The 125,955-nt window shown below is 32.8% G+C and overlaps 3 protein-coding genes across 4 annotated transcripts; 2 read left to right on the forward strand and 1 right to left on the reverse strand.

Moving 5' to 3' along the window:
- The first annotated feature begins 1,118 nt into the window (after positions 1-1,118).
- Positions 1,119-16,726, forward strand: LOC129227737 (uncharacterized). Its single transcript, XM_054862342.1, has 5 exons — positions 1,119-2,616; positions 6,467-6,652; positions 8,189-8,365; positions 11,101-11,184; positions 16,500-16,726. The coding sequence occupies exons 1-5, from the start codon at positions 1,386-1,388 to the stop codon at positions 16,604-16,606; spliced, it is 1,785 nt and encodes a 594-aa protein (XP_054718317.1). The 5' UTR covers positions 1,119-1,385; the 3' UTR covers positions 16,607-16,726.
- Positions 16,727-29,883: 13,157 nt separating this feature from the next.
- Positions 29,884-58,433, forward strand: LOC129227386 (isovaleryl-CoA dehydrogenase, mitochondrial-like). Of its 2 annotated transcripts, XM_054861937.1 has the most exons (12): positions 29,884-30,083; positions 30,231-30,320; positions 32,498-32,549; positions 37,781-37,950; positions 41,320-41,413; positions 42,991-43,127; positions 46,315-46,411; positions 49,006-49,099; positions 52,483-52,564; positions 54,892-54,996; positions 55,583-55,655; positions 57,255-58,433. In XM_054861937.1, exons 1-12 carry the CDS (start codon positions 29,949-29,951, stop codon positions 57,386-57,388), a joined length of 1,263 nt encoding a protein of 420 aa, XP_054717912.1. In that variant the 5' UTR covers positions 29,884-29,948; the 3' UTR covers positions 57,389-58,433. The 2 variants fall into 2 exon arrangements, with proteins under 2 accessions (XP_054717912.1, XP_054717913.1); XM_054861938.1 differs by lacking the exons at positions 54,892-54,996; positions 55,583-55,655; positions 57,255-58,433 and adding an exon at positions 53,507-53,711.
- Positions 58,434-58,491: 58 nt separating this feature from the next.
- LOC129228298 (PDZ and LIM domain protein 3-like) lies at positions 58,492-121,000 on the reverse strand. The gene is made up of 6 exons (XM_054862975.1): positions 120,755-121,000; positions 74,629-74,777; positions 69,295-69,502; positions 64,087-64,227; positions 62,417-62,616; positions 58,492-60,400 (listed from the first exon to the last, which is right to left on the reverse strand). Exons 1-6 carry the CDS (start codon positions 120,863-120,865, stop codon positions 60,166-60,168), a joined length of 1,044 nt encoding a protein of 347 aa, XP_054718950.1. The 5' UTR covers positions 120,866-121,000; the 3' UTR covers positions 58,492-60,165.
- Positions 121,001-125,955: the final 4,955 nt, after the last annotated feature.

Below are 125,955 nucleotides of genomic sequence, written 5' to 3' on the forward strand. Positions count from 1 at the left end.
TAAGAAAACAAGTGTTCACAAATTTGGATTTTTTAAAGGCAGTATCTCCAATTCCTGAGGAACTGCTGCAAGAAGAGTTTTCTGAGAGGCCAACAAGTGTGAACAAAAATTTTGAGGAAAATAATCGTGAATCGGATTTTTTTAATCAACATCTTGCATCGTATAAAAGGGAAATTGAATCACAACATTTAGCAATTGCCAGTAATAGCTCAGTTAATGAAACTCCAAAAAGGCCCCAACTTTTACATCAACATTCAGAAGGTTTTAGTTTTGAGCAAGATGAGCCTTCTAAACACTCTCCACCAGATGGATCGACAGACCATTTGGGTTCTTTTGAAATTGACTCTAATCCGGATCAGCAAAATGAAGAACATCACAATGTTGTTGCTAAGCGGTTACCGAATGGACTTGTTGAGTTAAATTTCTCCATTTCAAATCCTTTGAACTTAGACATTTGTCCCGAAAGTTTAAGTGCCACATTGACGTATGGATCGTTTAGTAATGTGTCTGACATACCTCCTTTTAAAAAAATAGAGATGGATAAAGAACTTAGTAGTCAGTATCATGCAGTTGAATCAGACGTGCTCATAGAAAATTCTAATGAACAGCTTCCACGGTTAAGCCAAAATGACATAAATGTGGCATTAAACTCTCTTCATGAGTTTAATAAGGAACATGTAGTAGATAACAGCAGTAGAAAATGCAGAAGAAAAAAAGATAGGGTTCAGAAACATGATGAGTTGTTGAGTGATGAATTTCAACTTGTAAATCACTCTGAAAATACAAATAATTTCACCTCGAGAGTAAATGCAAGTACTGAGCAAACTGATGCATCTAAAGATGTCCAATCTTCATTAATGTCTGAAGGAGCAGTTGAGCCAAACAAAAGTAATAATAAAATTACTAGTTCAGATCAAGAAAAAACGGAACCTAATTTTTCCTTCAAACACAGTAGAGGCAAAATCCAATCGAAGAAATCCACTTCACTCGAAAAGGAAGAGACAAGTGCAAACTTCGATCACAATGACATTGTGAAAGATTCGGAATGGGAAAAAAGAGAATCTTTTACCGAAAATAATAGCATTTCTAATGAAATTGGAAAGGAGGAGGAAGGTGCCCATGAAGTAGATTCTCCTAAGAAATGTAAATTAGTTAAAGTAAATAAAAATTCTCGACTGAAATCGAAAAAATTCACTTCACCTGAAAAGGAAGAGATAAGTGCAACCTTGGATCACAATGACATTTTGAAAGATTCAGAATCGAAAAAAAGGAAATCTTTTACAGAAAGCAATAGTATTTCTAATGAATGTGGAAAGGAGGAGGAAGGTGCTCATGAATTAGATTCTGTTAAGAAATGTAAATTGGTTAAAGTAAGTAAACATTCTATGCGGAAGTCAAAAAAATCCACTTCACATGAAACTGACAAAACTACTGTAGCTTTAGATCACAATGACATTGTAAAAGATTCAAAACCAGAACAAAATAAATCTTCTAAAGAAGACGATAAAAAATATGCAAATTCTATTATTGATCTGTTTAATGATGGTAACCATAGCATTTCTAATGAGTGTGAAAAAGTGGAGAATACAGAAAGAGAAAATAGCAGACCAGAGTATATATCTGATTACTGCAACTCTATTGCTGAAGAAAAAAGTTCAAAATTTGTTGAAAGTAGTCAATTAATTGAAAGAAATAGAACAGTAAATAATGAAATAGATTTTCCCTCAATATTATGGGAACCAACTGTTGCGCTGGTATCTACTGATATTGAAAAGTTAGGTGGAAATGTTGAATTTCCAAGCTCTGCTTCTAAATCAAAAAATAAGCTTGAGAGTTTTGTGACAGAAGATAATTCAAATGAGTTTTTGTTTTCTGAACCAACAGATAGTTTGGATACACTTGAGAAAACAAATACTGATTCTTTGCAAACAAACAGGGACACAGATTCTGCTTTTTGCAGCAATGAATCAATTGTGGAAGCGCATAATATTGATAGAGAAAATTATAATGAACTAGCAAATGATGATTGTACTGAAGAATTTATGGAAGATACTTCGCTCGCAAGTCCTGTTGCGTACGAACAGGTTAGATCTAACCTACTCAAAGCATTCAAAAAAGCGGTTAAGGGAAGTGTACAACATCTTGAGAAAGGTTACAAGACTTTAGTCAAAGACTTGCTCAATTCAAAAAATGCTCCCTGTATTAACACTATTTTACTTGCCGCAATTGAACATTTAACGAAATCAAAAAAAATTCCGCTATTCTACTACTCTCTTGAAAATGAGGCATCAGATTTATTACCAGCTTTAGAAGAGTGTATCATCAATGCTTTTTACACAATACAATATAATGTTGGGGGAGCTTTTGATAGTTTATTACCAACCGCGATGAAATCTCTTTATTTCATAATACCATTTAAAGAACAGATTCAGGTCTGTGGATTAAGTGCCCTTTGTCGTGTCTTTACTAAAATTTGCAGAGTTTTAAATTGTTCCACAAATGCATTAATGTTGTGTAGTCGACTTCTGAAGATGAGGCACAAGTTTGCACCATACCTAATTGCCTCAATTGCTGGTGTATGGAAAGAGCTATTCCGGGGTATTTCTAAAATGCCAGGTAATAAGAATTTTTTATTGCTGAAAAAATTACTGTTATTGATTTTGCTTTGTTATGTTCTGAAATTTATAGAAATTTAATTTAGTGACTTTGGAAAACTTTTTTAAGCTCCGTTTACGCTACCATTTCAAAGTAGCAGCATTTACTTTGGCGCAAAATGAAGATTTCAATAAAATTCTCTATAAAACTTAAAGTAACAATTTGATGCAACAATAGTTTAGTGTGATAAATTAGTGTTATGTTCCCCTATTTTCAACTTTTTAAAATTTTTGATAATTTAAAAACCTGAATTATTTTGCATTCTCAATATAGCCAAGTCCCAATGTTCCGAATTGTTTTAGATCCACGCCCACTCTGATTACTGAAAATTTGAGAAATGGGTAGAGGTCAGTTGGGGTATGTTGGTGCACTTTTCTACTTTTTATTTATTATAAAAAAATTAAAAGAGCAGTTTGGATTTCCACCATAAGTTCTATCAAATATTTCTGATGATCTCAGATGTTTTTGAAAATGCTCAATTCAACTTTTTTTGGATTAATTTTTTTTTTCAGAACCTTATAATGTACACTATTGTGCTTCATGCCCAGGGTATGTCAGTCTGCATTGCTCAAAGAACTTCTGTTACAATTTTAATGTTAAATATTGTCCAATATTGACAACAAACTTATTTTCTTTTGTGTTTAGAAGGGCAGTTCTCAAAAGGTGGGAGCAAATACAGACCTCAACTTTGAAGCTTCAACACCAAATAACTTTCATTTTAATTGACTCAAAAAGTTTTGAGTTAAATAATAATACTGTATAGAGACAAGAATTGACATAAATTATAGAAAAAATGCTCTTCAAATACCCTTTAAAAAATATTTTCTTTGCTAAAAGGCACAATTTTGGACTTTCAAAACATTAACTGAGCAAAAGTACCATCACAAAAATTTTTTTTTTAAATTATTTCCAAGCGTTTCAAAACAAAATTAAGGGTATGAATCTCAAACTGAATATTTTTTTGATAATATTTTCTACAAATTAAAAAAATCAAGACAGATTATTGAGTAAAAAATTTAAGAAAAAAAGGAAGTTGGAAGTTTCATGTATGTCCAAAAGTTACGATCTTGACAATGCTATTATTTGACTACCAAATATATGATTTATATGTTCTAAAGTTATTTTTTTATCCTCAAAATCAATTGTTAATCATTTTAAAGTGTTTTCATATGTTTTTATGCAGTATCTTTGAAACAAAATCATTTTTTTTAAACATATATGTGAGATGTCCAAATTGTGTTATGATCTAGACGCCGATAATTCTGTCCATTTATTCAATATTATAATATGATCTTCAGTCTTGTGACCTTAATAAAAAAGGCTATTATAATGTAAATTTCTTTAATCTATTGCTATTTTGCACAATTAATACGTTATGCATTAAACATTACATAAATAATAGTAGAAACTCAACTTATGATTGTAACGAATAGTAAAAATAGGCGGCAAAAATCGCCAAGCAAACCCCGATTGGCGACAACTCACAGCGTACGATAAGCAAAGGGATACCAGAGAGGAATTCAGGTTTTCGCCAACAGCGTCGGTTTTGACGACTTTATCACCTACTCTGGCAAAATAGTTTTTTTTCTGGATTCTACAAAACCATAACAAAATTTTATTATTTTTAGACCAGTATATAAGGTCATTCATGTGCTTCATAAATCCTGTATTTTTCATTGCAGAAAATTTTCATTGGAAAAGTTCAAAAACTGAAATTTTCATTATGTTGCTGTCCAAAATCTGTTACCTAATGGACAACTGTATGTCCAAAATCTGTTACCTAATGGACAACTGTATGTCCAAAATCTGTTACCTACAGACCGATCATTAAATTTGCTATTTATTAATTTTTATAAATACCTACTGTCTTTTTATGTTCGTGTTTGATGTTCTAGGTGTACATGTTATGCAATAAAAGCAAAATTGATTTCAAATTCCAAAATTTTTAAAATGACTCAAAAGCAACGTTTTTGTTCCCACCTTTTGAGAACTACCCAAAACAAATAGCATCAAATTTAAATATCAATATAACCTTTTAAATTACAGTAATATTTAAATTAACCAACTTTTTCTTTGTCCCTATTTATGCTAGAATCATCTACAATTTTGCAACAATCAGCTCAATTTGGGCCGTCATCAATTGCACTGCTGCTGTTACTGGAATATATTTTTTGTAAAAGCTTTTTGTGTGTATGTGTGTTCTTCTAAAAGTGGATCAATGTACCTCTAAAAGTGGGTCTGAAGAAATGCCATTATATATATATATATATATATACACACACACAGTGAAACCTCAATAAGTAGTCGACCGGTTAAGTGGTCACTCCGTTTAAGTGGTCGTTTTTCTTTGGTCCCGACAAGGTCTCATTCATAGTAATGTAAAATGATCCTCCTTTACTGGTCACCAAATTTAATTTTACCCTGTTAACTAGTCACTCAAAAATTGTTTTCTAAAATTCCTTTTCTTTATTGGATCTTAGAAGATAGTGTCGGACTTAGTTGAAAGGCAATGATAGTCATTTTTCCTTGAAATCTCGATCCTCGGTTCTGGTCATTCAAAGCATACTTCTTACTGTGACTCTGCCGAGTGCCGAGAATATGAATCAAACTCTTTCCAACAAGACAGACAAAATCTAATACCTGGAGAAAGTTAGTCAGTATTTAACATCCGTTCAAGGAACTGCAACACAGAATTTAAAGCTTGATGTATGTTAGAAGAGATAGTTCTTTTCCGAAAGCAACAACTTCACCAGTTAACATTGAAGGATTGCATTAATGTACCGTAACTACATTAAAATAAGTTGTTGCTATCAAATAATGTATAAAGTAAGCGAAAATAAAACAAAGATTTATAAACCAAAAATTTATAGACATTGATGACATAAGGTATTGTTTTTCTCACAGAATTCTACAGCTATTCATTAATATTTGTAAGACTTCTTTGTTCTTCCTTAATTTCCTACTCCACATAAGTAGTCAAAAATTTTTGATCCCTTGAGGGACAACTTAACGAGGTTTATATATATATATATATATATATATATATATATATATATATATATATATATTATGATTTTTTCCTTTGGGCAAGAAATAGAAACTACAAATAATTGTGACAAAAAGAACTTTCTTTTGGAGACAAATTTAATTAACTTCTCCAATCATTTCCTGAAACAATATTTGTTCAATATAACTACTATGTGATTTTATTGCAGGATTTGTAGGACTAGAAGTGTTATTTGTAGGTTATAAATTAAAATTAAAAATATGAATACTATATCTTCTATTTAACGATACCCAATTTAAGGGTTTCCTCAATTTAATGATATATTTCACTGACTCGGATTTGACTGAAGTCAATATCTATGCTCCTCGATTTAACGATAACTTTTTCTAGTCGTTTGACAATCGTGAAATTGAGGAAATACTGTATTGAAATAATTGTGACTGATCCAAAATACCCCTTAGTCCCACAAACCTTGACTTTCCATACTACATAATTAAATCAGAAATTTTCAGTTTTATGCACAACTGAAAAATAGATTAAATAGTGAAAAAATATCAAATACACAAATTTTTAAATATAAAAGTGCATTTTAAATGACCCTGTACTTGCTTGATTTAATGCATAAAAATGAAATAGCTTGCTTTTGGACAGAAATTCTTTCTTCCTGCGTTTTCTCTGGAGTGTATCAAAAAGACTTCAAGTTCAAATTTTAACTATACTACATGTGCATTTACAAAATTATAGGCTTTAACTTTTCTTTACTTATTTTTATGGTTTATTTATTTATTTATATTTTCTTTCCAGATATTGAAGATTTATTTCTTCAGTGTCTTGCTTACGGAGCTGCTCAAAGACCGAAAGATCTGAATGACGCTCAGTGGAACAGTTGCATCGATTTCTTGTCCAAAAATTTGAAAGCCCCTCCAAGGTTTGATGTTCTTGAAACATGTACTACTGTTAAGCACAATATTTTAAAACTAGTTCAAGAAGGTAGGTTTAGTTTTTCTCCCCTCAACGTGTAATCTTATCTGCTTTCACTAAATAAATTTCTTAAGTGGTCTTGAAATTGTGCTTTGTGAAGCCTTGGAACAGACCTGTCATTTCAAAAAAATTCTGGGGGGAGGGGGGGTTTGTCTATAATACATTTTGTTGGGAAAAAACAACAAAATAGGTTAAAAAAATGCCTAATTTCATTATGTGTCTAAGTTCTGAAGGGAGTCAATTCCAGATTTTGCCCGAATGATGGGATTTCCTTGGAGCAATATTTGTTTGTGTGTATTCCGTGAGTAAAATTAAAAATTATAGAAAAAAATGTATGCAATAGAACCTTATCATACTGTGACTTGGTGACTCCATCAGAGTGGAAGAGAATAGTTCCACGAGTTGGTTAGGTTAGTTTTAGATTTCGTGTATAAATGAACAAGAGCTAACACTGTTTTCCTATATGACTCGCCGGGCCCATGAGAAAACGAGCATTAGTGAAAAACGCCTATAACATAGGTCCCATATAAGAGAGAGATCACTATATTATTAAATATGAAAATGCATTTTTTAGTTTTTTTTAAATTAATTATGGGCCTAATTACATTATGTTTAAAGAATTGACATTTTCTATTTAATGAGAACAGCTTTCTGTTATTTTATATTTTCCTGTGCGTTAATTAGAGACAAAATATAGTATGTATGGCAGCTGCTGTCACTGATCTGATTCATACAAAAACTGAGAAAGATCCACCAAAAAAGAACTTCCGAAATCTAAGACACTCAAATTGTCACCCTTAAAATGGTCAAACTCAATTTATCATCCTTAAAAATTTTTTCAACAAGTTATTGTGTATTAAAGTAAAACTTTTACAGATAGTACTCCTAAGTGACACCTTGAATTTCTAAAAAAAATTCTGCTAAGTCTTTTTAAAAGTACAAGTAAGTCTGCAATCATTGTGAGTCATTATTGTTGAAAATACTTCTCTTACAATCCCGTGCTAACTAAATTAAAGCAATAAAACTAACAATGTTAAACTATGTTTTCAGAAAATAAAAATTCCAGCAGCTTGTAAATTTTCAAGTAAATTCGTGGATTTATAATAAAAATGTTTTGAAAATTTGTCAAACAAAATTGAAATATAGGTCTTTAAATCAAATAAAAAAGGGAAAGAACTTTATTTTGATTAACATTTCATTTATGTTCTCTGTTTAACGACTCTGTTTTTACGCCTCTGGTCTACACTCAATCCCCCTTACAGCACTTTTGAGGTTAGGCTCGTGTAATTTGTGTTGTAACTTACCTTTCTCAGCAATTTGAAATTTCCAAATCTTTATCTGTTTAACGACTTTCTCTATTTAAAGAAGACTTTTCGCGGTCTCAGATGCTCCACTGTACTTATAAAAGCATTCTACTTAAGGACGCATTCTACTTAAGGACGATTTTTTGTGTTCCCATGAAAGTCGTTAAATAGAGAGCCAACTGTATATTTTAAAATAAAGTTGAATAGATAATTTATTTTGTCATTGCCTTTTTATTTTCAGGGTCATTTAGTGAATTTGACTTCATGGTTGGTTCTCCCTTGGTGATTTTATCTGCCTTCCAAAGTTGGACATGGACGAAGACAACGGTTTTAGATTCCTTTGTGTTACCTTACTTGAAAAATTACTCAACTCAAGTCTCCTATGAAAAGGCATTTAAGTTCTTTTGCCATATTTATAGTAAGTGATTTTTGATAACACTGAAATTCTCTCTCTCTCCTTTTCAAAGACCTCATTTTTTGAATTTTATTTCCTCTCTAAAATACTAAATTAGCAAAAAATGTTCTTTCATCAGTGTCAGTAATTCTATCTGGGGAGATTTTTTTTACATTAATTTAATCGTTTGTGCAAGATGCAGAAGCACTTTTTTAAATTTTGTGTGTATATATATATATATTTATATATATATATATATATATATATATATATATATATATATATGGATTTTATATATAAGTATATAAGTAAAACATAAATTTATAAATGAAAACAGATTTAAAAAGTAATGTATTTAGTCAAGATGGCAGCAGAGCACTTTCAAAATCATGCAATATCAAATTTTTGTGCAATCAAGGAACATTTAAATATACAAATCATCATTCTTTTACGCCTCTGGTCTACACTCAATCCCCCTTACAGCACTTCTGAGGTTAGGCTCATGTAATTTGAGTTGTAAGTTACCTTTCTCAGCAATTTGAATTTTCCAAATCTTTATACATTAATAGACAAGCAGATTTCTTTTGGTACCGATTTCTCCTCTGTTTGTGAACCAATTTCCTTCATTCTTTTTGTATTTGATAGCTATTGCCAAGTTTTAGTGTCATCATTAAAAATTTTTGAAATCAAACGCTTGATTAACAGATATTAATTTTTTAAAAAAAAGCATTTATGTCCTAAATGGCTCTTTCTACACAAACGGACGGTCGAATTTTTCAAATTTGATATAGTTAGAAAGGTCTTAAAAAAATACTCTTAACAAAAAAATTATCAGGGCGCCCAAGGTTCAATAATCTAAATGCAATAGAAAAAATGTTATAAGCGTTTTTTAGTTAGCGAAACTCAAAATTTTTAATTTTATCTCTTTTCCATTGTTGAAATTCATTGTTGGAAACGTGAAACATTAAGTTTTTATTTATTTTTTAAACCACTTTTTCTCCAGGAAAAATGCATTTTAGTGCTTTGAGTTTGGTATGATTGGAAAGATCGTGAAAAATACCTCTCAAAACGTTAAACCTTGTTTCACGGCTCAAAAACAGAAATTCGCTAAGATGACTAGAAAAGGAGCTAGAAGCAATAATAAGTTAGCGAAAATTCATTTTTATTTGATTTTTCACGCGACTTAGTTAGCGTGGAGAAATTGCTGGATAATATGTGTTGCCATTTCTCGCTTGAGCGTAAAGAAATGAAATTCTTGCATTTGTTTTTATTACTAAGGCTTCCTAGGTAATTACAGACAGTTAAAATCATCCCTTTTGATTGTTTTTGCGACTTTAATACTTAATTTTATTTATACGCTGTCGCAAGTCGAGTTTGTTCATTTTATAGATGAAAATTTTATATTACTAACAGAAAAGGACATGCCTCCTTAGGTACTCAATAATATTGAATAATTTGGCATGATTAAGTGATCTTTTTACAAAGAATATTGTTTATACAGAAGTTTTACGTATTAACTGAATTTTGCGGTATCATTTCATTCTGGAAGTTTTCAATGTTTCTAGGACATTGGCAATCTTTATCCATTGGCGTCAAATTTTTGGCACCAACGCCGCGCAAGAATTGTTTTTGCATTGCATACGTAAACAAATAGTAAGAAAATATCTACTTGCACTGGGTTATCACAAAGCAGCTTGCTGTTCAGGAATAAAGTCTTGCTTTAAGGTGGGGTTAATGAAATTGTAACACTTAGTGACAAGGGGGAGAAAAGAAATGATAAAAGAAACATACAATGGAGAGAATGTGACATTGCAAGTTTTCTTTTATATATATAAGAATGTTTATGAAAAACAGTGACATATGCCAAAGAGAGAAGGGGTATGGTGAAGAGTGAAACTTTGACAGAGGGTGGAGGGGTTCAAATATGTTGAAAACTCATCAAAACTCAAACGCTTTCATTTTCAGACAGTAAAGTTACATTGTAATAAAGGGGAAATCATACTTATTTTTCTTTCAAACAATGCTATTCATGTTTGAAATACAAAAATTACAATTATTTCAAGTTTCAAGGCAATCTAAAAATGTCATTGTTATGATTAGACACTCCTTATCCAATATTATTGGTTGAACGACAACTTGACTTATTTCTGACCAAGAAAGCTCTCAGTTATAATACTTTATTTTTTCTAATTAAACTTATTTTTATGTGTATTTCTGTCAAGCAGAAAAAGATGTGTGGATTGCATACATTTTTTATTGCTTAACTCTTTATATGTTCCAAGAAACACAGAACTATTAAGAAACCCTATTTTTATTCATAAAAAAGTCATTTGTTCCAATTTTTCCCGAAGAAAAACATTTTTTTTTCCACCACTTCAAAATTTCCTTAAATTTTACATCCCTAACTGTAATTAAAGCTTTTAATTCGCAGGTGAATAATATATTATTGCGTCAGAATGTGTCGGTATCTATTTCTTTATTTTTTTTGTTTAAAAAGTTGGGCTACAATTGGGGCAATAAAAAGAAAAGTCGATTGTAAATGTCGCAGTGTTTCATCCAGAAATTACTGTAACATAATTAAAAACAGTTGTAGGTTAAGCTTTTTTTTTTTTAAAGTTTATGATGCATTTATTTTTATGAACCTCTTTTTAAACATATCCTATAATTTTCAAAATAATTAAAAGTGACTTAAAAAATCAAATCAGTCTTCATTTTCTTTAAATGTTGTAATAAAAAAGTTATGCTTTTCTCTTTTTCAGCTGACATATTAATGCTTTGTCCAGATGAAGATAGTGATCATTCTTTTTTGATGAGTCTTTTCTTGCATTCTGATGCAGATAAAGGTACTTATTTGTGCATATTTTTATTGTATTTTGTTATTACAAGTCACTTTACTGTTCTGTTTTTTTTTCCTGAAAGTTTATTTTTTCAAATTCTGGTCGATCTACTTTTCTCCTTCTTCATTGTTGAGTCAAGAATGCTTTCTGTTCTCACTCTGACCTGAAATATTGTAAGGGGTCAAACTATTTTACTTTTGATTGGTCATATGATCCTTTTCTTAATGGGTCATTCCATGTCAGTTCAACCACACCCCAACACCCACCATCTCAGATTTCAATGAAACTTTGTATACTTCTACTTTTCATAGTCCTAAGTAACCTCCTAAAGAATTTCTTCTCTATTAAAAATTGGTTTTTATTTTTTGACCCTTCAAAGTTTTGCGATTTTGTGTTAGTTGTCATAGTTTTCTCGGAATGAACAGCAGCTGTAAGATAAAAAAATTTTGAAAATTTTTATATTATATATTAAGATTTCAAGTATTTCAGAAAAAAATATGTCAAAAATCTAAATTTATATTCAGCAATTTTAAAAAATTAACAAACTGAAAAATTTAAAATTTTTTCAATAAAAAAATGATTGTCAAAATTTTAATTTTTTGGCATGAGGGTCTAAATTAAAATGATTTATATATATTTTTTAATGATCATTAACATGTGTGCTAACATATAAAATGAAAATCTTTAGGGGACTTTGAGGGATTCTGCCCCCCCCCTGCCCCCTTTTTTGATAAATGAAAAAAAGTTGATCACAATATTACAAACTAAGTTACTAATTGCATTAAAGTAAATTTAAATATTGAAATACATTGGTGTTTGAATTTAAATGTAAACATTTAAATACTCAAGATTTTTTTTGAATTGAAAATAATTAACTTAATTAATAATAAACAATAAAAATAAGATATCGCGAAATTCGAACTTTCCTACAATTTATGCTTACTAAAAACTATTGTTGAACTTAGGGCAACATAGAACTTAAAACTTTTCATCTAATTCTAATTTATAATTAGGCAATTTATACAAAGTATTAAAAATCCTTCAAATACCAGCTCATAGTTCTTAAATTCCTTTTATTTTATGTCTGTTTTTCATCCTTTCTACTAAGAAAATTAGAAAAAATGTATGTCATTCTAGTTGTGTGTGGTGGTTCTACAGTACATCATCAGATCTAGGCCAAATACAAGTAAAAATTCATTATCTGTTCAGTAATGATTTCTCTAAGCAACTGGGCAAAGAACAGACTAAAAAACAAATTCAAAGCTAGATGCTACTAGTTTGCAAAGCTTTTGACTTGTTTTATTAACCTAATGCAATAATGAAACTGAAACTTTGATTTGTTTATCTATCATCCAATGGAATAACCCAGAAAAGTTTTGGTTTAACTTAGCAATTTATTGGGTATGAATTGAAAAGGGTTACCATTGCCCAAAATGTTTACAATTAAGGCTTTGCAACAATCTCATTTGACCCTAAAAGTGTGTTTTGTTATCTTGAGTGTTTCGATGATCATAAATGGATCCTAATAACCTGGCATTTGTACAAATGACAAGTATTTTTATTTTACACTTCACTAGTAATTTTTTTAGATATTTTGTTTTCTTTCTAATATATTTGTCTGTCACCTCCCTAACTTTATTGTTACTTTACTAGCTCCCAAAAAGGAACAGCTGGTATTACTTGACAGCTGATCAGCAAGCTGTATGGTTTACATTTATAGTTGTTTATATTATGACTGTGAGATTGGTAACTACTTTTTATTTAAAAGACACTTTCTTTTTATTGATTCCTTTTTTAACTGCTACATTAGTTTTATCAAGGGCAGTATGTTCTTTTATAAGCCACTTTTAATTTTGTACAAATGATTTATAAACATTATATTCTAAATATTCCTGTTCAAATATAGTGAAGCTTCAGTAACTGGACTCACTGATAATCCAGGTAACTCGACATTTATTTTTCTTAGGGTCTGCCCAATGCTAACTTCATTGGCAGAAACCCTTTCTAACTTGACACACATTTGCTACAACCCCTATCAGTCGACATCCAATTGCTATTCTAGTTCAATTCCTTCTTTCATATTAACCTTTTCTCAAAATTTTAGAAAAGCTCTTTTAGAGAATTCTTATCTTTTATCCAGGGGAGTAAGCAACCACTTTGTGCAGGGTAGGATAAAATGTATCCTATGGGATGCTTGTAGAGAAAGAAGGCACCATTACTTGTTTTCTAAACTAGTGTGAGCAGGACTTGTTACCTTTATCAGACCTGACTAACAAGAAGCTTTTATCTCTTTTCAACAAATATGTATTTATTCCTTACACAATATTCAAATCTATTACTGATTTTATGATGAATTTTTCAAAGAAAGAAAACAAAAGTAATAGAAAATTCATTTACTGGAATTAATTTTCATAATGTGAATGTTAAGCATTAATAAGTATAAGTGATACACACAGAAAATATTTAGGAATTAAAATTTTGGAACCCCAGGTAAGTTGAGGAAAAGCTGCGAGTTAGTTATGTCATTAATCTGTGTGTGGGGGGGGAGGGGATCTGGGCAAAAAATTTTTTTTCCAAATTTGCTTTCCAATTGTCATTAGAAAAATATAAAAATCCATTGAATACGAGAGGTGCGTAAATACTAATTTATTTCTTCATTTGCTATGATGGGAGGGGGGAAAGGTAATTTACTTTATTTAGGACATATTATTACTAAACAATCAGGCCATTAATTTTTAAGGGTTGTTAAATGTACTTTCAAACAATTAAAAGGATGAATTTGTCGTTGTACAGCAGTAAAACTAGAATGGAAAAACAGTTCCACGATAACAATTTTTTTCAAACGTAGGGGGGGGGGGGGATCTTGAAAGTACTAGAAACTGCATGATTATGAATTGGTATTAAGACTTTACTTTTGTTTTAAGTTGTCTGTACTAAAATGCAGCAATCCGTATGCAAATATTGTTGTCTGCAACTTTTGAATCTCATGATATCTTATTTTCAGAATATCTATATTTTAAACAATTTTTAACTATTTCAAAATTTTAAAAAAGCTTGAATATTAAATTTATATGTTTGAGTTCAATATTTAACACATATTTAAATTTTTAAAATTATTGCTGGGAACTCTTGTTTCAAAGACATGGAAGAACTTTTCTCTATGTTGCTTTCATTGTTTCTAGGGAGAAGGGGACAGAATCCCTAAAAGATCCATAACTTTTTTTATAGGAAAAGGTAGCGCACATACTCATGATCATTTTTTCTTTAAATCATGATTTTTAAAACTGACCCTGATGTTACATATTTAGAATTTTGACAATATAGTTTTTTTAACAAAAAAAAATCGTAATGTTTAACTTTCTGATTTTTTAAAAATTCTTTGTATAAACTAAGATTATTATAATATTTTTTATAAAAATACTCAGTCTTAACATTTTTTACAAAAATTTTAAAAATGGTAATGTCATTAGTTGCTGAGAAACATTTTTTTTCCCAATTTAAAAACAGCTCAGTTAGTGTCTTTGAAAATGACAAAAAAATGCAAAATCGAAAAATTTCAGAAGTCTATGAAATTAAAATACATTGAGATTGAAACAAAAGAAACTAAGGGGTGACCCTCTTGTTGAAATTCAGATTTTTGCCAACACCTTTTTTTGAAAAAAAAAAATTCAAAATTTTCAATTTTCTAATTTTTTAAAAACAATTTGTGCAAACTAAGATTATTAAGATATTTTTTATCAACATGTTCAAAGTCTTTCTATTTTGTGTAAAAATGTTCAAAAAGATTATAGCATTAGTTACCAAGAAATAATTTTTTTCATAAACAACAACATCTCAGTTTGAGTGTCTCGAAAATGACGAAAAATGTAAAATCGCCAAATTTCAAAAGGCTATAAAATCAAAACGCATTGATACTGAAAAGAAAAAAAAATAGGGGGTTGCTTGTAAGCATACAGGGATGAAGTATACCAAGTTTGATCAAATTCCGAGACGGTGGGTGTTAAAATCCCATTTTTGTGGTTGATTTGACGTGGAATGACACTAAAACTACTCCAAAATCAATCATACAAACTTGATTTTTATGTCATCGGAAATTTGGCCCTATTTGTTTGAACAATGGTGTCCCCCCCCCCCCCCCCACACACACATGTTGTCAAGAACAATGATTTTGAAAAATTAACAGATTGACATTGAGACAAGAAAATATGTTTTGACATTAAACAAAACCATTGAACAACACCATTGAAACAAAATGGTAATCCTCATTTATATAATAGCGAATGATCGAGTAATACTCCTGAGGTTATTAACCATGAATGTCGCAACAAGACATGATAATTTGATAATACATTTTCGTAACGTTTGTAGGGAAATGCTTTATTTTGATGAGGCTGAACTGAAACCCGTAATTTAACTGTTTTACTGGTAATACTGTCATTTTAGGAGAATGAAGAAACAAAAAAAAGTGGTCAACTACAAATGCTATCTGCTGGAGTTTAAGGTTAATCCACTGGAGTGAGGGTTGAAATTCCAACTATCAAAATATCACCAAACAGGCAATTGCTTCGTTCAAATGTAAAAGCGATTTTCATCCGTCATACCTTGACAGGCGAATTTTCTAGTTTTTTAATATTGTATACCACCCAAGAATACATGATTTTAAAAAATTTCAAAATTTTAATCTATCATCATATTCAAGTTTTAAGCAAATGTCTCTTTTTGTTCTCTATACTTGGGGCAAGCCTAACCTGGCAGCGTCGTAAGGCTGTGATTAGAATTTACGAAGCGTTCCCAATACTGACAGTTTAGGTTTGCCACAACCATTGTAAATCAATAATTTAGATAATGTGAAACATCACAATTTTCAACCCTTAAATTTTGAGAAAAAGAAAAAAAAAGTGTTTTTTTTTTTAGTTATAGCTATAGGGAAAAGTTTCAGTTCTTCTGTATTGCTACTTCAAACTCTTTTAATTATTTTGAAAATGTTATTATTTAAACTTAATTTGGAATGAAGCGAGTAACCTGGAATTTTCTAAAAAAAACAATCTGAAAAACCTGGAAAAGTTGGGTTTTTTTTTTTAACCCTAAGTTTATGAACCCTGTGAATATAACATTTGTTTGTATTGGATAAAGGTGAATAGAAAAATAGAACTCACAGTTCTGGTGTTTGCAAAACTCTGAAGAACACAAGTTGGTTGTTTTTTTTTTTTTTTTAATCATTGAGGGCTTTTAAATTTTCTAGCATAAAATTGACTTTCTTAAAATATTTTGTTCTTTTTTACTGTAAAATATTTTTAAAACTCGTTCTTTTTTTCCTCCAGAATTTTCCTACGTCCAGTTAGTAACAGCGTATTCTTTAATGAAATTGTGTGTATTAAAGAAGTCCCCCCCTTCCAAAATGTTTGAAAGACTGGATGCAAAAGTATGAAGATGATACAGAGGTTTATGAACTCGACTATTTACGTGAAGTGGGATATAGCATTCAAGAAAATGATTTATCTTCTGATAACATTATCTTAAACTTCTCAGGACCAATACAAGATATATAATGGTGAAACATAATTGTATTTTATGTTTTGTATCATTCATCATTCAACCCTGTCTTCATTTTTTTTATTGCTACTTTCACAGTGCAAATATATGTGTGAATAAGTTACAATTTCTTCAGAATGTTAGGAAATTTTTTTATGTTTAAAAAAAGAAAACTATAACTTTCTCATTTCTACGTAACTGGGATATTACCCGTTCAGGGCCAACTCCTGGATTTATTCTTGTTTTTTGAAAATCTATATTATGTTTAGTTTTTTGCATGTGTTACTTCTAAATGTTCCTATTTGTGCGTTTGTTTTTCTTTTAGATGGTTTCATCTGTAATAAAAGTTGTATTGTTAAATTGCTTAAGTGTTAAATTGTATAAGAATGTTACATAGTTGCAATTTTATGCAAGCACATTTATTGAATCTCCAGTTTATTTTGCTAATAAGAATTTTGAAGCATATACTGTAAACTTTAAAAGTTTGTTGAATTCCTATTTTTGTATACATCTTTATCTAACAATGCAGTTAGATACTTTGAAAAAAAGTATCATAGATATGCAGTCAAACTGAAAAGCAATGTCACCTTCCGATGCTTATGTAACTTGACATTATAGTGAGTTTGGTGGAATATTAAATTACAAAACATACAAATACACTTAATTGTAGGATAGTATTACAGTCAAACCCTGCTATAATGAACCCTCTGTGGACTGACTTAAATGATCACTATAACTGAGGATTAGCTACATCCAATTTTTCAACAAAATAAAAAGTCTGAGTTTCATAAGAGACTTCTTTAATGAGCATCTTAATCACACGATATGTTCATTCGTAATTAGGGCAATAAAGTGAAATATTAGTACTAACTATATTGTACTCAATAATAAGCAAACTATAAAATACGTATTTTTTTTTTTCTTATGCAGAGATGATAGAATAAAGATTCTTCCAGAAAGTGGCTACCGTAGAAAGGAAAAATTCCTAGCAAATTGAGGAATGGCTTTCACCACTTTCTAATTTGAAAATAAGTTGAACTTTTTCCTCTAGAAAAGGCTTTTTGCTTACCCATGCTAATCATAATTACATCTCGGAAGTTAACAGGATTATCAGCAATAAATTTTAAAATTGGCAGAAAACGCATGATTGACCTCATTGTTTAACGAAAACCAGTTGAAAATTTAAGGATTTGAAAATTGGGTCCGTTCTCCCTTTGGACAAATACAAATAGCTGTATATTAATGGTGTAATTGGTGAGGAATGTGGTTTGAGACGGGTTATTTCAGGGAAAGGTATAAGCATGGTAGAAGGTAATGTTTACTTTGGAAACAATTGATAAGGAACGTTGCTGAGGAGAAGTGCTAAGAAAAACATCAAATTTAAGGATTCAAATCGCTATAGCCAATTATCTAGTATTTGTGGGTTCTTCCAAAAGTATGAACTTGCAATAATGACATAGGGAATCTATTTTTGCCCATTTAGACGGTTCGCTACAACCGAAGGATTTTTATATTGTGGGATCGCTATAGGGGGTTGGACTGTATCAAGAAATTCATTGAACTAAAATATGTAGGAGGTAAACAATGATATCAAAAGCAATTGCATTTATTAACATTTGAAAACTTAATGACTTGAACATTCTATGGTTGATTTCATTCTAATTCGTTCTAAGAAAATAATTAGGGGCTAAAATTCAAATTCCTTAGTGGAAGAGAGATTTGAAGCTTTATATCAAAATCGGGATCATACATTTTTACGATTAATACAAGTCTCCATCTTATTTCAGCATTTTGTATTCAAAATGTAGCCCCCCCCCCCTCCCCAAACTTGATTCAATTTTTTTCTTTTGCTTTTTTTTTTGCTTTTATTCCTCTAATAACTCACAAATATTCCAAAAACAAATAAATTTGGCTTCATAAATAAAGCTTATTAGCATTTCTGTGCAAATAGTGTTATGTACTCGGTTTGTATGAGCTTTGTCAAATCTTCCTCAAGCAGGAGTTTCCCACCCGGGCTACTTTCAAGAAGGAGATCTGAGAAATTTCGGCTGGATGTCCTCTTGAAAAAAATAATTTTTATTTTTTTAGCTGCCAGATTTTTCGCTAGAAATCTTAGCCTAAGAATGCAATCTGATATCATCAGATTTTATGCCTACTTCTTCCTTTTCAGACTCTTCGTTACATGATTTGTAATCTGGAACATCATTTACTTGCTCAATTTTTTCTTGTGCTATAATCTTGAAAAGCGGAAATTGATTTGCATGCAATCTGTTGTCTGTGCATTCAATTGCTGTAAGAGGATGTTTCAAAAGTTAAGTAAGTCTGACCTATTCTGTGTCTCTAATATATTGTCTGCTGTTCTTTGGCACTAGAAATCTTTTTAACCACTAACAAAACTCATAAATATTTTTTTTTAAATCAGAACATGTGTTTAAAACACAAGGAAGAATAGCGCACTGTCTTTTTTTATCTGTTTTCTACTGCTCCGTTTAAGTTCCTGCATAACAGATTTTTAAATAGTCACCAATGAATCATTTTAGAGGTTTGAGGCTTTATCAGGTGGATGCTAAACCAGAGTTTTGTGCATTGAATAATAGTTTTTGGGTAGCTTCCTTTGATCTTTAAACTTGATAGCTTTGGCAAACCTTGGGTTTTTCAAAAAATGTTCAGAATATTGTAAAAGTTGAAAGGATGAAATTATGTATAGTTGCATGCAAATGCCAAACATCACATCTCCATTACAGCACCTAGAGAAAGCAGTTTCGCCCTTGTTTTGGGCTCATCAGATTGCAATGGCTATTACCAAGCTGCAGGCAAATAGCTTCATAAAGAAGCTGAGCTTCACACTGGTAGCCAAAAATAATTTAGCGTATCACCAAGAGGTTCACAAACATGGTTGTGCCTATATTCAGTTTTGATCTTGATAAATTTAAATTTCTGTTATGCTTAAGGTGTATTTATTTTGCATCTTTATTAATTTACATTACAAGACCATTTATAAATGTGTATTACTAAATAATTAAAAGTTTTCGAAACATAAAAATGTCTTGTCCCAAGACAGAGGAGAGGCTACTTGTTTAGCAGCTACACTTTCAGAAATAAATTAAAGCTTTTTTGCCTTTTGTATATATTATTTTTCTTCGTTTGCTTATCTGCAAATTGCCATTTGTCAAAAAGTTCCTAAAATGTTCACTAATATATTAAATCATCAGTAATTTTCAGAACTGGTATTCAGTAAATATATCAGCTTAATCTATTTAGATCATATGGTAAAGCCTGAGTATATGAGGCAGTGAGAAGAAAAGGGATGTAAGTGGACATTTGACGTTTTCAAGTTTTGAGTAAAACGCTTTTAAGGTTGGTCTAGGTAGGCTTTCATTGAAAAGTTTTTTTAAATAATGCTGTATAGCAGCTCCTACCAAAGCTACTAGTACTATCTCTTGTCCCAAAACAGAGGAGAGGTTCACAAACCATTTGTTCTGGTTATCTCCAAATTTTTCATTTTAGCACTTGCATCTCTTAGCTTCTCACTGCCTCATATTATGTGTGAAATATTTATGTATTGAGAACTTATTTTTGATATGACTATATGTTATGTGTTCTTCGTTTCATGTTGTAAATATTGCATGTATTTATACATTTGTTGTTGTTTTGTATTTTAATAAAAAAAACCTGTTTCAACTTTTGTTCTTAGTTTAATTTAAGTTACTAGTACAAAGCCTTACTGAACCTAAATGTCAGTGATCATAATCTAAATCTAAAAGTCTCCTTACTAGTCTAGTTACCCTTCTTTGAAACCCTTCCAAAACAGAAATATCTTTCCTCAGATAAGGCGACCAAAACTGAACAGCTTACTCCAAATGGGGTCTTACTAAACTCCTATATAAAATCAGAAGAACCTTCTTAGATTTGTTTGAAATAGATCTATTGATTTCTAGCATTCTGTTGGCTTTGTTACTTGCAATGCTGCACTGTTGACAAAACTTGAAGTCCTGGTTTATTAAAATACCCAGATCAATAATATTTTCTGCCGGACTAATGATTGAACCCTGTAAACGATAACTTGTACGCTTATTTTCATGACCTTAGTGAAGCACTTGACATTTCCCTACATTAACTGCCATACCCTAAGTGCTTATCCGCCCACTTAGTTATATGATCTAAATCCTCTTAAAGCTGTTTTACTTGTTCATTTTCTACAATACCTATAACTATTAACATCAGCAAAGCAAATCATGCTTCCAGAAATATTTTCATTGATGTCATTCATGAAAATAATAAAATAGAGAGGCCTAAAACTGAACCCTGAGGAACCCGCTTAAAACATCACTCCATTTACAACATCCACTCCATTAGAATTTTTCTAACGTTTAGTTTCTCATTTCTTTCTACATGGCCAGAATATCCACAAGACTTAAAATATTAATTACATAAAGAATAAAACAAAAAAATGCATTCAAACAAAAATTATTAGACTTTTTAGCGTTTTAGACACTGTGGCATGCATTTGTTTTACCTTTTTCATCCACCATTAGACGCTGTCTGCAATGTCCCCATAGTTTATTGAAGTTGTGAATTGTATTTTCTTCAAGCCTCTTTGTTCCTTCATGAAATTGTTAAAAACTTGCTTTCTTTTCAGTTATTACTTTTCTCCCTCCTCTTTGTACAATTATTGGTTAGTATAAGCACTATGCATGTTCTGATGTATGGAAAGTCCAGTGATGATTAACCCGAGAAAGATTGCACTCCTAACAGTTGACAAATGAGATTGCACGGGGTGACTGAGTTACCCCAATTAGTTTTATCCAGTGGCGGCTCATGCCTTGAAAAAGTGAAGGAGCCAAATCATGGGTCACTTGTCCGACCCCCTCCCCCGGTGTTTGAAAAAAAAAATTTAAACTTTTGTAAATTTTTTTTTTTTTTGTGTTAAATTAATAAAACTAAATTTATTTTAAGCACAGGACAAGTTACAAAATACTTAAACTACTATGAGTAAATCACGAAAGACTTTAATCTCATGTTTATGTCCATAATTGCCGGTAGAGTGGTGCATTTTCACACCGTAACTTATACAAATAAAATTTAATTAATCAGTTAAAGAAAAGCTACAAAATACATCATGAAAATTATCAATCTCACGTTTATATCCAGTACGCTTTCCTTGCAGCACCTGTAAGGGGCTTCAAGAGAGGTATTTTCACCTCCCTGGCTTTTCAAAATAAATTTTAAAGAACAACATTAATTCATAGCTACCAACTTGAAGCCTTACATTGTAAGATTTTTAGAGGTACTGTAAGTTGTAAGATCTTATGGCATAATTGTAAGATAATTAGGTTTTAGATCTCTGGGTATTGCTTTTTTTTTTAATGAGTTTCCTGTTATGTTGCTCTAGAAGAATAGAGAAACTGCAGATGAAGAGCCTAAGATATGCTCTAAAGTGAATTTTGCTCTGTACAAATACAGTCGAAAACTTCCCTCAAGTTTATTTCAAATCTTAGCTGTAACCATTAACACTGTAATTATCCCTTTTGTTTGTTGATTATCATTTCTAGTCTTCTTAGCTTCAGTAAAAGTCATTCAAGTTAAGTAGATTGATTTTTTACATTTCTCTTGATCACATTGTTAAAACGAAGATACCCTAATGTTGCGATCAAGTTGAATTGCCCAAGAATATAAAGATGTATGATTGGCGTAAAAATGTAATTTCTGTTAATTTTTTAATAATTTACTTTCATTTAATCCGATACTCGTATAAATTATAAATTGGGCTTCATACACAAAAATTAGCTTTTATTTTAATGTTTTAGGATACTTTTATGATAAAATAATCCATATTTCGAAATTTCTAGATATCGAATTTTTTCCCGACAATTTGCAACTATATGGAGGTCCGACTGTAGATGATTTGCCCAATGTTGTGTGAAAAAGAGAGGATCGATAAAAAATAGTCTGCTTTGAAGAAATTAGTTCATGTCAATGGTTCATTGAAATATGAAAGTCTCTCCTTTTCTGTGCTTTCTATTCTAGCCATACCTCATAGCAATGCAGAGTGCAAAAGAATAAATAGTAGTGTCAGAAAGGAGAGGACAGAGCTGTGCAGTTGCTCTGTCTCTGCTCTGTCTGATAATAACCTGGATAACATTTTAATCATTAAGAACTTACAAAAAAAAAAACTTTTGTTTTGAATAAGTTATTGAAATAAAATTTTTGAATGTTGCTAAGTCAGCAACTTAAGAAAGCTTAAGTTCCAGTTAAAGTAGTTTCAGCAAAAGCAGCTGACTGCATCAATTTACGAAAGAAAACAATACAGCAAGTTAATAGTTTCTTCCAAAAGAATATTTTTAAAGATGGATATTAAATGATTGCATCTTACAGAAAAATATTAGACAATATTTTAAAAGTGCACACTTGTATTCTTAAATTTTTAAATGCACAGGCCTGCCTTTTTGAAATTAACTGCTTGTTGTAATCCTATGTTTCTCTTTTGTGAACCCAGTTTTTTTTTTTTTTTTTTTTTTTTTTTTTAAGTTGATATGTTGGCAGCTATGTTAATCTAATATTTTTAATAGTAATAAAAAGTTTTAATCTTTTAAAAACAAAACAAAAAAAATAAATAAATGAGTAAAATTAATTTTATTTTAAGCAAGATCAAATTTACAAAAGTCAGAAAATACTGTGATCAGAAAAGTATAAAAATTATGAATTCATTAACTTTATCAAAGATGAAAATGAATCTCAGTATTCGGTTTAAAATAAATAAAATGAAAATAGATCAACTAAATTTCAAAAAAAAAAAAAAAAAAAAAATTAAAAATAAGTTTATAAACTTGTAAAAAAAAATTCTCAGTGATTTCCATGCAGGTGTACCCATCTGAATATGAATCTGCCGGCGCCCATGAGCCAGATTCAGAATTTTTATGCAGACAAAAAAAAATCGAACTTTTTTATTTTCTTCAAATGATTAATAACTTGTCACATTTTCTTTAAAACTGCATGAGCAGTAGTACTTAAAAAGAAATAATGATTTCTGTGTAACAATGGGAAGACATTTTTTGAATTAAAAAAAATAATCTTGTAACGATATATGCACATAACGTACATCCTACAACGCAACTAACACACAACAATGGCGCAACTAGAAAATAATTTTTAAGGGTGGGGGGTGGGGCACAATAGGAAAAAAGCTCATCAATTTGATTGATTTGATTTGCTCATCAAATCTCTCAATTTTGAAACTTGTTGTTTTAAAAACAGAATTTTAGGCGGTCATCGGTGATAAATATAAATCATTTCCTCCTCCCCCTTCCAATTTCTCGAAATTGCAGTTTCAAAAACGATGTTGATTTTTACGGGAAGGGGTTCTGGATGAAGCTTTCCCCTGGAATTTTTTTCAAAATTGAAGAACTATAAACTTAAGCACAATAGTCTATGATATTATAAGGAGGGGTTCAGAGACTATCCCTCTTAAATATTTTTAAATCGGCTGTTTAAAAAACCTATTTTTTCATGATATTAAAGGAATGCGGTTCGGGGACATTTGCCCGAATATTTTCTGAAAATTAAGTCTTAAAAATGCGATTGTAGAACCATATTTGGTAACATTTGGGACAGTAATCTTTCAAAATTGAAGCTCCGAAAACGCGATTCTAAGTTTTTGCGAAATTAAAGATGTTTCGTAATGTTTTCGGCGGGAGGCGGGGGGATTCGGACAGGGGCGGATCCAGAATTTTTTGAAAGGGGGTCAAGTTTCAATGGTCAGCGTGTTATACCGTATAAAAAATCAGTTAAACAGGGGTGCCACCCCCCCCCCAAGGGTGATGGCATGCCCCCTCATAGATTACGACCCCCCCCCCACACAAAAAATTTAAATCAAAACCCTTTCAAATTACCCCCTGCCCCTAAATTTTTCAATGGCGTAACCTGTGCCATGGATCATATTCCCCAAATTTTCACTAAAAATCATATTTCTTTGGCAGACAGGCTGGTCACGTTACCATAGTAAATAGATGGACACATTTGCTTAGATATTTTATAGCACACAAAACGTTGTGGTTTGAAGTGGAAGAGTGCTCTGAAAAAACTTTAAGCTCATTATAGGTGATTTTTCTTTTGAAAATGAACAAAAAACTCATAATAGCAGCAGCCCAGTAAACAAATTCAGTCATATCCTTTGGATTACGACGTATTGATAAGAAAAACCTTACAGAACGAAGCAAAAAAGGGAAAACATTAACTCCAGATACTATTTTTTTTCGGATCTAAAAATTTTAAGTTTGAATAATAATCATTAAAATATCTTGTCACAGGGGGGTCAGCTGACCCTTTGACCCTCCCCTGAATCTGCCCCTGGATTCGGAAAAGAAACACTTTTATTTTCAGACGAACTTGGAAAAAGAAGGCAGAAATAGGACGGGGGCGGGGGGAAGGGTAACTAGCTGACCAATTTAGCTGTAACTATTGAAAATTTTTAACTCAAAGACTTCATTTTAAAAGAAAAGTCAAGAAAAGAACAAACGGTCTACTCGTGTGCAAATCAAGGCATCTTCCTTTACTGCGTGTTGTTTATTTTACATAGCCTGCTTCATGTAAGCAGAACATTCAAGCTATGTAAAATAAACAACATGCAGGGGTAACAGTCTCGGCGAATCCTGCTGTAAATATTCAGGTGTTGCGGAGAAAAAAAAACACAATCCACGGCAACGTGTCTAATCCGCACCTCATTAATTTTACTTTTTTAACAAATAATCCGCGGAATAAAGGCAAGAAAATACGGAACAATTCTTTTTTTATTTTTTTTTGAAACATTTCAAGCACGTACGCACAAAAAGAAAGAGAAAAAATAAATAAATAAAAAGTTATAAATTATTGTCTGAATAAATGAGAGGGCCCGGGCCTCCTCTGGCCCCTCCCACGAGCCGCCACTTGTTTTATCTAAAATTTTCTAAAATTTGTCATTTTCTATCTTTTCATAATCTGCAAGTTTACGTTTGCACGCCAATATTCAGAGCGCAAAGCAATATAAATGCAAAAAGAGAGCTAGAGAACGCAGGGGGGGGGGATGCAGAAATAACTTTTTGAGGGGGCCCGGAAATTGAATAGTGAAGCTTTTCCTCCCCCCCCCCCCTGCATACACTGTTTCATACCAAACTTTTCATGACTTTATTTTGAAATGTTTTTTTTTTTTTCAGGATCACTTAAGACCAATTAATCTACTGTTCGGTACATAAATATTTTGCACTAATATGCTTTGAATGTGGATGTAAAATAACATTTCAAACAAATTAAATATCACCAAGATGCTATAAAATGAACGGCTTTAATTTAATTAGGAACATTGTCATTTTGATTATAACACAAGGTCAAGGTTATAAAATAAACCCATACCTCATTTGAGCTTTTATAAATTAATTTAAATTTTAATTATAAAATACACTGGTGTGCAAAAATTAAGGACGAAGTCGAAAAATTAGCATATCAGCTGAACGAAGAGGCAGAGCGGACAGAAAGACCAATCAGGAGATTAAGTAAGGTGATGTACGGTCATGTACGGTAGCACATGCGCAGATATGCAGGCAGACGTAATGGGGGAGTGTCTGAGTAGTATAAAGCATGTTGTCAGTGTAAGATCAGTATTTCTGGCAAAGAGATTGCACGCCGTATAGCAGTTAAAATCACACCGAGTTGCTGCCTCAGCGAGAAATGGCGAATAATCAATCTGTTAGACGACATCTGGATGCTTTTAACCGAGGTCGAATCATTGGGAAGTTGGAGGAAGGCCGCAGTGTGACAAGTGTGGCTACAGAGTTCGGAATTGCTCACAGCATCGTTTCACGACTTTGGAGACAATTTCAAACTACAGGAACAGCTATCTAGGGGGGTTCAGTAGTGGTCGTCCACGAGGAACCACACCTGCAGATGACCGGTATATTGTCTTACAGATCAGAAGAAACAGGCGGCAGACAGCGGGAGAAATCGCTAGACACACGACACAGGCGACTGGACGACCGAAATCGCGTTTTACCGTGGCCAGAAGACTGCACCGTGGTGGTCTGTTTGCACGACGCCCTATATGGTGTGTACCTCTAACGGCCGCCCATCGGAAAAGGCGTTCTCTGTGGTGCCGGGAACACCGGAATTGGAGAGACAATGAATGGGGACGAGTACTCTTTACAGATGAGAGCAGATTCAATCTGAGTAGCGATTCTCATCGCATACTTGTTTGGGGAGGCATCATGCTTGGTAGTCGTACAGACCTTCACATCTTCGACGCAGGTTCAGTCAACGGGTTCCATTATTGTAACGAGATTCTTTTTCCATATGTGCGTCGTTTTAGAGGCGCTATGGGTCCGCAGTTCCTCTTCATGGACGACAATGCACCATGTCATCGCACAGTAGCTGCCGAACAGCTCTTAGAGAGTGAGGATATTGAACGTATGGATTGACCGGCACGATCTCCGGATCTCAATCCCATTGAGCATGTATGGGATTTTCTAGGCAGACGCTTGGCAGCTTGTACCTTACCACCAGTAACGATTCGGGAGCTTCGATTGGCGCTGCAAGACGAATGGGCAGCAATGCCTCAACAACTTATTGACACCCTCATTCTCAGCATGGGCAGACGCTGTGAAACGTGCCTAGCAGTCGGGGGAGATCATATCCCCTACTACGGAGAGGATGTTTCTTGCTGGACACCCATCACAGGGATGTTTCGACCTTCAGTCGCATTGCGCTCCTACTTTTTCAATAAAGCTTTTCCTTCCCTCTGATTTCTCTTTTAGTAAGTGTTACTTACATTACACATGTCCTTACGTATTGGGGATCTTACGGTATTAAATGTATTGATTTGGAAAGCTTTTGTATAAAGTTATATTGAAAAAACCGTCTCCTCCTTAATTTTTGCACACCAGTGTAGTATGTAATTTAGAAAATCATAGCTTCATAACACAAGTTTTATTGATTCAGATGGTATTTCTTCGCGAATTTCAAAGCAGTAAATGATTTGTTCTTAAAGCCATGATACAGTGCCGTTTCCATTAATATCATGGCTTTGCTAAGAAACCACCATGTGATTTTTTTCATTTTGCGTTTTTTATTAGCTGAAAAAGAAATCTTATTTCGCAAATGGCTTTTTGGATTGAAATGACTCTTTTTGGCACGTCTACACACTTTTTTAAAACTTAATTATTGATTCCATTAAAGAAGAATTAATGGACGAATCGCGATATTTCGTTCCCTTGAATTCGAAAACAATTCGCAACTCCAACGAACTGTAGGGGGCACTGAAGTCACTGTCTAATGGCGGAATTGAAAACTAAAACAAACGCACATGGTAACGAAGAAAATGCTAAAAGTGTTGTGATTTTTGTTCGTACGTATGCTTTTTTCGCTTTATTCTTTTTAAATTAATTTTCAAAGTCTTGTGGATATTCTGGCCCACGTAGAAAGAAATGAGAATTCAAGAAGCATTACTAAACGTCAAAGATTAATGCAAACTACGTAGTTTGTAGTTCTAAGCAGCTATTTCCATGATGTTGAATTCGATATTTATCAATTCTTGATAAAACTAAATAATAATTGTGGCCTGACAAGAACAACAATTAATGCTAGAAAATTCAATATGACATTACAAATTATTATCGAAAGAAGATGATACTTCTTTGCCTTGCTTGGCTAGCGCTTATTTTTTTTCCATTTGTAGCTGAGTTATTTCTCTCGAATTCCCGAATCGGTTCATTTAAAAATTTTCTGTTTCGATTTTTCTAATTTCTGAGTTACGATTTAATTGTGTCATGTTATGCAAATCATCAACAAAATTCTCACGGATATATGGTGGTAGTTTTCCTTTCAGTTGATTGACCATTATTTCTTTTCACTTATCGAATTCTGTAATCTTACTACCATTTTATTCCACTCATGATAAAAATTAAAAATGGTTTAACTAAAAACGCGAAATCTCGCCAAGGCTACTTTGCTCGCACAATACCAAAATTATAACCCTAAACAAATTTGGCGAAACCTTTCAGCTGAGAATAAAAGGAATAAAGTAAATTCTTTCTAGGTTAAACATTTTTCATTTTGTTCTACGATAATAAATCCAAGAAAATATTTTGCATACTGTCCATTCCAACTAAATGCTGCTGTAAAATATGATTAGTTAAATTAATTTAAGATTAAAAAAAACTCATATTCTAACAAATTCATACAATAAAAAATTTTACCTGGTATAACGTTATCCAATTTTGTTAATCCAGAGTTTTCTTGTTTACGCGTCCACCATTTAATACTTTTTTGAAAGAAATAAGGAAAACTGACATTATTTTGAGAAGCTCGAGAATACTCTTAGGAGACGAATTAATTTATGTAGCTGAAAGCAAAGTAAGACACATCGATTGCGTTAATAAATACTCAGAACAAACTGCCTGTGTTTACGTCAACAGACACACATGGAACTAAAACGTGGCAATGTTTTAGTTCCATCGGCAGTTTTGTAAATCACCGCAAGGTAGCGTATTCGAGCGCTGGAGTTCCGAATGAATTAAATGTAGTTTTGAACAAAAATGCTTTTGCTCAAAATAGCAAATGTTTTGTGTTCTTTTTGAACAACTTAAGAAAAAATAGTTGTAGAGAAGTCAATTAAAAGTAATAAATGAAATACTAAATTAATTTCTCCTTTTGGATAAGAATGGTGAAGGATGAGGTGACTGTGTGCCACGCGCGATCTCTCCAGCAGGTCAAGTAAAACGCGTTTTTTTTAACGCTACAAAGCAGTCGTTATCACCAGATTAGAATTATAAGTATAAATGAAATAAAAAAGAGAGTGGAGGGAGGGGGGGGTGTCTTGTTTCACTTTAGTTTTTTTTGTTTCCTAACTAGAGAAATAAATGTAGAAACAGTTACTGGTGCATTCAAAATTTCTTTTAATGTTGGTCTGTTAGATCACTTTTGATGAAAGTTTGAGAATCTCGGTATTCCTTCTCCAGTCGTATTTTCTAGATTTTATTAGGAAAGATTTACAACAGAAGAGAAGGGAATAACAACCAGAGCACAGATATCACAGAGACACGGAGGTCCCAAATTATCATATCTACTGAGATTTTCAAGGATAGTTGGATAATTATTGAAGCAGAGGGACTATCGGTCTAAATCTCTCAGTAATATTTTTCCCTCCATCGCCTAATGTAATGTTATGTAATTGAACGGTATTGAATAGACGTGCGCCTAAAAAATTGTGTAAAAAAATGAGGAATTTACGTCAAATAAATTCTCTTTTCAGAGCGCGTTCTTTTCATATTAAAAATAATGTTACAGTGAGATATTTATCTCACTATCCTGTTGATGACAACATCAGTGGTCTTAATGCGGAGCAGAGACAGGTACCTAAGAGTATATTACAAACCTAATTTTTTCATATTATAATTTCATCTTTTCCTAAAGTCGACTGTGATATAGGAAGAGTTTTGATGGTTTAATTTGATATTTCTTTTAAGTTTTTGGAGTTTTAATTTCTTTTCATTATTTAGATGCGTGAAAGTATTTTCCAGTTTGCACAAAAAGAGCTTGCACCTTTTGCACAAGACATTGATAAAAACAATATTTTCCCTCAGATTAAGGTAAATATACAATATTTTATTCATTTGTAACCTTTAGCTTAATTTCCTGTAATGAACATGCTGTCTTAAGCTCAAATAGATACAGCAGATCATATCTTATGCAATAATGACATGGTTCAGTTTTTTTAATCTGTAGTTCATTCGTTTCATTGAATGCTAACAAGCATGTACAGTAGAACTCCAAGTATCCTAACTCTAACTATCTGAATCACTGATTATCCAAATACTTTTAGAATTTGATGTGATTAGCAAATTGAATGTGTCCTTGACACATAACTTGCAAGTCCAGTGTTGGGGGAGGGGGCTTGAAGATCACATCCCCCCAAAGGTAAAAAAAAAAAATCCAGTCTTGTCAGTACAATTATATCAGATAAGAAATGGTAACATAAAAGATGTTTTTTTGAAAACATGATTCAAAATAAGTGTCTCTAGATCACAAGGGACAAAATTTTAATAACCATTTCATTGGTCATAAATATTTTTATATATCTAAATTGTATTCTGTTACACTTGATAACACTCAGATCTCAATTCAGGCAATTGGGGGGGGGGGAGGCATTTTTTTAGGTTAATTTAAATATTTTGTTTTCCAATTTTGGCGCCAAAACTTAATATAACCCCCCCCCCCCCCAAATGTCAAATTTTTCAGAACAAAATTAGTTGTTTTACTTTCTATATCTGTTTACAAAACATTATTTAGCACAAGCAATAACTTTTCACTTATGTATTCATTGTTTTCATATTAATAAATCAATTGTTTAACTTAAAAAAGCCATACTTGTCTAATAAAATTATCACCAAGTGTTTGTGACACCTCAAAATACTTCAGGATAAATAATGTATCTTTAATTCATGTCTAAGTGCATCTTCAAGGAGAGTTATTGTGTTCAAAATTCATTAAAATCTTTAAAAAAACTTGAGTTAAGTTGTTAGATTTGAATTAATTTCTACTTATCTGCTTCAATATTCTCAAAACTTTCCCAAACAAAATTTTGTAATTCTTTTTTTTTACATTTTTTGCTGCCGCTAAAATACCATGGCTTTTAGCCCCCCCCCTACTTATAAGCCCCCCAATCGCTGCCACTGCTGACTTGTACTCTTTTACCACAAAATCAGCCCAACTCAGACTCTTACTCTACAGCCTGATGAAGTTAAGGACTCGGAGGGAAAATATGTGACCCTCTGACTCTCGGAATTTTAAAGCTTGCTACGCCGGACTCTGACTTCTTTACCACAAAATCAATTCAACTTCATGACTCCGACTCTTCAGCCCTGGCCAGGGTGACAATAGGGAAAATAGTCATTTATTAGCTTCAATTCTTCAATTAAATAAATAAATACATGAACCCAAAAGCTTTGTTCCATGTAAATGTCACAGTTTGTACGTAACTCTGGCCATGTAGCTAAAGCGTCAACTGATTATAATTGGTTTTCATTTATTTCAAAGTGGCTAATTGTAAAACTTTAACTTGTTTTCATTATTCTAATCTTGCCCCTCTCCTTCAGGAATATCCATTGAGTAAAAAAAAAAATAAGAAACACAAAATATGTTTTATCCAGAGGATCTAAATTCCCTGCTGGTGCTGGCTAACAAAATTTATGTATGATTGAATTAATACTAACTGAAGAACTATAAATTTTTCTATAATGGCTGTGATGCTGGATAGTCATTTAAGTCATTTTCGTAAAAGTTAGAAATCATTTCTTTAATAAATAAAAGGCTTCTAAAAAGCTAATTAGTTGGTTTTTTAACACAAATTGGTTTAAACATATTTAGAATAAAATTTTTGCCTAGCTCATTTAAGAGTAAACGATTATAAAGAAATATTTCATCTTATCGGTTGCTATAACACTTTTTTTTAAAAGCATACAGCTGTATCTATTTGATGCTACTGAATTTTTGCACCTTTTTAAAAGTAATTTCTGGCTGGATAAAATTAATGAAATTTTTTCTGATAATTCTCTTTATATATATATATATATATATATATATATATATATATATATATATATATATATATATATATAACAGGAAATAATTGGATTTTGGTATTTCTTAAATCCAATCCTTAGTTTTCATCTATTAGTGAATTTGTTTGCGTGTGAAATTTCACTTTGTTTCATTAAATTACTTTTTAACTTTCTTAATGTAACAATTTAATCCTTTGTTTTTAAAGGAATTTTATAAAAAATTAGGAGGACTTGGACTTTTAGGGCTAACTGTTCCTGGTAAGTATATTCATTATTTTACTTATTTGCAAATTCCTTTTCTTTTTTCTTTTGCACAAATTTTTCAACTTTTTCTTTTGTGTAACATTGAAAAAAATGTTTCAAAGTGTGAAAAACAAATTAAGATTTTTCCTTTTAAATCTTCAATTTGAAGTTACTTGCTTTTAAAAGTTATTTTGAGGATGAATTAAACATGGTTTTTACTCTTTTAAATGAAGGAAGTTGTTGAGTTTTGTAATCATGTGTGATGTGAATTTGGTTCTTAAAAACAATTATTTTTTTTGAAAGCCATTGACTTAAATCATTCTTCAACTCAAACCCTTAAAATCTCCTTGAAAATTTTAAAATTTATTAGTTCTGTCTTTCTTTTATTTAGTACAGTGAACTTCACAAAAACTCTGTTCAAAATTCTAAAACATAATATAAGTTCTAGTGTGAGAACGAAGGAGAATGTTTCTAAAGAAAATAGGTTGATATTAATAACAGTTTGGCAAATACTGTAAGTATAATTATCGAAAGAATGTAACATACCTATTTACCATTTATTTCCTTTCATAATTCTCCATAGTTGAGGCAGTGAGAAGCAAAGGGATTTAAGTGCCAAAATTAAAAATTTGGAGATAACAAGTACAAATGGTTTGTGAACCTCTCTTCTGTCTTGGGGCAAGATATGGTACTAGTAGCCCTGCTAAGTGTTGCTATACAGCATGATTTAGGAAAACTTTTCAATGAAAGCCTTCCTAGGATCTGAACTTTAAACCCTCTTTACTCAAAACTTGAAAATGTCCACTTACATCCCTTTGCTTCTCACTGCCTCAATTGTTTGTTGATCAAACTTTTTATATTTACATTTTCTTGTTTTTCACAGCGCTTACTTACTATACTAATTTGATATTTTTATCCCAAAAACTCAACTACAAAACGCAGCCCTTATTTCTGCAGGTTTAGATCATGTTTTGTGATCTCAATCTCAAATTTTATCTGATGACCCAACTAAGATGTTTATAAGAATTGCTATTTGTTAAGAGATTGTGATTCCAAACCCGTCCCACCATTGTTTTAAAAATGGTGGGTTATTTATTTAGTTTTAAATTACAAATGAGGGAAAAGGATTACTTTTAATGTAAAAGTCTATCTGGAGTATTTGATTCTGGAAAACAATGTTAAGGCTGGGATATGTCAGGATTTTATTTCTTTGTTTATTACCGATTTGTATTTGAATAGCTTACTTTTGAAAGAGCAATGAAGGCAAGGAAGGGGGGGGAGGGGTTCAATGTTCCCTAAGGCGGCAAAACTACTAGAGCTGGCCCTGATAAGATACAATTTGTCATCATTGAAATCTGTTCCAAAACCTTTCTTTTTGATAATTTGGTCACTACATTCATTTTGGTCAACTTCAATAGAAAATAAAAATCCTTTTTGAAGCAATTCCTTAACGTAAATTCACCAATACTTCTAAATTTAAGAAAAAAAAAAAAAATGCAGTTGCTGAATTGCCAGTTTCTAATTCAGCAAGATATTGACGAAACAAGTTTTCTTGTAGTGCACTTTTAAGGAAGATATTATGATCAAATCCAATGGTTGTAGCTTACTCGTACAGTTTGCAAGAAAACACACTACTAGAGATAGGTGATCAAAATATGACACAGCTTGTGGTTGAGCAAGGCAATATATGTATTGAATTTTAAAAAATAATTATGTTGTTTTTCCCATTTTCTTTAGAGCTATTTATCTTTTGACTAGAATCAACTATGTGTTTTGATTAGTTAAGATATTGTTAGAAATGTTGCTCTAAAATTTTACCATTCCACTTTGCCCCACCTTTCTCTACATGAAAATAGTGTTTTAGCCGTATAATAATAGGAGACATCTTACTAAACTTCAGGGTCCCCCATACCTACCACTGTTTGTGGTTTAACCGGTTGGATGAAACCCTGAAAACAGCTCTGTTTTGTTTTTTTTTAAATCCAGATCAGAAGCCGAACAGTCCCCGGTTCAGCTCCCCCAGAGTTATTGATTCATTTGGAGGACTTCGTAACCTCGACATATTAACTTCAGGGGTGATTGTGTTCCCGTATTTTACCGGATTTCCGGTATTTTCATCTTGAATTCTGGTATCTTCATCTTCAAAAATATCGGAACTTCTATATTTTCAGAAAAACCCACTTTAGTAAAATTTAGGGCGATGTTTAATGAAACGAAAAAATTCAAATTGAAGACATTTGGTATAGCTATAAAGCGTAAGCTACGGTCATGTTTTGTAAACTGGGGGAAGGTAGGAAGAGAAAAGTGATAAGAGCTTCGACTCCTGTCTTTGTTCTTTATGGCAGTTGGAGGAATTGATCGTATGCAAATATTTTCTTTATTTTATATTCTGGTTTATAATCTTTATCTGTGTGCGTTCTGTTTTTATTGAACTAATTCTAATTATACTTTATCGTTATTAAAAAGCTCCTTGTAAATATAAATTAGTTTAATTAAATTTTACTAGTTAACTCTTACTTTTCATTTCGCTACTTTTTTGTTTGATAAATTTATTCATTTAAACTTTGCATGTTCTCATTTAAAAAATGAGGTAGCGGGATAAATATGAAGATATTGTCTCCATCGATGCAGGAAAGAAGAAAAAAAATTAATTGGGAATGGTTAAACAGAGTGGATTCCTACAATGAAAAGATGTAAATATAGTGTAAAAAAATTGATAGGGCTGGTTTGGTTTTGTGTTTCTTGCAGCAAGCCCTTTACATATGCTAATGATGGTGTGAAGGCATTATTGCAATGCAACATTCTTCTACAAATACTCATAAAAGAAACCGGGAATCATTAAAAAATGCTGGTGTATTAGGCTTTAGTGTATTAGTAAATGAATGTAATTAATGGTTAAGGATTCAGATACAAAGGAGGAAAATAAAACATTCTTTGAAAAATTTTAAGAAATGAGAAAAATTAAAAGAATTTAATTCCCACCATGCACATGGACGTATGAAATCCAATTAAAACTTTGAGTTTTAGCCCCAACGAATAATTATGTATCTGAATTATTTATATACATAATATGATGTGTGCATACACGTAATGTGTATATATATGCCCATCAAAACACTTTTTCTTCTTGGGAAAAAAGTTCAGGGTACAGATGTGATATACCCCCCATCTGGCAACCCAGCCGTAGGTGGGGTCTGGTCTTTAGGGGCCAGGCCCGTCCCTATGCCGGTCCCAAGCCCGGGTAAATGGGGAGGGTTTTACGATGGTGTAGCATCCACGTATGTAAAACGACCACTCTTTACTTGCGTGTGAGCAGATTTGTATCTGCCCAACGGCTATCGAGTGGGACAGTGAGTAGGCAATGGGCACCACCGGAGTCAGGTCCGTACCTGGGTCCACGGTGTCTAGAGTCGTAAGTGGTTTAGATCTCGTTCCCTTGCGGGTAAGGGGGCCCCGGCCGAAAGGTCCGTTCTCTGGAAGCCCCAGATGGCATAGCAGAGCGGGGTTCCCTGTTTCGTACCCCCCATCTGGCGACATCCAAATTTTTGTACAAAATTGAAATATTTTTCTCGCCAATGAGGCGATAATTTTTTAAACATGGCATCCCTGGCAAAATTAACCTGTGTTTGGTAACCCGAAGGCAAGCTAGTTACATCTGTTCAAACTTGTTTACTTGGTTTCACGCAGGAGAGATACGTGTTGTTTCGTGCAATATACCTTACAGGAAAGCTTACTTTGTTGTTAGTTTAAATTCAGTAGTTGTGTTTTGAAGTAAAAAGATAGAAAATGCCAGTTTCTTCAAACTTGAACGTTAATTAAAAGTTAACTCCAACGTGGTGTGTATCTGTAAAGTGCCATTGTCATATGATGTATTGTTTTAGACTGAGTGTGAGGATTTATACCATAAAAAGATAAGTTCTTCATTTTAGAATTATAAGGAAAAACCTCTCACTTCCGAAATTCTTTGCTTTTACAAATCCTTGAGGGGTTCTTGTAGTTTTTGACTTTATTTTTACTGTTTGTAAATTAATTTTTCAAAAATAGTACGGTTATTTTGTTCTAAAAGTTAATTTTTATCGATGCCACGAATTATTTAGACATTCTCTTAACGTGCTTCCTTTAGGTACTAAATTTCTGAAAATAAGTTGATTCCAGCATTTTATAAAAATATGAAGGTGTTATTTTATGTAAAACATAATAGGTACTTTGAAAGCATGTCTGGATAGCAAATAAATGTATGGTATTTTTGTACTGTTTATGTTAAGGATGTTTTGTTAAAACATTTCTACTTTTCATGCATCCAAATTTGAGTAACTAAGCACTTTTTTGGCTGAAATAGTCATTGATTTTGGGGGTGTTTTCCGCTTTAAACATCGCAATTTGAATCGCTTTGCTCTTTTTTAGCTGAGTATGAGAAAAGTTTTTGTTCAATGAGATGCATGATGGAAAATAGCTTTTATTTCTATTGGTACATATTTCATTGGTGAGCTGTTATAGTAATTTGTCAATTTAAGCATTTTAAATACTTTCTAGTAATTGTTCTTTGTGTACAAAAACTTTCTAGTTTCTGGTATTTTTGAAGCGTATATTTGTGGTGTTTTTGGTTGTGGTTTTATGTTGTTTTTATACATATTGTGTTCTGAAGTGCTTTGATCATATTTTTTATCTGATTTTTTCCTGTTGGCGCTAAAAAAGCATCGCTAAAAACGATGTATGACATATGTCGTCATACATCGTTTTCTTGGCGACGCTTTCTTGGCGCCAACAGGAAAAAGTCGTCAAGGGTGGGGTATATCTCATCAGTTCCAAGTTCAGGTACTTTTTCATAGAGTTAAAATCACCGCTGTAACTTTCACCAGTCACCATTAAGGAACACAGAGGAACTTCAACTGACAAGATCGAACTCTGAACTCTTTGGTTACAAGTCCAACAATGCCTTACCAATCAGGCCATAACAGTCAATAACAGTAGTATGCTATCAGATGTTAATGTTTTGCGAGTTGACACCAAAAAAAAAAGTATGCTTTTATCTTTAGATTTAATTCAGTAGTGTGGGAAATTAGTACAAAAGTTTTTGAAAAAAGTTGATTTTTTTTTTCAAAATCAACAAAACAAATTTTGATTTTGCTATCATTTTGCATTGTATTTTGTAACTAAAATTGCATTTTCAAAGACTCACTATTAATGCATGAAATGTTACATTAATTTAGTAGCATTTTTTCAGATTTCTATTGCATAATTTTTAGCAAAAGATGGAGGCTCTGAAGTTGGTTTCTTAGAACATTGCATTGCTATGGAGGAACTATCTCGTGCTTCTGCCAGTATTGCACTGAGCTATGGAGCCCACTCTAATTTATGTGTAAACCAGCTGGCTAGGCACGGAAATGAAAAGCAAAAAGAGAAATATTTGCCAAAAGTAATTATGTCCGTTTGAATCACAATGGTTGCATTTCATTATGTTCTTTCTTCTCTTCTTTTTTTACTTACATAAGGTTTAGTTATTAGCTGGGATCAGGACCGGATTTGGAAGTGTGGAAGTCCTGGGGCAACGAAGGAGTGGAGGTCCCTAATCCGGGTTCGAAAAGATCATCATATTTTCGAAAATATCCGATACTTTGATATATATTCGAATATTTTGATATATATGTATATATCTGATATTTTCGACCCATGAAAGTTAGGATATTTTGTAAAATTTTTATTGTGGGGGCCCCTTTGTTGTGGAGGCCTCGGGGCAGTAGCGCCACCTGCCCTCCCCTAAATCCGGCCCTGGCTGGGATTCACGTTTAGCATTCACTTTTATCTTTATTTGTTAATTGTTTAGTAGTCTGTTATGAGAAGTCATTGCATTCAGTTTTCTCTTTTTAACAAACTTTTTTTTTCTTTGATGAGGGGAGAGGGATAGTGGTGCATTATAAATTAATGCCTATATAAAAGCATTAATTCTTCTTCCCCAAAAATATTATAAATATTTTGTGAAAACAAAGGTACATTTTTAATAAAGGCTCAGAGAAATGAAATTCTGATCATTGCCGAGATTTTTTATCCATGCAATCTGAGCCTCCCCCCCCATCCCCATTTCATTGTCATAAAAGTAATAATTGAGCTTTAAACTTTAGTTGAGGGTTGCTGTATAGCAAAAACTGATATCGGAACAAATCTGATATACCCCCCTCTTGGCGACTTTTTCCTGTTGGCGCCAAAAAAGCGTCGCCAAGAAAACTATGTATGACGTCATATGTCATACATCGTTCTTAGCGATGCTTTTTTAGCGCCAACAGGAAAAATTCAAATTATGTCATTAATTATTTAATGAAATTAATGCATTAATTTTTTTCCGTTGTTTCTCCGGGATACGAGCCCTCGGTCTCATAGTACTTTCGTAATGAGACCCCTGCCTCGGTCTCATTACGAAAGTACTATGAGACCTCGGGCTCGCCAGGACCTCGGTCCGTTATCCCTCCGACTTTTAATATACATCACAGTCGGATATAAGTCACAGATCTCCTCCGTTCAGTATACAATAAAGTCACAGATTTTATGTGAAATTAACACCATTTTTGTGCTACAAAAATGCCAACCAGACCAAAATACAAACTACCAGAAACACACTAAAAACACAATAATTCAAAATATGTTCACTTACCTTTTTTACTTTTCTTTTACTTCCTCACGTGAGGCAGTGCACATATGTTCCGCTCTTAGGGAAATTATCCCATTTTTTATTATCATTACTTTACAAAAATATTTAAATTATGTTTGTTTTGACAAAAAAAATTCCAAAAAAAACAACCTTATTTTACTTGTATTTTGTACTCCACCCAATTAATTTCGCGAATTATTTCCAAAAACTTTACAAACATATCCTCATTTTTGTATTCACAATTTTTTTTGTATAAATAATAAGCTAAATAAAATTTAAAATCCCCTAATCTATTATATGTTGGTAGAGTACTTTTAACGTGTCTCCATGTGGATTCAATTGTGTTAGTGTGACATTTAGTTTCTGGATCTACAAAATTAAGTTTATGGTTGACTGTTAAATGCTCATACCCCTCCTCCCCCAATGTATCATATGCCCTCCAACAATCGGAGTGCACCGTCGTGCCTGGTAGTATCCACTGCTTAATTGCCAAAAATAGAGTTTCCCTACCCCTATCCCCAACAGCAACCAAAAAAGTTTTCCCCGAACCCCGTTCAACCCCCCCAAAAACCCATTGTCCCTCAACTGCATGTCCCCAATTATATTTTCTTTTCCCAAATTTAGATTCATCAACTTCAATAACTTTCCCAACCCCCCCTATTTGTTCGGATTTTAATTCAATGTAATTTAATATTTCTTCATTAATATAATTTCGCCAATCGGCTAAAGTTTGTGATGAAAAAAAATATTGACTTTCAATATCAGCAGTTTTGGTCCCAATTAAAATCTCATATGTTATCAAAAAAATCTCCTCTATTTTCAACTTGCTAGAACTAAACCATGACCCACTCCTGATCGTTGCTTCTTTTCCACAAACAACACCCCCAATAACCTTTCTACAAAAAAAAATTAACCCATCTGAACATTTTTTAGTTTTTTTAATTTTCATAACAGAATTACATCTAGAACATAACATTTCATTCTTAAGTAAACCAATTTCCCTTAAAAATTCTAAAAAAACCTCTTTATTTTCAATTAGTTTAAATATAAAAAATCTATTTAGGACTCCGGTACGTCCAAACGTTGGACGACCTGACGAAAAAGAAAAAGAAGATTCATTCAAAAATTTCAATTGATACATTTGGACAACATCACAAACCGAACTCATAATTAAAATAGAAAATTCAACTAAATTAACATTAAAAAACAACAAGAAAAAGAATACTCTAAAATAAAGTTTGAATTGAAACTTTATTTTAGAGTATTCAACTTAAAATCTCCCTAAGAGCGGAACATATGAGCACCTACCTCCTACCACACAGACACGTGCAAAAAGACAGACTTCGAGAAACTACTTTCCAGCGTTCAAGTTGCAAAACCAGGGTTGCCAAGTTATCGCCTTATTGGCGATTTTCGTATCGAGCGAAAAATTAAAATCTCGCCAAGAGGGGGGCATATCAGAGGAGAGCCCTGATATCTTCTTTTAAAAAATCGTAAGCAATAAAAAGTGGAATGTGATATATTTTTTTGAGGAGTTAAAATACTTATACCTTTTAAAATTTGAAAAATGATGCCTGTCAGGAATGAACAATTATACAAATGAGTATGAAAATTCCTGAACTTGCAGCAAAGTATCAATTTTTCTTTGTTTAATAGCTTTGAAAGTCATATTCTACGTATTCAGCTTGCAAAACATCTTTTGTTCTATTCTGCTAGAGAGAAATTATGAAATTATGCTTAATTGACAGGGAAACACTCCAAAATATGTGTTAAATGCGTGTTGAATTACAAAAAGCGCACACATTGAACATTTGTGAGTGAAAAAAAAAAACTTTGACAGTTTATTTTTATGTATCATTTATAGTGCTAAGTGTAATAGTTTATGAAATATAAATTTTTAAAACTGGAATATTCTTTTATGCTAACCCTGTATTGCTGTCTACAGACATTGCTTAGCGTTAATGCAGTAACCTTGTGTTTCTTAAATTTTAATGTCCTTAATTTTGATTTTTTTTGCTAGCATAATTTTATTTTTCAAATTTTAGTTTTAAAGCCTTTTAAAATTAAGTGTATATTTATTCAATAAAAACTTCTCTGTTCAGTATTTAACCTTTTTAATGTTTTTAATTGTTTGTATTGCAGTTATTAAGTGGAGAGCACATTGGTGCATTGGCTATGAGTGAATCTGGTGCAGGATCAGATGTAGTATCCATGAAATTAAAAGCTGAAAAGAAAGGTATTAATATTGTTAATTTGTTACCTTATGTGGCATGGTTTTTTTCTCCATTAAACAATGTAATTTGACATATTATACTGCCAATACAAATTTAATTAAGAGATGTATTTGAGATGTCCGTAGTGCTACTATGTTCAGCTTTGCTATTTGTCTATTCTGAATAATTGCATTCAAAATTCTGATTCATAATTAATGGAATGCACAAAAAAAAAAAAAAAAAAGATAAGTTTTATTATTAGATGTATATGTTTGTTTCTCGTATGCTTAACATAGTCAGTTTTAGATAAATTGTAATTGAATTTATTATGAAAAGTAATGTTTTGATTTATTTCATCACTAAGTGTTTACCATAGTTAGTTTAACACATGAAGCTTATTAAAATTCAAATATTTTTTACATACAGTCGGACCTCCATATATCGAACTTCCACATATCGAAATTTTCTATATATCAAAATTCCAGCACGTTTCCATGTTCATTACATAGAAAAATTGTTTCTATATATCGAAATTTTTTCTCGAGACATTCGTACATTTTTTTTTTCACTTTAGACTGTTTGTCTCATGAAAAATAAAGGTTAGGGGAGAATATTATGTTCACTAAAGGTTGCTATGAAACTCATATGGAATCTGGGGCTGAGAGGTGTGTAGATATGTCGTTGTTCCGTTCTGGAGTTCTTAAATTCCGTCAAGTTCATTTCAAATCTCATTACCAGTAACACTGTAAAATCAGTTTCTAGTTATCCCTTTTGTCTGTTGATTATCATTTTTAGTCTTTTAACTTCAGTAAAAATCATTCAGCTTAAGTAGATTGTGGTTTTTTTTCTTTTTCTCTCGATCGCATAGCCAAAACGAAAATACCCTAATATTGCGGATCAAGTTGAATTGACGAAAAATGAAGATGTGTGAAGACGCAAAAGTGTAATTTCTGTTAATTTTTCAATTCTTAACTTTTAATTTGATGCTCGTATAAATTAGAAATTGGGTTTCATACACGAAAATGAGCTTTAATTTTAATGTTTTAGAAAATTTTATGATAAAAACAGATTGTTTCTATATATCGAATTTTTTCCGGCAATTTGCTACTTCGATATATGGAGGTCCGACTGTATTTATAAATGATGGCGTGCCTTTTTCTCTCTATACCAGTGCTCTGGAGCCTTTCCTTCCTCTTAGAAAATCTTTTCAAGTATACTGTGGTTAAATTGCAAGCAATCTGTCTCAACAGTTTCTTCCTCTGGTGGAAGTGTGTTTTAGAACCAAGTGTTTTAACCATGGCTGTGAAATCGCAGTAGGGCTGATTTTGGGGTAGAAGAGTCAGAGTCGAAGGTTTAAAACTTCAAGAGTTGGAGTCCGTCATTTTCCCCCAAAGTCTGCAACTCTGGTAGTGCTTGCAGAGTCGGGTTGATTCTGAGGTGTCAGGGTCTAATTCTCTAAAATTCCCAGAGTCAATCATTTTTCCTCCGACCCCGCAGCCTTGGTTGGCTGCGGCACCATTTGGCAAACTATTTCACAATAGATCTGTAGGTTTTTATAAGAGGTACATATCTTTTCAATTTTCATATCTTTTATTTCTAGGTGATTATTATGTTTTAAATGGTACCAAGTTTTGGATTACTAACTCAACAGTTGCTGATGTGCTTTTGGTCTATGCAAAAACAAATCCTAGTGCGGAAAAGGCCCAGCATGGCATCAGTACATTTATTGTTGAAAAGGTATTTAACTTATTTGGTATAACACTATTATATAAGCTAAATAATAATATAATTTCTTTTATAAATGAAAACTAAATCAGAAAGAATTTTTAACCTAAAATCTAATTTGAGTTACTAGCCTTTAAAATTTTGCTTGGTAAAATTTTCTTAATTTTACCCTCAGCAATTGTTTTAAAGTAAGAAATAAATGGTTAAATTAAAGTACAAAAAATTAGAAAGTTTGATTTTTATACAATGTTTTAAATTTGCTCTTTCAAGGAGTTGAGTACTTTTAAAAAGTAATAATGTAGTCATTTATGTAGTTGTAATGTCACAATATATCTTTCGAATCTTATTCAATATTTCACTATCTAATTTGTTTGTGCAGCTTCGTCAAACTGGGCAGATCAGTCTTCCTATCCCCCTTCTACATTCAACTAAATCTAACCCTGATAAAAAATAAAATTAAAAAAACAATATTAAAAATATGATTGAATAACATAAAATATATGTTCAATAAATATGTCATCTTGCTCTTTACTTCACAATTTCAAGCTTTATTATGTTGATTAAAAAAATCTTCTAAGGTTACATAGAGTTTACACTGAAAGTTTTTTGAAAATGTCTTAAAATTTTTATTTTGCTACTTCTAGCCCTATAAATATTCATGTTCAAAATTGTAAAGGAGTCTTTTCAAAAGCCCAAAGCTATTTGGATAAAAGTCAGTTAAAAGGGATAATCCCCCTTTTGTTTTTGATTTCTTAAAAAATTGCTTTTGGTCACCTTTTAGTTACTTTTTGTCACCTTTGTTTTCTAATTTGTCACCTTTCTCACTTTTTTCAAAGGCCATCAGCACTCCTCAGTCTGATTTCTTTAGAAAACTCCTCCCTCAAAAAGGTTTATTTGCCAAAGCTGGAAAGAACTTTAAAAAATGTCCCAGCAGAAATGAATGCTTTATTTACAGGGGATGTAACTATTAACTTTACTGTATTTTTTAATTAAATATTGTGGTTGAAAAGCATTAAAATTCATGTTTTATGTACCTTTTAAAGATTTAGTTGCTGGGAATTAATAAAATAATTATAATTTCTTCACAAGAATATTTTACTGTTAAAATATACAGGGTGTCGGAAAGCCCTTGGCACATTTTAAAAAATTATAGAAATGTAACAAATTTGTCGTATCAATATGCACTTTGTGCAATGATACTTCACAGGCTTCAGAATTTTTTAGGACATTGTAAAAAAAGGGAGGGGGGGAGTAATTATAAGTATTTACATTGACAATTCTATCATCACTGTAAGAAAAACAAATTTTTACTGTGACGATGCAGCCATCAATGTAAATTACTTATAGTTATAATTTTTTTCTTTTCTTCCCTTTCTTTTTACAATATAGTAGAGTACCTTCATAACGCCGACCTATATAACGCAATTCGCTATAAACCGCACAACTTTTCAGAAGTAAACAATAGGTTTTAAAGTTTAAAAAATCCCATTGTTTTGCCTTGCTAACATAAAAATTGTTAGAAAAATTAAATTTTGAAACAGTTTTTCATCTTTCCAGCTTAATTCAAAGCTTTAAAATGAAAATTAATATTCACAGTAAAGAGAAAATATCAGATGACTCTTGAAAATGCAGCTGTTATGCAAACTATGAAGCTGGCAGAAGTGCAGGATAATTCACTTTATTTTAATTGTAAAGCATATTTCTTTGTGAATGATTAGTTGTATAATTAGTATTTTAATACTCATTGCAGATAGAACTTATTCTGAAGTGCTAATATATATATATATATATATATATATATATATATATATATATTCTGAATATTAGTTTCAAAATTTGTGAAATGACCTATATAACGCCAAAACCTGTATAACGCTAAAGCTTTGGTCCCAAGGTGTGTGTTATAATAGTCTTCTACTGTATAATGAAAATTCTTAAATCTATGAAGTATTATGGCGCAAGCCGCATGTTGATATGACAATGTGATAATTTCTATGAATTTTTAAAATGCTCGATAATAGATTTAAGCTATTATAGTTAATAGTCTAGTCACTATATTAATTTATTTCTAAAAATAAGAAAACTTACCTACTATTTTAAGAGTGCTGTGAGCATTATAATTAGTTGGACAGAGAAGTAAGTCCTGGTGTTGGGTCCTGGAAAGTACTAAAATGTGCTTGCTTTTTTGTCTGCAAATAGTGTACGCACCCTGTTAAGTGTGATTTTTCTGAATATGTTTTTCTCTGGAAAAAAATGAAGGTTCAAGCTGCTAGTGTTTGTCATAGCCTATTGTGTTAGGTAAAATGATGTTAGATGGCAATAGCACTTTTCAATAATAAATAAAAAGATGTCTGCCCATTTACATAGGCTCATGTTTCAATTAGATTTGTTCTTTTTAAAAAATTCTTTGTGAAATCAAAACTTTATTGACGAATCTTTTTTTTTTTAATTTCTTTATGAGACCAACAGTTCAAGTTTCAAGGAATATTTACAGCTTAATTCTTTTTCTGTTCTTTTTTTTTTTTTTTTTTTTTTTTGGTCAAATTGAAAAATTATGTGAACTAAAGTCATATTTCATAGAATTAATCTTTGCCTTTATTACTGTTTAATATCACAAAATTAACTTCATATTAGATAGTGACTATTTACAATTTACATATTTATAGCAGAGGTGATTTCGTACCGGAACACTGGTCTGATACTTTCCCTTTCACATCAAATCGAAAGCGACTCATTATTCAAAGGGCATTCCGGTTCTGGAACATTTACAAATTTAACCTTGATACATACATATATATTTATAAAGCATTCTAGACATTTTTTATTGCTATTTACTTATTGCTATAAACATATTTCATGCCTAATCTAAATTTTATTTCTTTCAACTATATTAACTTTAAAAACCAAACCCTGTGGCCCGACAGCCCATGGGGACCAATGCCCAACTCGATTTTCCTGACCAGGGGTTCTGGGGTGCAAGGCAGATGTTCCAGTTAGGTGGTCAGCCTAATGCAGAACCCTCAGTGTTTGGTTTCCAAGTACGCTTGGTACTCATTTTATCGACCCACTTAAGGGATGAACGGCTGAGTCAACCATGCCTGACCCAGGAATAGAACCCGGTCTTGTAGAGTAGGAGTGCAAAGCATTACTGAGCCACTGGGCTTCATATTAACGTTACTTTTTGTTTTTAATCTTACAGGGAATGCCTGGTTTTAGTGTTGGCAAAGCTCTTGACAAATTAGGTATGAGAGGATCTCCAACTGCAGAATTAATATTTGAAGATTGCAAAGTTCCTGGTATGTTACAAAGTATTTGAATATGTTATTTGCTATTAGTTTTGGTTGTTTAAAAAAAATATTGCTCAAGTGTTTGCAGGGGGAATATAAGAGGACAGTTATTGGGGGTCATGACCCCCCCCCCCCCAACTGTCTACAATATTATCCATCCACATTGTGCTCTAAATTTTTTGTGATTAAAAAGTAAAAAATTGCAGTAATCCTTTCAAGTCGTTAATATTTTCAAAGTAAATATTTGTAATATTATTTCCTTTTATTACTTATGTAATTAATTAGTAACGTTTACTTTATGCCCTTATAGGGGCCCATATTCCTGACTGATTTGGGGATTTTATTGACCCCCAAGGAGTTTCCGAAATTTTTCATATCCAGAACCCTATATTCTTCAGCGTAACCTCTTTATTTAAAATGGTAGCATGTGTCTGCTCCTGAGTGTTTTTTGCATTAAAAATACAGGGTTGCCACTGGCTTCTTTAATGCAACTTTTTGCTATCTTTTTGACTTAAGAAAAATTTGAAGATTTTTTCAACAAAACCAGGCCAAAACAAAGCAACTCATTTTCACTAAGGCTACTTTTTTGGAGACTTGTCTTTCTGAAGCAAGTTTTCATTTGAAAATACTCAAGGTTCTTTTCACCTCTGTTTGTTTTTTTTGAAATCTATTTTTCATTATTAGGATTACAAAAATCTAAATTTCTTTGTATTTCAAAGTATCAACTACTGTATTGTCCAAAATAGCACCTATTCGGAATATGAAATCAAAAGATTAAAACAGAGATGTTAATAAAAATGTAGAAGTTTAGTTTTGAAGTGAATTATATCTGAAGTATTGCATTTAATTTTTAAAAGGTCCAGACAAAACACACAAACATACACATCTTTATAATCTGCTATTATAGCAAATAAAATCTCTTTAATACTTTGGATTCCTGGGTAAAAAAGCTCTCAAAAGCTGATGTTCGATTGAATGTCATTTGTTTTTAGTTTATACCATTTGTGTGTTCAAATATCTGTGTTATTCCCTTATTTTTACATTTATTTGTAAGTAATGCCCACTTGTGACAATATTGGTGCATCTCAAGCAAAATAAAAGAAGGAGGGGGGGGGGGGACTACTAGAGAAAATCAAGGTTTTGTGTAATACTACTTTTAACTGGTTTATTCTGAAATACACTCAAACCGGTGTTTATTCAGTAGATAGCGATTGCATAATAATCGCAAACAAAAAAAAAAAAGAGAAATCATTTGAAACTTCATGAGTAGCTATAAAAGTTGTTTTTGCACCACAGTTAAAAAAAATATTTTTTTAATGCGATGGATAGGGACCGCATAAAAAAAGTCTTATGTATAAAGTAACCCAAAAACTTACGAAATACAGTCGACTCTCGCTACAACAGGATTCAACTCACGGGAAATGGCTATAACGCGATTTTTTCCCTAGTAAAGAATTTTTGACCTAACACAAATTAATCGCCAGCAATACGAAAATTTTGGGAGGGAATCATGGTGCATAAATATCGACTTTGTTATTGGCTACTAAAAATATTTTTTTTTTGCAAATGAACCTTCATTCCTTTAGCATCACTTACAACTGAAGTTCCCACAGCATACTAGTCTGAACATCGCTTTGTTAGTGCATACAAATAACTACTCATTTTCCATTATTTTTTTCATTCTAAATGTGAAAGTTTATAAAATGTAATGATACCAGAAACCACTGTATTATCTAAAGTAAGGTAACACGAGAATTGGGTATGAGTGACTCTTCCATACCCACAATTAAAGGTCAAGAAAAGGAAATCCGTAAAAGTTCGCGGAGTAGTGTAAGCTGCTCTTGTATTGTAAATTAAAAACACCTGGAAGAGGGGTGTTGCCACAGATGGAAACATTATAAACGAATTAGTGATGCAACTGTATTTAAAATATGTATTGGAATAACGGTTTGATCATGCAGCATAAATCATCATCATCTTAATTTTTTTAAGTTACAAACATCATTAATGGATCTACTGTACAGTACAATATAGTGCATTATTTTGTTAGTATACTGTACGTGCCGTACTAGTTTATTTTATGTCCTCCTTTCCCATTGATCATTGATTTTGTATTGTAACAGTATTTTATGTCGAATAAAATGGCTTTTTTAAACAAATACAAATACAAATTCTGTGCTTGATGTAAGAAATGGTAATGCATAGTTAAGGAATGGTTTAAAACAGTTTGAGGTGCTGTTTACAAGTGTGTTAAATAATGGGGTATGTTTATAAAAGTTTTTACGTATACCTTTTTCCACAACGCGACATTTAGACTTACGTGAGGGGTCTTGGAACGCATCTCTTGCGTAAGTGGGGACTCGACTGTAGCTGGGATTTGCTTCTTTAATAGAAGTAAAAATAAACCAAGTGATGGTAATTTTAGTATTGTTATCCTTTTTTCAAATTTTTAAATGCACTGCTAGTTTTACTGATAAGCAGTACATAACATAAGTGCCTGCACGACATTTGTTATATTTTTTGCAGATTTTTTATTATTTTTCTGAACTTATGAATTCTCTTTTTCAAAAAGTAAATGTAGTTTTATATTTTTTTTTCCTCAGCGGAAAATTTAGTTTCAAAGGAAAATAAAGGAGTATATGTATTGATGAGTGGATTGGACTATGAGAGACTAGTTTTAGCTGCTGGCCCTGTTGGGTAATTTCTTTTTTAAGATATTTTTCAGTTTTTAAAAAATTGTAGTTATTGCAGACAATTTTTATAATTTAACATAAATTGATGTGCTAAATTTGAAACTCAATTGTATTATTTATGCATTTGATGCATTTCATAATAACTAAATTAGAATACTTCATGGGGAAAAATATCAAGGTAGCTATTACAATAAAAATAAAAAAAAATCATGGGATTTAGAGCAGCAAATTTAGATGTTGCCAATAAATATTTCTTTCAGTGCATTTATTTTTTAAATAAACATTTGTAATTGTTTTCACCTTATTTTGTTGTTTACTGTACTTAAATTACTATCTTATTGTATTACTTTTTGAAGATGAGAGTTGAATACTCTGATTTTTGGTTTGTTTGAGAGAAGAGTTAAATTTTTAGAGCCAGCCATGTGTTAGTTTTCCTTTAATCAATGGAATTTGAAAACATTTAATAGGAGTTCATAAAACAACTGAGAGAAATGTCACACATTTTAAAATGTAGTTTTATATGTGTATAGGTTGAGAAAGTGTTCTTTGTAGGTTAGAGAAAAAGTGGTAAATTTCAAGTTAGTTTTTCAAAAATTCTGTGGACAAAAAACTTTCAGGAATTTTTTCATAAATCTATATAAATAAAACAAAGAAACACTATCATATACTGTATTTGTAACCTGGACAATTCAATCAGTTTGAACATCACAACTCAGTTCAATAGGCGCCACAGGCAGCTCTATGATACTCGTATACAATAAAATTAATAGCAATATAAAATTGAATAAGAAAGAACGAAAATTTGAAAAAATCCCAAAATACCCTGGGGCCTCATCAGGGGGTTACTCCCCTCATTGAGTAACCCCCCTGATGAGGCCCCAGGGTGTTTTGGGATTTTTTCAAATTTTCGTTCTTTCTTGTTCAATTTTATATTGCTATTAAAATTAAAACAGAATATATATAAGTGTGTGTAAGGGTTATTCTCCAAACACCTGACATTTTACGATCAATTTTTTTACAAAATAAAATTGTTGAAAAAAATCTGAAAAATGTAATTATACTTTTTTGTTAGGAACTTATTAAGAGAAAAACAGAGGGAACTCACTTTAATTATGTCACACCCTTAAAAGAGGGGGTCAAATTTTCATACAGCAAGAGACTGACAAGCAGCACCAGGAGAGTTACAAAATGAATTTATTCATGGGTTATCTAAAATGTAACTATAGTGATAAAGAAATAAGACTATAGACTAGAGTAAGACTAGAAATAAGTAACTATAGTAATAAAGAACAAAGAAATATTATTTAAAGAATGCTATTTTACACCTTTAAGTATGCTTAATTTTTTACTACAAATTGTATTTGTGGAATGTTGATTCAAAATTTTTAAATAATTTAAGTCCAAGGGACTGGCCAAAAGTGTTGACTTTCTGGTTATTTAAAAATGTTTGTAAAAAAAAAACTAAATGAATTAATGTTTTAATAAGGGCAAAATAACATCAGATGAGTTATTTCTAACTATTAAATGAAACACTTTCTGAGTTGAACAATTTTTGTGTTAGGCTACTGAGACGTAATATTGTTAGGATTTTGGAGAAAAAAAGGAAGGTACTGTTCAAGTCCTTAGTATATTTGTTACAGTATTGGTATTTCAAGAATCAATTCAGTAATAGTCCAAGTATTTTAAGATTGAATTTATGCTAAAAATATTAAAGAATTTGAAAATTCAAAAATTTCATGTGTGATATAATCCTATACACATAATGTATGTTCCCTATACAAATCCAAAGTTTACATCTGATCTCGACCATATTTGGCAGGGAGGAACTCGGGCACCCAAGAAGGAACATTAGGGGGTTTTCAAATGTCAAAAGAGAACTGAACTGTTTGAAGTTTAATTTTAGGGCTCGAAAATGGCATTAAATTGCTCTTTCTACCCCAAATAACTGTTTGATCAGTTCAAATTTTGTGCCGTTCGAAAGCCCATGAAAAATACCCCTAAGATTGATTTAATTCCTTCAAATTAAAAAAAAAAAACAAAACAAAACAAGGCTGTAAAATCACTGGAAAAAAATTTAAAAGGATTTTTAAGCCTAATGGAACACTTGCCTGATCTCATTTTAAATCAGCGTGAATAAACCATTCAGAAGGTTGCACTTTTTTCCTTACTGTGACTAAATAAATTTTTTCTTTGTTTTGAGATAAATATTTCCCCCTTTTGATTATTATTTGGCAATTTATCTTCTTTCTTTTTTTTCCTTTTTCTTTCTTTTTGTGCTGGCATCAGAAGATAATAAAGGATTTTAGTTATATTTATGGAGGGTTGCGTTTCATTTATTCGGGAATTTTTTGTTTGTCGTTTTCTTTCTTTAAAAATGATTATTTTGATGGAAAACTTTAGATTTTTTTTCTTTAGTTGAAGCCTGATTGTTGAACAAGGGTCACTTGACATAACTTTTATTCTTGTAGTAGATCGTGCAAAGCCGGACAATGCAGCTACTGTAAAATAAGTTTGAAAGTGGAGAAGAAAAATGTCTGGAGTTAGCAGAAATGCCAACGTAATGCAAAATGCAGCATGTAGTAAATTTTGTTGCTGAGGAGCAAAAACTTGCTGCATGGATTGATATGTTGCAAATGAATGGTTTTATTTAATCCTTCACTGCACTGTTCAAATTAGGCAGAGCAGTGCTCATGCTTTTTACAATAATCTATGCATAAAACTCCCTGAATTTCACTTAGGAAAAACAAATGGAAATGCATGGCATGGTCTTTTTTGAACATATGCCAAGAAAATTATGTTCGCAGCCTCTTACAAATCCAGGCATGCATGAAATTTGAACTTATCAAGGGCGTCCATATAGGGGGGCAAGTGGGTTCTCAAGCCCCCCCCCCCCCTAGAAATTGGAACTTTCTTGCTTTTACTACTTTTTTTCTTTGTAAAAATGTAAAAACACTTCTTCTCCAGCTGTTGATGAATACGTTGTTAAAAATGTCAAACTTGACTAACTCTAACCTGTACTGAAATCTGTTTCTGTGGAAAAAATATCCTGCTAAGCCATGGGGAAAATATCTGAGCCCCCCCCCCTTAAAATTTTGCATATGGGCATCCTTGACACTTATAGATAAGTAGCAGGAGCTGCAGATCACACAGTTATGCATCAGTTAAAGGAAGGTACTGTTCAAGTCCTTAGTATGTCTGTTACAGTATTGGTATTTCAAGAATCAATTCAGTAATAGTCCACGCATTTAGGATTGAATTTCTATTAAAAATGTTATGGGAAGAGTTTGCAAATTCAAAAATTTCATGTGTGATATAATGTTTTAAACAATACAACTAAATTTAAATATATATTACCATGCTTGAAAAACGTCTTTTTGGTATTTTTAGCATAATGCAAGCTTGTTGCGATGTTACTTTTGATTATGTTCATCAACGCAAACAATTTGGACAAAGAATTGGAGAATTTCAGGTCTGAAATTTTTTATTAAAAACGTTTTTATCCCATTAATTTCTCTCTATCTGCATTTCTTTTAATCTCTATCTACATATCAAACCATTCCATATTATGTATTATCCCCCATCAGCTGGAATACTAGAAATTAGCAGTCCACTAGGTTTTCAATCACCTTTGGGTGGCTCTTTATGGCATGCCGGAAATAATGAGGTTAAAAAAAACATATTTAATTTAACGTAATAAACATAAGTTAAACTTAGTTAATCCCCTAGTTAATAATGAAATAATGTGATAATATTTTATTATTAACTAGAGGGCAGTGCCCCCTGCATGCTACCTGCGGTGACTCATGAAGTTTATGGTAGTTGACAATGGCTAATTTTAATGCTTTTCCCCCTGAATGTCTTGTAGACATATTAGATGTTCTGTAGATTGTTTTTATCAACTCATATCTCCAGCTCCTTAAGGTTTAGAGGGGTGAGACCGGGCGGATGGCTTCCCCTGGATAAAATTTCTATGCAGTGAAAACTGAATGAATTTATTATTAAATGTGTTATAAAATATTAATTTACATCAAACAAAATGAAATTGCATTGCATTTCCTTACTAATTTCAAGTTACTTATTTTTGGCATAAAGATATCCTAAAGTTAGATATAGTTTTTAAAAAAGATAGTTGTTTATAGATGCATAAATAAAAAAACCTTTCACAGTAAATTATATCTTCTAGAAAATATTAGAAAATGAAATAATAATTACACATATGACAAAAATCAGAAAGACCCATTAAGCTATAAAAAAAAAATTGGGTTGTTTCTCATTTTTCAAAAATATTTCTTTTTTTTGAAAGAGCATGGCTGAAAGCATGGGGTGAGTTAGGTTTTTTCTGAATTTTGACTTATTTTCTTTCTTGAAAGATGTTCAGTTGCTATTTTCATTTTCTCTGCTGACTTCACAGGTCACTAAAGTTACCCGAACAAAGTTTCAGGACATTTTCAAACTTCGCCAAATGAATATTTTATTCAACTAACAGTACTTCCCTCTGCTAATAATTGCTTGCAGTGGAAAATCACCAAAAGAGGATGTCTTGCCAGAATAGGCAGCAGCTCGCTCAGATTCAAGATGTCTTGTTTTCACTTGTAATGTCATACAATGAAGCATTTTGTTTTAGAAATCTGACATTTAAAAAAATTAATTAAAAATGAAATGCTGGGAAAATAAAAGTATTTTTTGACTCCATGTTATTATTGTTATTTGCTTATTCTATCACTTCCAGTGACTAAAAGTAGCACTTTTGACTGAAGGAAACACCACCATTGTACTGAAATGTGTTTCCTTTTCTAAACAAAAATAGGACACACGAGTTAAAATTATATTTTAACTGCTTGTAATTATTTAGTTAATGTGGTAGTTACTCTCCATTATGCCTCTTTTGCATGGGCGCCCATATATGAGTAGGGGCTCGAGCCTCCCCCCCCCCCCCTAGAAATTAGAACTTCCTTGCTTTTAGTACCGTTTTCTTTGCAGAAATGTAAAAATGTTTTTTCTCCAGTCATTAATGAATAACTTATTAATAATGTCAAATTTTGATGACTCTAATCTGTCCTGAAATTGGTTTCAATGGGGAAAATATCCTGCTATGCCACAGGGAAAATATCTGAGCCCTCCTTACAATTTTGCATATAAGTTATCAATTAGGGTGGTTCAAAAATTTATGTAAAAAGAAAGTTTCTTCTATATAACAGGACACCCCTAAATATTTTTTAGACTTGTGGATAGTAATATACTGGAAGAATTTCAGCTTCCTATTTCAACTGAAAGAGGGTACTCAATCCCCTCCCCCTAACTTCATTAGTATGGGAAGGGGGGTTAAAAAATACATTGAACTGAAAAAAACAATGCCACATATTATAATATACACTAGTAATACACATATACATTGTAATAAAATAATTATTTACAAAAAACAGCTGAGGAAATTAAATGTTTCTACATTTGTGGCTTTTTTTATGCTACGGCTAATGTTAAATTAAGGGGTCATTGAGCACCCTCTTAAAGCTTGAGTAAGAAGCTAGAACTTTTACAGCACAATACTATTAGTAAGTCTAAGAAAAATAGTTTGTTCTGGACTCTAGCTGAACAAAAGTTTTTTTTTTTTTTGAACCACCTTAGTGCCTATGCTCTTTTAAGGCAGCCTATAAAATAAAGTTAGGGTTAAAACTCTGGTTTATGTTTACTTTGTGATGCTGATATAGTACCATTTTTATTTTATTTTTGTATCTCATTTTTTGCTTAAGAAACGAAAACTTCAAGCGCTTTATTTTTCTTTTTCATAATTTTTAGCTGATTCAAGGAAAGTTAGCCGATATGTACACAACAATGAATGCCTGCAGGTCTTATTTGTACAATACTGCTAGATCTGTGGATAGTGGACATGTCAGCTCAAAGGTAATATTTTCATGCCTTATTTTCTTGTAATGAGAAAAAATATTCATTTAGCTCTCAAAATACCAAAAAAAAAAAAGCCCTGAGTTTTTTACACATAATTTTAATTGAATTAATTTTTGTCATTACTTTTCTGTCATTAGTAAGGAATCAATTTGTCAGCATTTAGGTTTTAGTGTTTGCATAACAAGGATACATTCTCTACAGTTATATGTTTGGACTGGTTTCAAGGTTAGTCAATGGTGCTGAAACTGGTATGGTAGGTTTCTCATACATGGGGAAAAAATACATTTACTGTCAGTATTTTTCTCTAGTTTGGTATTAATATTACAATTTTAACTTGCTATCCAAGTCAAAGCAATTTCTGGTGCTTCTGTTGTGTACATTAAAAGTTTGCTAAAATTGTGTCTAAAAAACTTGTTTTTGGAAAAAGTTTATTCTTATACAGCAGACAGATATTTTAGAAAACTAATTGGTTTTAGATTCTTAAATTAAGTTGAGGAAATTATTTTTGTCGTGAATTTATATAATTAACAGCAATTAGTATGCATTTGAAAATAATAAGAATAAGAATATATTTTCTTCCTAGGATTGTGCTGGAGTGATCTTGTATTGTGCAGAGAAAGCTACTCAAATGGCTCTAGATGCAATTCAATGTTTAGGTAATTTTTTTTCCAATTTTTTAATTTTATTGAAGATTTGAGAAACTAATACTTTTGGCACCGCTTAATTGAATATCGTCGGTTCCAAGAATGTTATTCGATAAAGCGGGGTATTTGATTAAGTGGGTAACTTTTATTTACCTTTCTAAATTGACAACATTTATCTTAAAACGTAATACTAATAATAAATCGATAGTTATATAAAGGAAATAGTTCATGTTATTGTTAAAAAGTTTTTGAAATAAGCTAAATAAACAACAAAATCGTTCAATAATTAGTAATACATTACAAGTACATATGGAAATTATAAAAAGTAACCTACAACTTGAGTTATGAAATCTTTGTTTTGGCATCTTTTTTTAGTACACTATTTTTTGAAAAATTCCATAATAGGGAACTGCTTGCTCAAGGTCTTTTGGGAACACTTTTCTGACTCCCTTTTCCCCCTCCTCGTCTACTGTATCTTACATTTAATATTTATCAATTTCTCAGCGTCTAAAATGCGTATATTTATTCATGTTATTTAATTTACCGACTACACTTTTTTTTGTAATGACAAAGGTAAAAGAAATTTAAAAGGACAGTAGAAACATTTTGATGAAATATGAATGTTTTTTTTTCCTTGCCTTCAACAGCAATGATTGTTCTTACTTAATTTTTTTCTAATTTATCCAAATATTTTTCTTTAAAAAAATATTTGCTTAAGCTGATTAATATTATTCGATTGTCCGGGAAAATTATTCAATTAAACGGGGATCTTTAATATTGAGTCTATGGGGAAATATTCGGTTCCAGAAGGTTTTATTCGTATAAGTGGGGTATTTGTGTATACGTTACCCGATTAAGAAGGGCTGACAGTATGTCGGTACTGTTAAGATATTATCATTTAAAAAAATTCAAGTTGTGCATCTGAAAATTGTACAAAAATTGTCTATCTTTATTTCTTCAAATGCGTCTTCTTTTATTAAAACATAAAAAGATGTGTAGTTACATTTGTTTGTGTAACAGTTAATTATACGAAATGAATTTTTTAAAATATCCAAATTCATTTGATGTTAGTCCCATGCAGTCTACAGGGGTGACCACCCCTCTGAGACCAAGAGCAAGGGCTCACCCCCTCCAAATATCGTGAAGACCCCTCCCCCCAAAAGAACCCCCCATAGGAAAAATACCCCTTCGAAACACTCCCCCCTAAAAGTTTCAATGCCACAGTCTGTGCCATGACCCCTAGGTGGGCACCCCTATAGTCTAGGAGTTAGAGCTGCTATCTTTCACTGAAATAACCTGGCATAGGTCATGGGAAGGACACGCTACTTCTCCTGTGCTTCCTGCGAATCCTGAGGCATGACCAAAGGTTGGAAATTGCTGGAGAAAAGTAAGTATGTTGTATCCCACATGGCATACCTCCGTGTTTTACCCAGATGACTTGGACAGAAATATATCAATTATCCTGCACATTGTGGCTACACATAGAATAACCCTAAGGTTTTATTCTGAAAGATAGGACGTTTGTTAGCTGTTAATATGCTCTAGAGCTGATGTCAATCTGTAATATAAAAATGCTTTTTGTTTAGTTCACCAGACTTTTTTCCCTATCAGGTGGGAATGGATACATAAATGATTATCCAGCTGGGCGCTTACTACGTGATGCAAAATTATATGAAATTGGAGCTGGAACAAGTGAAATTCGAAGATTAATTATTGGACGAAGTTTGAACAAGGAATATGAATGATTTTTAAAGATCTGCTTTGTGATACTGTTTGTTAAAGTTATATAATAATCTACAGGGTTCCCATGGGTCTGAAGTCCTTATAAACTCTAATTTTTATTTAAAAGTTTTTTACATTTATTAAGAATAAATTTTAATTACTTAATTTCTGCTTTTGCTAGCTTATTCTGGCAATTTTATTGAAATGTATGCATACAGATATACAGGCTGTAAAGATTGATAATATTAATAATCATAAATAACAAAAGGGAGATATATTTGCCTCTTCTCTTAACATTACTTTCAGATTTTTATTTTTGGATCTTTTTTTCTCTTGACAAAGCTTTCGTTCATTCTTTCATTAATTTTCTTCTCACTTTTATGAAAAAGTAAGGTAAAAATACAAGCAAATATGCTATTAAGGTTTAGTCCTAAAATTCTTTAAAATGTTTTATTTTTTAAACTGTTCAAACTTTTCTAATAATTGTTGAAGTTGAAAAATAAAATATGGAAATAAGGTTCCTTCCTGTCTACAAATTGGATTATTAAAAGGTATTTGAATTACAGACATACAGACAAATTTCCCCGATCTCGTTACCCTGCTATAATAAAAAACAGGAACTGCTGTAAAATGTTGGTCATTAAAAGTGACCCCAAGAGGTTTGACTGATTATCAAACAGATGATTTTAGGTACGAAATATCATGCATGATCTCTAATTTTGAATCCCTGAATTATATATTATGTATTACTGGGAAAATTGGTTTAAAGACCTTAACTTATGAAGCTAGTTATTAATTTTTTCGCTTTTTGCTGTATTTTGCTTATTCTTTCTTTACATTTCATTGATAAATTTTTAAACATCTTAACTAATCACAATACTTCATTTTATTACAAATTATTATTTTTCCAGCCTTTTTTTAAAATCCTTAAATATCTTTAAAGTTTTTAACTTCAGTTTTTGAGAAAAGAGTGGGAACCCTGCGTCGAAAATAAGTATATATTTGTTTGTTATGTATTACTCGTATTTGTAAAATTATTTTTGCAATAAATAGTCAATGAATGATGCAGTTTTTGTCTGTGTAATTAATAAAAATAGTTAAAATTTCCAAGAAATTCAAGCTCAGCAATAGTTTTCTTTGATTTATTGAAATAAATTACTGTACAGAAATATGAATTCATACAAAACAACCCTTTCACAACAATACTTACATGGCTATACAAAAGTCACTCATGATTTTGAAGTGACAAAAATTTTTCATGAAAAGAATTATTAATGAAAATGATGTGAATGTTCTCTATATTGATATAGCATTTATATTTACGACACTAATAATATACATAATAGTTATTTCTTCTCTATTCTTGTTATACTTTGGTTCTTACCATTCTAGTGGTTATGATATCATTCAAGCAGAAAGGGGGGTACCTTTTTAAAAACTATTATGAAAAGGCAATTATCAGCAATTATTTTTTAGTATTTAATTTTGTGCTTGAAAACTTTTAAAAACAAAATAACATTGAATTTTCAATAGCTAGTACGACAACCTTTCATAAAACATAAAAAAAAATAATAAAATAAGAATGACTTAAAGATGTAAAGGTTATTTTTGAAATGCTTGTGTACTTTGTGTACTCAAACTAGTAACAAAGTAAGTCAATGATAAAGAATTGTCTCATATTCAAGAATGAACAAAAACTTAATTGTGTTGCCTGTTTATATTAATTACGGGAATCTCGTTAATATTGTAAAATGTTCTGTCTGAATTTTAAAATGATTGCCTGTCAGATATTTCACAAAAACGTTATAGATACATTTTTATACATTATTTGACCTATTATAAGTTATGCTAAAGTTACTTGATTAATTGCTAATTTTCCACTCTATAATTTCCATCTTTTAATAAACTAATTCCTTAAACGATAATAAAATGTACACCATTGCCGTATGATAAATATTGCACTATTATAAAATGATAGTTTCTAATGTATTTGTAATAATTATTCCATACAATTGACCTTGTTGACGGGAACACTCTTTTTACAGTTTCGTTCTATGAGTAAAATAAATTCCAAGCTGTTTACATGATCCACCTTGGCGAGAAATTTTTCTTTTGATCATGGATAAGTAAAAAAATGTACATAAACCACAATTTATCATAGAATCGGTATTAAAGAATTTTAAAAGAAAATGGATAACGCATGGGTGTCACTTTTCAGTATTTAGGACGGAATCATGTTTTTTAAAAAAATTGGTAGACGGATTTATGTTCTTCAAGTGAAAGATTTCAAAATCTTTCAGTTGAAGGATAGAAATCCGTCTGCTGTTTTTTTTCTGAACACAGAATTCTGTCCTCACCAGGAAACCACAAGAATAATGTAATGGGAAAAAAAGCTGAAATAGATAGCAATCGAAAGAGCATATTGAGACATTTTTTGACGCAAACATTATTTGCCCTTGTGTCCCCGTTATCGAGAATAAGGTCTCATAGTCCGCTGAAATTTTAAGAAAGTCAAATTTAAAGACTTGGCTGGAAATTGAAGGTACCCCGTGATTTCGCTGTGCAAAGGGCGTGAAAAATATCTTTTCTCACTCACTGTAACTCACTAAATTTGGCGACTTTTCTTAAAATTTTGGCTCACTTAAGACCTTATGTTACGATAACGGGGACAAGAGGGCAAATAATTAATGTATTTAAATTTATTTCATTATTACACTATCATATGGTTTCCGACAGTGCTGAAAAATGCTTCGCATGTGTTATGTCAATAACGTTCATTGGCTTAAAATGCAAGTAATTTTTAATGTTCTGGCATTCTTTGCAAGTTATGCATTATGGTTTTAAAGCTATCGGATTGGTGAATATCAGATTTGTAGTTTTCACTGCCAGGAATTACATTGTATATGTGTTCCTGAAGTGGTTGATATTCTTCCACCTTTCCTTTCTTCCACTCTTCATCGTGTATTAGTTGATACGTCGGAGAATCCTTTATGTTATTCAGCTTTTTTGTTTCCAGCAGCTCAGCCTGATCAGGCCTGAGAAATAAATTTCGGATTAGATTTTTTTGTCTTATAAATAAAAACATTTTCACGAAAATTTTATTGTGCATTTCTCATTCATTTCAATGTTAAAATTAAAGCAATTTTCTCCTCAAAAGTTTACTAAATTCAGGAGAGAAAAACCCTTGGTGGTTGCCTAAATAAATTCGGCGTGGTATAAAAACTATATGAATCTATATTCCTGCACATTTATCTATTTATGGACAACTGCCGTGGTTGCATGAAAAATGTTCTTTCACTAGAAGAGTTGACGAGCAGGAAAACTCTGTAAAATAGTTTTTCAAGATGTCAAGAATACAAAATAAATAAATAAGTGTATATATATATATATATATATATATATATATATATATACATATATATGCAAATTTGTTTCCCATCAGGTTTAAAATAAATTTTCGACACTCACATAAAAAATAGTTCTCTGAAGCACATTAGTTTGTGGACTGGTGGGATTAAAAGTGCTTAGAATCATATAAAACACTTGACAATTTCTAATTTATCAAACATCAGGCGAAGAGGTTCGTAACTTCGGTAAAAACTGTACATGTGTACCGCGAATTTCATGTTGCTAAGCCTTATTATTTTCTTAAGAAATGCGCTAAATACCGTCCGTCCATCATGAGAAAAGCCCCCTCCCTCCCCCCCCCCCCCCCGAAATGTCTGCGCCTGTCTATTGCTATAGCAACGAGGCTTGTCCAAGGGTGCCCATATGCAAAAGTGTAAGGGTGGAGCTCAGATATTTTCCCCATGGTTTAGCAGGATATTTTCCCCAAGGAAACCGATTTCAGGACAGATTAGAGTCTTTAAAATTTGACATTTTTAATAAATCATCCATTAATGGCTGGAGAAGAAATGTTTTTACATTTTTGCAAAGAAGAAAGTACTAAAAGTAAGGAAGTTCTAATTTCAAAGGTGGGGGGCACGAGCCCCCACTTGCCCCCCTATATATATGGGCGCCCATGGGCTTGTCTCATTTTTCCAGGGGAAGCTTAAGGTTGGAAAAACCCGTACGACTGCACAAAGGCAAGAAGACAAGTGGCGAAATGGCACCAAAAAGAAAAAAAAAACTTTCTGCTAACCCTTGCAGAAAATGAACGAAGTCTGTTTCTATGGCAGCAGACGGGCTCATACTCTATGGCGGGATCTTTTCTCGTGAAGGGGAGACAGGACACACAAGTTCCTTTTTATTGTTTACATCTAGCTTATCTATGTAATTAGATCTATGTAGCCTACCTTATCTCTACAATTCTTCATAACCATCATTTTATTTACATCTACCTCTATCTGAATGCTGTGAAATGCCTTGACTTTAACTTTTTGCTCTTGGTATAAGTAGGGGTAAGTACCTGGTAAAATGGCCAACACCCAAATTTACCTTACATTAATGGATTTTCAAATATATAATGAGCAATGGAGATTTCCGTGACAATAATATACCGTGATGCACCTCCACTCTGAAAATATAGTGTGTCCCTCTCCCCCTCTTACTACTTGATCTTCCCAAGAGGAAATATATTCGTTTGAGATCAGGCTTTGTTTTGTAGTTGACTGTTCCAAAACGAACTTTTATGTCCAAGGAGCATGGCTGAAAGAAAGGAGAATTTTTTGATCAATTTCAGCATATTTACGGTTTGTACCTGCCCACTAGTGTGTTATCATATTCTGCAATTTTCAAAGAAGATTCAAACGTTAATTAGAATGAATAATAAGGAGCTTAATGTAAATGCTTAGGAATACAAAAGCTTTGACCACACGTGTCATAGTATGGCTCTGATAACAAGGTGCTTGACCTTGGACTAGTTTGTTAATGTTTGTCTCCAATGATCATTTTAGGCGAAGAACACCACCCGTATTTTAACAAATAAGCCTACCCACTCCTTTTCAACAAATGGCATTGTTTAATTGTTTATCCATCGGAAATCATCTTTTCAGAGAGCAACTTTTTTTTTTTTTTCTTAGCAGGATATGAAGGGACGTTGACAAACTTACACAGGTTTTTTCAGGCCGACTGTTTGAGCAGCTAGGGCTTCGACGATGGCTTGGTTGCAATACATGTTGATGGGCGAGTTGTACTGTTTGAGCGCGATTTGTGGACCATTCTGATACCCCATGTCAGGAGTTGGTGTCCTGCCCGGGCTTGAAAATCCTGAAGAGGATGACTGAGCAGCTTCTAAGATTGCTTCTTGAACCTGAAAATCAGCAACAGTAATTTACAATAGAAGAGAATAATTAGTTTAAAGATTATCACTTAAAGAATCCAGCCCTCGTCACGGATGTAACTTCCCTCACGGTGATGTATTGTAGAATAAAAATCATAATGTAATTTCTTCTGGACTCTGGACTTAGATTGAAAAAAGTTAGAGATAAACTGATTGCATCAAAACAAAGTAAATTTAAGCAGCGAAAAACTGCAAACGATTTTATTTTTGACATAAATGATTGCTAATGTGCAAAACCTTTATATTCACAAAAATTTTATGATTTTTCATTTTTGCTTTTGGCAAGTATTGAAAAATAATAATAGCAGAACTCCCCCCCCCCTTTTTGGAATAAAATATTTTAATTTTAATAATGTGTTTTGATTTTGGCAACAGTTAAAAAAAAAAAAAAAGAAAGGAAGAAAGAAAAAAAAAAACAATAAAATAAAAAAAATTACCTGGATTAAACTATAGTTCAAGCAAAACCTAACTTGGCAGTTGGCAGCATTAGGAAGGATACGCAGATCCAAATCACAGCATTAGGACGCGGCGAGGTTAGGTTTGCTCGAACTATAGTTTAAACCAGGCAGTATTTCTTTTTTGAATTCTTTTTTCCTGAAGATTCTTTTTTAACTGTTGCCAAAATCAAAGCACATTTTTTCGTTGCCCAACTATAATTTCTTTCGTGACATAGAAAACAGAAAGTGTTCTTACTTGATTATAGTTGAGGCAAACCTAACGTGGCAGCGTCGCAGTGCTGTGATCTGCATAGCCTTCACAATGCTGCCAGGTTAAGTTTGCCTCAACCATAGTTTTTTTTTCTTTTTTTAACTTAGACAAATTGAAAATTTTAGTTTGAAATAATTTTTTGTTCTAATTTATTTTATAGCTTCTTTCTTTTATTTTTGTCTACTTGCATTCTGAAAAAACTTTCTAATAATAAAAATACTAGAATTTAAAGTACTCCTGTTGAAAAAATAATAGTTGTAATTTATTGAAATTTCATGCTTAACTATATGACAGAATGAATTTGCTATCGTGTTCATTTTAACTTTCTTGCTTTCATTTCACAAGTACGTACAATTATTTTTCTCTCCTTCTCTTAAAGAAAAAAAAAGGATATTTGAAGTACTTGGGAGCCTAAGACAATCGAGAGTAAAATACGGTAGTTGTTTGAAAATCGGTGTGAGAAATTACGCTCGTTCAGTTCTGGGCGAACTAGCTTGGTGATTTCTCGCCAACCCCAGAGACTTCTATGTTGAAGAATGTGCTAAACTGGAAAATACTGGTAAGTGATGCGATTCAAATTCGATCAAATTGCTTCCAAACGTGAGGTAATTTTGAGCAAAAATTAATGTAATACACGACAAATTTTGCGTGCTTGAAAAAAATAAGTATATACATTAGAAAAAGTACATAAAAACATAAAAATTACATGTATCTGAAAATTTGCAACTTTACCTTCGTGAGCATGAACGGGTCGCGTTGTACCAGAGGTGGAGTGGTTGTTCTTGTTAAAGGGTCATATCTTAAATAGGAACCGATTGGAGTGTCTTTGGCAGGTTTTGCAGAAGGTAGAATCAAGGGAGTTGATCGATACGGCTGAAAAATAAATTTTATTTTAGTGAATTAAGAAGTGAAAATCAGCCTGGATACATTTTAATATAACTGTATATGAAATATGAGTTTTAATGATGTGTCAAATATATTTTTAAAAATGAAAGGTGTGCACTCATACATACAGAGATGCAGTTAGGGACCCCCCCCCCCCCCCACACAGCCTAAAAAAACGCCAACTAGTAAAAATACTAGTTGCCTTTTTTTAGAGGAGTAAATTTTATTTTCTGTTAGAGAACTATACAAAATAGACTTCCCTCCTCCTAACTGATCGATTATTCCACAAAAAATGACTTTTTTAAAGACAGTGAAAGAAGAGATATGCACCATATTAACTTTTCATCTTAAAGTAACTTTGTTGAACTAAAAAAGGGGGTTATTGAAACCCCTTTTTTGAAAGATATGTTATAGTTAAACTGTTCTATTACATCCAATAGTTCCCAACGTTTTTGGGCCCATCGTCCCCCTTTAGAGGTTGACTGACTCTGACACCTACAACGAACCTCCCCCCCCCCCCCTTTCTTAACTGAATGAACCATAAGTTGGCGCTTGTAAACATTGGTATTATTGAAAACATAAATACTTAATTTAATTTGAAGTAAAATGTCTTTAAAAAAAAAAAAGAGTTCCTTTTTTTTTCTACGGTCCCCCCTCCCCCAAAGGAACTGATAGGTATTTGAAGGGAAATGCTTAGCTAAGATCATTGTTGTCCTTTTCTAAAGCAGACGTATTTTTCATGAAACTATTTTCTTTTTTCAATTGGAATCTGGGAGAATTAAAAGCACTGACACTTAAAATGTAGAAAACAAAACAAAAGGACTTGAAACTTTTTAAATTTATTACCTTTGAGATGAAGGATGAAACAATTCCTTTCGGTTCATCTGAGCTGGGAGGAGGAAGCTCCCGATTTTTAATTTGTTTGCATTTTACGTGATTCCTTGTTTGGTGTGTGCTATATGTTGTTTCAACAGTATTTATGACATCATTTCGGCGGGAGGGGGGGGGGGGGAGCAAAAGGTGTATCCTTGGGCCTGGCGATATACTGATATACCTTCATGTATCGATATATATATACTACCACGATAACGATATTTAGATTTCTATCCATCCGATATATCGTTTGAAATGAAAATATGGGATTTAATTACGGAGTAATCAAAATACTGACTCAAAAATACATAATCTTTCATAGCTCTGTGTGATGGGTGAACGTTTGAAATTTCAAGACATCATCTGCATTCTTCAAACAGTTGTTTAATATTTAATTTTGAATTATAGTCAAAGAAAAAAATTAAAAGTCCGCTGTAGGTAAATGTGGGCCCCTTTGTCAGTTTGTGGTCTCCGGATCCCCTCCCTCTATAAAGTTTTCAAAACTTATACTACTACGATTCAGAGCGGAGCCCTTCCAAGGACCGCGCCCCTAGTTTCTGATAAAGCTGACATGGCCTCTCGTGGGTCCTTAAAAGTTAATGTGTGTTGGTTAAGAAAGCATCTTAATGCACCAATTAAAAACTGAACAATTGAGGTATCAACACGATTAATAGTTCAAATTAAACATAAACCATTGATATTGCGTTGAATAAAATGTTAAAGAAAAATACTGAACAGAAATATTTTTATTTAAAAAAATGAAAAACGAAGAAAAATTCTAATGAGATTATTTTTGTCGCACATTTATCTCGCTAGAGGGAGCGCAACTCATCTCTTTCATCAGACTGCATGTTCTGAATGAATATAACTTTAACTCCGAAATTAAGAGGAAAAATATTAACTCCCTTCATAACACAACGGCACCGATGATAAGTTATCATCGTAAGCAATCGCTGGCAGTCCCGAACAAAACTGAAACTTCCGTTTCTCTTGTCGCCAGACAAGCGTCATATTCGGAGTTGTAAGATATTTTGCATGCGCGAAAATAGAGTTTTTATGTAAGTTCTACACATTTACGAAGTTGAAGCCATAATGATTATAACAATGCGAATCCGAGCATACTTACGGTTTTACGTTATTTCGGTAGTTCATTGCAGCTTGCAGTTCTTTTGTTTGATATTTTTTTGACTTCAGTTTAAGAGTTGTCATCAAATACCGGGATTGAAAAAGTGAAGAAATTTTCGTTTTCGTTTTTCGGTTAAATTGCTTGTGAAATAATGACATTGATGAAATAATTAATTTACCTAATAATATGGATTGGATCTAATGAAGAAAAATTAATTGCATTTTTAAAATCAATGTTAAGAAATGTGTGTATCGTTAAAAAACAATCAGGAAAGCAATATTTTTAAATGTATATGATTAACCAAATAACGATTTTATTAATGAAAATTCCCAGTTTACGTCAGATTTTTGACAAATATGGCAGAGAGGTTCTTTGAGGCTCAAGAATTCACATAGGGCAGTTTTCGTTCGTAATTGGAACCCCTCCCGCCGGGGTTTTCCTTTTACGAATCCAGTTTTCGTCGGATCTTTGCCAAATTTGGCACAGCGGTTCTTTGATGCTTAGGAATTTTCACAGGGAGTTTTTCGCCTACCTATGAGGGGGAAGGGGTGCGAAAACACCCCATGGCGGCTTTTCTTATGCAAATCCAGTTTACGTCGGATTTTTTCAAAATTTTGCAAAGATGTCCTTTGATGCTCTAGAATTCTCATGGGGTACTTTTCGTTCGCAATGGGGGCAACCCTCCCTCCCACAAGGGATTTCCTTATACAAGTCCATAATCTTTCTCGGATCCAAATTTGGCACAGCGGTTCTTTGATGGTTAGGACTTGTAATTGGGTTTTTCACCTACCTATGAGGAAAAGGGGGGGGGGGGTAAAGGGTGCGAATACACCCCACGGGAGTTTTCCTTATGCAAATCCAGATTTCGTCGGATTTTTTCCAAACATACAGCGGTCCTTTGATGCTTAGGAATTCACATAAGTTTTTTTCATCCCAATGAGGTGTGTGGGGACCACCTAGGGGGGTTTCGCCAGAAAATCTGTGAAACGCGATGATTACAAAAAAATCCAATTATGTCTAAATTTTAATTTTGAGTCATAAAATTGTTCTTTCTACACATTGACGGGAATGTTCATGCTATTTTTTTTTCTTCTTTTCTAAACCTGATTGTTAAACATATGTCACTAGATGAAACTTTTATTTTCGAAGTAAACTGTGCAATGCCGAGGTAATACAACTAGTGACATATAAATTAGTAAAGGTATCTTTCATAGTTCTGTGTGCTTAATGGGTGTATGGTGTCATAGTTTCCAAAAGTTATAGCTGCATTCCTTAAAGATTCATTATTGGTACCGCTCCTCTTAAACACTTATTAATAATATTTTATGCAAAAGTTCTTGTTGCTGTATGAGCTTTAAGTTAAACTGTACGTGAAAAATTAACTATCATAAAAACATAATAAAAAATAACCTGATTCAGATTTTTTTTTTGACTAAGTACTATGAATAAGAAAAAAATTCCACGAAACCCAAATTTGTGCAAAACCAATCACTATGATGAAATTTAACATGATCAGTGCTAAAAAGTTATAAAACTTTATCCATATTTCAGTTTTAGGGGGGTGACCCACTTACCCCAGTGACCCACTTCCCCTAACTACCCCTATTTGAAAGTGTTTTTTGTTGTTTTCCGATATAACATGCACTAAACTATAACCTTTGCATCCCTCCCCCCCCCCAAAAAAAAGGCAAATTTTGAACTCTTCCGGGAACATATCGATATATCGAAAATATCGATATTTGGAGAGTGATATATCGCGGTATCAGAATTCTGATATCGCCCAGTCCTAGTGTACACTCATTTGGCAAATTTAATGGAAAAACAACATATAAACCATGCCTTTTGCAAAACATTAATTTTTCAAATTTCATGCTCGTCCTTTTAGACCCCCCAAAATGACGGTCATGACTGTATTACTGTAATTATAAAGAAGTTAGTGCCATAAAAGTCAGAAAACGCAATCAATATAAAATTTGTAAGACATACTATCTTGAATAGTTGAACGTTAATAACAATAATACAGTAAATTACACTTTCGTATTTGCTTTCGAATTTAATGGCATTTTAAAAATTAGAACTCCAAAAATTACCAGTGATTTAAAAAAATACAACACAGAAGTGATAGAAATGCAAGGATAATTTGGTGTTTGCATTTGAAATGATTGAATTTGAAAATCTTGAAATGATACTACTTTCTTTCTAAAAGTAAACAAATGAAAACCAAAATAAAATTTCAACAAAACGACGCGACGCCGAGCCGGTTAAACGAGGGTCCGGTTAAGATAGTTTCGGATACACTGTAAAAACGATTCAGAAACGTTCCTGGAAAATAATAGGCAGCTGCTATGCCCAAATTCTTCCAGTAACATATCTTGCAAAAACCAGGAACTCTTGCCCCTAAAATTCAGTAACCTTCCTGAAAATTCCAGAAATGTTCCCGTTTAAAGCCAGTCGTTTCTCTGGAACTTCAGAGTAATCTTAAGTAGGGATAATGTAACAGCTTGGCACCTTCCTGATTTATCAAGACAGTTAAAAAATAGTTTGGCAAACATGGACAAAGCTAAGCTAGAATTACAAGCAAGTACCAAGTATCTCACTTCATTGCAACTCTTGCAAAGCTACGTAGTCCATACTTATTTGCTCCATTTGGGAGATTAATCAGCATGGACGTGCCGTAATCGAACTAAAACCGATACTCCTTATAAATGCTTGCATTTAATCTTTAAACTGGGAGCTAAAAATATTTTTTGCATCAGAGAGAAACTACATTTGAACAACTTGTAGCAATTCAGGAAACTTTTTGACAGTAGTACTTGATATTTCCAGGAAGTGGATAAAAACCACTGAAATTCCGAAACGTTACATAAAAATACCCAGTAACGTTTCGGAATTTTTTTTCAGTGTAACCAAACTTCTACTGAATTACCAAAAGTGTTAATTTACTGCATTGTCTTGTCAATTGCTTTAAAAATGAATGCAAGCGGTATCTAGTAGGCTACAGAAAGGAAATTACGAAACTTTGAATCGACTAAGTTGAACACAAAACTAAATTTTACTTGATTAACAATTGCTTCTTTTTCTGTTTCGCTACACGTGCTAGTGTAGGATTCGGTAGACATCCTTCTTTGTTGTGGAGATCCGAAATTTGTGGTTGGCAATGGCTTGAAGAGACTTTGGTCAGAGGGCGCTGGCGTTAGCAATGGTCTTAAAGGAGTTCCTACATAATTAGGAACAGGAACTCCTCCAGGAATATTTGATACATGCCTAAAATGGAAATGAAAAGATTTAAAAGTTAAACGTAATAAACTTTATTTTCGTTGAAAAAAAAAATCAATGTTTCGTAATTAAATAGTATCAAAATTTCCATAGTCAATATAGTTATATAAATGTTGCAGTCACTTGATTTGTTTCAAATAGTTAAAATTATAATTGAAGTGATGCATATGAAAGTTTAAAAAAAAGGTCTATTATGCTTTTCTCAAATAATAGTAATAAGAGGAAGAATATATAAAAAATAATTAATTATTATAATTGAAAATACATAAAATTAAATTAAAAAAAATCGGAATAAAGTAAATAAAAAACAAAATGAATAGACCTTCAAAATATATATACATATTTTTTTTGAAATAATAGAAGCAGAAATTGTAAAAATAACAAGATTGAAAAGAAATAACTACACAACTTGAAAGCAGCATAAATTATTAAGTTTTGACGAAAAACTAAATAAAATAGCTAATTGATGGATAAAAAATGTAAATGCTGGATTTAAAAAAATCTTTTTTTTATTGAGGGGGGGGGGAGATAGGAGCGTAGGAGTACGTTAAAAACAATATGGGAAGCGAAATGGTACCACATAATAGCTTGCGTTGAAGTTCGTAATAATATCGATACGAAGAAACATAATGTGTTTGCTATACATTATTAGTTAAATAATCCACTTTTATTTCGAAATTTGAGCAAATGAGTGTTGTTTATACTGTTTTAAATCATTGTTGTACGTTCCGTTTTTACTATAAGAACACCAGCATCGTTTGTCCCTAATTGAAACTGCATTTTTATTTTGCAACATACAATGCAGCTGGGAACGCTTGTTTTCTTTGCATTTGCACTCTGCTGGCAGAAAAAGTACTTTTACAGAGAATTTCTTTTCTGTTCTTTTTATTTTAATGAAAATTAAAGGAGGATTATCAAAGCGTGGAATATGCCAAACTGGCTAGAAAAAAAATCCTTTTGCTGAAATTGCTGTCCCCCTTTTGCTCCTTATACTTAAATTTTACATTTTAATGGAACTTTTACTGTTTTTTAATGAATTTATATACAAATACAGTGTAACCTTAGAAATCCGAACTGTGCAGTTCAGCCCTGTTCGGATTTAAGATTTACCGGATGATCTAGTTAAATTTTTTTTTAATGAAAAGATCCCCTCCTCACGCCCCCGTAAAACGTAATAACGTAAGTTAACGTTCACCGGTGATCTGAAATTCTTTGTTTTAAGTTGTAATAATGCAATTTCACGCCTGATTAAGTGGTTTTAATGCGGCTCAAACGTTATACTGCCGCGGGCGGGTAAAGGGCAATAACTACATTTTTTAAAAAATTTTTATCATCTTTTGTACGTTAGTTATATTGTACAAGCTTTCTTATTTTTTTCCGAGTCAAACTCCAACATTTTACTATCGTTAGTATTGGATCCAAAACGCATTTCTGGAAATATCGCAAAAACACATTTCTTCAGATACTGCCATTTACTTGCCACGGAAGTATAGCAGCAGAAGTATCGTTGAAAGTACGTACATTACAGTAGAAAAAATGGGTAGCTAGCAGGCCCGGATCTATAATTGTTGCCCCCCCCCTGCAACAAAATATATAGGGCCTCTCCCCAGAGGCCAGCAGTGTATATTTGTAGTAGTACTAGTAAGTCAGTGTTTTTTTTTACCCGACTGCGCGTGCGCGACGCAAAGGAGGGTAATGTGTTTATCAGCCTATGTATGTAAGTCCGTTTCTATGTGGCGTTCTACAGGCTAAACGCCTTGGCCAATTTTGGTAATTCTTACGTCAATCGATTTGTCTTAACCTTGGGAGTGTCACTAAACACATAACAGAAATCAAAACTCACCATATCGACAACTAGTTGCTATATTTTGTCAGTTCGGGATCGGCGCACGTTTGGTGTTGCATACTGTGTCGCACGCTACCTGAGTGCGACAAATGCAGGTAGTTTGCGCTGCCTGATTTGTTTTGTGTACTAAGTCTACAAATTGGGATCTCAGTGGCCGAGTGGTCTAAGCGATTGCTTCTCCCACTTGATGCGGTGGGTCAAGACACCCTCGCTCCGGATGTACTTTCCCCTCTTTCCGATGTGAAATCTTTCATGTGTTCTTTATTTGTATTCTGTACTGTAATAAAAAGTATATTATGCGTAACGAAGGCAAGACACTCCGATTGTAGTCCTCATCAAAATAAACCCGTGCAATAAGCACCAAAAGAAAGAAAGTCTACTAATTCGATATTCATCTTTAACATGTTGCATTTGTTTTTGCCTTGATTCAAGGGATTGAGTTTCGCGACGTGTACTTTCTCGACAGGCTTTTTTAGTTTTGCGAGAAAGATTTGACTGACGGAACGTTTCCGATTTCGCGTCATCATGAGTTATACAGGCTGTTTATATAGCTGTGCTGTGGTTGACTTAAGTTCGCGCATTTTTGCCGAAGGTTAAGCACATGTAGCTTTAAGCGGAGTTAGGTCCCTAGAGGGACTAATTATCAGTAGTTTAGACCACCGCAAGTTGCTTAATAGACCTCAAACAATCTCTCTCAATGAAATGACAAGATTGCGAAATGTACCGTATCATAATCATAATAACTAAATCAATGAAAATTAACTAAAAAGTGTCAAATAAAAAATTATTAAATAAAAAAAAAAAAAAAAACCGACCGCGTAAAAACCAAGAAAACTAAAAAGAAAAATGTAAAAGAACAGTAGTTTAGAATGTTATTAAGTATCACTGAATAACTACATCGTTGAAATAGTTTTATAATCGTACACAGATAAGACAAATCATATATTCAAAAGCAGAATAGAAGGATCAACAGTCGGGGTCCATTCAAATTTTACGGGGTTCCTTGAATCAGAAAGGAATGGACCCCGACTGTTGATCCTTCTATTCTGCTTTTGAATATATGATTTGTCTTATCTGTGTACGGTTATAAAACTACTTCAACGGTGTAGTTATTCAGTGGTACTTAATAACATTCTAAACTACTGGGCTTATACATTTTTCTTTTTAGTTTTCTTGGTTTTTGCGCAGTCGGTTTTTTTTGTTTTTTTTCATTTTTTCTTCAATTTTTTGGGCTATTGGGCCTCTTAAGGATGTGAGCCCCCGCACTGCGGTGTCTTCTGGTACGCAGATCCGGGCTTGTTAGCGAGTGTATATGATCACGGTAGTATTTTTACGAGAGTCTGCTCTGTTCAGTGAAGTGTGTCGATTGTGTTGTGTAGAAGTTGATCAATATCTCACTGTTACGTCTGTTTTAAGCTTTCTATTAACTACTCATAAGAGATCAGTAGTGTAGTAAAATTACTCCCAACCCCCGTTAGAACCTAAGGAAAATTTGAAATGCTCAAACTGGTTGTTGAACTTGGTATCGGTATGGTTAATGATCAATTGGAAGAAAAATCAGCCTAAAATTGAACTTTTTTGTGCTGCGACAATTGATAGGACAACTGAAAAACGGTACGGTTAAACAGTTTCAGTTCATCTAATTATAGGCCTCCACTTTATAAGCTGTTCGGATGAACCGGGATTTCAAATCTCTGGGGTTCAGATTTTTGAGTTGTTACTGTAATTATTTGGTATAATATTTCCGTTTTAACCCTAATGGTAATGGGTCAAAACTTCGTTGGACAAAACTTCGCGGCCAAAACTTCACGTGGTCAAAACTTTGCGTGGACAAAACTTCGCACGGTCAAAACCTCGCGTAGTCCAAACATCGCCTGAACTTTGATTTTAGTATCAGAAAAAATGTCCAGAGGGAAACAGTGCTTACATTTCCATGCGGTAAACTTCGCCTGAGCAAAACTTCGCGTAGTCAAAATTTTGTGCGTACAAAACTTTGCACAAACACAACTTCGTGCGCGTGTTACTTTTCACATCCAAAATAAAACTTCCTAAAATTAAATTATTTTAGTTTAGTGTGAAAAAAAATCTTTAAATTACATTATGTAATTTTCAACTTTACGGTTCCAATTTAAAAAATAAACATTATAATGGTAAATTAAATGTTTAGGAAATTCAATGCATCATGCATGAAAGTTGAAATGAGAAGAAAGATAAAAGTAGTTTTTATTTCGGTTTTATATTGTTACCTATCATTTATATTATCATCTATTAATTATTTTTTCAAGAATCTGTATATCATAGAACATCTTTCCCGCACAGGTAGGGCTTAAAATTTCGAAAAAAAAAAAAAATCGATCCACCCTACTGTAGAGGTTTATCAATTTTTCGCTGGAATGGAGAGACGAGCGAATTATGAGTGACACCGCGGAAACCAAGAGGAGGGGACGAGGGGGGGGGGTCGCTTCTGAATTTTGCTGACAAATTTTGAAAACTAGGTTTAAAATAGGATTAGGAACAAATGATGCAAAAAATAAAATGAAATACAAAATTTTTATTCATCAAAATGCTTTCAGTTATTTACTAATAGAACATTAAATTACGTACTGTTATAAAACCAATAACTTTCTACATCCTTTTATCTTTTTTGGAAAAGCGATCATTTAATCTTAATTTTATCTTCAAATTTACATCAATTTATTATTTCATTAACTTATTTTACACAATTAACTTGCAATCAAATAATTCATTATAAAAAACTACGTAGTTGTTTATCAAGTAGTGTGGTTCTGATGCGTTCCTGGAAATCATTGAACAATACCCCCCTTCCCCAAAAAGGCACATTTTTACTTGTTTGCTAAGTTTATATGATATGTTTATAGAATTTTGCTGTTATGAATACGCGAAGTTCTGAATAAGCGATGTTTTAGAGACGCGAAGTTATGGATCGGCGAAGTTTCAGACACGCGAAGTTGTGGATTGGCAAAGTTTTGTAAAGGCGGAGTTTTGACAACACGAAGTTTTGTTCAAGCGAAGTTTTGACCTCGTGAAGTTTTGTCCAAGCGAAGTTTTGACAGCGAAAAGTTTTGGATCGGCGAAGTTTTGGCCGCGAAGTTTTGACCCCAAATCACTCTAATTACTAAACAGTATTTTATTTTTAAACTTGGTAAAATTGAAAATCCTAAATACAATAATTAAATGATACATTTGGAACAAATTAATACGTTTTGTAACTTCAATAATGAGTGAGAAGAAATAAATTCTTGATCACCTCGCTACAATCAACTTGAGCGTGCTTCCAGTTTTGAGTATGAGGTCCGTGGCGGCTTGATGTGACAGCCGAGATGCATCGGTGTCTCTTATTCTCAAAATGATGTCGCCTTTTTGAAGCTCTCCTTCCGAAGGGCTACCAAATGTAATCTGCAATATAAACAAATAATGGTGAAAAAAGGTTTTTAAAAACGCTTTTAAACTGATGTGTTAAGCAGGACTTAAAATCAACAAAAAGAAGTGCGGGAGCACTGCAGTTTTCAGAACGTATTCGCCTACTTAAATAGCCTGAAACTTGTCTATATTACCAGGAAGAAACATAGGCTATAATTTATTTCTAAAAAACTAACTAGTAACTTTTAAAAAGTTATTATGGAAAACAGTAAATTTCATGTAATCTCCCCATTGAATGATTAAATATAAAACCCATTGTTACAAAAGCTCGTTGCCTTACAGCAACAACAATAGTAATCGTAACCATAATGAACATTTTGAATCCAGTCTTCTCTGGAGCAAGCATGAAATTTATTCGCCATCATTGCTTTCTTAGGGTTTTTATCCTCATCTGTGCCAATCTTAGAGCAGGAATAAATGAAGAGAGCAACTCCAATCATCGGCTTAGCAAAAGCTGACCCAAACATCCCAAGTCACGTGACTCATCAACGACGTATGGTTGGCATCTCTACCTGAAACATGCGAAAGAAATCTGATTTCTTCCAATGCTTTGCTTTAAAATCTGTCACGTGACTTGGGGTCTGGGCTTCACAAATAAGTCTTCACTCCCTACATTATAACTTTTCTCAATGGTGCCAATAATCGATAACTGGGCTAAATAAAAATACAATTGATTTTGGCAACACTCTTCAACAAAAACAGTGATTTTTTTTTTTTTTTTTTTTGCAAAGGCTACTCCTTGCACACCTACGGGGAGCATACGAGAGTGATTTAAAATCTTTGCTTTTGTTAGGGAATAGGCGGTTAGGTTAAATAAATAGAGATGGAACAGAAAATTTTGAAATAGGTCGTATAAGTAGATAGAAGCCGTCGCAGGCGGCATTCTTGGCATAAAAAAAATGAATGGCACAAAACAGAACTGGAGAGATATAGAAAATATTTTATTCATATTCGTGTTAATAAAGATAGATATAGATTCATTAATACCGCAGCCAACTTTATTTAAACAGTCGCCAAGGGCGGCAGTCTTGGAGTAAAAAGGTGAATCTATAATAATAATATAAATCTGAAGAGTTTATTTATTTGAACACGCTAATCTCAGGAACTACTGGTTCGAATTGAAAAATTCTTTTTGTGTTGAATAGTCCATTTATTGAGGAAAGCTATAGGCTATTTTTTAAAAAAATCAGATTGACCAAAATATTTGTAATTGCAAAATAAATATTTAATTAATTGTTTAGTTTTATGGATTCCTAATAGATGGTGGGGTAAGTCAACTCTTCGAGAGGGCGCTGGCCGATAGTGTCGATAGCTGCGAGGAACCATGCTCATGCTACGCTGTTTTATTGACAACATACATATCGAGTTCGTGTACTTGGCTACACAGGGCCCGTTTATGAACTCACGATCAATATGACAGATATCACAATACAAGCACATAGTGAAGAACAGAATTAACAGCACAGAGAAGGGAGTTACAACTAGGGCAGCGGGCGGGAATCGAACCCATCACCTCGGGATTACTACAATGACGCGCCAACCAACTGCTCTACCGAGCCCTCCCCCCTCTACGCTGTTGTGATCAGTGAACAGATTTTTGAATGCGTTTTTTTATGTTCAAGTACACAATTTGATTTTGTAGGATGTTTCTATTGGGTTTTGTTTTCCTTTTTTTTCAACGTTTGTTTTTGTTCTTATAGTTGAAGATAGTTACTTATCTAAGTAAATAATTTGATTTGTCGAATTATTCAATCGTGATTGTTCTTTATAACGTTTTTATTATAGCATTGTTTATTTTTCGAAGCACTTTAAAATTGCAGGGAAATAAACCCGCCTCAGTTGCTAAAGGGTAGGGTTACGGTAGCGTGGTTGCTTGGCGCGTTAAACGATGAACTGTGTAGTTGAAGGATTATGTTGAGTTTAAAAGCTACTGTTAATATTTTTATGTGTTTTGGCGAATAGTTTTAAATTCCGAATAGACTTTAATAGATCTTTTAAAAAGGTGTGTACGCATTTTAGTGGAAGAAAAAAGATCATTTCACATCAGGTGTGTGTGTGGGGGGGGGGGGGGGGGCTTGGATTTTTTTTGTTCAACGGACTTCCTTTAACTTAGCACGAGCATTGCCGTGCGGTTATTGTTAGTGACAAATAAGCTAAACAGCGGCCGTAGGCGGCTGCTTGCAATAAAGGGTAATGGCGTAAAAAGGCGAACCAGCTGGTCGCCGTACACTGTAAGAACGATTCAGAAACGTTCCTGGAAAATAATGGGCAGCTGATGTGCCCAATTTCTTCCAGTAACATATCTTGGAAACATCAGGAACGCTTTCTTCTAAAAGTCAGTAACCTTTCTGAAATTAACCTTGAAACTTTATGAAGACGTGCGAAAAGCACCGCACTGTCAAAGCCAGTCATATCTCTAGATCCTTCAATAAAAATTAAGTAGGTTTAGTGTAATTGATTAGAACCTTCCTAATTTACCAAGAAGGCTCCATAAAACTCAGAGCGACCACGGCCAAAGCTATGCAAGAAGGAACCAAGCATGTCTCTTGCCTGCAATTCCTGCCTTGCAAAGCTGTAGCTATCCATTGACATTTTTGCTCTCATAGGGAGTTCAGTCAATCTGGACAGGCCGTAAGCAAGCTTAGGCCGATATACTTAATAAACGGGCTCATTCAATCTTTAAATTGGTTGCTAAAAATATTTTCCACAACAGTGAAACGTCTGCACGCATGCAACTTGTAGCGATTCAGGAAACTTTTTTGTGAAGATACTTGTTTTTACGGGGAAATAGGTGAAAACGTGTGAAATCCCGAGATGTTCCACGAAAAATACCAGTAACGTTTCGGAATTTTTTTTATAGTGTAGGCGGCTAGTTAATTATATAATGATCTCTCTAGATAAGGAAATGCGGAAAATCAATTTATTTGAAATCTGATAAACAAGAAACCAAAACTGTGGAATACCATGAAGTTAAAAAAAAATCACCCAAACAACATCTACTATTTAAATTTATTAATCTAGTAAATGACTGAATCACACATTTCGTTCCTCGCCATTTTTGTCTGCTTAGATAAAGAAAGTACGTTGAATCTTTTACGTTATCCTAAAAATTCAACTCTAACTAATCTCTTCCTTTAACAACGTATACCCAAGAAGGTTCGTGTTGTGATTTTTCTATTATCATTTTTCCAAATCCATTCTTTAATTACGAGACAAGGAAAAAAAAAAACTTCATCAATTTTCCTGCAGTTAGAACAGCCTTGATGAAATTGTATCTGATTAACTCGCAAAATTAAAACGAAAGAGAATGAATACAGCTGCATAATACAAAGAAACAAAGAGCTCTTTGAGAAAACATCTTCATTTTTGTTGAACATTATCGTGCTTGATGGAACTTTTTCTGGATGGTGCTCTTGTTCGTTTGATTATTATTACTACAAAATGGCTACAAGGTTCAAGCTTCCTAGTTTTTGGAAGAGGCAATGATGGAAGTGGCCTTCTAATTTCATTCGAGATGCGTGAAAGATATAAGTGTCATGTTTGTTGTTATTGGCAAAAGATGGATGATAAAAAGTAGAGCAGTGCTTGTAATATAAAGGTTTTAAAAGTGATGTTTATCATTTGCACATTCAACAGAGCATGGTCTCACTAGATGTCGCTGACGCTTAACGGGCCTTGACAATTTCTGACTTTTCTGTGCTTAACCGATGCAACTATGATCCGCTCACGCATCCACCAATCAATGTCAACGTTTCAAAGTTTGTTTATTTTTGATTGGACGTCGCCCATTTTGACCGCAAGAGGCGCTAATAGGAACCCCTGCATCCACCAATCAATGGCAACGTAATGGAAGCAGGGGTTCCATGTAGCGCCCTCTTTGTTGCCACGAGTTTCAGCGATTGTTACGGCTTATTAGAAAAGTGGGGCCATGAACAGAGCAATCATCTTTCTGAGCTTTATAAGAAAACTAGCAGTACCCGCACGGTGATGCCCGTGCTAAAACGTTGAAGGAATGCCGTTGAACAAAAAAAAAAAAAAAAAAACTCCATGTCCCCGCCCCCCTTCTGATGTGAAATGATCATTTTTCTTCAATCAAAACTCGTACACAACTTTTAAAAAGACCTGTTAAAGTATCTTTGAAATTTAAAACTATTCGCCAAAACACATAAAAATATTAACATAATAGCCTTAAAACTCAAAATAATCCTCCAGAAAGCTACATAGTTCATCACTTAACGCTCCAAGCACACAGTAACCCTGCCCTTTAGCGAGTGAAGCGTTTCCCCCCCCCCCCCCCTGCAATTTAAAGTGTTTCGCCAAATAAACAATGCTATAATAAAAACGTTATAAAGAACAATCACAATTGAACAACAAGAAAAATCAAATTATTTACTTAGATAAGTAACTATTTTCAACTATAAGAACAAGAACAAACGTTGAAGAAATAAGGAAAACTAAACCAAACATAAAAATTCTACAAAATGAAATTATGTACCTGAACATCGAAACAAAAACGCATTCAAAACTCTTTTCGCTGATCACAACAGCGTAGCATGGGCATGGTTCCTATCGACACTGTAGGCAAGCGCCCTCTCGAAGAGTTAACTTACCCCGCCATCTATTAGGAATTCATAGAACTAAGCAATTTTTAAACATTTAATTTGCAATTACAAATCTTTGGATCAAACTGATTAAAAAAAAAGCCAATAGTCTTTATCAGTGAAATGGACTATTCAGCACAAAAATAATTTTTCAATTCGAAACAGTAGTTCCTGATATTAGCGCGTTCAAACAAACAAACTCTTCAACTTTATAATGCTAGGTTTTCCGTTTCCATAAAAATTTTTCTTGTTGCTGCACTCCTATTAGTCATAGCGTGATGTTATATAGTCTATATAGCCTTTCTCAATGAATGGACTATTCAACACAAAAAGAATTTTTCATTTCGAACCAGTAGTTCCTGATATTAGCGTTTTCAAACAAACAAACTCTTCAGCTTTATATTATTAGTTAATAATTAATAAGAAAAATAAGACAATGATACGTGTGTATAATTTTTTTTACAAATCATTTTTAGCATTTCCTCTGAAGAGTACCTTCGAGATTTGACTCATGGCTGTCTCGAACCTACGTCTATTGGATCGTGCAGCTCGCATTTTCAATACGAGCCACCGTGGCTCCGCATTTTCTGCGTTCCAAACATTTAATATTATAATATAACCTTTCCCGTTTTCATAACATTTTTAATTGCTGCTCCACTCTTATTAGTCATAGCATTATGCTATATAGCCTGTAGCCTTCCCAAATGAAGAGACTATTCAACACAAAAAGAATTTTTCAATTCGAACCAGTAGTTCCTGAAATTAGCGCGTTCAAACAAACTCAACAGCTTTACATTATTAGTATAGATGCATTCAACGCAGTAATCGCTGCATGATGTTTATAGTCACTTTTACACGGAGATGTGGCACATTCGATGTAACTTTTCAATCTTAGCCTGAAAAGGTCTATATAGATACAGTTAATTACGTTGTAAATAAAGTATAAATACAGAATGGAATTACGTTATATGTACTGGCACTAAGCAGAGTAATAGAAAGAAATACGTCAAGAGAATGTACAGGCTGAAAATAGCAGTTCTAACGCTTGAAAATAAAATGAATCTAATAGAAATTTGATAGTAACTTCAGATAGAGAGACAGTCATTCACACATAAAATTCATTAGATGATGAAAAACAACTTTTCAATAGAAGACAATAACTTGAACTTCCATTACAGAAGTTTTAATTTTAGGTTTTAAGAGACAAGTTTGAACCTGGAAACCATTCGTTGACCACATACAATAAAATTGATACTTACACAACAATCACTCGTATATTAGGTGAACTGAGATGAATCCAAAAGTTTTCTTTAATAAATTTAATTACAACTATAAAAATTATACAGTTCAATACTAACCGAAAATTTTTAAACCCACACAGTTTAAATCCAAACTAACTACATAACTGTGTTGTTATCCAAACAAACAATACTATAAAAAATCCGTAATAATTTATGTGTTTGACTGACATTACAAAATAAAAATGCGAATTGGTTAAAATTGAAACAAACTACTGTCACCTGAGTTAAATGAATACCATTGTGCACAAAAATAAAATGAGAAATAACAACGTCAGGTAGCACAAATTGCAGCACAGTTGCATAGCCTTAAAATGCCCCTACTATGGCGAATTTTCACCTTAGTGGCCGTTTTTATTTTGAAATATTATTTGAAAGTTTTTCAACCTTTGGCTCCAAAGAGATCAACGCTAGCCTCATTGCAGTCATCAAGTTCAATACACAGTTTCGATTATTTTGACGACAATGTTCAGAATGCTGCTTCACAAAGATAAGTGGAAGGGAAAATTTATTTGTGAAATGCCTGATTCATCAAGCAATCCAATCAAGTTTGCAAGTTTTCTTATTGAATTTTTATCACCTTAATACGATCATCATACAAATCAAGGTCAAGAACACCAACATGATTGCAAATTATCACTGGAAAATCTTACTGTAGAACGGAACTAAAATGTTACAGGTTGTGTAAGTTTAACCACACAACACAGACGAAATAATACAAAGATAAGCATATGAATTAGTTTTCGCCTCCAGATCCAAGATTAATTTTCTGTAAAAGTTCGCAATTTGCATGTGGTGATGCACCACATGAAAATTGCTCGTGGACCACAGGTTGAGAAGCATTGTCCTAGGCCGCTGACATTCAATGTCATGAAGTTTTATCAAGCAAGGGAAATCTCATCCTGGTTTACTTACTACGAAAAATAAATACTACGCTTTACACTTGGAAGAAACCTTTTGGTAACTGCATTTCTTTCCATTGTTTAAATGAAACACTACATGATGCAGTGACCATATTCGTTCTTGCCTGAATGATATTACAGTTAAATACTGTCTATAATAATCTACTAGTTCCCTTGGTAGTCTGAGTTAAGCAAAAAAAATTAAATTAAATTGAATTCTGAGATTTTGAATTCAAATTATGTATTTCGCAATCACGAGTTGCGACAGGGCCCTACTCATTGGAGTTATTGTTTCTAGAAACGGCTCCTGTCCCCCCAAGCTTGTCCCTCCTCCTGGACGGTTACGTGTGTATAGTTGTGTGTGTGCGTCGGCGTGCGTGTATGCATGTGTAGGCTTGTGTGTGTGCGTAGACCTGTGTGTATGCACGTAGGCGTGTGTGTATATGTGAGTATGTATGTGTGTGAGTTTGTGTGTGCACAAAAAATGGACGCCTCCGACCAAGAAAAGCGGATTCCGACGCGCCTGCAGAGGCCGGTGGGCGGTGGTGCTGCAGAGGCTCCTGGTCCAAGGTGAAAAAGGAACCACAACGCCAAGGACGGTCAAGTGAGAACAATAAGCAATCGTGATTGCTCAAAAAAAAAAAAAAAAAAAAAGGGAAAAAGAAAAAAACTTCCTTGAATTTAGGTAGTACAATGTTCCTTTTGTTTATACCAGTATGAGTAAATACAAAATAACAGAAAAACTACTCTCTACTTTTTATGCGTTTGTTTTTCTAATTCTTAGTTTTGCTGCAGATCAGATACAGTCCCAGATTCGGTAACAGTAAAAGAAAATTAGAGCAAAATTTCAATTTAAGAATCATTTCATTCTCAATCCAAATATCGTTGAAGAGATCTAACATTGGTCATGACTTTGAAAGTTCAATTAAGAAATAACTTTCGAAACATTATTTTTAGGGAAAAAAAACCGAAATTATGCTTGTTTACTAGTTGGATCACTATCTTCCTTTTCCTTTTGTATAAATTGTAAGTTGTGTATCGATCTTTATGTGGTTGTCAGTTATGGGATCTGCGGTGAAAGATTTTTTTTCTTAGTTTCATTTTTTTGAAGGAAGCTAAAATAATGTTACAATCATACGCCAATGGGAACTTGGACAGAGGCGGATAGAAGGAGAGGGTCGTGGGAATATGATCCCCTAAACTGTCGACGATAGTATCCGCCCACATTATGTTCAAACACTTTATGAAAATGTAAACGACTGCGTTTTTGAACTCATTAACTATTTTTGAAAGTCAATATTTGAAACACTACTTCTTTTCATTGCTTATGTAATTAATTTGTAACGTTTATGCTCAATTAGGTGCTTAATTCCCTGGCCAGTTTGGTGCTTTTTATTGACACCCTAGCATTTTCATAAATGTTTCGTACTCAAAATCGTAGGTTCGTGGAGAGAGGTGGGGGAATGGGTCATTCCTCAGCATGGCTCCCTCTAAATTGGTAGTCTGTATCCGCCCCTGAGCTTGGTTGAGATCTATGGTTACTCGTGAATTAAAGGTTTCAAAACAAGCACCTTTTCCATTGGCTAAGAAAGTATGAGTGAAAGAAAGCTCTTGACATCCTCTTACAGAATTAATGAGTTTATTTTTCCATACTTTAAAAAATTATGTCGTCATTCATTCTATTTCACCTACTTACAAATTTCTACATCACGCCAGTTATATTCGAACTGCTTTTACTTGAATCCACTACATACAGGATTCACTGTTCTTTCACAGAACAACTTCTGGGCTGTCAAAGTTGATAGTAATTTTGAAACTTGCCATTTCATTAGTTTGTTTCAACCTGTGCAAGTAACGTGGTAACAGCAGAAATACCTTCAAAATGTACTGCCTTCTTTGCATGAGTTATTACATTAAGGAATCTACCAATGCATTTGTCGAGAATTGGAATTTGTTCTCACTTGCCAAAACGTAACCTTCTGCAAGATCAGTAGCTGAGCACACAAATGCAAATCATCCGAATGTCGCGAAACTTTAGAGCTCGACTAACATGTCATACGACAGTGGTTTTTCTTTGAGAAGTTGGACAGAGAACTGCTCCCTTTCGAAATGAATGGGAAAATCGAGACGTGCCAAACGGGACACCTGCCAGAGTATTTTGGCTCGGGTGACCTCCGTGATTGTTGTGTGAGTGCGGACGTTTGGCATCACTTGCTGAGGCAGCCGATGTTCTTGCCAATGACAATGGAAATTTTTCTATTTCAAACCAGTACATATTGCTTTCACGGAAGGAGTGGCTGGAAATATGTACAACTTGGTTAATATCTTACCTCAGCCAATTTAACGTAACACATATTTGGCTTCAGGGCCGTACCTTGAGCTAAAGGTTCGAGGCTGTTCTGCTGCGGGCAGGTAAGTGGCAGTATTTGCAGAAAGGAGTTTTTGAGATATTTGAAGGAACGCATTTTGGATTCAGTACCAACAACAGGGACATGTTGGAATTCGTCAATTTTTCCTTGCTTTTTTTTCAGCGGAAATCAAGTAAACAAGCTTGTAGATTAAAGCTAACGTACAATAGATGATAAAAAAAAGAAACATTTGCAATTACTGTTTATAACCTGTCAATGGCACCATCATATTTTGGTGTTCCTCAAAAAGGTTCAGCCACAGAGGGGTCCTTAAGGTCCGTCCCTCAAAGCACACGGAACTGAATTTAATTCGATTGTCACTATACAAGGGGCTGGGAGGTAAATGGTACTACACTATCGCGCATTAACTCCAATACATTCTTTGTTTTTGAGCTTTTTCAAAAATAAACTCTTGCAGGAATATAATCTTTTACTTAAGCAAAAAACACATTTCACTAAGTACTTAAACATAAACATCTAAGTTTTATCTTAAATCTTCGCTGCATCAAAAGTACCAGCATTAGAATCAATCATTTGCCAGAAATACGTGGGGCATTCTGCTGGTTAGTTTATCCAATCCAAAGTTATTCCAATTGAATTAAATCACCTCTCACATATGATTTTGGCATGTAATATTTCTATCTCCAAAGCACCTGTTCAGATGAGCCGAGAATAGTTCAATGTCTGAACTTTGGTGCGGCTAAACCGTGTTCTGGAGCATTTTGTTGATGCTGTTTAGCTTGAACATACTTTCTGCACAAATTGAAAATATATGTTTCGGGTCTTTTTTTTTTTTTTTGGCAGAACAAATCTAAGACCGATAAGGCGAGTGCTAGAGGAAATAGAATGTCATGTAAGGGTGGTGTGATATTGTTTGGAATCCCTAATCAATGTTGTCTTGTGAGCTTGATTCCCCCCCCCCCCTTCTTCCAAGTATTTATCTATTTGTACATAAGGGAAAGATTTTTGGTTGTGTATGCTCAATCGAAAAATTGGAGAGGTAGTATGCTCGGGTAATGAGAGTTCGAATAATCGGCGATTGGAACCCATAGTTTTGAAACGGCACATATAAATCGCTGGTTCATCTCAACAAGAAAAATACTTTCCAACATAAAAACAATATTGATCGCTTGGTGATACCTACAGTCTATCAGTTTTCACGTTTTTAAAAAGAAAGAATGTTGCTCCACTTAGGGGAGCGAGCAACCCAAGTCTTTCGCGTGCCTCTTACTTTGCAGGCATAATTCAGCCTACTTCCGTCAGTTTCTGCCAATCAGATCCACACGTTTTCGCGACAGTTATGTGTCGTGCTTGTTCGTTTTGGCTCATTATCAAGAAACAAAGTTTCAACTTTGCAAGAATATTAAGAAACAGCTCGCTTTGTGAAGACACATTAAAAAAAAAAAAGTTTTAACCTCATTAGTTTGGGCGTAAACAGGTTTTAAATACATTTCTCTGAAGTGAAAGAAAATAACAGCAATACTTACGAAATTTTTCACAATAGCAATACTCAGTAGCGTACGTAGACTTCGGTGCACCTCCCCATAAGATTGTTTTTAAAAAAATTTAACATAGTGTTATTTTTTCAGATCGTGAGCCCTCATACGTCTTGTGCCCCTCTGCGCCGTGGGGGTTGCTTGGGTGCTATGTACGCCACTGGCAATACTTATGAACGTCATCACAATATCAAGAAAATATCTCTAGATACAGGGTGATAGAGACGAATAGGGATGAAATTAGTGTAAACAGCTAAATGTTTTCAAAGAAAATTTTAGTTATATCTTTATTGCACCTAAACTTACATTGTGAGGAACAGTAACGATAAGCGATAGGGATTTTTTTTTACAAATCTTACCACTCAAGGATATCTTTAACCAGCCAAGAACATACAGTACACTATCAATGGTCTTAGCAAAAGAAATTGCATCATTAAAAGTTAGTTGAAGTTATTTAGCAGAAATGCCTTTTCAGTTTTATATTCGTTATTAGAACCCGGATTTGGATGTACTATATCAATTTAAAAAATCCTTACAGCTCTCCGCAGCACAGAATGTGTTAAAAATATATTTAGAAAATAAAATATTTTTAGAAAAAGCTTTTTTAAATAAAAAAGGATTTCCTTGTACTTGAACAAAAGATTTTATCTAAGCGCGCAGAAAATTTGCTTAATTTACATTAGAAAGATATAGGCCATTTTTTCTATGATTAAAAAAATATCTTTTTTTTTATTTAGCTCGAACGTTTCCAACATCTCTTCTTTTTATATACAAATTAAAATATGTATTTTAAGAAAAATTAAGATTCATTTTTTTAAAAGAAGGTTAAAATACTATTCAAGTTACATTGTGAAAGAGATGAAGATTGAGACATTTCTTTCGAAACATTTCCCAATACCAAAAATCATTCTAAAATGAATTAGGGAAACATTGCTGAGAGCGAAGTTCCTCTCTTACATGCATTTACGGATCCTCCTCAGACTGTTAATGGCAGCAGCAGAGCAGAAATTTCCTCTTTACTTCAATGTTTTGATCAGATAAAATAAAGTTAATTAGGTTTTGAAGAAGTAAATAAATAAATACATGTTCTCAGATTTCATTAAAATTATGAAAAGACCGTCCCATCAGCTTGAAAGTGAGTCTTGAAATTTGGAAACGGTCTCTGATAAGTAAGCGACATCCAAAAATAAAGCAGCAGTTTAATCGCAAATTGAGAATCCTTTATGTAAGAGTTCAACAACTTTCAGGAACTGTAGAGGTTAATGATGTACATCTTCTAGGTCAAACTTAATTGTTCAGGAATTACGTGCTTTTTCTGGGGAGCAATTTAGTTACTGAGCTGTTAAAGCGCACCCAGGTGAATACAGAGCACTATTGAGAGAAAACTGCCATCTCAGTAGAAATGCTGGATATATTACTATATCCAAAATGCCATGTGCAAATAAATGGTGTTTAAAAAAAAACACTCGCAATATTAACAACGATAAAATTAAAAATTTTTAAAACCCCTCGACTGAGTCGCAACTGTAGAATTAAGAGGGAAAATTGCAAATCCTTTTAAAAGCCTTATATTATTAAAAATCAATGTCAAGTATTTTATTTGCTATTAAATAGAAACTGGCGACAGATAAAATTTTTTAAATCATTGCGTTTTATTTCCTTGTCGGCCAACAATGAATTCGTTTATCAATTGCGTGAATAAAGGTTTAGCTGTTATTAAAATCGGCTTTAAAAAAACGTTTAAAATTCGAATTCTATTAAACATGGATGAAACGTGGAGGTTTCAAACACATTTTATCAGACGCCGAAAAAATACTCTTCATTTTGTACTAAATTCTAAAAATTTTAACTATGTTTTCACTGCAAAAAATCACGAAAAACCTTTTAGAGGTTTTTAATTAATATCTTCGTTAATTAATGTCATCCAAAGATGCAATCTAGCTAAGAACACTCTCGATCAACTCTCCTTTTGAACAAAATTTTTTTTTCAAAATCGGTCCATCCGTTTAGGCGTTAGAGTGCCACAGACAGATACACAGACACTTCAAACTAATAACTCCCCTTCCTTTTTGTGTCGGGGGTTAAAAAATAAATAACTTAAGCAGAAAAGTTAAAAATGTTTCACAAATAGTTGCCATTTCTAATTGTTTATTGTTCAGTCAAAAATCTTCACACTAATGCAGCGACATAAAAGCTCTCTCTCCTTTTTTTTTGGCTCTAAATTTAAGGGGAAGGAAACGAAACTTAGGATGAAAGAACTCAATATGAGGCATCTTTTGTTTCTGTCACTGACAGCTGACACAACTAGAATAAAACAATAACAGTGAATGTACGAACGCCAATCAGAATTCTTGGATTAGGATCACTGAGTTTAAAAGCCCGAACCAATAATTTCAGTTATAAATTACATATATATTTTTTCAAATTTAGGAAAAAAAGTTTTGCTGACACGGGATGAATGCTTTTACAGGGTGCCACAAGTATAACACTGGAAAACAACTGTCTTCATTTTGCAACTAAATTATTTGCACTTCAAAAAATTAATATTCTATTTTTGATTACTAGAGCAGTCAATATCAGCTAATTTAAGGTAATTTTGAGACCAAAGTTTCTGAAGAAATATAGCGAGAGAGAAAGAAATAGAGAGAGAGAGAGAGAGAGAGATCCATAGAAAAGTTGAAAGAGCTTGTCGAAGAAATGAAAAAGATCAGAATCAAATATAATCAATACAACACTGTAGTTTGAGGATATTTTGTTGCTTGATAAACATTGCTTTCATTTTTTTCATTTTAATGAACAATTGCTTAGTTAGAAAAATAATAAAATTTCATAGTTTTATTACATGCAATTGCAATTTTAGTTTATGCACTAGTATAATACATTTTACTTTTTAAAGTATACAGTGCGACGCAAAATTTTAGACAATGAGAAAATTCACATAGATTTCGAAATCTATTTATTCTGTTTTCCTAAGACTACTTTTAGACTAAGGTGCTATGCATACTATACAATATTTATAGCAATGAAAAGTTGACTTGTGCATTTTACAAGTTTTTACACTGTAACAAAAAATTAACATTGTCTCAAAAGTTTAGACACAAACGAAATAAAAATTAAATAAAACAGTTTTAAAACCTGCTTGTACATCCATTCTTTTTTATTAGTTCATAAATACGAGTTTCCATCGAAGAAACTAAATCTTGCACGGTTTGGGGCTCAATGTCGTACTAGACTTCCTCAAAAGATCTCTTAAGTTCCGATACAGAAGTGTATTGTCTACCATTGCTGTAAACTTTGCGACACATGATGCCCCAAAGATTCTCTATAGGGATGAGGTCTGGGCTACCCGCTGGCCAATTGAGAACTTTTATATTATTTGAATTTAACCAAGATTTTGTGTTTCCTGCAGTGTGAATCGAAGCATTGTCTTGCTGAAATTCTCACTGAGGGCCCCATATAAGCTCAGCAAATGGTAGGAGGTTATGTTCTAGTGTCTTAGTGTAATACTGTGATGTTTGGCGACCACTGGCAAAGGTCAAAGACACTTGTCCATTGTAGCAAAAACTGCCCAAACCATCACAGAGCCACCACCTTGTCGGCGACTAAAAAAACATCTGGGTTCCTTCCGTAAGTCATGCCAGTACGATGTCCAGCCATCTGGACCATCCAGATTCCACTTTTTTTTCGTCGCTAAATATTACTGATATCCATTTCGATCCATATGACATATGATTTCGAGCCCACATCATTCGTTGTGATTTCTAATGTGGCTTTAGAGCTGGTTTCTTTTTTATTTTGCAGTGAACCATTGTCCTTGTTTCTAAAATTCGTCTACGAATCGTATCCTTTGATACCGAAAGCCCCAAAGAGCTTTGAACTTCACAAACAGTCATTTGTTGGGTACTTGCTAGTCTTTGGATCTGACGATCATTCCGTTTATTCGTCACACGCGACCTCCCAGATCTTGCATGCGATAATTGCAGTGACTTGATAAAACTCGATAAATAGATTTCTTTGATCTATTAATAATAGCCGAAATTTCAGGAACAAGCTTACCTTCAGCTTTCAACTGCTAAATCTTAGTTACCTCATCCGCTTTAATCTGCTCAGCTCGCGGCATCTCGACTACCAAGTGTTGTCGTTGGCTGACCTTAAGTACAAGAGGTCTGTGATGTCATCTCTTTTAAATTTGCATATACGAAAAAAAATTCACAAAAACTCGTAATAGTGTCTAAACTTTTGCAACAAGCAAATTTCTATTTTTATCCAAAACAGTATTGTTAAAGCATATCAAACAATTGTATTTTGGTTATTGTATTTCAAAAGAGTTCTTGAATATGTTTACAGACCTTTGTATTTCTACTATCGCAATTCTAAATTCTACAGCTGAAGAATGTCATTGTCAAAACTTTTGCATCGCAGTGTAGTGCTTTTTTTTCAGTAATGCTCGTATCTATTTACAAAATAACACTATGTGTGGTAGAAATATGATGTTGTGTAACAAGTGCAAGAGGTATGTAAAAAAAAAGTCAGATGATTGAAAAAGCATGGAGGAGAGAAAAAAGACAGCTCAGCTGTACTTAAAATTAGCACCCAATAGTAAATAAGGAACATTTCATTTTAAGTTTTGATTTGCAAGCAAGTGTATCTAAAAAACGTATGGAAAGAGACTAGATAGTAAAAATCACTTAGATCTTCATTGCAACAAGCAAACAAGGTTAAGAAATAGGTTCTGAAAAAAACATTGGTTGCAGTAAAGATACGTTATTTGTAACGCTAAAATATAGGACATAGTTAAAAGTTAAATAAATACCAAACATTATCATTCACTACTTATTATCTTTCTTCCCAATTTGCTATTTGTAACTGATCCATGTAAAAAATTATTTAAGCTGGAGTTTTTCGAAGGGACAGAAAAGTAGAGGGACATTAATCTAGGTCATTGCACATAACTCCTAAAAGCTATCGCAAACCCTAAACTTCTAAAGTAGTTACTTTGTTTAAAAGCTACCGAGTGATTTTGAAGGGAGATTCAACTGTCATCCAACTACATGACCAACTTCAGAGAAACGATTTCGATTCAAATGTGCTTTGTAATCAAATTCCATCCGCTGTTTAATGGCACGTCCTTTGTTCTTGGAAAGAGACTGACGTACAAGTTTCGCCGAGAATGACGTATATTTGTCAGACTTTGATTTTACCACATGATGTCTTTCCATGCTGCTATTCTCATTTAAGAAAGTGAGGTGGTGATACTTAGCTTTTTGTGCCATCGCTCTAGCTGAAAGTATGAGAGCTCAGTGGAAGACTTTCAAAACTTAACTACTTAAAACCTTTAAATGCATGAATGAAAAATAAAACACTTTAAATGTGTTCTTTTGCTTTGAACTTCGGTTCAAATCACGAGAAAAATACTTAGAAGAACAACTATTCGGCACACTAGCGCAGCCAGAAATACCTTGGGGGGGGGGGATTAAAAATACCTTCTGGTGGGGTTTTTGGATCAAAAACACATTCTGGTGGAGTTTTTTTTTTGATTAAAACTACTTTCTGAAGGGTTTTTTTTTTATCATAAGTACTTTCTGATGGGATTTTTGATCAAAAATATCTTCTGAAGGATTTTTTTTTAAATCCAAACAACCATTTCATATGCATAAACTACTGTATTAGAATTTGCGCTTATGCTAAAACCAATGGCTCTGGGGGGGGGGGGGGGGGTCACCCCTCAGAGTCACTGATTCGGCAACATCGGGCTTTAGCAGAAAAAATAGCAAATAATTTACCATCAAAAGTCCCAAAACATGGATAAAAATTGTAAAAATGCACTACTATTTAATAGTAAAATTTATTCGTCATAGAATTAAAAGATAAGTAGGTATTTTCAAGCGCACTAAACTAAAAAAAAGTCCAACATTTGCGAATTCCGAAAAAAGAAAAAGCTATTTTTGTTTTCCATCAGATTGGTTCATTTACAAGTCTAAAATTTCATAATTTGATAGCATCTTCAGTGAGTATTTTCGTATTTATTGGCAACTAAGGAGTTTCAATTTCTTATTGTATTTTAGAAAGCTAAACTGGGTATGTTGCTAAATGGCAACACAATAGGGGGGAGGGAGGGTTAATCACAGAAAATAAAAAAGAAAGAAAACGTATATCATTCTCTAGCCAGTTTAAAACCATAGTAAATAATAGTTTGTACAGACCGAAAAATATGAAGAGAGAGAAGGAGAGAGAGAAGAGAAAGATCCCTCTTAAAATCATCCAAAGGAAAAAATAACAGTTATGTTTAAACTAAGCTGATTCTCTTTCAGTTTTGAAACAGGAGGGAACGACCCTTCAATAGGTTAATCACAGAGCTGCTTTTAAACTCCCATCACCCTTTGACACAAGCTGTGCCAGTATAGGGTGACTCTAATACTTTTAACTCCGGCATTGACAATGTTTACCACTTATTTTCTTGATAGTTTTTTAAAGGTATTCCAACACAAATTAGTGCCAATAAAGTGTGCCTTTTTTACTGAACTTCCCAAAAGGAGGTGAACATTGTCAAGGTCATAGTACAACTAACCAGAGCCGTACTGTACTCAGTAGACATTTTTTGAAATTTTGAGATTAGTTTTGTATCTACAGATTGTTGACTGAGACGAAGAGTCGGCTTGTTTTACATTTTAGTAAATTATAGTAGTTAATAGTTAGTGGTAGTAGTAGTTTTACCATACAAAACGTTTATACCTTGTAAGTCGGATGAAATAGAATTAAATCCTAACAAATGTGACTTTGTTCTAGAAGAGTTAAATTCAAAACCATTTTGTAACAGACTCAAGTAAGATGTAACAATACATTAATTAAATTGGCACAAGTAAAGATGAAACAGAGTTAACATTAAAAAAATCCTCATATATATATATATATATATATATATATATATATATATATATATATATATATATATATATATATATATATATATATATATATATATATATATATATATATATATATATATATATATATATATATATATACAGCCAGTGATCGAGTAACGCTGACGTCATCAACAACGAAACTCGTGCCACGGCATGATAATTTGATAATTGACATGCAGGGAAGTACTTTATTTTGACAGGGCTGAACTGGATCCGGTAACTTAACTGTTTCACTGATAAGACTCATTTTAGGAGAATGAAGAGATGTAAAGTCAACAATGAACGCTATCTACTGGTGTTTAGGGTTAATCCACTGGAGTTGGGGTTAAAATATCAACCATGAAAATATCACCAAAGAGGCAATTTCTTTGTAAAAATGTAGAAGCAATTTTCACCTGTCAAACCTTGACGGGCGATTTTCTAGTTTAACTATATAAGTGAATATTCATGATAATTCTTTTAATACTTACATCTCATCAGAATTAAAAAAAAATGAAAATTGGTGCCAAAAAAATGATCAATTGGCAAACCAGAATGCTGGATTACCTCCACAATTTAAAATTATAAGGTAAGAGTAAAAAAAAAAAAAAAAAATACGTTGAATGATTTTAGCCCGACGCCGATAGAAAATTTGAGATGTATCATGTTCTCGTATTTACTATCACTTTTTTCCGCAGCTCTTGCAAGATAAATCAAAAGATTAATTGCCCAAACAGTCGTGTTTACTGGAGAGATACATTTTCTTCTTCATTTATTTTCATATAATTTCCATGTATTCTATTTTCAGATTCACAGATTATTTTTGGATACTGCTTCTTCCCCCAACCCCCTTCTTTTCACTATCTGATAGATCATGCAGGTCTTTCCTCATGCGTGTTTTCTGATATTCATTTATCAAAGGACACATGCTTCTTATCCTACAGCAATATTTTAATTTTTTCACTCATCTTCGAATCAGTAATTCTAATAAATATTTTCGCTCAGAACTCTAAAATTTATTTTTCGAATATCTGCCTCAATTATGATAGAGACAAATAATGGGGAGAAATGCTCAAAATTGAGCATGCGCAGTTATGTTTATATTGTTTGAAGTTTTGAAGACGTTTATTAAAATAAGGATGAAGACAGTCTATAGCAGTGATCTTCATCCTTATTTTAATAAACGGCCAAATTTTCTCATAGAAGGGCTGGCTGGCCACGCTACTCAATTAATTTAAAGGAAAGATTGTTTGTTTTAAAAGAAGTTTTCTATTTGTTTAAAAACTAGAGTAAAAATCGATATTCAATATATAGTGTAATTGAAATGTCGAAACGTGATTTTTTAAAAATGTGCTCAAACTTGCTTCAAAACACAAAACTAAATTAAAATTATTATAAAATTTATTTATTTTAGCTGCGTCAGACATTTGACATTGACTTTTATCTGTCTTGGAGCAATTCGAAGTGAATTCTCGAGATGAGTGTTAGATACACGATTCCTCATTTTGACTTTATGTTCTTCATTTTAGAGAACAGTTCCTCACAGATGTAGGTGCTGCCCAAAAGGGATGTTATGAACAGAGCATGAAATTTGATTGCTGAAAATTGATTTTTTTAACATGAAATTAATAAACACTCAATCGTCAAAAGTGTTAAAATTTCTCTTGTGAATCGCTATTACATTGAAACGCAATAAGATCTATTTGATACACGAGTGGTTATTGAAGTGCCACCAACTATGGAAAAAAGTATTGAAGCTAAATTGTTAAGCGGGCCATTGAAATCTTCAGGCGGACCGCGGGTTGAAGATCACTGGTAAAGAGTTTAAAATACTTGTCGTATCAATTAAAGAGAAAAAAAAATTCTGATTAATATGTAAACTGTATGTATCTTCAATAACAGTGCTTAAATGCAGGAAATAAAAATTGGTGGCATGCTTTTTAAAAGATTAAGAAACGAAAAACAATAATGTCAATGGAGTTAGAGTATTTTGAAAGTAAGCAGGCTGCCATTTTAAAAATATATTGCCAGTATTAATAAAGTGTATTTCGGTTCATTAAAAATTAAATAAAGATCGAAAGTACACTGCTCAAAAAAATTAGGGGAGCACATGGTTTTAACAAAATTGAAAAACATTATTCCGGAAACTAATTTCCAATAAAGCCTCCATATTTTCAGGAAACATGAGAATAAAACTTAAACTTTGGAAGCAAATCAACGTTTCTGTCGTCGAAAAGCAGAAAAAGGATACAAGTGCAGAAATCGTGATTTAACAGAAGCTCATTTTTTCACTGTCTGAGCAGTAAAATTCAACAGTTCATTTTTTTTTTTTTTTTTGATTGGAAGATGCCACGACAACGTAATTTACTGGATTCCATAGCTTGACGTTTTGTCTGGGGAATGGAATCCGGCAAAACACAAAGAACTGAAGCAGACGGTATTGCAAAGGCATAATTTCATGTTTCACTGTTCTAGAGAAGTAAAGTTCCCAGTCAAATGTTTTCTGTTTCATTTTTGCTGTATTGCATCCTAATACACGTGTGAACCTCATTTTATGCCTTTGCAAGGCAACCTCACGACCAAGGGCGCCATATGCAAAATTTTAAGGGGGAGGGGGGGGGGGAGGGCTCAAAAAATTTCCCCACCGTTTAGCAGAATATTTTCCCCATGGAAACCGATTTCAGTACCGATTAGAGATATTAAAATTTGACATTTTTAATAACTTATTCATTAATGGCTGGAGAAGAAATTTTTATACATTTTTGCAAAGAAAAAAGCACTAAAAGTAAGGAAGTTCTCATTTCTAAGGGGGGGGGGGACGCTTGAGCCCCCACTTGCCCCCCTATATGGGCGCCCTTGCTCACAACGGTTTCTTCACTTTTGTGCGATTGCTCCATTGCTCCCCTAATTGTTTTGAGCAGTGTATTTCGTTTAGCACTTTGAGTATGCACTAAGTGGCGGCTATTTCAAAAAAATGGCTACTAAGGAAACTTTTATTATCAGCCCCTGGTAAATAAAGATTTTTCCTAGTTTTACCTTTTAACAATAATGTTAGACTTTTTAGGAGAAACTTTCTAAAAAATAAAATATTTTCCAAATCTTCAGGAGTCATTTTTTTTCCAGCAATTAAAATGGAACACAAAACATTATTCAAACATGATGAATTTACACTTAGTAGGTAATTAAAACGTGAAGCACTAAACTTACCAACTTCTCAAACTCATGAACAAGATGAATTCTCAAATAAAAAAAGAAACAGCGGACGAATAAAAAAGAAAGGAAAAGGGAGAAGAAAAACAGGATGTATTGTAAAAGCACGAATGAAACTTTTGAATTACAGTGAAACATTTTTATTATTCATCAATCACTTTTAAATGGCATATATTGCGTTTATCATTCATTTATTTACATAAAACTAGGCATATTGACAACAAATTTGTATATTTCAGTGAAGAAAATAGGTTACAAACAACGAGAACACTAAACAGTACTCAAAATTTATGCACACGTATTTCAACGAAAGTTCTGTTGATAACCAACAGCTGTACCCCGTGATCGCCACCTGAAAGCACTGCTCGTACCACTGACAACGAGAAAGAAAGAAAGCGAAAGGAGCGCACGTGCGACTTTTCGTCACACGATAAACAAATACGTCATTTCGATCACACTAAAAAGTTGCGAAACAGAATTTCAAAGCCCTCGCATAAAAAGTTTCATTTCACGACAATTGTTTGTTTAAACAAACGTGATTTTTTCCGCTAAAAGTGCATTTTTCAGGATTGGTTGGCAGATTTTGGAAATGTAAAAGTTTGACGTTCACGAAACATGGTAGCATATTTGTTCGCTGCCTTCTACTTACTTACAATTTTTTATTAAATATCATGTTTCATTATTATTATTTTACTAGAAAGTCGCCCGTCAAGGTATGACGGGTGAAAATTACTTCTACTCTTCTACATTTGAACGAAGCCATTGCCTGTTTGGTGATATTTTGATACTTGCAATTTTAACCCTAACTCCAGTGGATCAACCCTAAACTCCAGTAGAAAGCGTTAATTGTTTTGGTTTCTTCGTTTTCCTAAAATGACAGTCTTACCAGTAAAACAGTTACGTTACCAGATCGAGTTCAGCCTCGTTACAATAAAGCCTCTCCCTGCATGTTAAACATTACCAAAACATATTATCAAATTGTCATGCCGTGGCGCGAGTTTCATTGTTGAAACACGCGGGTTACTCGATCATCGGCTATTTATTTATGTGAGGATTAAACTGAGGAAATAAGTGCAAAACAGAACTGCGTTTGGTATTTCTGAATAAAAAACAGGAATTTTTACTTTCTGTTGATGATGGCATACCGTGGATAAAGATACAATCATTCTTTGTACCTGATAAATTACCTCGCACCTTCTTCGTCAACGGCAAAAATAGAATAGGGTTGATGCCAGATTAAACTCCGACCACATAATGTCTTCAAATTACCGTACAAATTCATTGAGTGGTTACAAGAATGTTTATTTATTTATTTTATTTAGGCAAAGTGCTTACTCTTGGGGAGAAGAGCATTGGGTCTTGTGCCTTGTTCAAAATTTTAAACTGAACAGTATCAGCTGAACAATGTCTCGGTACAACAATTCCTATAAAATAGATTGAAACTTTCTAATGGGGAAACGTGAAAGAGCGAAGCAGAATGAAATAGTAAAATTTTTACTCTGCTTTTAGCGCCACCTATCTGGTAGTATTTTAACTATGTAGTAACCCGTAGAGTAAGGTGGTTCAAAAAAACTTTTTCCAGGTAGAATCCAGGACAACCCATATTTTTTTTAGACTTACTAATAGTATTACGCTGTAAAAGTTTTAGCTTCTTACTCAAATTTTAAGAGGGTGCTCAATGACCCCTTCATTTAACATTAACCGTAGCATAGAAAATGCCACAAATTTACAAACATTTAATTTCCTCAGCTGTTTTTGTTGGTAAATAATTATTTTATTGCCATGTATATGCATATTATTAGTATATATTATAATATGTAACGTTGTTTTTTCAGTTCAATGTATTTTTTTAACACCCCTCCCCATGCTTATGAGGTTTGGGGGAGGGGGTTGAGCCCCCTCTTTCAAATAGGAAATTGCAATAGGAAGCTAAAATTCTTCAAGTATATTACTATCCACAAGTATAAAAATATTGAGGGGTGTTCTGTTATCTAGGTGAAACTTTTTTCTTTTTTTGCATGGATTTTTTCAATTTATCTTTTAAAAAATTACATATACATTTAAATAAAGTATCAAGTTCAAAAATTATCAGCAAACACATTTTTAAATCAACATTAGCAAATGAATAATAAAAAAGTAATATATTTAAAGTGAAAAATTTAACTTAAAATTGAAAAAAATCCATATTTTAAGCACCATGTAGGAAACTTAAATATTGCAAGAGAGCAGAAATTGCTATTTAACGTTAATATAATTAAAAACTGAGCGTATCTATGTATGTCCAAGTAACTTCTCCCGAGCGAGAATGAGCTGACCATCGAACCAGGTATCGATTGATTCATAATCTTCCCGTCTTCATGTTTGGCTAATTAACATAATCCTCCGATGATAATTAGCAGAGATATCAATTAAAAATTATTAACTATGTCTCTTAGATTTCAAAATAAAATCCCTATTTTTCGAAGGCTTTCCTCCATTTAAATTATTATTCAGTGCTTCATCTCAACTTTCCGTAACAATGCTTTTATTAAAATTTGTAGTTGTAGCGTGAAGAAAATCGTTGCATGAAAGATTTGTTGCCATTTTTTTTCTTGAATATAAAAAAAAAAGTTTTTGTTTTGAGGTTTTTCCTGCAATCGGAGGTTTTAAAATGTTTATTTTTTGATTATTTTTCCGCAAACTGCCGCAAAATTTTACTGATTTTTTTTTTTTTTTTTTTTTTTTTTGTGTGTGTGTTCAAGCAGCACCGCACTAGAGTCAATGCCTGTGAACTGAAAAATGACGTCATCACGCATCGGTCGATCGTCAGCCATACCACTGTGTTACGGAAATATGTTACATGTTAAATTTTTCATATCACCGCTTCTTTTAGTCTCTAAGTATTTGATATTTCGAAACAGAAAATTAAAGTTGGATTTAAAATCCGTAGTAAGCGATTTTCCCAAAATTACAAAAGAAAACAAAACAAAAGGAAAAAAAAAAAAAAACAAATTTTGTAAATTATTGAAAATTTTAGAGTGATTTTCTTTGACGCACTTTTTAACTTGGCGAGAATTTTTGATGTTATTCTTTGCCTCAATTTCTAGTCTAAATTACATAGAAACTACTTTGGCAAATCTATGTACGTTGTTTTTTTTTATTATTTTTATTATTATTATTTTTTTAATTTTTAACAAAACAATCAATAAAATGAGATTAAATTCTGCATTGCAATTAAAAAATATCCACCAAACAATTAAATTAAGCTTTTGAAATCCGCCAAATAAAAACTAGTTCATTAAATAACACAAGAAGTTGATTAAAATAATCCTGAAAACAAGCAAACCAACATTAAAAAATCCATCAATAATAATCCGCCAAAAAGACTTTTTTATTATAGGTGCGTTACTTTACTTGGCAACTTGTTTATTTTCTACCTTGGCGAAACAAGAAAATATCGTTTATGTTTGCTCCTCTTTTTCGAGTTTTACATTTCTATGGAACTTTTAATATTGATTAATGATGCAACTTACAGTGGTTCCCAAAAGTGTTCGTGCACCTACGACTTTCAATGAAATAGGCGAAATATTAATTCTAACCATTATCCATTGGTTAGAATTAATATTTCGAAATAGGTATTTTATTATAAGATATTAAGATCTATGATCTATTCTTAACAAAACTACATGAAAATTTTTAATAAAACATCAAAACATAATTTTTAAAAAATCAAAAACCAAAAATTGCCGGAAATTTTATCTCACAAAAGTCTTCGTACACTTTGAAAAAATGTCAAAAAATTAGTAAATAATGTAACTTTTTACAAAGCTATTATTTAGTAGAATATCATACAGTATCAACAACAGCTTTTAAACGTCTGGGAATAGATTTCATTGTTTTTTTCTTTCTTTTTTTGTGTAATTTCTGAGTAAGTGTTCAGACGTACTTCGAGTCTTACTGTTTCTAGTTCGCTTTTCGTTTCAATGGCTTATTTTCGTAATCCAACTACCAGATATCTCCAAATATGTTCCATTAAGTTCAAATCTGGCGATTGAGGATATATTTCTAAGCTTAAGGACAATTTTTGAGGCACCAAACGCAAACGCGTGCTTCTTGTCGTTATCTTGATAAAAAAACAAAGTTGTTTCCGATTACCAAATTTTGGGCTAATAGTTTAAAATAGTTTTTTAAAATATTTAAATAAACAGAATGATTCATTATTTCATCAAAAAATTCCAAATTTCCCAAGTCCTGATGCTGTAATGCACCCTTACACTAGAACACCTTCACTGTCCTGATTAACTGATCCAACTAACAAGGAGAGGTTACGGTCTCGGAAATTCAGATCGGGATGAGATTTGGTAGATTAGTAGTATCCTTTAAGGGTACTCTCAGGGTAAAGTAATAAAGCGCACTAGCCATAAAATTCCGAGAAAACAACCTTTAAAGATTTACGCGCAACTTATAAACTAGTAGAGATTGTTCGTAAACAAGCGCCCGGTGGTCATGTGGGCAGCGCTCTGGGGTTCCATGCGGCCGATCCGAGTTCAAATCCACTGCAAGTTTCTTTTTTATTCATTTATCAAGTGACTGTTACAGCTTTGTGGAATTTGAATTGAAGATAATGCGAAATTTTTGAACACGTAAAGCACTTTAATAGAGAAAATGGAGATAAATTAAATCGATACAAGTTAAAATTTGAATTACAACGGCTACAAAATCACTGTAGAGCTTAATTTATAGATGATTTTTAACAATATAGTTGTTATTTATATACATACACCAGAATGATATTTATCATAAAAACATGGAAAACAAAAACTGTTTTGACATCTCGCACAATTTATAAAGGAAGATTGCTTACAGGAGCAACTTCTTTGTAAAAGAGTCGTTGAAACATACTTCATTTACATTCAGGAAAATTTCTCTTTTGTCAGAAAGTTTAGAAGTATACCAGGCATATATCGAATCATTTTATCAAAAATTGGCGATGACAGTTGATGATGGACAATTGATTGTATTTTATGCAATCTTCACGGGTATTCATTTCTCTATTATTTTCAACGAGATACGCGCAATTTTGTATACGTTTTATTAAATTCTTTACCTGTCTATAAAAATGGACGCGAGAAATTGAACTTGATATGATTCTGATGCAATCAAATGATTTTCAGTAAGCAAGCTCTCGTAATAAACGACAGCATCTTTTAATCTCTGCTTCAACATTTCACTGTGCAATGAATTTTTATCCATTTTGTTAACAGATTTTATTCGTTTCAGGGTTACTTCAATAACCGACCATTTCGATTCACAATATTTAAAAAACTCAAATCTTTTTTTACGGTATAGAATTTTCCAGTCTAATATACAGCACAGACGATAAATAAATTTAATGATGAAAACAAACATGAGCATTGCAGACGATAATAGATGGAAAATAAAGAGTTGAATATTCAATGTAAAATACAGCAGACGAAAAATTTACAAATAACAGAATCAAGGAGCAAAACCATTGGTTGATAAGTGCGGTTAGGGTTTTTAAAATTTGACTACTTGCTTATGTGCAATAACTAATATAATTCTTCTTACTCATCCACAAAGAAACTGATTATGCATTTATTGCAAAAATCATTTACTTCGTCAAAGTTTATAATATCTAAAAATTTGTAATCACTTGTTTGTGAGAATAGTAAATAGAAATTTAATGTACTATCACACATTAAAAATACATCATATTTTTTAAATAAAGTATTACCTACAAAGTCACTTTATAAATGAACAAAAAAGAAACTTGCAGTGGATTTGAACTCGGATCGGCCGCATGGAACCCCAGAGCGCTGCCCACATGACCACCGGGCGCTTGTTTACGAACAATCTCTACTAGCTTATAAGTTGCGCGTAAATCTTTAAAGGCTGTTTTCTCGGAATTTTATGGCTAGTGCGCTTTATTACTTTACCCTGAGAGTACCCTTAAAGGATACTACTAATCTACCAAATCTCATCCCGATCTGGATTTCCGAGACCGTAACCTCTCCTTGTAAGTTCCTAAGTTTAAATTCCTCATTTTTTCTTCTATTTACAATTATACAACAATTTAACCCAAAGTGTTAAATTTATTTTCATCTATAAGTATGACGTTGTTCCAAAACGTTTTGAGCTTATTTATCATTGATATTACGACGAAAAGCGTAAGCTTACTGTTTTTCGCACGAACAAGAAAATTTCTGCGGGATGAGGTCCCATTTAATCCAGCTAATCAGAGAACTTGGCGAACAATTTTAGGTGAAAATTAAACGTAAAATGTTTCATTCAATTTTGCAGAAACTTTTTCAGCACTCAAATGTGTATTTTTCATAATTTTTTTTAGCTGTAAACCTCCGATCACGCATTGTTAACTTTGCCAGTTGGCCTTTTCTTACCTTGTTTTCGATCCGATTCCTTTCTTTAAAGCATTTTATCAAGCACTTTGCTATAGAATGGAATAAATTAACTAATTTAGAGACATTTCAAACCAATTTACCGCTACTGTGGGGAAAAAAATCAACTTTCGAATGGTGTTTGTGGTTTTTTTTCGAATACCAGCCATTTTAAAGTAATAAGAAAAATATTAAGGAATAAATACACAAAAAATTAAAGCCAAATGACTTTTAAGAGTCAACACAATGCAAAAATAATAAAAAAACGACATGTGATAATGTTAATTATGAATTTATTCCAAAATATTTCAGTGTACGATGACTTTTATGGCGTATCTTTTCTCTGTCTCTTCGTTTTTTGACAAATTTCAAAAATAAAATCTGGCAACATTTTGAAAAAAACTACTGGGTTTTATTCAGAATGGCATAGGAATGGTGTGAAAAAAAATTGGACTTCATATTCGAATTCAGTTTTGCGTTATTTTGGTTTTACTACAAAATTTCAAGGTGTACGAACACTTTTGGGAGCCACTGTATATGGCAGTATGTTTTTGTTATAGTGTGTCAATTGACGCAGTTTTGCTTTTCACGTCATCATCTTCAACATAGAATAAAATATTTGACCCTGAAAATGAACTTTCTTTTGATAAGTTTCATGAACACTTAACTTTTCAAGAAAGGTAAAAAGATTTATTTCTTTAAAGTAAAAAGTTTGAATGTACAAGCAATTAAATCAAAAGCAAACATTTCTTATTTTTATTGAGAGGAAAACGGAAAATCTTCAAGTTTCAAAATCATAAGTATACTACATATATATTTATACAGAAAATATATATCGTAAAGATATTGCAGTAGTAGTGAAGATTATGGTATAACTTTGATATACCCCCCCCCCCCCAAAAAAAAAATTACGCGCCAAATCTGGCACTCCTTACGGATTTTTTAGGGTGGATGTTTCTTATTTTTGTTTTGCCAATTTAGGTTTTTTCAGCTTTTAGGTTTTTGCTATTGCCAAATTTAATATTTTCTTGTATTTTGTACCATGTTTTGAGTTTTATTTTTAAAAGTTTTGTGGCAACAATAACAGGTATTTTGCTTGGCGAGGAAAAAAAGTCGCCAAATTACCGATTTGGGGGGGGGGGGTATATCAAAGTAGTTCCAAGATTATTGCAGTATTATCGCAGTAGTATCGTAAAGAGATTGCAGTAGTAGAAGTGTAGCAGAAGTACAGTTTCAAAAGGCATATTTTTCATCTTGGCGATTATTTTTCATTTTATTTACTGTTTCCAAGTTCGATTAAACTTACAATGAAATTAACTTTTTTTTGGCGATACAATGCACTATTTTGTTTATTAATGGACTTATGATAAAACGAACCATTAAATAAGACTAAATGTTGCTTTAAAATAAAAAGTAGTTCGCCTAATGATTGAGTTAAGCTATTAAAAAGAATATTGTCCGCCAACCAAAAAACATGCTGAATAAAACCGCGAATGGTTCTTCTGAAATAAATCGCCAACTAAATGAAACAAATCTTAAAGCTGTTTCTTCAATGTCAGAAACTTTCATTTCTAAGACTTATTAGACGTAGCAACAGCAACAACTTTTCAAAATACAACAACAGGTTTCGTTAGCTAAAACTTTCTTTTATTTACTATAGAATTAAAGTAGTTCAAAGACTGTTGGCTAGGGGGGGGGAATCAAAATTATACTCATTGAGTGATAACATTGTCGATTGGCAAGTTTTTACTCCTGTATGAAAACTTCAAAAGTACTTACCCACATGGATAAGGTAGCAACTTTTGAATACCTAATGCTGTAACTATACAAAACTACAACATTTCTTACATGCGGGATCAAGCTAAATTAGCCCTCTCTGTCAGGATTTTTTTTTAATATAATGATGCGAGGAATTCAAAGATAACTTTCTATCGACGGTCAGTTTTTCTTCAGCCGACATCACATTTGAAACATTAATGTGGAAAATGGAATGTCCAGTTAAAACTATAATGTAAAAAGTAACACAGAATAACATTTATTTTGATGGGACAGATAACTTATGTGCATCTCACTCGGCAATTCATCATAAAAATAATCATTCACAATGCTACAAAACTCATATGGAGTCATAAGACTCACTTACAGTCTGCTGCAACCACATTTATGAATCGGATTCAAATATGTCTTATGTTATTATGATCCAGCTAATTAGCAATATTTCCCAAATCTAGCATCCAATGACCCCGTATAGATCCAGGGCAAAAATGACTTTTTTTGCTCTCCTTTGGAAACGAAAAAGTGATTTCCTTTGCAAAGTTAGACAACACATTTATGGACCTAAAAGATTTTCGTTGGACTAAAGAGAAATTTTAAAGGTAAACTGGCCGATCTGCGCTTACGTCATCAAATATATCGTTACCAGTTCACAGGCATTGACTCTAGTACGGTGATGGTTCAAGCCTGATTGTTGAACACGCGTCACTAGACATAACTATTATTTTCGAGGTGCACCGTGCAAAGCCGGGCGACGCAGCTAGTTTAACGTTAATTATCGACTCTACTGTTTATATTTTTCTTGCTTGATAATTTCTTAAAATTTACCTTACATTTTTAAAAACATATGTAGAAAAAAATCAATTTTTGAAGAAAATTATAAATTTTAGGCCTCCTGCTGTACACCTAAATATTTTTTATTCGGATAAATATTTTTGTGGTACATGTGAGGCTATGGGGGCAACGTTTTAGCAACATGACGTTTCGAACTTCCGAAAACAAATTTCTTTTCGATGCGATCTAGTAAAAAAGTGCTGGTTCAAACTTTCAGGCGCAAGTCGGCACGGATTGCCGTTGTTCAAATTACAGTAGAACCCCGCAAATTCGGACCCCGATAGTCCGGATTTCCAAATAATCCGGATTGACAGATTTTTTTTTTTTAATTTGAGGAGCAATCGTCAAATTTCCATAACATTAATTTATGCAATTATTGCAATTTATTAATGCAATTTTTGAATCATTTTTTTTCTTCGATTACTTTGTTATTATAAAGGTTACAGACTTTATAATAACAAAGTAAACATTTTTACTGTTTTTGTGCAATTCTATGTATTTCATATAAATATGATTTTCAGTATGTAGTATGTTTTATTTCATTTTTATTTTTTATCCTCCGGATAATTCGGATTTTCAATATTCCGGATTGGGCCGGATCCCAATTAATTCAAATTATTGGGGTTCTACAGTATGTGGAGCTTTTTTTCACAATGGGGTTGTTTCCTTCAGTCAAAAGTACTACTTTTAGTCACTGAAATTGATGGGATTAGCAAAAAAAAACCATGGACCCGGAGAATACTTTTATTTTCCCAACAGTTATTTTTTTAAATTAATTTTTTATTGTCTTTCTTAGTTTCGTTTTCACAAATGAGGCAGTAAAAAGCAAAGGGATGTTTGTGGAGTGGGGTAGTTTCCTTCAGTCAAAAGTAGTACTTTTTGTCACTGAAATTGATAGAATAAGCAAAAAAAAAATAACATGGACCCAGAAAATACTTTCATTTTGACAACAGTTATTTTTTAATTTTTTTTTTAAATTGTCTGATTTTTTAAAAAATTCGTGGTCTTGATGACGTCACAAATGATGCACTTTGCCGCATCTTTCTACCGAGATTCTACGTTATGATAATCAAGAAGCGAATTAAAATTGATCTCTACGCTTGCTATCAACCCTATCGTTGCCAATACATGTGAATAAAGATGCGAATTAAATATTTTGCTCAGTGAATGGCAATAGTGAATGGCATTTCATCATTTGTGATGTCATCGGCAGAAGCGTAAACAATGAAAGCGCACTGATTAAAGTAATGTTTTAAAAATATTAAACTTGAACAAATTATTAAAAAAATGGTCAGATCCTATGTGTTTCAGCATGCTCTATCAGGAAAAAATACTTTTAAAATTTTGGAAACGACCCCATTGTTTTGACTTTTAAGAAAAAATATAAGAGGGTGTGCGACTTGAAAAATCGACAAATCGACTTTCGTTTTTTTTTGGGACACCTTAGACCATTGTAATTGTCAGTTTTTTTTTTTTTTTTTTTTTTTTAAGATGGTTTTGGCTTTAGTTAAGCTTAAAGGAAAGGAAAAAAAAAAGAAAAATGCAAAGAATATTTTTTGAAATGGATTCGTCCGTAACACAATGTACCTCGCAGAGAACATACTGACTCGGAAAAGATCTCATTCACAGTTCTAAAACCCAAGGCAGGGCTCTCAATCTGTGCTATAATTATGTGTCAAAAACTGGATGAATAAATTCTGAGGAAAAACCAGGCGTCTTTGAGGCACGTGCTGCGTATTGGAAGGACGGTGAAGTATGTGGCAGTTATCCAGTTCACTCTCCCCGTTTCTGACAGGCGTAGCAGCAGTTGCTCAACCCGTTCATTGTTTTAGTTCGAATCGCAACTGGGATTTTTGGAATCTGCGACTTTATTTTATATCTGCAAGAAGGGGTTCTCGGATTTCAAGGTCATCGGGAAGGTGTAGATCTGCTTAGGTTTTTCGAAGGTGAAGACGGGGTGTGAATGTTGGGATGAAGGTTAAGGAACTGAGGGTTGAAGGTTGGACTTAGGAGCATATGGAGTTTATCTTTCAGATGCTCCTATAAATACAGAAACAAATCTTGTGATTCGTGTGAATTGAAAAGTGTTGTTTTAAGCATTTGAACTACTAAATTTGAACTCGGTTTTCAGATTCATTTTAAAAGTCTCGTTTTGTTTGAGTTTTCGCTTCAAACGTAAAATATTTTCTGTCAAATTGAACTTCTTTATGGGAGTATGTTTCAGAATATATAAATCAATCATCATTGTAGCTTGCTGAAATGGATTAGCTATGTAGTCATAGTAAACAATCTAATTTCTTTTAATCAGCGTAAAGTATGCGGTGACCACAAACGATATCACACTTTTTTCAATATATTTGACTATCCCCTCCCTATGTCACAAAGCATTACACTTCACCTTACCCCTCCTCTCTCTTACCCCCTTCATTAAATAAGTACAGTAAAATCCCTCTAATGCGGATATAAACGGGACAATTTTTTTTTTGTCCGCAATAGAGACATGGCGGCAGTACAGGAGTTTAATAATGTTATTTGCATTGGAACTGATTAATTAAAAACTGTCCGCATAAGAGGGGTGTCCGTTAGGAGGGGTTTTTCTGTATATATTGTTATAAAAATGTTTATTTCAAGCAAACTGTGTGACACTACACTTCTTGTTAACCTCTCCCTCTCTGTTGTCACAAACAATCACAATTTTATGAACCCCCTTCCCCCTTCAAAGCGTGATATTATTTGTGAACGACCCCTACATAAAAAGTAAATAAGGACACGAATTGATTTATTGTACTAGCGAATGAGAGCAGGGCTGAATTTGCTAGGAAGCTCACAGTTTCCGCAATTTTAAATTTCATGTCAATTTTTGCATACTGGGCAGAATTCAGTTTACTTACCTATAAAAATTAATTCTGTAGACATTTAGAGTTGCCTCTCTTCTGTCGCTAGCCATTTGTTTTCGGTTGAGAGGGACCAGTTCGATCAAAAAGTACACTATAATGCCATAAACAGCGAGTCATTTGACATTTTAGATGTTTTGGTGAACATTTGGAAAATACACAGCTCAAAAAACATTAGGGGAGCACGTGGTTTTAATAAAATTAAAAAACATTATTCCGGAAACTAATTTCCAATAAAGCCTCCATGTGTTCAGGAAACATGAGAATAAAACATAAACTTCGGAAGCAAATCAACGTTTCTGTCGTCGAAAATCAGAAAAATTATACAAGTGCAGAAATCGTGATTTAACAGAAACTCATTTTTTCACTGTCTGAGCAGTAAAATTCAACCGTTCATTTTTTTTAAATTGAAAAATGACACGACAACGTAATTTACCGGATTCCGTGGCTTGACGTTCTGTCTGGGGACTGGAATCCGGGCAAACACAAAGAAGTGAAGCAGACGAGTTGGAGAGGCAAATTTCATGTTCGTTTCACTGTTCTAGAGGAGTAAAGTTCCCAGTCAAATGTTTTCTGCTTCATTTTTACTGTATAGCATCTAAATACACGTGTATATGCCTTTGCAAGACTACTTCACAACGTTTTCTTCACTTTTGTGTGATTGCTCCATTACTCCCCTAATTGTTTTGAGCAATGTACTTGACGATTTATCTTGAAAATTCAGGGGTATAAAAAGATGTAAAACCTCATGTCTCTCAATCAAACTGTTGTTTAGAAAGCAATTAGTGTATCAGCACCTAATTGAAGAAGAATAATTACGTGTGGAACAGCACTGGGAAAAATCAACACTTCATATTCAATTTAGTTAGAGTATAAAAGTTTGAAAGTTCTTTTAATTCTCTGTGTTAATTTGTATGAAACATTACGCAAATTAATGAAAACTAAAAGATTTCTTTAAAAAATGGAACTTATTTTGTATATTTTTTGTTCATACATGCAAAGTTTTTAACTCATTAAATGCCATTTTCAGTAAACTTGAATTTGCTGACTATTTCTGTATAAGCAAAATACAAAATTGAAATTTTTCATGAGCCTGTTTATTAAAAACAGTTCAGCTGCACATGTTAAGAAAACTTTTTTCACGCCAATAGTGTTTATTGGTGCTACTCTTGCAAAAGTACCAAGCAAATGTAAAATTCAGAAAGATATTCTCAATAAAATAGGGTGACCTTGAAGATAAATTATTCTCTTCAATTTGTTGCTGATACCCTACCTGCTTTAGGGACAACATTTGGTGGAAACGTATGATACATGACAAGTTATTTAAAACCCCTGAAGTGTCAGTATTTTTCTCGTGCATTTCCTTGCACTGCATGAAGCAGCGAAGCTCAAGTATGTAGTGTATACACTTAAAATACATACATTTATTTAATCCAATACATAGTATACAGATTTTAAAAAGAGAAATTACATCCGCATTTATTTATCTTTTTAGTTTTTCTTGCGAATCCTTTCTAGCACAATGACCATAACACATAGGTCTCAGGGTGCGCCCTGAATTTCAACTTTTGGGAGATCGAAAATTCTCGATTTGCCGAATGATAATAATTTTACCGAATGGAACACCAAATTTCGCAGAATGATGATAATTTTGGCGAAACGTCAAACAAAATTTGCCGAATAAGGAAATTTTTGGAAGTATCAACCACTTTTGGAAGGTGAATCTCCCATCTGCGGAACCCTGAGAGGAGAAATCGCACTACTTCCCAATTGGGTGTCTGACATTCTGAGGAATTACTCCCTTTTGCTTCAATTCCTACTTCGAGAAGCAGAAGAAGCTTGAATCTTCAGAGTGTCCATTAGCAAAAAACATCAACGACAACACCAACAATATAACAGTTTTTAGAGTTCTCATGAAACAAGTCATTTTTACTTGCAAGATAATAGCCGATGATTGAGTAACGCGCGTATTTCAGGAATGAATCTCGCGTCACGGCATGATAATTTGATGATATATTTTGGTAATGTTTAACATGCCTTTATTGTGACAAGGTTGAATTCGATCCGGTAACATAACTGTTTTACTGGTAAGACTGTGTCATTTCAGGGGAATGAAGAAACGAAAAAATGGTTGAAGATTAACGCTATTCACTGGAGTTTAGGGTTAATCTACAGTAGTTATGGTTACAATTTCAACTATATCAAAATATCACCAAACAGGCAATAACTTCGTTCAAATGTTGAAGCAATTTTCACGCGTCATACCTTGACGGGCGACTTTCTAGTTAATAAAATAAATATTTTTTCTTGAAAGAGTGAACAAGTTATTTGTCATCTATGCAAGACAAAAACAGCGCTTTAATCAATTGTAAGTATTCTTTAAGAACATTCACTTCGCTTCAAGACGCTTCTGAAGTTTGCTCGTTCTTTATAAGTTTACTAATATCATAGATATGGCACTCTTTTATGTAGGATATAAGAAAAAAAAACGACCTGCAAATTAAGCAAAGAATTTATCAACATTTGTTCTATTTAATTAATTGTAATCGCTTAACTGAAAAACTGTATAATCGAAACAAAGTAATCGTTGAATTATTTAATTTCAATAATGTATGCGAATAGTGTAAGGCAGGGGTTCTCAAACTTTTTCGACTCGCGGCACCCATTGAAGAATTAGAACTTTCTCACTGCACCCCAGTCCATCTCTATTATATTATATAAGTGAACCAACTAAGACCATTCTGAGGCTCATAATCTAGTATCTCGCTCATTTATGATTGAATTGGCTCCAGCTTTTGCATGCTCGCCAGATGTCTCATAAAAACTAAGAAAAAAACTAAACAAGTGAAAAATATAAGTTTTAATTATATTTTTCAACAGTTTAAACAAAGAAAGACAGTTTAACCTACTTAGGAGCACAACTTAGGCTTCAAGAACAATAATTAACTTTTTTCGTACTAGAAACCTACAGTGATCCATGTCGAAACGAAACTTACTGTAAAATAAGCTCAGGTAGTTTTGGCATCATTCTTCTGAAAAAACTTTTGCTACCTGAACTGTTTGCTTCTGTTGCCTGGCAATTAGAAACTGCTTGTTGATAACACTTTATCATCAGTTAATGTTTCTGATGACGATGAAGTCACAATCTAGCAAATTTTTACTATGCTACTTCAATGAGAGGATAACCTTATTGGTATATATGACCTTATTTTGCACACCCACCAAAAAAAAAAAAAAAATTGATACCATGAACATTTCGCGGCACCCCTCGTATCTTCTTACGGCACCCAGTTGGAGAACTGGTGTAAGGCATTGTTTTCCTGTTTTTCTCACCCCAGTATAATAGATGTTAATGATTTCTTCACGGAATTAATACTTTGTTTCCTTGAGTATACTTAGCATTAATTTATAACCTTTTTAATATATTTTTTTCTTCTTTACTTTGTGGTAGTTGTTTAAAAAAAACACTAAATCTTGGTTGCATGAATTTAATGCTTATTTTGCATCAAGAATTCATCAATCTATAATTATTATTTCATACGAATGCCACTTAATATATTAATGAATTTTAATTGGATACCACGTAATAAATTTTTTATTAGGGATACCTCGCTTAAATTACTTTTTAAAATTTCTTTTGAAGTTCCACCCTTTGACACGTTTCATTGCAAATTGTACTTTTTATTTTACTTACTTAAAAAAGATAAGTAAATAAGAACCGAACTTGCTTCTTATAAATCGAAGTTTCAGCTGTCAAAGGGGAAAACCAAGTTTCTAACATCGTTTCAAACTTTTTTTTTTCAGCTTGAATGCATGGAATCAATAGCAAGTACAAAAAAATCAATCAAAAAGAAACTTCAAAAAAAAAAGAGGGGGGAGGGGAACACGTTTTTTGCTTGCAAAAGAAAACTAGACGATAGTATTTATAATCAGAGACGCAATATTTATCCTCTCAATAATTTTCATTTCATGAATTTCAGCCGTCACAGGTGACAAAATTTTTTTGTTCTTGTTCTCAAAAACTCACCTATAACCTTAGTAAAACAACTTTTCGAACTATCTTGTGTCTTGCCAATCTACCAATCACAAAGTAAATAAAAGGAGCGAACGACATCCAAGGTATAGTGAAAGCAATAAGCAATCTTGATTTCATTCATATCATTTATTACATCGAAGACATTGCTTTGTGGCAGCATTTATTTTCGTTTGCGCTCTCTTGTCAACTTATACATATATTTCGATGCTTTAGGTCATTATTACTGTATTCATGACGTTAGAAAGATGCGAATAATTATAAAAAGAAGTAAAATAACACTACAATAAATGTTTTTATCACATTTGAAACTGGGTAACAAGTTCCAATAAAACTCGCTTAGTTATTTTTTTAAAAAGTTTCTAAGAATGTGCAAAAATAACATCCGATCATATGAACTTGCGATTTAAAAAAAACTGCTTTTCAACATTAAGTTTTCCCACAAATATTCGTATAAAAATTTTCTTTTTCATTAGTGTCTGATAAAACCAGCAACTCGGTTCTCTACTAAACTTCCGAGAGTGGTCAATGTCAATTACAGCAGGCGGTTTATTTCTTGTTCATCTTATATCTTTAAACGAGCAATTCTTGTGGGTATATATATATTTCTTATCTCGGAAACTGCTCTAACGATTTGGATGAAATTTTGGATTTAATTGTAGTTTTGCATTCTAAGTTCATCTACATCAGTGTTTTTTCTGTAAAAACGCGATTTTTTTTTTACAAAAAACAGTTTTTTAATATAAAGTCAAATTGAGTTAAGCCTTGAAGTAAACTGTGAGTTGACGATCAGGCAGACGATTTGCAACCATAACAATAAAAATTTGTCTCTTCTCGCTTTAAAATTTTATACTTGCTTAGGGTTGCCAGGCTTGGCTGATATTGGCCACTTTGGCTAATTTCAAAAACACACTTGGCTGAAAACAAATTCAAAAGCATTATGTAAGTCGATGTAAGGCTTTTTTTCTTTTTTAAGTGAAACTATTGCTTGACCATCCTATTTTATTTTATTTTATTTATTTATTTTCTTTTTACACTTCAAATAGTTTAACATGTTTTTAAAATCACGCATCTAAATTTTATTTCGAAGAAGTGTATGTCTTGAGATTATGTTTTGTTAAGACAGTTGTTATCATTTGTTGGAATGGTTTGTGGATCATCAGTTTTGATGGATATCATGCTGTATGTAGCATTTTCTAGCGTAAAAACTAAAAGTACTTATACAAAAAGAAAATCTCGATTGGGATAAAATCGTGAAACGCATCATAGTATGAAAGGAAGTATTCGGTTAAAAACCGATTTCACCATAGCAAAACTAAGGTCAAAATATTTTAATTACTGACAAGAAAATTGTATACTAGTGGAAACAAACGTAGCAGATAGTTTAAAGCAAAATGTTGATTTAATTACATTCAGAATCTTCTTTGTTTGGTACTTTAGTGTTATAAGAAGGTCGAGCACATAATATTTCGTTAACGTGAAGTTTTTCAAGTATATTTAAAAAGTATTGAACCTTAAAAAAACACAATTTGGCAAAAAATAATTCTTTTAAAGCCGAGCGAGGCTCGGTCGTCCAGGTACTTTCCTCTATTTAAGGGCTTAGGGCTTGTTTGGCTGTTACAGGTATACTGATTTGTTAGGAATATATAAGATCGAAGTTTTACCAGTACACTATTAATAAAATATACTTTTTTCAAGGTATAACTCGATAATCAAGATAAGCCTTGCTTTTTTAACCAGCAAATCAAGTTGGAAGGAGAGCTTAATTTTCATGGGGACTCAGTTTCTGTGCTTCTTTTCATTAAAGTGTGAATTTTTGCGTGTAACACCCAGTTAAGACTAGGGTGTTATTTCGGTGTCCCCCCAGTTTCGCCGACACGAAATTTTCTTCCCCCTCGTTTTTAACCCCCCAACACACAAAGGAAGGGGGCTATAAGTTTGACGTGTCTGTGTATCTATGTATCTGTGTGTCTGTCTGTGGCACTCTAGCGCCTAAACGGATGGACTGATTTGAAAAACTTTTTTTTTACTCGAAAGGAGAGTTGATCGAAAGTGTTCTTAGCTAGGTTGCGTCTTCGGATGACATTCTTTGAGGAATATATTAATTAAAAACCTCTAAAAGGTTTTTCACGATTTTGCAGTGGAAACATATTTGAAAGTTTTAAATTTTAGTACCAAAATAAAGTGTATTTTTTTCTGCGTCTGATAGAATGTGTTTGGAACTTCCATGTTATATAGAATTCGGATTATAATGCTTTTTTAAAGAAGCTTTTAAGCTTTTTTCAAGCGTTTGGTAACCGAATTCATTGTTGGCCGACAAGGAAATTAAAAGCAAGGATTTAAATTTTTTATCTGCTGCCAGTTTCTATTTGTTAACAAATAAAATACTTATAATTGATTTTTAATAGTGCAAAGCTTTTAAAAGGATTTTCAGTTTTACCTCTTAATTCTATATTTGCGACTCAGTCGTTTTTTTTTTTTTTTCAATTTGTAATTTAAGACGATCACTTGTTCAGTTTCAGTCTTAACTTTTGATATACGTAAAGGGGAGGAAATTTTAAATGTCGGCGAAACTGGGAGCAATCTTTTTGTGTTGTAAATATTTCCTGCGTTGTCCTGTATGTAAATAAATAAAGAAATCCAACCCCTCGAGGCCATGGCATGCAATTTTTCCGTAGTGGTTATTAACTACTGACACGTATACGATAACAAGCTTGCAGATGTAAGAGAAATAACTTCTAGAACTGAACTACAACAAACATTTTCCCCAGCGTAAAATTCTTTATCTGAACAGGTAAAAATGAACAAATGTAAAAACAAACAAGGATTATTTCATGGAATAGTCCACAAAAGCAGCTAATTCTAAGCTTTTCTTTTCTAATATTCTTGATGATTTTTAATTGGTTGCAAAAAAGAAAAAAATGTTACTAAATTTTAGAATGGGGGGGGGGGGGGAGTATCACAATAAATCAGTCAAAAGTGAAAGGTTTTAAAGTTTCAAAACTATAATGTTTTAATTTGAATAATTTATTTTTCACCTCATTTCTCACATAGCTCAAAGGTTTCCTAATCGTCTAGCTAGCTTCCAGCCGGGTTAATAATTTACTTTAATTGGATTGACTAATTACGATTTTTTAATTTAGACAACTATGCAATAGTTTAGGAGTCTTTCCTTTGTTTTACGCTGTAAATGCAAAATCTTTATTAAAATAGCAACGGTACAACTACCAGTAGGAGAAACTGTGGTTCAAAGCTGCCTCATATGACTACTAGTGGACCCGCACGGCTTTCCCCGTAGTAAAAAAATGAAAAGGTCATTTGGTTCGCATGTATATTTACAAATAAGAGAAGATGAATTTCTCGCCAATTGGCTATGTTCATTTGCTCGCCCATGTTACGGTTCCACTTTATGATAATTTTGTAATTTAATTTTCCACGTTGTGATAATTTGCTCGGTAAAAAGTTCTGAAAATTAGAATATAAAAGGAACAAAACCGAATTTTCGAAAAATCGCTTCGAGGTGCACACCCCAGACTACAAACTAACTTTGTACATTCGGTACAAAGTTTCAAGGTCAAGAAATTCGGCCGAACGGTTTAGGCGTTGTGCGCGTCACAGACATCCAGACAGACAGATAGACAGACAGAGATCCCGATATCCAGACAGAGAGACAGACAGACAGAGATCCCGATATCCAGACAGAGAGAGACAGACAGACAGAGATCCCGATATCCAGACAGAGAGACTTTGAGCTTTATTATTAGTAAAGATAATTGTAAAAATATTAGCAGATTTTCGGCAACAGTGTAAAATGATTTGTGAGTATAGTGTAAGCTGTTACAAAGAAGAAAATGTCTAATGGTTTTATACATTTATATTAAAAAAATTTCATTATTTTATAAATGTTAAACAAACTACAATTATAAAATTTTCTTACGCAAAAAATGTTTATTTATTTATTTATTTTTTAAATATGTATTTACTCCTTGGTATAACCTGTCACAATTGCAAAGTCGTCATGAGTTAAACATACACTTCAACTAATTGAACAAACATCGGTTTTGATACTTTTGGTAAATTCTGAACTTTGAAAGTTCTAGAACTGCATCATATCTTTGCTATAAATAGAAGCCCCAAATGACAAAAATTAAAATTTAATTAAGCATTGAGATATTTTGTTCAACTTTTGTGAACTTTTTTATTTGCACGGGGTCTAGTTTAGTACAAAAGGAAAGTTTTATAAAAAAAATTGGACACAAAACCATTTTTTAACTTTTAATTTACGAAGGTATAAAAATTTTTTTGTACATTCACTACACATTGAAAAATTTGCTTCAAAGAGAAAAAAGCATTTTTTCATCCTTCGAAACGTTGAAAACAGCTGAATAATCAAAATTGAATCCCTTTCTCCTTCTTTTCCCTCTTTTTCTTTCATTCTTTCGTTTTCTGCATTTAGTTAATTCACCCAGTGAAATATGTTTAACTTTAAAAAAAAAATCTAAACTGTAAGATGGGTGTGCCAAATAGGGCCATGTAGGCCAATAAAGAAAATGCACAACTTTTATGGTAGGGTAGCAAAAATTCGCTGGATCGTGATTTTATCGTCATCAGAAAGCCTAACTGATGATAAAACCTTATTAACAAGTAATTTGTCATCAACAGGCAGTAACAGTTATTATAAAAGTCTTGTGAAAATTTTCTAATCTTATATGCAGTATTTTCTTTTTGTCATGGTTTATTGGATTTTATTGGTATAAAAACAAGTTTTTGACGAGAACAAAATCGAATTTTCGAAAAATCGCTTCGAGGTGCACAACCTCATGCTACAAACTAATTCTGTGCCAAATTTTGTGAAAATCGGCCCAACGGTTTAGGCGCTATGAGCGTCACAGAGAGACATCCCGACAGATATCCGGACAGATATTCAGACAAACTTTGAGCTTTATTATAAGTAAAGATAAAGAATTTTTCAATTTTTTTTTTTTAAGTTTAATATAATTTTTTACGCTTTTTCAGAGTTGTCCCCATTATGACCAGGAGCATGCACAGAAGGGGGGGGGGAGGAGAGAAGAGAAACCTGTTGTCCCACGCCTGAGCCTGAAGTTGGCCCGAGATTTTTAAAATAAGGGGCGGAATAAATGTAGAGACGTAGGAGTAAACAGGTGGTTCGAAAAAATTGATTTTTTTTAAATTTCGGAATAACTTCTTCGATTTTTTTTAAATTCCGGAGAAAAATATATAAAGAAAAAAAATTCTAAGTTGACATCTTCAGTTCGTGCATGAGGCTGAAAGTTTGGAAAAATATGCTAGAATTTTTCAAAAAATAATAAAATTAGTTTTTTTATTTTTTCATTTCGCAACAGCCATAAATTGTCAGTATATCTAAAAAAATATTTTATAGCTTTTACACAAGATCCTTCGTTTGCACATACGCCTTAAATTGGGCTAAACTCTCCTGAAATTTGACGCCCAATTTAAGGCGTATGCACAAACTAAAGATCTAGTTTAAAAGCTATAAAATATTTTTAAGGTTCAAACTACGGTATATACTGACAATTTATGGCGGTTGCGTTATGAAAAAATACAAAAAAAAAAAAAAAGACTAATTTTATTATTTTCTGAAATTTTTAATGTTTGACACATTTTTTTGAACTTTCAGACTCATGCGCGAACTGAAGATGTCAACTTAGAATTTTTTTTTTTTTAAATTTTTGCGCAATTGAGGATATCAAACTACAACTTTTGAGAGGTAACGCAATTCCGAAATAAAAAAATCTTTTTTTTCGAACCACCCTAGTAAACAATGCTAGTAATAGTAAACAATGTAATCCGTAAAAGTCGTTTGTGACGGGCCCCAAAATTTCTGTGCACGCCCTAATAAAGACCCATGTTTCTAATAAGGTCAAATCGCCTTTCTTTGTTAAAACTTCTGAAAACATACTTGAAACTTAAATTTTTGCATGGAATTATTTTTTCTATTTTTTGAGATTCATGTGATGAGTGAAAAATTTGTAGCCAACTGAATCATAAATGAGCGAGAGTTTAGGCGCTGAACTTTACGTTGGATTTATTTATAGCACTTACGTTATACTGGGTTAAATATTTTATTTTTTTATTAATGATTTTTGTTTTTAGAAACGTTTTTGCTCAAAAAATGTGTCACGTGCTTATACTATTTGCGGACAATATGTGGCACTTATATTACCAACCCATCCCTTTAAAAATAAAAGTGAAGAGAAAAAGCAGTTTAAAAAAGTATAGAAGTATGGAAGTGCAGAGTGAATTAGTTTTATTAAGTAAAATAAACTCGTACATGAAAAATAAATAAATGAATGGGGTGGTTTCCTTCAATCGAAAGTACTACTTTTAGTCATTAAAATGGATAGAATGAGCAAAAAAAAAAAAAAATGCACCCAGAAAATATTTTTATTTTCCCAACAGTTTTTTTTAATTTTTTTTTCCGATTTTTCAAACAAGGCGTTGTCTTGATGACGTCACAAATGATGCACTTTGCCGCATCTTTCTACTACGTTTCTACGTTTTGATAATCAAGCAGCGAATTAAAATTGCGCTCTACGCTTGCTATCAACCATATCGTTGCCAATACACGTGAGTAAAGATGCGAATTAAATATTTTGTTCTGTGAATGGCAACATTGAATGGCATTTCATCATTTGTGATAACACACGACAAAAGTGTAAACAATGAAAGCGCACTCATTTAATTCATTTTTTAAAAGTATTACACTTAAATAAATTATTTTAAAAATGGTCAGATCCTATGTTTTTAAGCATGCTCTTTCAGAAAAAAATACTTTTAAAACTTTGGAAACGACCCCATTAAGAAAAGAAATCTGCACATACATTTATGATTATTTATTTTAAGAGCATTTATTTTTGAGTTTCGATTTATAAGATTTTGCGTGAATGATAAAAATAAATGATCCACAAGAGAGCAAACATTAAAAATACCTTAACAGAAAGACGCACGTGTTTTTCTTGGCAGATAAATGCATCACATTGTACCTTTCTTGGCACATGTATTAAAATTAATAAAAGAAATGCTTAAAAAATGGAAAGAGCTACAAGATTCGTTTCTGCCCCATGTGAAATCCTAGCCGCTTCGAAATTTTATGTGCCTGTGTTCATTGCTTGTATAGCACATCCTATCGGCATTACCCCGGTGTTATTGATGTTAAATGTAATTTAATTCCTTTTCTCTCTTAGCTTTTTAAATGTACTTTTGCATGTTTTTTTCTCATTCTTATTTGTTCAGGTAACACTATTAGTTTTCAATTTTGTAATTTCTATTTTAGTGGTCGTCTACAAATGATGTCACACTTTGAGGATCGAAGGGGGGTTCGTGGAAATGTGACAGAGTGTGACAAGGGGGAGAGAAGAGGCAAAAAGAAGTTTTTTTTACAACAATATGGTTATGAAAAATGTCACGACATGTGAACTAGGAACGGGGGTAAGGAGTAATGTCACACTTTGTGACAAAGGTGATAGGATAAAAATATGTTGAAAAAAAGTGTGACCTCATTTATATACTTTACAAGTATTAAAATTATCTTACTATTTGCTAACAAAATAACTAATTTTATGTCTACCCGTAAAGTAACTCCTCATGGCTTTAAATTAACCTTGCTTAGTTTTTCATAATCATAGATAAACTTATTTGATGAAAATAATTTCATAAATCTCCGTTCCAGCTTTTACTAAGTACAATTTTTTAACTGATTACCTAAGTAGGAGTAGCTGTTTTTTTTTTTTTTTCAAAGTGTGATATTGTGACATACCAAAAATTAGCTATCTTCATGATAGTTAACACCATTCGGAATGTGTCACTGATTGGCACATCCCGAGCGCCAGGTCGCCCGGGCGACTAAAAAACTTTCTTGGCGACCAGAAAAATCTCTTACAAATGAAGCTTAACTAGCGTAATTTTTCTTTTTCTTTTGTCTGCAAAACTACAAGCTAAGGGATATTTTACAAGCGTTTAAGTTTTTATAGATAGGGATTTTCATGTAAATTGACGTGGTTTAATTCGATTTTTTAATTTTTTTTCAAAATGATAATAGATACTACTTGGGGATGAGATTGTACTGCCCAACAGGATGAGAAATAATAGCATTTTTTCGCCATGTAAGTGTTTGAAATTGATGGCGATGGAACAAAGTGAAGTAGCTAAGATGCATTTTTCAAAATGAACAAACTGAAAATTTATTTCAAACATTAAAGGACCTAAAAAGTGAGCAATGCATTTTATGGCAGAAATTGCATAGTTGAAATATTTTTTGAATTTTAGCTTGTACCTTCAAATAAAAGCGAAGAATTATTTCTCGAATTAAGTATCTTCTATTTTATTTCTAAAAGCTTAATTTTCTTTTATTGAATAAAAAAGTGAATGAATCAATGAAAAAAAAGAGAATGAATAAATGAAGAAGTGATTAATAATTGAATTAATAAATAAATGGCAGATGAATGACTAGATAAATTTGTGAATAAATAAGTGAATAATGAATAAATAAGGCAAATTAAAAAAAAATGAATGAATATTTAGATATTGAAGTTTCCAGAGTTAATTAAAATATTATAATTGATTAAAACAATCAATGCATAAATATATTTTGTATTAACTGAATGAAAAAAACCGTTTCACTTTGCTTCACATGCTCTTGAGAAATTGTACTTCACATATAGAATCAAAACAAGCCTAATACAAAATTAATAACTTCTGCACTCAGTGAGTAGAACTCAAATATCGTTCGCAATAATAATAGTAACAAGAATTTTCTCATTTTGTAACAACAAAAACTATTTTTGTCATCAAAATCTTTCTATCTCAAAGTATTGCGTCATTTCGTTATAACGGAAAGAGAAAAAAAAATGTTGATACATTTCAAAATATTTCAGTATTAAATTTTGAATAGAGCTTGTATTATCATGCACCCTGATCTCCTGAGGTAACTATTTTCTGACTAGAATCATCAACATGCTTAATAACTTAGTTAAAATATTCGAGGACAGGTGGCGCTGCAAGCAGAGTAAACTATTTTGCTCTACATGCTCGAATATCAATTTTAAAAATGTATTTTAAAAGGGAGAAAATTTACTTGGTGAAATTTATTTACTTATTTCGAACATAAAAACAGACGAAAAATGGGAACACCCCCATTTCGTCGGGGTGCCCAAATTCGCTTACCTTCTGAATAACAAGAGGGGTGCCTATATCCGCCCCACCGGTCATCCGGAACCCCCATGGGGTGCACTGACCGTCCCTCACCAGCTCCAGTGACACTTGTTGATAGGCCATAATTCCAAAAAGGAGCTTTCACTGCCGCATTCAGCAGGCGATCGCTCTCTCTCTCTCCGATCCCCAACTGGTGGTTGGAATATTTCTCCTCCGCGCTGGATCTTCCGTTCCTAAGAGAAGAGAGTAGTAGAAGGTCAGAGGAGAAGAAGAATTTTCTTTCGCTGAGACAATATACAAGGGGAAAGCGAATATAAATAGTAGTCGTAACTAGAGTTAGGAAGTGGTTTTGTTTTTGGGTTTGTTTTCCTTGCAAGACTGTGTTGTTGTTTTCGGGTTTACATTCGCTTGCAGTTTCAATTTTCTTTTTCACTTCCTCCGACTGCTTTTGTACTTAGCGTGTTCCGGTTGCAACAGACGTCTGGGAACGGGATTGAAGGGGAAAGATGGGTCATATTTTTTAAAGCAAATTTCCGAGTTCCTGTTTACACCCTACAACAAGAGAAGCTTTATTCTTCGATTTTCTTTATTGAAAGTGCGAAACGTGGCCGAAATCTTTAAATTATGTGGTTAATCAGAAATTTGTGATTCTATTTTTTTGTTTCCTATGGGGCTGTATAAGAAGTCATTTGGCCTAGTGCGCTCTCTGAGAAGGCATCAGTCTTTCATGTGCCACCATTAAGGCTCTGATGCACAGACACAAGCAGTTTTGACGTCCCGTTTCCACTAGATGGGAGGCACTTGCGCTCTTTTCGATGCGAAACTGCACTAGGAATTTAATTTTGAAGAGGGAATTCAAAACCAAACGAATACCTAAGGGATCTTTTACATGCCGCATAATCATACGACATGGGCGCTGATGATTTCTACTTCTCGAAAATCCACCGACTGTCCACCCCAGGTCAGAACCCGGGTTCAAGATGTAGAAGGCCAGCGTATAAAATGAAGCATTCTAAATTGTCTTGATTACAAATTCATTAACAGCTTGGAATGAATAGCAGTTTGATTATAAATGAACTGGTATGGTAGAAACGACTCTACCGGTACACAAAGTACTGTGCAATTTCCTTCCACTGATTGTCCATCGGTAGAGTTGTTTCTACCATACAAGTACAAGACTTCAACTTCTTTTGTACTTAACTTCGTTTTCTGGTAGCAAAATATGTCTGGGAATTGAGTCGAGTAAGAAAAATGGACCACATTTTTAAAGCGAATTTCCGGACTCCTGTTTGCACCCCATAACAAGAAAAGCTTTCTTCTTCAGTATTTTCCAGCTGTCAGTCTGAAATGTAGCAAAGAAAACAAAATCATGAAATGTAGTGGTTTATCAGATATTTGCGATACTATAAAATGAAGCATTCCAATTGCCGTGATAGTATTGAACAGCTTGAAAAAAAAACAAAAAAAAAAAACTGCTTAATCATAACGGAACTTCTGCTGTGTGCTGGTATGGTAGAAAATGCTCTGCCGGTAGAAAAATCATTGCACAATCCTTCCCTTTCTGGGATTGTGAATTGATTTGTTTATCAGTAGAGTCGTTTCTAGCACGGATCCAACTCTTTTGCTACTTCGTGTTCAGGTTGCAGCAGGTGCCTGTAAACTGGAATAAAGGGGGAAGATGGATAACATTTTTTGAGTCAAGTTTAGAGTCCTGTTTACACTTTACAACAAAAGAAGCTCTCTTCTTCAGTTTTTTTTTTCATGCAAGTTTTTATCGCAACGATAAGAAAAATCTTTCATTAAATTAAAGGGTTGATCAGAAATTTGTGATTTTACAAAATTAAGCATTCTTGGAAGCAACTTTGCTATACAGCTTGAATTGAAAAGATGTTTAATCATAAATGAATTGGGGTTGTGTGCTGGTATGGTAGAAACTGCTCTGCCATAGTACAAAGCTCCAAGTCGTTTTGTACTTGAATTTAGGAAAAACTAGCCTTTTTAATTTCCAATTTCGAGCTCCTTTTTACCTGCTTCAGTACGGGAAGCTTTTTTTCTTCAGGTTTTTTTTTTCGTTGAAAGTCTGAAATGTAGCGAAAAGAAAATCTTTCCTTTAATTAAACTGTTGATCAGAAATTTGTGATCCTGCAAAATAAAGCTTTCTAATAGTCATGGTTACAAATGAATTAGACAACTTGGACTGAAAAGCTGCTTGATCAAAAATGAATTGGGACGTGTGTTAGTAATAACTCTACTGCTAGACTAATTAATGCGCAGTTAGAGAAAAAGAGAAGGTTTATGCACAGATTTCTCTACCGGTTGAGTCGTTTTTACCGTGCCAGCAAACCATCCTTAGTTCACTTTAAGTTTGAGACCCTATTAACTTTCTCATTGTAAAATTCCTAGTTACAATATTCATGCTATTGCGTAAGAAAATTGAGAATAAATTAATAGTCCAAATTAATAGGTCCCTGCCAACTAAAGGGCGACTAAATGGGGAACAAATGCAGCTGAAAACTCATCTTCATCTCAGAAAATAAATTAATGGCCTTAAAGAGAACAAAAAATATTAAGTAATTGGTAAAAAATGTCCCTACGGAAAAATGAAGCTTTTGTGAACTAATTTATTAAAAATAGTATACAATTTACAATTATTAGTGTGTCTGCGATCATTAACTTAAGTAAATTAAAATTTTGACGACTTTGAGTTAAAAAAAACGGCCGCTATTTCAAAAAAAAAAAAAGAAAAGAAAAAGAAAAAAGAAAGAAAGAAAGAAAAAGAAAAAACTGTCAACTAATGAAAGTATTACCTTCCTTGGTATTACTACCGATCACTGACAGCAATAGAATTTCTCCTGCTTTTACTTTTGGTATAGAAGTAGTTAAAGTACAGTATATTATTTTTTTCCCTGCCACTTTCCACTCAAAGTTTCTTTTTAATATGCACTAGCTATAATATTATTCTTTATGTACTGAATATTGTATAAAATAACAAATTATGGTGTATATTACATACAATAAATTCTATGCATACTTCTGTTTGAAAATTTTGAAAAAAAAAAGGAATCTGTTAAAGATTTTTTAAAAAAAAAATAAGTTCTGAACAAGCCACTTGTAATTAGTGATGTGGATCGGATAAATACTCAGTAGGCAATTAAATATTTTTCGCTGGGAAATTTTTCGAATTTGTATCTTCAAAAATGCAATTTTAGACGATCTTTGGTGAGGTTAGGAGAAAGAGAAGTTTCGAGGATATCCAATCTCTTCCCCTCCCCCTTCCATGACTTAATCACCACAATTTATTTGTTTAATAAAAATGCTTTGGGAGCCCCCCTCTTCCCATGCATGTGTAAGTCAGATACGTAGTAAGAGGTAAGTAATAAAAATCAACACCCCCCCCCCCCACCCTGAAAGATTTCTGGATCCGCTTTTGATTTCTTTTTTAAAGTTTGTTTTGAACATGTTATTATAAAAGCGTATCATATCAAAAAACTGAAAACAAATTATCGTGTTTAAACAAGTCATGTGCGCGAATAAAACTCACAAAAAAACTCCAGAAATGTCGAAAACTTGAAATGTTAACACAAAATTAAGTAGGATAAGAGTGGGTGCAGTGAGACGGGGGAATAGTGAGATAACAGCAATTTATTTTCTGTTTGGATATTACCAGCCGGGTAAAAACATTTCAAAAGTTAAGTTGACATACCGTAGTATTATGGAAAAGAGGTTGCTTTCAAATCTGGTGTACGAAGAATAATTGTGTCATCATAATTTGACCCCATCGAACTAAAATATCTGCATTGCTTTTTTTCACCTTATTTCTAAACTGTTATAAAAACTTTATAGACTTGCGTTATTAACCTTGCATCAGCCTATTATTTAACGCTCATTTTAGCAGTAGAATGGTGTTAATTTTTTTGTCTGAAAATGGCCCCAGTTGAGTTTTAGTTCATCGAGAACAGTGAGACAGGAACAGGAAACACCATTAGTTCTTGTCTCACTGCTTCCATAGTACTTTTATATTAAAAGTGGAGACAATATGTATTGCATTAAATTTTGTTACAACTAGCTTGTTGAGGCAAAAGAATAATAAAATAAGTTTGAAAGCTCTGTACCAACAAAATAAGAATGCTTGAATAAAATGATGACTATTAGAATAATAATATTATAAAGGTTTCAATTTCGTGCTTATTCTGCTTAAAATATTTTTTTCTAATTCCTTCATTTCAATATGCTAAATGTAATAATATCTATCTTCATTTTAAAATTTCAACAAGCCTAGAAAAAAGGAAGTAAGATTAGCTTATTTGGAGATTGTCTGAAACAGAAAGGAAAGAAGCTATTTTACTATAGTCATAGATTATAGGTAAAGGCTACAGGGAAAGCATTCCACCCTTATCAAATGCTACATCACAAGGTGACACTTTAAACTAGTTTAACCAATCCAAAACTATCTAAACCATTCTATCTCAGTCCCAAGTAAATACGCGGTTGATGTTCCCACTGTGTGTCAAGACGACATGAAAGTTTCCTTGCCAAAGGCAATTACTCACACCAAAACCAAATGGCAACAATCATGCATAGTTTTCCTGAAAAAGTTAGATTATTTCAAAGTTTATTTATTCAAAAAAAGGGGGGGGGGAGACAGTGAGACAAAACTGAATTTCGTTTTTATTTATTTTTTCGTTTGTGTGAATACGTAGTTTTTTCTAGGCTCATTTTTATGCGACCAATTACATTGGAAAATAGTGTGCCATTTGAAAAAAGAATTGATTTCTGCGTTTTTTAATAATAAAAATTGCAATTGAATTTTCGTGTCTTACTATACCTAATCTTTTCCTAAACACTGTTTAGTTTTTCATTTTAATTTTATTGTTGCACATACTAAAGTTTCCCTAAAAATTCTCTCATGCTCCTTAAGGGGGGGGGGGGGCACAGGTTGAAAACTGCTGTTTTATGGAATAAAAGTATATCTTTCATTACACGAGTTAGCATAAAATCGTCAACGTTTTAAAATTAAACGGCACATTATCTAGTAGATGGCAGCACCACTTAACAAAACTGAATCCAGCGTTTCTCAACTTGGTTTTTGACCCGCGGACCGGCGAGCACGTTAGAGAGAAATTTGCGGACCGGAGATGCTTTTGTTTCTGCTGTTTGTTTGTTTTTTCCATCTTTTTTTTGTTTAAAAAAAAAAAAAACCCCTGCATTGCGGA

This window comes from Uloborus diversus, chromosome 8 (genome assembly GCF_026930045.1).
Source record: "Uloborus diversus isolate 005 chromosome 8, Udiv.v.3.1, whole genome shotgun sequence".
Taxonomy (NCBI): Eukaryota; Metazoa; Arthropoda; class Arachnida; order Araneae; family Uloboridae; genus Uloborus; species Uloborus diversus.

Excerpts from the sequence above, each read along its gene's own strand:
- LOC129227737 (XM_054862342.1), top strand. The coding sequence starts at position 1,386 with ATGCGGAAGTCAAAAAAATCCACTTCACATGAAACTGACAAAACTACT. Across the intron at positions 2,617-6,466 it reads GGGTATTTCTAAAATGCCAG|ATATTGAAGATTTATTTCTT; the intron begins GTAATAAGAATT and ends TTTTCTTTCCAG. Across the intron at positions 11,185-16,499 it reads GCATTCTGATGCAGATAAAG|AATTTTCCTACGTCCAGTTA; the intron begins GTACTTATTTGT and ends TTTTTCCTCCAG.
- LOC129227386 (XM_054861937.1), top strand. The coding sequence starts at position 29,949 with ATGAGGAATTTACGTCAAATAAATTCTCTTTTCAGAGCGCGTTCTTTT. Across the intron at positions 32,550-37,780 it reads TTTAGGGCTAACTGTTCCTG|CAAAAGATGGAGGCTCTGAA; the intron begins GTAAGTATATTC and ends CATAATTTTTAG. Across the intron at positions 46,412-49,005 it reads TGAAGATTGCAAAGTTCCTG|CGGAAAATTTAGTTTCAAAG; the intron begins GTATGTTACAAA and ends TTTTTTCCTCAG.
- LOC129228298 (XM_054862975.1), bottom strand. The coding sequence starts at position 120,865 with ATGGCCTATCAACAAGTGTCACTGGAGCTGGTGAGGGACGGTCAGTGC. Across the intron at positions 69,503-74,628 it reads CTCAAGTTGATTGTAGCGAG|GCATGTATCAAATATTCCTG; the intron begins GTGATCAAGAAT and ends TTTCCATTTTAG. Across the intron at positions 62,617-64,086 it reads ACCCGTTCATGCTCACGAAG|GTTCAAGAAGCAATCTTAGA; the intron begins GTAAAGTTGCAA and ends GCTGATTTTCAG.